The sequence below is a fragment of the Rhinolophus hipposideros genome, assembly GCF_964194185.1.
Source record: "Rhinolophus hipposideros genome assembly, chromosome: 3".
Classification (NCBI taxonomy): Eukaryota; Metazoa; Chordata; class Mammalia; order Chiroptera; family Rhinolophidae; genus Rhinolophus; species Rhinolophus hipposideros.
Window position 1 is genome coordinate 76,389,176 of NC_138049.1, and position 144,179 is coordinate 76,533,354.

The window sequence follows — 144,179 nt, forward strand, 5'->3', positions numbered from 1 at the left end:
GATAAAAAAATCTTATTAGCTGAGTTGCTGATTGAATACAAAGGAAACTGAGTAAGTGGCAGTGATGACAAGTCTTATGACCAGTGGCAGAATTGGACTGTATTTACCATAGGTCTTTTTTTTTTTTATCAGAGAACTTTAGGACATAAAACATGCTGCTACTCATATCCTATCCTGGAGATTGATTCAGTTGGTCTGTAATGGTACCCTGGAGTTTGTATTTTTAAACGAGTAACCCAGGTAATTTTCACCAAGGAAGCTTGCAAAGCACTGCTGTAGCAATATTTTCTTCCTCATTGGCTTACGCATATGCTTATATGCTTAATTTCTCTTTTCTTTTCCTATCTTATACTATTATTGTATTTAGGGGTGGTGGTGAGGTCACAGTTTTGTCCATAGGTTGCAAATTATTGAGTCAAGATTATAGAACCAGAGGAGAAATGGATATCATACTGAGATCCTGGACTTAGAATTGGAAGAGGGATAATAGTATTTTGTTAGGAGGAAGCATTTAACATGTTTAAATATGGGAAGAATGGTATATGTAGATGTTGGAAAGACAAAGAAATGGACTATAGTAGGACTCGGTTATGTTTTTATATTTGGTGCTGGCTCATCAAATCCATTTCATATGTTTAGTAATCTTGGTAGGAGAAATGGTCCCATCTTCTACTGGGGAAGCTGAAAAGGTCAGATATACCTGTGGTCTTTGATGTCTGACAGCCTGAGTGCTGGCACAAGACTAAGCGTGGTCAGTTGGACATTCCCACCAGACTTTTAACCTGGAGTGAGAGATGCAAATAAGCAGATTCTGAAATCCAGTTTTCAGAGGCCTCACTGCAGGCAGATGTATACAGAACTTCCATATCTTCTTGAGGTTGGAACTTGGCTATGATTTTGGTCATCTGGCTTCCTTTGGTTTCTACTGTTTTCTAAATCTGGTTCTCCAACCTTTTTATTATTTCTGTGAGCTGCCTAACATTCTTCCAATGAATTACTTTTCTGCTTAAGTTAATCATAATTGTTTTTTGTTGTTTGCAACCAAGAATTCTTATTGGTTTAATGAGCTTCATTCTCTAAGAGTCAATTATACTGTTTCAGATAATCATTTCCCCACCCCACCCCTGTAATCTGAATTTGGAGGTGAACAACATTTCATAGTTTCCCTAATTGATAAATCACAAGTTGTTAGATTTTTAAACCATGATCATTGATGTGCTTTTAAAACTGTATTAAAACAACCAACAACCAATCAACTAAATGTGATCATAAGAGCAATTTACCCTTAAATATAATTATATGAATATAAGTACGAATGAATCCTTTGATAAACCTGGAAGATTATTCAAACTTACAATAAGCATGATATTTCAAATTCAAGGTCAACGTACTCGTGCGTGAAGATGAAAAATGTGTGTGGCAAAAATACGTGGTAGACAATGCATATATTTATGTTTTCCAGTTATAACGCACTTGAAATATTATTGCTTAGTCATTTCATTGAATTTTCAAGTACTTTTTGAAAAGTAAAGATTTATGGAATACCTTTTAACTACTTAACATATATGCAAAAGACATAAATTATAAAAATACAAAGGCTCTAAGTTACACAATCATGCTGGTCTAGACAGTTAATTAATATAGTCTGTCCAATTAAAAATAAAAATGTACCTCTACTATTCTGAAAATAAGCAAGTGTTTTAGCTGTTCCTCTAGATAGTCACTTGTTCATTTATTAACACCGGAACAATAACACAATGCTTAAAATAAACATGCATCAATTATACAATACATACAAAAACTTTCTGTCCAATCACAACTGGTAAATGCAAACAGACCTTCTATCCACCCTTAGTGCATTATTTTCACAAGTAAAACAGGAAAGGAAAATAGTGAATTTTACGCTATTCAGCACCTTTAGGAAAGTTAAGAGACTTAACATCTCCATATATCAAAAACATTTGTATTTGTATCATCAAACATGTAAAGTTAATTATTTTCCATTTTTAACATGAATTATTTTATTTACAGTTCTTTTTAGTTCAACAAATTTTAACAATATTTAAAAATGATCTAAATTCATAAAAGTATTTCACAAATTTCAACATTTAATTATTATGTACATACAAGGAAGTTCACAAAAAAAGTTAAATAAATGTAATCAAAAAGGTCAAGCAACATTACTAAATTTAACAAAATTCCAACGAAATCAAAGCAGAGGGCATTCAAACATTCAAAAATCTCTAGATACTGCTAATATGAACATGAAAAGTTCCGGTAATAAAAGTCAATGTGAGAAATAATGTTGAAATCACCAGTAGAAAATATATTTTAATAGGCATGACATATGTTTAATAGCAACAATGACTTTTTATAGAAAACTTTTTAACATTGTCATATATGAACTACTTGGTTTGGCAGGGCTAACGAGTTGACTTCAAAAAATATATTTTAGCAGCCATAATTTTATTTCCAGTTAAAACAGAGTAAAATGTTAAAAGTAAAATTTATAATTAACTGAATATACCCAATACTAGAAAATTTAAAGTCCCATGCTCTTCTAGCAATAATGGTCTCTAATATGAGTTTGATGTAAAAATTGTGGAAAGCCAATAATAATCAGACAAATATATGGGCTTAAAGTTTCAATGAAATACTTATGTAGCAAAATATATGAAAAAGTAATAGAAAAGTAAAAAGATAAAATTAAAAAAATATTGCACAGCCACATTACCTAGAAAGTAAAGTTGATGTTTAAAAAGCTCTAAACATGGATGATATAAATTATCTTCCATATAAAAAGGTATAAATATTTCTTAGAACTTATCAGCATGTATACTTTAATATAATACACTATTTGAATCATTGTTGAATGAGGTAATTGTCAAGTCTCTAACAATGTTTTTATTCTACTGGAAATATTTGAGGGCAGCGACCAGAAAGAATTTCTCTAAAAATATTTCTGAATCAAGAACAGCTATATGTGCAGCTCTCCCAATGAGCGAATCAGCTGTATTGGGCAATGCATTGATGACATTATATCGAACCAAATTACAGTCCTTGTTTTGCAGAACTGGATGAAGCAAGTTATGGATCATTTCTGAATAGATTTGTCCTATGGAAAAGTAAAGGAAAATTAGTTCACATGAGTTGCTTAAAAAATTCTATGTCGACTTCTATATAATTTATAAAATTTAGTTACATTATTTCCATTTGAAGCAGAAAAAGGTATTTTAAAAGGTTTGCTTTTTCTTTCACTATCATTTTTGAGACTATTCTAGAAAAAATATAGATTATTTATCTCTCTAGCCAAGTAAAAATAAATTTATTAAACATTATTCCTGTCAATTTGCTATTTTTAATTCAAAGTAATGACTATACCAAACAGTTTTCTTCAACATTAAGTCACTTATGACTCATTAAAGCATTATGAAAAAGTAGCCATGGTGAAACATTTTGATTAAGGTAAAATTTGAAACTTTAGTCTATAGCAAGTAATTTAAAAAGTATCCGAGGCACTCAACATTTTCCCACATATTTCCACATTATTTTCAGAAGAATAGCAACTTCCTATAATCAGAAGAACAATGAGTTTGGCTCAAAGATTAAAAAGAATCTTTTATTTTGTTTTTAAGATTTATTTAATGCTTGGTTCAGCTTTTAATTCCAACATTATGCTCCTCTCTCTCTTTTTGGTTAATTCTTACAATGGATTTATTGAGGTTATGCTAAGCATAAGAGATAAAGGCTACATACATATATATTATATATATTATATCCAGATATAATATATATAACACACACACACACACACACACATAAAAACACAAACTACTGTATATAAGAGGCAAAACAGTTTTTAATAACTATGCATTACTATATTACCAATAGATAAAAGCTAACACATATCCATGGAACATGTATATTCTAGGGAGGCAGGTATTAAATTTTGGAGGAGAGGCAGATGTAGTCCCGTGAGGAATGACGAGAAGGGCACAGTACATAGAAAGAAGTACAGTTAGAGAAAGAAGAGAGAGATATTTAAGAGAAAGAGTAATATCACAGATTCATAGAAAATTTTTTACTTCTACCTCACTTCTTAGTTTTCATTGTGAGTCAAGTTGGATTTCTGGTTTCATGCTATTTAAAAAATATTCTTACATAGGAAGAAATCCAAACCTCCTTTATTAGATTTTCCCTGGCCCCCCGTGGCACAGAATCTCACTGTTAATACAAAGGACATTTGTCTTGTTTTAGTGACCCATCTGAAGGTTAAACGTCTTCTGATTTTTCTCTAAGTGGACTTTAGCCTTTTCCCTTAAGTGGACTCTTGCTAGAACAGAAGTTAAAAAAAAGTTATTCTGATGTCACAAAATGCTTAAATATATATTTATTAAATGAATAGAGTACTTACTATGTGCCAGGTACCATGCTAGGCAATGCCAACACAAATGTGTCTAAGACACTCCCTACCAGAAAGGACTATTCACTGTCACAATGGGAAAGAAAAGCAGGGTTGAGAATATGTTTAAAATCAGCCTCATTCCAAAAAGGAACTGAGGCAATATTGGGAGGCAGGACACCCAAGTTCTTACCCTGAGCCTGTAATTAACCAGCAGTGACTTTGGGTAAACCACTTAGCATCTCTGAGCCTCAGTTATAAAACGTGCATACAAGTCTCCTTCTGACTCCAAATAGCTATTATCACTAATTCCAATAATTCAGAGGAAATCAAAGTACAGATTACTTTTGAGGCAGCAAAATGGAGAAGGATTTGTAATTTAAAAACTATTTCATAAAAAAACTATGGTTTCATCGGCAAAAAACATCTGAGGTGGCAGGTGTTACGAAAGGAAGAAAAATGGAGGAAAGATAGCTAATTTACATCAGTGGGTGGAAAAAAGAAGCAAAAGGAGAGAAAGGAGAGAAAAAGTGAGTACAAGAAAAATTTTGGAAAAAGCTCATGGGTAGATATAACTCTTCGAAATACTTCTAATTTACTTTGTTACCTGACTGTTTGTCTTTTAAAGCTGTTTTACACATTTCAATTCGGGCAGAGTGATAAGGAACATAGCGATCCTGTAGCGATCCCACTAGCACAACATTTTTGAAGTAATGAAGCCCTGTGAAGAGAAAATACTGAGTTATAATGCAATAATTAACAAGATTTAGAACTTATTAGTATATTAAGTGACCCCCCCCATTTTATTTACTCAGTAGCACTAAGTTTATGGCTTTTAAAATACCTGATTAATTCTTTCTCCACATTTTTATATATTATCTACAAGTCCCAACCCCTTCCCCCAGCTTCATTGTATGGAGTTTGTGTGCTGATAAGAGGAAAGCGTGTTTGCATTGAGAGCAAGGATTGTGGTGTGATGGTATGGCGGGGAGGGGAGAAATTAGATATGGTGGGTTAAAATTCCATAGGAAATATTTCATGACATTGTTACTTTCCAAAGGATATTCCTCAATATTTAAGAATATTTCCCCAAGAAACATAATTATACTCTTCTATAAAAACAAACAAAACAGTCTATATGGACTCTTTTAGAGCTGACATTTTACTTTATGTTTCATTTGACTCTTGTCTAATATTATTCATATTTTCTCCTTATTTGAGTATTTCAAGAGGATATCTGCTGTGATTTTTTTAGTAATAATAACGGGTTTCATGATCCATCCACAGACTTGTCAGGTGCCATTTTTTTGTTAAACTAGGTGAATTCAGAGCTTGTGACCTTGGGATACTTCGTTAATTACCTCATTTAAGTACTGAAACTATGTTCGTGACTACTTTAGATCAGTAATGTTCTAATTTTACTATTTAGACTAGTAAATAAAATATAAAAAATTTATGTGATTATTAAATAAGATACAAATAAATAATGGCAATACATTATAATTGGATGTGTAGTGCATATTTCATTTCTGGAATGTTCCAGAGTGAAATTTTGATACTTTTTGCTCACTGAAATTCAGATCCTTAGGGACAGGCCAATTTTGGGGACTACTGTGGATCCAGAATACAGGAAGCCTTTGCAGAAGCTCTCTTTCTCCCTTGGAACTTAAGCATCCTAATGAGAATAGTGCAGACCGACACACAACCAGGTGAGACTGAATATATCCCTCTATGCCAAATATAAGGTCATCGTCCCTTTTTCCCAAAGAGAACACTTTGAGGCAATTTAAATACATAGCATTCTAGGGACATAAGTGAAATAATCAAATGTTTATAACAGAAATTAATTCAATTATACAAACTTTTAAAATAATATTTTAGAAAGATATTCATTAAGAAAACCTGATATTCATTAAGAAACTCTTTTGTACAGATCATTCTTATCAGCATGCAAAACACTATACTATCTCCCATTAAAAAAAATAAAAATCAATCAGTACTTGAACTTTATACTCCTCTACAATAACTCTGCCCCCAGTTCTTGACACTGCTTTATTTCTATAGTTATAGGAATAAGCATTACATTAAAAAAATTGTATTAAATATATTTTTCAAAATAGCTTTTTGCAGAGATTCTGATATACTCCTATAGAGAAACGATACTCAGTTGGAGAATCACTGCTTTAGATGACATCCTTGAGCGAAGAAGTATCTATGTCTCCTCAGGTTCAGGCCGCTCAGTGGAACGGAAGTATGCAAAATCAACAAAAAGTAGAGGAGGGGGTTTCTAATATATCCTTTAACTCGCAGATTCCAAGATGATGAAATAAATAAAATCAAAGACCATGATACTAATATAAACATACTATATTGTCATACTTCTAAATGTGATTCATAAAACAGTACTGTACTTTAAAATGCATTCTAAATTTAGTAGATTTTAATAATAGTTTTTCAACAATAAATTAATACTAATATTGTACTTCTGCATATGTTTGCCTCTTGTGTTAGCCAAGAACTAAATTAGTTAAATAGAATGTGACTCTTTTTGAATCTTTTGGTTTCAATTCATTTCCAGCAGTGTTGGCTAAAGAGGGTAGAAACTCAAGTGAAACAAGGTAGGCCCAGAGTTACAATGGGCATTATGGAAGTACTTCATCTGAGTTGAAGTCCAGCTAATATTTTGGGAGGCTCATATTCAAGGTTCATCTTCTCTGCATATGCACTGATTCTAGCTGCTTAATGATGACGTAGTTAGATGGCCTTAGGGTTAGTTCTTCTTTCAGCCCCTGACGTGGCTAATTTTTGGTTGAAGTTATCTTTAACTTGGGAAAGTAACAAGATTTCCCCATATGTAGAATAAGATACTTGAACTATTAATAGAAAAGTTTGTAAATATTTAGTTAATTTTCAGGATTACCAAGAAAAAGATTAAAGTAAATCTTCAATATTTTTCTATATAATAACGTGATTTATTTATGAACATTATAAATGGTAGCTTTCATCTTCATTATCTTAGTCTTCCTGAAACTTTTGGTGACTAATTTTTTCTGAAATTTTATTGTTTTAAGGCAATTCATATTCATTCATGTTCTATTTACTATCTGGTATTGGCTAAAACAGTGGTTCTAAACTGGTGGTTTTGCACCCTGAGGGACACTTAGCAGTGTCTGGAGATATTTTTGTCACAACTGGGGTTTGGAATGTGAAAGGGTGTGGAGGGGTGCGTATGCCACTGACATTTTGTGAGTAGAGGCCAGGGATACTGCTAAAAATCCTACAATGCATATGACAACCCCTGACGACAAAGAATTATCCAATCCTGAATGTCAACAGTGCTGAGGTTGAGAAAACCTGTGCTTTTAAAATTGACATATTCTATGTAAAATTCAACTATTCTTTATATTCATTAATTTTAAACACTGTATTCGGAAGAATTTGCTTCCTAAAATAATGCTAGCTGATGCTGATTCTTTCCCACACTTTCAGAAACAAAATAGAAATGTTATTTACAAATCAAGTCATAGCTATGATTAAACACCTTTGTAATCTGCTGGAAGAAAAGATTATCTTATGCCAGTCATACCATAGTAACACAACAAGAGACTTCTTTAACTGTTATATTTTACTTGTCAGAGTTCAACAGCTGGTAAAGAGATTCTAAGCAAATGTTTTTTGGAAGATCTTAAAATAGAATATTGTGTTTTGGAAGTTTTAACAATAGATTCTTATGTGGCTATATATGAGCCCTCAACAAGGAATGCAAGAGTGTCCATGATCCTTCTCTCTACGGAACCTTGACTGGTGTCACCTAATGTATATAATAGACATTTTACCTTCCATTTGCTCTAGTTCCTTTAGCGTCTTTCTTTGCTTTGATAATTTATTGCTGAGATGTTAGTATGCCCTAACTATACTGTGTAAACTATTTATATATTCTATCTTCAATTTATAGACTACTATAGGTTTTTTGGCCAGAAGTTGCTATAAAAATTTAATGAATGTTTACAATTGTAATGCCTTAATCAAAAAAGGTAATTTCCTCTTAAAAGTAATATTTCTTTAGTCCTCTAGATCTATTGTGTTCACAAAATAAAAAAGACAATTCATAATAAATATACGATTTTTATAAAAAGTATAACATTTCTCAATTGTTTTATAAATCATACAAATTAGTTTAGGTTTTTAAATGTTTTCTTAATTAAAAAATAATAAATAGCTTTCAGTTAAGGAAAGCTACTAATTAATGATATGTTGTAGAGAAAAAAATCTTGCACAAGGAAGACCCACAGGGGAGGCTTTGCTTAAATAAAAGGAGGGAAGAAGGTAGAAGGCTGGATTTTGGTTTTAGGCAGGTTATTTTAGGCTTTCCCCGAAGAGCAGAAAACTGGCTATTTAGAAGAAACAGAAGCAATAATTGGGCTAGGGCATCCAAAACTTTGTACCTTTAACAGAGTGAAAATATAAAAGACAAATTATCACTAGGGCTTTTTGATTGTTTAAAAACACCCGAGAATGGCATATTAGTTAAATAAAATAGTTAAGTAAACATTGTTCTGTTTTCCTATTTTACTTATGTTTCTAATGTAAACCCATATATTTCCGCATTGTGAATAAAATAAATACATGTATATATTCAGGTGTAATAATTTCCTAAGAACTGACTACTCATTTTTCACAATTCTCTAGATGACAAAAAGGGATGGGGGGGATACATAGCTCAAGACAGACTTGCTCCAACCCCTGTGACAATACTGTAATTTTTAAATCAATTAGTGAATATTTTTTGATATTTAAAACTGCAATTAGAAATCGCTTCTAAAGTTCTTAAAAATATACATTAATGGCTTAACATAACATGGCTTCTATTCTATTCTATTCTATTCTATTCTATTCTATTCTTCTTACATTATATTAAAATAAGACCAGGTCTTATATTAATTTTTGCTCCAAAAGACGCATTAGAGCTGATGGTTTGGCTAGGTCTTATTTTCAGGGAAACATGGTTTACTTATTCCCGTATTTTAGTATTATTTAATTCATTAGTCATGATTATTAGAAAATATACTAATAATATTCTAATAATATTCTTTCATGTTATTTTCCAACGATAATAATAATTCAATTTATGTGTATACTAATAAACTTGTATCTGCATACAAATAGAAATCTTAAAACATAAAAACAATTTTAGTAAGTCATTTGAGTACTTTTTTTATAGCTAGTAATACTGACATATAGATGAGCTTGTTTTTTAACAGTTCTGTTAAAATATCTCCTAAAATATACTCATGATGTTATTCTGAAAGGAAACTTCTACAATCTAAAACACTAATATTACTTTAGTTCAGGCACATCTTCATTTAGAGCTATTTTTATCATCCAACATTTACTGAGTTCCATGTTACTGAGAGTGGTAATTGTTTACAATTAATCTTTAATAGTCTTGTGAGGAAGATACTATTATTCCCATTGTACCGATGAAGAAACTGAAGTTTATTTAGATTAAGCAACCTAGTCAGTGTTTCAGTTAGAACTAATACCTACGTGTACCTTCAAAGTTTGGCTCCTAAAAGCAGTGTTAGGCTGGAACAACCAGAGGGGAGGTGAGAATTTTGCCACACATTATAAGGCAAATAATAAATTAATAACTTGTAAGCAAAAGTTTTAAATTTTACTTTCTAAAATGCAATATAAATACACAGACCCCAGGGAACATTTAATTTAGTTTTGCCTTTCATCTATTTCCTGACTCATAAGCAAGCAGTGGTACAAACTCCATAGCCACACACAATGGTCCTAGTTAGTGTCAGTAAGTTTTTCTCACATGAGAGCTACATGCTATATTTGATTTTGTAGGAATATCTCATAGTTTTATTAATCAAATATATATTTCTGTACACTGTAAGTAACTTACTGTTTTCTTTACATCCTTATAAACAAAATAATAAAACTAGATCTTTAAAATAACTTTCTTTTACTGATTCTAATAATAGATAATACATGAAATAACTATTCCCAAATCTCTTTATCATATTAATAGCAACATTTAAAGCAGAAACCTGAAAAGGCAAAAACAGGACTCAAATGAAGTGGGCTATATTCAACTACTAAATTCTGTCTAGTGTTCATATCAAATGTTTCAAGAGCAGGATGGAGGACATGGGTGATAGGAATGAAGATAAAAAACAGATTTATAAAGGCTGTGCTTACAAGTTCAAATTACCTCAGACTTGGAACTACCCTGTTTCTCTGAAAATAAGACCTAGCTAGACAATCAGCTCTAATGCGTCTTTTGGAGCAAAACTTAATATAAGACCCAGTATTGCATATTATATTATATTATATTATATTATATTATATTATATTATAGTATAGTATATTATAGTATAGTATATTATATTATAGACCTGGTCTTATATTATAGTAAAATAAGACCGGGTCTTATATTAATTTTTGCTCCACAAGACACATTAGAACTGATTATCCAGCTAGGTCTTATTTTCGGGGAAACATGGTATCAGTTACCGAATATGTGGATTTGATTTTCAGCATACTATACAATGTTTGATTTGCTTTTGGATATTGAAAATAACATGAAAAAGATCACTCATTGATTCAATGGACTTATACCAAACACCTACTAGGAAGAACTACATAAGAACTGGGTGTGTATGTAGGGGTGGGGGGTAGAAAAAGGTTGTCACAATAAATCATACTTAAGGAAAAAAGGATAAAATATTTAAAATGACTCACATGAGATAAACTATAATGGGTATAAAAGAGGTCCATACCTAATGCTAATATGAATTCAGAGATAATATTAACAATCTGGGATGTGAAATACAAAGAAGTGGGGTCATTCAAAGATGACATTGAGTTGTTTCAGACCAAGTAATTTAGAGGATAAAGTACCATTTTAAAAAAGATGAAAAAAGAGGGAGCAAAAGAAGACAATATTTCAGTATTAAACATATTTAGTTTGATACGTAAATAGAGATGTCTAGCAGACAAATGAGGATTGGAATTCATTAATGAACTCAGTCCTGAAGATATAAGATTTGGGATATAAAGGCATATACTCAGTTCTCTGAAAGCACAGGAGAACTAAACCAGAGCATCAAGAAAAGCTTTTGATAGTAGGTGGTGCTTTGAGTTTAACTTTTTAAGATGGAAAGAATCAGTTCTAAAAGGATGGGGTAAACACTTCAGGAGGAACAGCAGTAGAAAAAGCACGGGTGAATGCAAGGAAGTATAAAACATGTGTGCATGGCTAAAGCAAAGGATATGTATGTGGGAGGAGTAGGATATGAAGCAAGTAAAAGAATCAGTAACCACATTAAAAAGGATTTCACGCTGTAAGCCATGGAATCTAAACTTCATCCTGAAAGCTATAAGGTACCATGAAAGATTTTCCAACAGGAGCAATATGATCTGACTAAACTAGAGGATCGTTTTATCTGAGGAGGAAGTGAGATTGGAGAGAAGGGGGCATAAAGAGGCAGGGTAACTAATTTGGAGACTGCAGCAATAATCGAAGTGAAAATGATGAAGGCTGAACTAGGGCAGTGGCAAAGAAAAGAGAAGCCTCTATTAGCTACTAAGAAAGCAGAATGTTTCAGGGCTTGATAACTCAGTAGACATGAGGGGGGAGTGAACAAGAGTCCAGGACAACTTCTAAGTTTCTGGCTGGGGCGATGGGGGTGGCATTCCTGTAGTTGTGGAATCCAGAGAACTCAACCTGAGTGGAAAGAGGAGGTGTCTGAGCACATTGCATTTGAGGCACCCATGAGACATCTAAGTGAATATGTTTGGTAGGCAGCGGGGCACGGAGGTCTGGAGCACAGCACAGAGGACTGAGCTCTTAGAGATACATACCTGAGAGTGAAGATAGAAATGGGATGATGCTATCAAAGAAAAATGTACAGAGTGAGAAGAGCAGGAGACAGAGGCTGGAGCCCAAGAACACCAACTTTTAAGGGGAAAGGAAAGAAAAGAAGCCTGTGAAGGAAGCAGAGAGCCAAGATGAAAGAAAATCCGGAGAGGCTGATGTTACAGAATTGGAGGGAGGAAAATATTTTTAGAAGGAGGGGGCTTTCATTAATTTATATATTGTTTATGGCTATTTTTGTGCTACAGTGGTATTACGGAGTAGTTGCTACAGAGATCATATGGCCCACAAAGTCAAAATATTTACTATCTGGCCCTTTAGAGAAAAAGTTTGCCAAGCTCTGCTGTACAGACAGGAAGGGGAAGATGAGGGTTGGGTAGGGTAATATCTGGGTTTCAGTTATGTCTCCACTTTCAGAAGGAAGTGGAAATAACATTCTTTGAATAAAATAAAGAGGAGGGCAGTCTGTTTCCTGCAGATAGAGATTTCAAAGGATGTAGTGGAAAGAATGTATTGGGAAGACATAAGTCTGAGGATGAGTCAGGGAGATATGGAAAGGTCAGAAGTAAGTAAGATCATTTAGAGAGTGTGAATGGCAAAGCAGTTGGGTACCTCAGGCTGTAAAAGCATACAAAATACATGCAAGATGGGGAATATTGTTCATAATCAGCTAATAAAAGACAAATAACAAGACTCATCCAGTGGTGAGAATTTGTAGACGGAATAAATATTAATAGTTTCGTTCCTGGAATTTTCCAGAAATGCTTGACAGACTTAGAATAGAAAAGAAGAATAACAAGGATTGAAAATTGGTGTAGGTGAAGCTAGAAAGACAGGAGAGCTAAGACATGCAGAGGCCTAATTAAAAAACTGACTAACTTATAATTGGTATAAATTATAAATGTTAAAAATTTTAGGATGATTTCAAAGTAGCTGCGTAGCTCATAAAAGATAAATACAATCACGAGAAAATTAAACCATGCTATGGATTGCTTAGTTTTAATTGTAAGTCTGCTATTTTATTACAAAGAAATTATAATTGACTAAAACTTTTTTAATCACCAGAAAGACATGGTGATGATTTATCTGCTAAAAGTTTATTTTAAAAAGGATGTGAATGTTTTCAAAACTGTTACTATACACTTACCTGCTTTATTACTAAGCTTGTATAAGAAAGTTTGGCGAGGGTCTGAATGATCTCGACATGTCAATTGCAAAAGAGAACCTGATTTTTTCCATTTTTGCATAAACCACAGACCTAGAGAGTTATAAATCATATGTAAGTATAACAAAATATATGGTAACATGTGCCAAGATTATGAATTTTAATATATATTTCATTTCAAAAAAAGATATCCCTCAAATTAGCATTTGTTGGCTAATATATTTGCAAAGTATTTCCATTTTCTGATAACAAATATACATATACATACATAGGTTAACTATGGGTTAATCGTGGTTGATAATCGTGGCTTGCTATTTCTTTCTCAAACAGTAATAAAATAAACAATAGTTTACAAAGAACAAATTTGGGAAAAGTGTACCTTTGGATATATTTGCTCAAATTATAAAGCAGAAGGGGATAAAACTTCAAACACAGTAGTAGATCCAAATGCCTAAGCACAGAGTTTTGAGACTATAAATAATAAGTTAAATTAATTGTAGACCAATTGTATAAGGACCAACGCTTAGAATGAGCAATTGGTTAATGTTTTCTAGTAATAGCTGAATATAACTTAACTTTCATATTTAAGAGTATTTCTTTATATTATCAGTTACCCATATTTAATGCATCTTCCCCTTATGTGAAACCCTAATCACTCTGGACCTGGTTTTAAATATTGTGGAATATTCATTGCCATTTATGGTGCTTCTAATATTACAGAGGGAACAGGAAAAGAAAAGAAGAAGAAGAACCCTTTAATTGATTAAATCTGATCATTATAAGCCTGTCCAGGGAAAAGTTTGAAGAAAGAAATTTGGAGTACTACATCTTATTCATACTTGGTTCTATGGTTTATTATTTATGTATTTCACTTTTCTCATGTTATCTTTTTGACACTAAAAACCTAGATCCACCTATATTTTGAAAACCACCATTTGATACAAAGGAAAATGGTTTTCTTTCTTTGTCAAGAAAAGAAATGGAAGAGAAAATGGAAATAAGAATTTCAAGACTCAATGAAGTCTAATTTATTCTCTCAATGGGAATCAATTGACTAAACAATAAAAACCATTTTAAAAATCTAAGGACAAACCAAACCAAATAAAAGGCAAATCAAGAATCAAGATCTTTCTTAACGAGAACATTTATTCTAATCAAAATTGGGCTCTTGACTTTAATTTAAATTCTTCAAAAATTTTAGAATTTATTTTCTCATAAAATTCCTTTATTGTTATCAAACAAAAATCAGAGTTAACATTCTATATAAAATATGTTATAACATTATAATATATTAAATATAGACATTTATTTGTTATCTGTTCAACTAATGGAACAGAATGACCTGTTTATAAGATGAACATTTACTGAAAATATTTAGACAGTTTAATGAAAAAAAGAAAAAAATGCAGGCCTTTTGACAAGTATCTCAATATGATAAGATGCATTTTCTGAAACGACTTATCAGCTTATTTCATGTGCATGACAAAATAGAAAAGTAGCTACATCTTTTGTTTTATGAAATTCAAAGTATATGACAAGTTGGCTCTAACGTAAACACCAGAAAATATTAAATTTGTACTTAAATTTGTCTCCCCATATTATTTATACTGAACAACAAAACGTTTTACCTGTATTAACAAGAGCACTGCTATTGTAGAGTGTACCAAGGTGAGGTCCAGAAAGAGATAGAAAGGTATGAAGTTTGTTGAGGTAATATTTGAACCTTGGCCTGGTAAGCACTGAACGGATTATTAAATTGCCCAATGAATGTCCAATAAAGCTTTAAGAGAAAAAAAATAACGTTTCTCCTATAGTATTAGTTTTAAAAACAAACATCAAAGCTGATATCACTATACATTAATGTGAAATACTAAGAATTTTAAAATTTCCAATGTGTTTTAAAATTATGGTTTGATAATGTAGTAGAAAATTCCTATTATATAATTTTAATGCTTGTTCTTATAGAAACAAGACATTACTTATCAGAAAATTTTTACTCATAATAATTTCTACCTGCTTAGAAATAAATACATTTAAAAAGTAATAATACATTGACTAGACGATAAATTTGCCTCCTTAGGCACACACAATTATTTACTTAAGTCATGATTTAAAACAAAATAATGAAATTGCACACATAAGGATGACTACAAGAAATTATACACCCATTTCTCTTATTCTCTGGTACACACTCAAAAATGGGAGGGTTCTTTGATAAAGTACTTTCAAGGCACAGGTAAAACACGTATTTTCCTACTATAAGTCTAAGGTTATACCAAAAGAATAACTAATATTTATAAAGCACTTCACTTTTATTAAGGAATAAATCAAAAGAGCCCTTTTGTTTAGTATTATTTTATAATGGACAGTATGTGAATCCCTGGGGACAATTAACTGAAAGAAGAGAGCTTGAATGCTCTTGTACTACGTAACACTGGCTCACACATATACTAGTAAGCTCAGGACAAACTTCTTTCCCAAACTGAAGTGCTTAAAGCTGTGGGGTGAGACTTATGATGGTAACTAACAGTCCTCAATCAGTCAGACCTGGCTTTTGGATAATGGTTTATTTTAACTGACAGTCTCAACTGAAAGAGGGCATACTTTTTGTGGATGAATGAAAAAACTAAAATAATATATTACTTTCTCATCATAAATAAATAAAAGGAATACAAGATCACTGTAGAAAATTTAGTAAAGAAACCACATTTTAAATTCTGTAAGTGGAGAGATTAATTAGAACAAGAAAATAATCTCTCCTCCCCTCAATAAACTTGCATTAAAAATCATGTTCTGATTTTTAACAGAAATGTTTTTAAAAAATGATTTCAAATACAAATCTGCTTATCTCTTTTCTTAGTCCCTACTCTATACTTTAGAATGGAAACAAATACTACAAAAGCCTACAGTATAGAGTCAGCTTCTTCCTCTAACCTAGTTGGGATATGAAAGTAGTCAGTTTACTTTTGGTCCTGTGATCTTGCTACATTCACTTATTAGTTCTAGTTGCTTTGCAAATTGGCTGAGGTTTTTCTATATAAACAATCGTTATTTTCAAGGAGAGATTTTTTTAAGCCTTTGTTTCTGCTTTTTATACCTTTCATTTCTTTTGTTTGCCTTATATCATTGTCTAGGACCTCTAATACAATGTTGAATACAAAAAAAAAAAAGAAAGAAAGAAAGTAGTCAGTTTATTCCATTCTTTTTGAGGCTGGAATATTAGTTTTGACTTTTTATTTAATTCATAATGGATTAGAAGAGACAAATTCTTTTCTCTCTCCCATGTCTATCCACAGTATCTGATTAAATAATGAGCTTATGTTGATCATCATCTCTTGCTTGTAGAAACCCGACTCACAAAGTATAGTCCTGAAACTGAAAATATTTTTATTGTTTCTTTTTTAATATATGAGTATATCCATTTCCTTATAACTTTTCTGTTAACAGCTTTTAATATATAATTCATATACAATATAATTTGTCCATTTAAAGTATACAATTCATTGGTTTTTAGTGCATTCAGAGTTGTACAACCACTACTATGAGAAATTTTATAACATTTTCACCACCTCAAAAAGAAATGCTGTACCCTTTAGCTATCACTCCCCGCATCTTCCATTTCTCCCAGCTATAAGCAATCACTAACCTACTTCTGTCTATACATTTGCTAATTCTGTACAATTCATATAAACGGAATCATGTAATATGTGGGATTTCCCAAAATCTTTTAATTTTTTTTCTCTTTAAGTTAAATTCAGTTGTGGTCTCCTATATTTCAGAACAGGACAACAATATCATAAATATCAGAAATTATGTTTAGTTTTTCTGTAATTCACAAAGATATAAAAATAGTTGTGTAATATTATAGAAGTTACCTTATTTTTGAGACTGTTAGACTATATATCTGAATATACTGTATTATCTCATCTAGAAGGCGATCAGTCATGCTATCAAAATCAGCAAAAGTATCATTCTAAACAAAAGCAAAACAGACACATTATATACTGAATTTGTATAATCACATGAAAAACTGAATATACATATTAGTTTTAGTTTAGGCATTGAAAACATGGTTAAAACCAGTGCTTTTTGTTTTTTCTTAGAGAAGTTAGTGTGAAAGTAATAGTCATTGTTTTAAAATGAGCAAAAAGAGAGTTTCTAGGGAAAAAAAGGTTCAAAGTTCTTAATAACACTTACTTTACTTAGTTGTTTGTTTAGCTCACTGCCAACACTTAACATAAGGTTATTTATAATGATTTAGTTAATATTTTCATAGAAATGTGAAATTCTAGAAATTCTGCTCATGTGAAGAGCTCATAAATTGACCTGTAAATCATTTCTATTTCTTTGGGAAATGTACTAATGTTAAATTTTATAGAAATCAGAAAAATTATTTCTACTACTACAGGCATTTTGTAGTAAGCAATTAATATGTAGAAACTAGTACAAAAATGTTTGCTTCCACTGGAAACACTGTGATGTTGTTGTACCTGATTTCTCTCAGACATAAGAAAATCAATTCTTCCCCCGGGTAGTCCAAGTTCAATATAAGTTTTTACTAATCGCAAATCTGCACTGTTACCTAGAAAATGAAGAAAATGAAAAATTATGTCTAAAGGATAAGATAAAGTAAAAGGTGTAAAGTGCATCATCATATATTTTTACAGTTCTCAAAGACAAGTTTATGGCATATGCCAATTTTGAATAGAAAATCCAGTCTGAAATAAGAGTCTTCAATTTTTATTGCAAAGCTATTTCTATGAGCCAGACAATGTCATTCAACAATCTTGTTTCTTAGGAGGTTTTGGTCACACCGATGCTTTCACATTCCCCTCTAACAGTGCACTTGTTTCGCTGGTAGTACTCACTCAGGTACGTGCTTCCTACGTAGTTGTGAATGACTGACTAAAGTACTGCCTACCATCACTACTCCAGATGCATTTTAGATTTAGATTTAATCTGAGGACTTTCCTTTGGTGGTACTGGTATGTACGTATGGAAATAAAAATCCATTTAAATAAACTAGGATAGTTTACTAATTTAGAAGATATCTAGAAATGTAAAACATTTGTAATCCCTTTGGTTTATTTACGAATATAAACATGTCAACATCAATTGCTGAATTTTTACTTTACCCTTCCAATATTTATATCTTTTACATATTTCATGCACTGACAGATATAACTGCTTTATTCCTGATTTTAAAAGGGATACCTGTAGTGTTTCACTACTAAGCATTTGTTTTCCACTGGATGGGAATACATATGCTTAATCATATTAATGAACTATGGCTGGTGCTAAGGAAGGCTTCCAGTTTGGTGCTTAGTTGTCATAACTGGGAATGAATACTGCATTTTTTTTCAATAGTTTCTTTCTTGATCTGCTGATGTAGTATATTTTATTAATAAATTTCTTTATATTTACTTATGTTTGCATTCTGGGAATTAAATCTTATTTGCTAGAGGGTTCTTCGGACATTTTTAAAATAAATTAATTAATTAAATTTCTGCAATATTGTTAGTTTTATTAAGTGTATTTATGTTAAACTGATCTAATGTTTTTGGGGGTATGGGTGTAATATGTTTTTCCTACTTGGTAACAAGGTTAGTTTAACTTCAAGGAATAAAATGGGCTGTACGCAGTCTTTTTTTTTTCTATTATTCTGCAACAGTTTATGTAACATAGGGATAACGTTTCTAGAAAATTTCAAAGATGAGTGTGCCAGAGATTCTCTGGGGGATAATTATTTGAAAACATTATTATTGGGATGGAAGACGTTAGTACTGGAGGTATTTCATTTCTTGAGAGTCAGGTTTTTTTTTTTAAAGAAAAATCTCCAATTTCATGAGCATTTACTAGCACAGAAGTGTATTTAGTATTTTTACAATCCATAAAATCTTTTGTCAATTTGTTCTTACAGAATAACATCATAATACAGTATTACTCCACTAGTCTAGACATATCTGGTATCTTCTAATATAATTCCTAATCAATAGAAAAAGTCTGCTGAGTAAGCCAAATAGCTGTCATCTATAACAAAAACCATAGCACTAAAACCAGGTATCTAGAATTTAAATTATACTCTAATTAATTAGTGAATCTTTAATTTTTAGGTGTTGATTTTTCTAGTCCATAAGGTTTAAAGCCTCAAGCTAAAAGGAAAGTAGGAAGACTATCAAAGGGATACAAAATGATTACTATGAGATGACAGCTGGCAAAAAACAGAGAGAAGACAGAAAAATCCAAAGTTAAATAAGATGCTGGCACATGGATGTCAATTCCAAGGAAAATTTACTTGAAAGAAAATCTAATATGATGCTTAGCAAAATTAAGCATATTCCTGTTTTAAAATGTATTTAAGATTCAATTTGTTTAAGCAATTTAAAACAAATCTTCTTTTCAGTTTCAAGGTGAAATAAAACTAAACGAGATCTATGAAGAAAAGACCACCACTGAGTTGCTTTGGGTCACCAGCTGTTTCATACCATCTAAACCATGCACACAGACGATGAGATGAACGCCCTCTTCAGAGCCGTCCTCTTCTTCCATGCTGAAGTACGGCACTGAGGAGGCCAGCAGGGGGACATCACTGTACATGAACCCCGGGAGTTTCAGTTGCTTCAATTCTTCTCTTGCCTGAAGGAAGCTGAAGCAAAATATTATAAAAGATACTGTTTACAAAGTATTATATTCAGTTTGTAGAACCAAAAAGACAATCTGCTGAATTTATGGACTTTCACAGAAAAGAAAACTCAGCAATATGTGATTTTAAACTGATCAAAATATGTGGGATCACCTGAACGATTTAGAAATAACAGAGCAATTTCCTTTACTATTTTTAATACGTATTCTGATCAAATACAATGAATATTTTAAACCTGAAATCACTTTAAACATATTCTTTTAAATCTGAAATCAACTAAGAAAATATTTGGGGTGGAGTTACGCTTTATACAAAGTTTTATATTGTATGCATAGAAAAGCCGGGAGAAGCACTGGAAAGATGACTGATGTTTATCCTGTAATCAAATCTTGTCCTCTCTGCTCCTTTTTAATCTTACACAAACAGAAGGGAAGGAGCTATTCTATAAAGTGAAACAGTGGGAATGGTAGTTATAGTATTTAGTAGATTACGTTATTTGTATTGGTATTCTAAAAATAGCAACAAGAAGAAGCAGAACTAAGTAGGGGATGTGACTAAATATAATTGGTGGCAGACACTCATTTGGAATGAGGGATTAATCAATTTGGGGATTGCAAACATCAAAAATTTTAACTTTGGTAATATTGTATCATTTGATGCAAATTGATACATAATATTGTATCATTTGGATGCATAAAAGTAAAACGGAGTAGGACACACTGGATCAAACACATAGACCATTGTTTTCATTAATGACTCAGGAATAGCTGAGGTACCCAGAAGGAGGTAATTCTTTAATGGGCTGTTATCACCTCACTGGTGTCACTGGCTTTAGGCACTAGAGATCTTAATTATGTGTACGAATCAGAATAATTTCGGAACTTTAAAATCTACTGTTGACATGACCAGACCTTTCGCTCTAGGGATTATAACTCCATCTGGGGTAAGGTAGTACAATATTTTGAGAACCAGTAGCAGGCTAGTAAAACTATGTTATCTTCACATTTTTCTGGATTTTTTGCTGGTCCATGAAATCTCAATTCTGGAAATCACTGATTTAGCTGAGGCTATCTGAGTCTGGTAGGTTTAGGAAGTTACTGCTAGCCTCTTATTCATCATCTAACATTGTCCTTATTAGCCAGATGTACCTATAAAACCTAACTTTTGTCTGGGAGTTAGTTAAGGGGGGGAAAATAAGGCACTGATGAAAAAAAAGTTTTAACCTTAATTATTCCATATTTCTAACAAAACTACCAATGGAAAATTTATATCAGGAATGTCTAGCTTATAGAAAAAAACTATCACACAGGAAACTACAGATTTGTCAAATTGTAAAATGAGTTCATTTCTCCATTTTAGATAGTTACTCAAAGAATCACGTTTTTGTATTACACAAACCAGAGAATATGAAATATATATGTTATCAGAGAAATAAATAAATAAGTATCTTTACATGTATTTAGAAGCACATGCTATCGCACATTACTTACGCTTGTATTTGAGGTTTTGGTGAATTTTCATACCAGGAAACTGATGAAGTGAAGTTGTAAGAAGAGCTGCTTGGCTGCTTTGTAATGGCATCAGCTTTACTTTTAGAAGAATACTTATTAACACTACAAGGAGACTCTCGTGGTGCAGATGGGAAAGACAAACAACCCGAAGTACAGACAGTAGGCATATTTATACCATCCCTCAGAAATTCCCTGTTTATTTGTTCTGGTTTTATAATTCTTTCTTCTTCTAGTGCGTCTCTGTTTGTACAGTGAGCATTTACTGTTCCATCCAAAGCTGCATACTCTGTTTCTTCATAATACCCATTTTGAACCATTTGTTGATCCTGCTCTTCCTCCTCGTCCTCTTTACCCTGTTCCTCCTGAAGATTACTACTTCCTTTTTCAGAAGCTTCCTTCTGAGGGCTCACTGAATTGCTGTAGCTAATAGCACATGTGTCAGAAATATCCGCACTGCTTTGAGAGCCAAAATAATTTTCCACAAGCCCTTGTTTTACCATGTCAGGACTGGCTGAAAAAGGGTCGCTTATACCCGGATGAGTTTCATTTTTAACTGTAGGGGTTTCTGAATTTATTTGCTTGAGATCTAATGCATCACTATTTTTCCTTTTCACAGTTCTATCTTCACTAACTTCTGTATTAGTAGAAATGGAACCCGAAACAACACAAGGGATGCCTAAACAAACAAGTTTTGAATTTAATGTAGTTGCTGTCCCTATAGAGTTATTAGATTTATCAGGACTCTGGGAGTCTTTACACATAGTGTCCAAGTTAGATTTGGAGCTGCAACTACTTTTCACATCACCGGAAGTATCTTCATCTGAAAAAACAAATTGTAAAGGGTCTTTAGTGCTTGAATTTAAGGAATGTATTGCTATAGTTTCATTGTCCAAATGCCCCGAAAATATGACACTCTGCTGTTGTAAAACAATACTTGACTTTTTAGCATCATCACATTTTGACAAATCAATTGTTTCTAGAGTTGTTAATACAGTTTTGCTATCGCTTGGGTGGCATTCAGGTATAACAGATTTCTTAGAATTTTCATCAGGTGACAGTTCATCATCAGAAGGTAGAGAGTTTATGGATGTCAAAGATGACTGTATTTCACTTAAAGCACTTGTACTCTCAGTACAATGACTTCCTAATGAAAATTTTATATTACAATCAGGTTTCATCAAAAGCTGAGGAAATAATCTTTCATTATTGTAAGGACCTTGCCCTTGCACAGTTTCATATACTGCATCAGGGTTTGGATGTGTTGCAAAAGAACTTGGTTCACTTTCAACACCTGAATCTGAAAATCTAGATGAGGCATATGTGGCATTAATATCTGGCAACTTAATTGTATCTCCACTTACTACAACATGGTATTCTTTTGTAGAAGTAGGTTGAGTACTTCTTAACTTAGCTAATGATTCTCCAACAGAACGATACTTTGTGTCCTGCAAAGCTTCCTTTTCAAGTGTTAGTTCTATAGATTTAGATTTACCATTAGATTCTAAGGATTCAAAGTTGGGTAGTTGTAAACTATCCACAAATATTTCTTCTTGTTGAAGCTCTGTCCAAGGTCCTATTTTAACAGTTATTTTCTCTCCACTGAAAGGATCTTTATTACAGGGCTTTACTTCAATTGTTCTAACGCCTGAAGATGGGTTTGTTTGATGATCATGGCAATCGTCTGATGAACTTCGGGTTGCCACATTGTGTTCCACTTGTGTAATTTCACTATCGTCCTGGGAGATATCAAGTTTACCTGAAATGGACAAATTTGCACAAAGATTTAGGCTGCCAGAGTTCAAAGGATCAAACAGGTCTGGTTGCATATTTTCAATATCTGGAGACTTTTGTTCGGTTCTCTCTGTATTAGTTGGCAAATAGCTAGCTTCCTTTTGACTTGTCTGTCTGACGTAGGTCTTTAGGTCACAATTATATCCACACACTGTGGGATCCTTCTGACTATGTGAAGGATTGCCTTCAAAGCTTTTAAAGAGATCATGTGATGCTGTACTTTTCAAACATTTGTAGCCTACCAAAACCACAGAATCTTTAGAGTTCTGTTTTATTAATTTTTTTGTATTTTCAGGTTTCATTGTTTTCATGAGTTTAGTGACCTTAACCTTGGATTTATTTGATTCTTCATTCTTTCCTTTTAGAGATTTTGTGAGCTGCTTTTCACCTTCTGTATACCAAAAATTGGAGGCACCAGCAGGTCTGACTTTCACCTCTGGGCTAGAAAGTCCAGCTACAGAGCTTTCTTCAGTCTCATATTTATCCATTCTACTGGACTCTGATCTTTGAAGATTCTGAATTCCCATCCAGGGTGCATCTAAGTCTTTTATCCAAAGAAAAAAAAATTCAGGTTTAAAACAAGGTGGGAGAACTCACATGATTAAGTCTACTTTTTCTGACTATAACTTTCTAATATCCTCAAAAATAAATAAAACTGGAGGGGAAAATGTCCCCACATTAGGGAATGGTTTTATATATATATTAGGAAGAATATACTGAAAATTACACACACAGCTTACATATTTTAGTTAGATTATACTTACCTTCAATAACTGAATCTAAATACCTATCTTCAAAGATTATAGGTAATGAATTGAGATCTCCATCTAATTCACTACATTCAATAGGTAGGGGTGGAAGAGAACTGCAGAAGGAAGTATTTTTGATAGCGGTGCACATCTGTAGATGACTCTGAGCACTGAAAAATATTTCTTAAGTCAGACTGTAATTTTTAAAAATTACACCCAATTCCACCTTATAGACTCTACCCATTCCCATTTCCCTCCTCATTCCTGTACCCCTTCCTCAAAATGTAACCACCTTGTGAAAGAGCTCTTTGGTTAGAAATAAAAACTGGTAAAGTGAAAATTGTGGTTTGTTGACAATAAATTATTGGCTTATAAAATTATGGTTTGTTGATAAATTATTTAATTTCTATTATATTCTTCTATACTTTTAAATGTTACTTCAAAGTGAGTTATCTATGTTTAATGTCTGAACTTCCTAATTTGCTGAGAATAGCATATAAGAGAAATACCAAAAGCTCAAATGCCTATTAATGATTTGATGACAGTGTTGGGAAAAAAAAAAGTGTTCCATGGCTATTGCTCTACTTAACACATTTTGATGAATACAATTAATGGGTATTTGAAACAAAGTGTATAACTTTCTAATACAAAAGAGTTTGTTTTAAAGAACATTTTCTCATGGAAAATTTCAAACAAATAAAAGTAAACAGAATAGTATAATCAACCCCATCACTCAGCTTCAACAATTAACATTTTGCCCTTCTTGTTTTATCTATACCCTCACTCACTACCTACGCTCACACTCTATTATTATTTATAGTTTATTTTTTAGGTAAATTCACAGTTACTGAAATACACAAATCTTAGCTGTACAATTCTGACAAATGGATATATAACACCGAATTATTTCCATCTACAAGGAGAGTACTCTCATGTCTTTCCGATCAAACTCCCAGCCCAAGTCACAAGACAACCACTGTTCCGACTTTGTTCACCTTAGTTTTATCTGTTCTAGAACTTCATGTAAACAGAATCATATAGTATAGACTCTTTTATGTCTGACTTCTTTTGCTCAGTACAATGCCCTCAAATTATTCTTTAAAGTCAAAGAAAACTGATCTAAATGTACTCAGTAGGGAAAAATGGAAGGCATCTATTCTGGCTATTTTAACTGTAAGCCATTTGAATAACAGAAGGCAACGCCAGTCAGACTACTTATGAAAATCTGTAATATGTAATAATGAATGTAAGAGATTCTGACCTGTGAAAATAAAGATACGACAAGATGGCCAAATAGAAAGGGAGCCAGAGCTGTATGGGACTACCAAGCTTATAGCAGATGAGACATGGAGGGAGTGGGTAACGTGCAATATACTTCTTTACATAAGGTATGGGTCTTTCATGAAGTAATTCGTAAGATTAAGCCCAATTGGATTAAATGGGATTTCTGAACATTAAATTCTCCTATTTTCTGCATTTTAAATATTGTATATTCTGTCACTGATAAATTCTGAGATAGGTATCTTATGTAAAAGGAAATAAAATCATTTTTATTTCGGATTCATGCTACTCACTGAAGTTCCTGGTATGCAATGGCAGCTTCTCTTGGATGTTCAAAACAAAAGAATGCTTCAGAAAATCTGCGTACCTGAAAAATTCCGAAAGGAAGTATGAATACTGTGGCACATTTGAAAAAACCAATCAAGCATGGGATGGTAGGGAAAATAACTCCCTCCATTAGGCACGACCGCCCCTGTGAGAATAAATATCCCTCCTCAGGGAGATTGCCAGGGCACTATATTTTGGTACTGCATGAAATAAAAGAAACAATAGACTGTAGAGTGAGAAATTTAGGCTTATATCATAGATCCACCACTTATCTTTCTTGAAGACAGGGGCATGTTTGTCTTATTCACCATGACAGCCCCAATCCCATGAATAGTGCCCAACACATGGGATAAATGCCAGAATCAGCTAGTACTTCCCTCATGCTGTGTGCCAGGCATCAAGTATATGCCAGCTGAATTGACTGACTTATTGGCACTGTGACTTTGGGCATTTCGCCTTTGAGCCTTGGATGACTCATTTTCAAAATCTACTTAATACCTGTTGTACTAAGAGGTTATTTTGAGCAGTTTTAAATCTGAAGTGTATATAAATATAAGCTATTATAATTGCCATTATAGCATTCACCACATTTTCCCCTAAATTAATTGTATATATGAATTGTCTTCTCCCCAAATGTGTAATGTTCTTTAGAGTAGGAACTACATTTTGATAATTTTTGTTATCCCCCGAAACATTTATCTTGCTACCGGTATGTCCCCAGAAGCAAGTAGTTGATAAATACTGGTTGAATCTAATTAAATATTTCTTCCATCATATTTATATTTTTACACTTTCATTTCTAATTATGCTAAGAAAGGCTTTATCAGCTATTGGGGCAAAATGAAGCAACAGTAAGGAGGTGGAGAAGATGTTTTGTTTGGAGGACACAGAGAAAAGAGAGAAATTATTTTACATTTTGAAATTATATTATATCTAAGATTCTTTTCTAAAGAGAAATATGATTTAAGTTTCTTTGGTTTTAAACATACAATAAATTGGCGATATATTTGACTCATTATCAAGATCTGGCCAGTTGAATTTCTGACTTATTAAACTTGTTTCCCGAAGCAGATGAGCTAGGGTCTTCAGGGGAACAAATTAATGAGGGAGGTGGGGAGAGGAAGGTACAAGGCATCTCTGAGAAGGATGCATCTTGTGTCATTACTTTCAGATGTTGTCCAATTGCCTCTTCTTCCTCTCTAACACTAAGGAAAAGGTGAGGAAAAATACTTGCCTGTCTATCTATCTACTAGAGATGTTTTACCTGAGGGCTATAAAGTATGAAGAAATGCAGCCCTAAGTCATATGGATTCCCGAAATTGCAGCTGGGCCTGCAACACTGGCTAGTTGTTTTTCCTTCTCTCCCTACCATCCCTAATTCCGACAATAGCTATCATTTCTTAACAACATCTTACCTATCAGGCTCTATGCTAAGCATTTTATTTCCATTATTTGATTTAAACCATATAAAAACTCTATGAAGTGGAGTTTTAATAAGTGAGAAAATGGACACAAAGAAATTAATTACCTGTCCAAGATAACATAGCTTGTAAGTGATAAAGACGGAGTTCAAACAAAAATTTGAGAAATTCCAAATCTTGTGCTCCAATCCACTTATCTCTGCCCTTCTGAATTCAGACTCCCTGTGACAAGGAAATTTTTCCTCTCCTCTATACAGCCATAATAGTTCTCGTTCTAAATTTACTCCTTCCATAATTTTTGTGCTGTGGCAATGTGTAATAAATAAACCTATTAACTGCATTATGTGGCCATAACTAAAGTATGACTGCCACCTGACAGCAGCACATCTTAATTTGGGGCGAAAAACATATATAGAAAAATGTCAAATTTACAAGATCAAAGTTAGGATATGAGTACTATATATTATGACAAGTAAGTGTGGCATTAACATAATGATACTGAATAGATAAACAAAGTAAGAAAAGAAATAAAAACATGTTCACAAAAAAATCTGTATAACCATGTTTATATTATCTTTATTCATAATAGCCACACAAAAAAGAAAACAAATTGAAATCATCAATAGGACAAAAGATAAACTCTACAATACCATATAATGGAATACTACTCAGCAACAAAAAGCAATTACTGACACACACAACAACACGGATTAATCTAAAAACAATTATGCTCAGTGAAACAAGTCAGATATAGAAAGAGTACATATTGTATTACTGAGTCTATTTATATGGACTTTAAATATAGACAAAATTAAATGATGATAGAAAGCAGAACAGAGACTACTTATGGGGTGTGGGAATGTCTGAAGTAATGAAAATGTCCTATGAATTGAGTGGGGTGCTAGTGAGAGGGGTGAACAGATTTGTCAAAACTCATTTGATTGAACACTTAAAATTTGTGCATTTACTGGATTTAAACTTACCTCAATAAAATAAAAACAAACCTTCATTACTTGAAGATACATATAATATAGTCTTAACACCCAGTAGGCTGGCATAATTACATCCATGCTCTACTCCTCTCATGTTTCTGCCTGTCTCTTGGCTGTGCAGTTTACAACATCTATTGTGTTTCACTAACACTGGGCAGTGGTCTATTTGCCTGTCTCACTTTGATCAAGGACAAAAATGAATTGCTAAGTTTTCTAGATCATATCTCTGGGGTTATTTGGATCTTATTGTAGGATCTTATTTCTCAGGAAGATTGAATTCAACTACAAACATCATCCTCACTTAGGTCAAGTGATTTGAGATACAGCTATTTTTGAATCCATGTATAATGCTTTCACAGGAGATATTATCCTGTCATTTGTATAACATGAAACTTTGTTTTTCATTAGTTTGGTAAGGGTATATTTGTGATCACCATAGCATAACAACTTGTTTTGGTTTTTAGAGAATCTTTACAAAGTTGGTTTACATTGACATTTGACACTTGCCAGTGTAAAGTTGAATTCCCAGGAATAATGACTAAATGTGAGTACGTATCTTTGACTCCCTTTTTTATTGATTTTGTTAGTAACTTGTAAAAGCATCTAAAACACTATCACTGACTGAGGTATTTCAAGCTAATATGCCTTCACTAAGTAGTTTTCAGAGATAAACACGTTAGTGATTGCATTCCCTGAGCATTTTGTTTTGGCGTGCTCTTTTTAAAGTCACTTAAGGAGACTGTTTCTTTCGTTTGTCACCATGTTTCATATTACCCTAATCTTTGACTTTATTTCCTGTTATCTTAAAGACAATAGATTTTTGCCCTTATTTTGTGTTCAAAATAAAGTTCAGAGAGCATTCAGTAACATGAAAATGTAAAAACTTAAGTAAGAAGTAATTTTCTCTTTTTTGCAGGATAATTTTTTTAAGAGGGGAAAATATCTCACCTTTTATGAGTATATATGCCAATATTAATTAAAGACATGAAAATTTATTCCCCTTCACTTTTGTCACCTGTTAAGTTCTTAAACAGAAGAGACAGATATTAGATTTTATGCCTGGTTTTCAAAATAAGTAACCAATGATAATTCAAGAAGCTTGTATTTGAGTTTATAAAATTTAGATCTCTTGAATGTAAACTTTTTATGCTAAGCATCTGAGGACTAGGAATTTTTTAAAAAAATCAAATATATACCAATATCAGACATAAGAGTCTGCTATAACATGGATATATACATTAAGTAAATTTAGATTACAAAAAACTTTTCTCCCACTTGCCATGTGGATTTTTCCCACTGCATGTAATAAATTAATGATTCTAAGAAAACTGTATTAGTAGCAGCCATAAACATAAAACTTTCTCTCAATTTAAAAAAGGGATAAGTTTTATCATTTAAAGATTTCACCATGAAAATAACTGCTGAAGGGTCTTAATTTATAAGACCCTTATATTGGGAAAACTTGAGTTTAAGACTTTTCTTTCTGTCCTCATATTCTGTGCCTCAAAGAACACTATTAAGAGAGTAAAAAGGCAAAACATAGAAGAAAATATTTGAAAATCATCTATCAGAGTTGTTTTGGCATATATATAAAAAATTTCTGCATCTCAACAACAAAATGACAAACAACGCAATTAAAAAATGGGCAAAGGACTTTGAATACAATATTTCCTTGAATATGCATTTCTCAAAGAAGATACACAAATGGCCAACAAACACACAGAAAGCTGCTCAGTATGATTAGTCATTAATAAAACGCAAATCAAAACCACAATGCAATGAAACACCATTTTGCAACCCACTAGGTGGCCATAATAAAAATAACAAAAACAAAAAACCATAAAATAACAAGTGTTTGTGAATATGTGGAGATACTGGAACACTCTATTACTGGTGGGAATGTAAAATGGTGCAATGGCTGTGGAAAATAATTTGGAGGTTTCTAAAAAGTTAAACATAGAGTTACCATACAACTCAGTGATTCCACTCCTAAGTACCAGGTCTGACAATTAAATTCTCAAACTTGTTGCAACAATGTTGCAAATCTTTTTTGATATCAGAGGGATTGTTCATTATGAATTTGTACCAACTGGACAGTAAATCAAGTCAAAATTGCTTTGAAGGGTGGACTAGGTGCTGGCGTCAGTGCATAGCTCCCCAGGGGAGTATTTCGAAGGTGATGGTAGTGATATTCAGCAATGAGGTACGTAGCACTTTTTCTAGGATGAGTTTGCGAACTTAATTGTCAGATATTGATGGTTTATTTCTGGGCTCTCAATTTGATTACATTGATTTATTTGTTGATTTTTATGCCAGTACCATACTGTTTTGATTACTGTAGGTTTGTAGTATAGTTTGAAATCAGAACATGTTGATGCATACAGCTTTGCACGTCTCTCAGGATGGCTTTGGCTATTTGGGCTCCTTTATGGTTCTGTACAAATTTTAGGATTATTTTTTCTATTTCTGTGAAAAACACAATTGAAATTTTTATAGGAATTGCATTGAATCTATAATAGCTCAGGCAGTATGGATATATTGATATTAATTCTGGTCCATGAACATGGGATATTTTCCATCTGTGTCATCCGCAAATTTCATCAAAGTCTTGTAGCTTTCAGCTCCTTGGATAAATTTATTCCTAAGTGTTTTATTGTTTTTGATGCTATTGTGAATATTGTTTTATTTGTTTTTCCATTGTTTCATTGTTAGTATATAAAATACAACTATTTTTGGATGTTGACTTTGTAGTCTACAACTTTCCTGAATGTCCTACAACTTTACTGAATTTACTGATTAATTCCAACAGTTTTTGGTTGAGTCTTTAGGAAAGCTCATACATGTATCATCTTTGACCAGAAGATAATTTTACTTCTTTCTTTTCTGTTTTGGATACCTTTTCTTTTTCTTGTCTATGAGGTCTGACAATTAAGTTAGGCGAACTCATCCTAGAAAAAGTGCTACGTACCTCATCACTATGGTCACCTTCGAAGTACTCCCCAGGGGAAGCTATGCACCAACGCCAGAGCCTAGTCCACCCTTCAAAGCAATTTTGGAACTCTTTTTCTGGAATAGTCATCAGAGTAGTTGTCATATTACCCTTGATGTCCTGAACGTCATCAAAATGTCTTCAGTATTTCCTTTACCTTCAGGTAAAGAAAGAAGTCATTGGGGACCAGATCAGGTGAGTAGGGATGGTGTTCCAATACAGTTACTTGTTTCCTGGCTAAAAACTCCCTCACAGACAGTGTCGTGTGAGCTGGTACATCGTCATGTTGCAAGAGCCATGAATTGTTGCCAAAAAGTTCAGGTTGTCTAACTTTTTCATGTAGCCTTTTCAGCACTTCCAAGTAGTAAACTTGGTTAACTGTCCAGTTGGTACAAATTCATAATGAATAATCCCTTTGATATCAAAAAAGGTGAGCAACATCATTGCAACAAGTTCACAAACTTAATTGTCAGACCTCATATTTGTGAATTTTCCAGATTCCTCCTCTTAATTGATTTCTACTTTCATACCATAGTGATGGGAAAGACACTCAGTATGGTTTCAATTTTCTTAAATTTGCATAGACCTGAACTTTCACTTATCAATTGATCTATCGTAGAGAAAGTTCTGTGTGTGCCTGAGAAAAATATGTACCGTGTTTTCCCAAAAATAAGACCGGGTCTTATATTAATTTCTGTTCCAAAAGACACATTAGGGCTTATGGTCAAGAGATGTCATCTTGAAAAATCATGCTAGGGCTTATTTTTCGGTTAGGTCTTATTTTTGGGGAAACACGGTATTCTGTTGTTGTTGGATAGAATGTTCTTATGTTTGTTAGGTCTATTTGGTGTAAAGTATGGTTCAATCCAATGTTTCTTTGTTGATTTTTGTGGCCAGATGATCTATCCATTGTTGAAAGTGTAGTATTAAGACCCTTTCATTATTGTATTGCTTTCTATTTCCCTTCAGATCTGTATTTGCTTAATATATTTAGGCTCTGATGTTCAGTGCATGTATACTTACATTGATAGATCTTCTTGATGAATTGATCCCTTTGTCTTTATATTATATAATGACCTTCTTTGTCTCTTATTATTTTGACTTGTCTAGTTTTTTGTGATATAAGTATAGCTATCCTTGTTCTCTGTTGGATTCCACTTGCCTGGAGTATCTTTTTCCACCACTTCACTTTGAGCCTTTGTGTGTCCTTAAAGCTAAAATGAATCTCTTCTGGGAGCATATAGTTGGTTCTTTTTCCTTTAACCATCCAGCCACTCTATGACTTTTGATTGGAGCAGTCAATCCGTTTACATTTAGAGTGACTGCTGGTATGTAAGGAATTACTAATACCATGTTATTGTTTTTTGGATGTTTTATAGTTCCCTCATTCCTTTCTTCCTATCTTGCTGCCCTCCTTCGTGAACTGATGATTTTCTATGGTGATAAGCTTTGATTTTCTTCTTTTTTGATGTCACAATTTACCTCTTTACATATTGTGTATCCACTAACAAATTATTGTAGCTATAATTATTTTTAATACTCGTGTCCTTTAACATTTATACTAGGTTTAAATAGTTAACACACCACCATATTACTGTATTAAAGTATTCTGAATTTATATACTTACCTTACTGGTGTGCTGTTATTTTCACGTTATAATTAGTATTGTTTTATTTCAGCTTGAGAATTGTTTTCTGCATTTTTTGTAATGAAGGTCTAGGGTGATGAATTACCTCAAGAATTTTGTTCATCTGAGAAAGTTTATTTCTCCTTCAATCCTGAAGGATAACTGCTAGATAGAATATTCTTGGTTGGCGGTTTTTTACTTTCAGCACTGTGAATATATTATCCCACTCTCTCTTCTAGTCTGTAAGGTTTCTGCTAATAAATCCGCTGATATAGCCTTATGGGGGATACAGGTTTGCCAAAGCTTGCTTTCACCGCTGCACTGCTGCCTTTGGTAGTGCAGATAGGAAGCCACCTGCTGAGTGGAGGATGTGTGGGTGAGACATGTGGGATGATGGAGGTGCTCATGGTCAGCTGGGGGTATCTGCAGGTGAGGCTTTCCCAACAGCTCACAGGCAGATGTCTTGATGACCTCTGTGATGTAGTTAGTAGGATCCACATTCCTTAATGCCTTTGAGAGTCCCATCTGCTGCTCTCCCAGTCTCTTCCCATCCCCAGTCATGGAGCTTCCAATTTAGTACTCTGCATGGGGTGAGAGAGCAAGATGACTCTCTCTGGCAATGTCCTGCACAGCTGTGGAAGCTGGGTACTCACTCATCTGCTCTTCTTTTTCCCTACAGGAGAAATCACAGACAAAGAAGGGCTCTCCTGGACCTAAGAGGTGCCACCTTGGGTGAGGGGCGGTGTGAGTCAAGACAAGCTGTTTCTCTTGCTGGACCTCCAATGTGTCCAAATTTGTATTTTTTGTGTTCCAGTGGAGTGCTGGAACTTCTCCTCTGGAAACCTGAACTTCCACAAAGGCTCTCTCGAGCATAGATGATGGTCTTAGTCAGTGCTCTCCAGGGCTCCCAGATGGTCACGAAGAGGAGCTGGAGCTGGTTAATAGGCCACTGTAGGATCCACAGCCAGGACTGAGGTCTGTGTGCCTACTACCTGACACACAGGTGGCGAGACTCCTCCCGGGTCCCCTGATGTATGGTGCTGGATCCCACAGCTCCCACGAAGTCACTTTTGTTTGTGAATGTATGCTGAACTTTTGTTGTGGGTGGGACAAAAACCAGGAACATCTTATGTCACCATGATGCTGACATTATTCTTTCTTTTATCTTTTTAATTAGCATGGCGCACTGTGAATCATTCACATACAATCGTCTCTATGCTCTAATGTGATTGTGCACAGCACGTGACTACAGAACTCAACAATTTTGGATGACCTAATTTTCCAAGAATCTGATTATCTGCCCTTTCTGAATCTTGATACTGAATAATATGGTTGAACCAATAATTGAACTAATTCATTCAATTGCTCTTTTCAAGTATAGATTTACACTTCCTCTTTTTAGTCTCTTTGCTTTAATATTTGCTTTTACCTCGACAAAGAGAGATTCCATACCATAGATCCACTTCTGTGACTTAGTTTAGTTTTGCTGCCTCTAAATACATTAGCAGACAGCCTGAAGACATTACTGTAGCCAAGTCTGTCTCTGTACAATGAATGACCCTTAGACTGCTTTGGTTTTTGTAGGCTTTGCAATGTATTCTCAGAATACTGATATACTTTATGAGCAAAGTTCCTGTTGAATTACATAAATGGGAACCAAAGGACATAATATGCCACCATTTCTACAGTTTTTATGATACACAGCAGGGCAGGGCAGGTTTATTATCCCTGGTTAAGAAACATTAGGGCACTTTCTCATTGTTTCCTAATTACCCCTCCTTGATTCCTGTAAGAGTTAAATAGGCCCTGTCTTATCTGGAATGGGTGACAAAAGGGAAGCTCTAGCTAAAATCTTTTATTTTTGGCATTTTATTTTTCCATAAACCTTATTTTTGTCTTGCTCTCCTTTCTTTGCTCCTTTTTTTCAAAATTCTGTTCACCAGATGCTTTTCTGACTATTGAAATTTACCTTCTTATTCCTATTCCACCCAGGACACCAGCCCCATAAAATATTATGCTATAAAGTTTCCTCTGATCCTTGCTATCTCTATTTTGAGAAGTAAAATACCAAGTGGTGAAGAACACCAACTATTGAGCCATTTTGCCTGGGTTTGAACCCTGTCTCTGCCACTTACTAGTCGGTAACAGCAAATAAGGACAAATTCATAATCATAGTGGAAGATTTTAACACATTTTTTTTTTTTGGTAGTTGATAACACTAGCAGCCATAAAATCATTAAAAATGAAAAAGTTGAACAAAATGATTTATAACCTTAACCTAGCAGACATATTCAGGACACTTAACCCAGAATATGCATTCCTACTATAAATAAAGCAAGTCTCAAAAAATATTAAAGTACTGAAATCACACAGAGTGTGTCCTAATCACAGTTAAGATAAGCTAGATATCAGTACCAAAAGACAACTAGAAAATTCATGTATTTGGAAATAAATAAACATACTCCTGGATATGAAAGATTTTTACTGAGCAAGAGATAGAGGTATGCTCAGGTTACCTCAGGCTGTGTGGGATTTTTATAAGGATATTCAGCAAAGTAAGGATATCCAGGGAACTGACTCTGAATCCAAACAGCCAGTTCTTATAAATTGATATGCTGTTATTGCCATTAGAATGTAACAAATACACTAATGTCCTAAAATAACTCTAGTAGCTATTGTTTCAGAAAGAAGCATTTGCTGTCTCCTTTTCTGGTCATTCTTCCATTCTCATGTTCCTCTCTATCTCTGACTCTCTCTGCTTTGCTTTTAACCCTTTTTACTTTCATCTCTACAAATGATAATTGGTTAACTCATGGCTTCTACTGTCTCATGGCTTTTGCCTACGGTATTTTCTCTCTTGATTTCTGCCACTGCTTACCTAACGGTATCTCTTCTTCTGTGTTCCATGTTTAAATTACTCAAGAGAAATGATGTGAACATGTTAGACAATCCTTCTTCTAATAGAAAATGCCCCAGATTGGCTGTTTATGCAGCAGGCCACCTCAAAAATTACTCGTCTTCCTCATGTCCATGCTATGGATGACTGGCTTTGGGCTAAGCGCCAATCTCTAATTCAGGATTGCAGGGTCACTTGATGCAAAACATAGTAACTTACGGAAAAGAACTGTCTCTGGTCCTTTACTTCAGAAGAAGATTGAATATGGGTAAGCATTCAATTTGTTGGACATACGAGCAAGGGAAAATAGCTAAATTTGAGACAACATATCCAATGTATACTAATAGTTTTGTTTATATGTGTTAATTAGTCAAAAATTTTGATGCAATAGATGGTAGGTTCCAAAAACAAATTGTTATTGTAGGTTGCAATTTTCCCCATTTTGCAGTCATGTGTGTATAAAGTAGTTTCTATGGTATCCTCTCATTGACTAGTATATTGTTTCTGTTTATATACATAAAATAAAGGAACATATAGATTTGTGACTTTAGGAAACCATTATATATGCTAAAGGGAAAAAAGAAACTTTTCTAAATAACCTTGAATCAAAAAATAAATTGCTCACAAGAATTAGAAAATACTGAGGACTGAAAAATATAAAAATACATTATATCAAAATTTGTGAAATGCAGCTGAAGTAGTACTGGTAAACATAAATTTAAATGCATATACAGTAAGAAATGCTAACGTTAATAAGCTAAACATCTACTTATAGAAGTTAATAAAGACAGCAAAATAAACTATAGAAAATAATAGGAAATACTAAAGGCAAAAACAATCCTAATGAAACTGAAAACAAATCATACAAGAGAGAATTAACATCAAACGTTGGTTCTTTGAAAACAAAAATTAAAAAATGACAAAGTTCTGGTGAGATTGATCAAGAAAAAAGAGTGAAGGCACAAATAACTAATATCAGGAATGAAACACAGGAAAATCCTACTGATATTACAGATGTTAAAAAGATAATTCAAAGATATTATGAATTATTTGTTGCCAATAAATAAATTTAGACAGAACAGACTTCTAGAAAAATATAACGTACCAAAACTGATTGAAAAAGAAATAAAATATAGATCTCTCACTAATATTGTATCACCTGAATCTAACCACAAGGAAACACGATGCAAACTCAAGTTGAACGGTCTATGCTACTACTGGCCAAAACTCTTCAAAAAAAGTTAAAGTCATGAAAGACAAAGAAAATGTAAGAAACTAATTCCATATTAAATGTGTCTAAAAAGAGTTTAAAGGAATATGACAACTGAATGCAATGTGTGATCCTGAATTTAATCCTGGAAAAGGTTATCAAACAAACATTATTAAGACAATTGATGAAATTTAAAAATGGATTGTAACGCTTCTTGGCCTTTTGGCTAAGATCAAGTGTAAAAATGGATTGTACATGAGATAGCAGTACTGTATCAATATAATATTTCCTAAAGTTGATCGCTGCACTGTGGTTAAGTAAGAGACTATCTTTGTTCTTAGTCAACATACCCTGAAGTATTTAGGGATAAATGAACATGATGTCTATAACTATACTATGAAATGGTCCAGGAAAAAAAAAATGTATGTATGTATATAACATGTACCTATCCACGAAAAGAAGGAATGATAAGGCAAATATGCCATAATGGTAACTTGTGATTCTGATGAAGAGTACATGGGAGTATTGTGTTCTCTTCTGTAAATTGTCTACAATATTTTAGAAGCTTTATGATTTTGTCTTTCACATTTGTCTTTAATGTACCTGGAATTGAATTTTACATCACATATTTTTTCCACCTGGATACCCAATTGTCTGACCATCATTTATTGAAAATCTCATCTTTTCCTTGTCAATCTACATATACCGGGGGTGGAGGGGTGCCAAAAAAATGTATACACATTTTGAGAGATGTTATCTATACTCAAGCAGTAGTTCGTCGTAATCAGAAGTGTCTGGACACTGATGGTAACCACTTTGAGCACCTCTTGTAATTGCGGAAGTCAAACGTGACTTGTATTCATCTTTTGTTATCGGTATATATTGAGTATTATAATTAATACAGTTTTTTCCTTTCTTAAAATGTGTATACATTTTTTTGGCACACTCTGTATTATGTCAAAATATGAACATCTGTATCTGGCCTTTCTCTTCTGTTCCATCTACATTAAAATTAAAACCTTTAGTTAATCAGAAGACATCATAAAGACATTGGAAAAAACCATGAAACAAGAGATTTATAAAACATAACAAATATTTATAAACATAACAAATATTTATAAAACATAACAAAGGACCAATATTTACAATACATAGAAAACTATTACAAATCAAGAAGAAAAAGAAAGGTAATCCTATAGTAAAATGGGCAAATAACTTGAAGAGGCACATCATAAAGAGGAAATCTACCAGTACATACCCAATTATACAAAACAGTGCTCAACTGCACCGCGCCAACAGAAAAATGCAAATTAAAACCACAATGATATACCATTTTACATCCATCAGATTGTCAAAATTTAAAAAGTCTGCCAATATTAAGAGTTGGGGGATATGTAGAGTAACAAGAACTTTCACACAGTGCTGGTGGGAGTGAAAATTAAAACCACTCTAGTGATATCATTAGTAAAATTGAAGTTATGAATATTCTATGACACAGCAATTTCTCTTGCAGGTAAATACTTCAGAGAAACTGACGTGCCAGGAAATGTGTACAACAATGTTCATAGCAGCTTGGTTTGTAGGAGCTACAAGTTAGAAGTAATCAAAATGTCCACCAACTGTAGAATGCATAAACAAATTCTGGGTATATTCAAACGAATACAACACAGCAATGAAATGAACAAACTAAAGCTACTGACAAAAACATAAATTAATCTCACAAACCGAATCTTGAGTGAAAACAGAAAGATACAAAAGAAGACACAGTATACGATTTCATTTATATAGAATTCAAAAACAGGCTGAATAACATAACAGGCTGAAACAACTTCTATTATTTAGCGTACATACATAGGTGATAAAACTAAAAAAATAAAGAACTCATCATCACAAAAGATAGGTCAATGATTACTTCTAAATGCAGGGATTGAACAGAAACTGGAAAATCATATAGAGTACTTCTGTGGTGTTGACAATTTTCTATTTCTTGACCTGGGTGATAGCTAAAAGGGTATGTATTTTTAATTATTTGTTAAAATGTGCATGTTTTATGCACTTTTCTGATTTTGATTATATGTTTTATAATTAAGAAAAAAAGGAAAAAGAAAACAAACATAATGTTTTTCAGGAACTACTAGTAGTTCAGGAAAATTAGTGTGCATACAGAGCACATAAAGTGGTGAGAATGGAAAGGTTGTCAAAGATTTAACATCTCAAAGCCCCTTGACATTCTATACAATAAAATTGTACGAAAATTTCTGCATAAAATGCATACAAGTCTTAGAGAACACATGTATGTCTAGACTACTCCTCCTACTCTGCCAAGTTCATAATACATGCTCCTAAACAAGGTGAGGAAAGGAGAGAGGAACAAGGGAAAGGAGGAAAAGTTGGAGCGAGATATTCTATATTAGTTTGAGATGGCTTTCTAGTTCCTGATTTCTGTTCCTAGTGAGACCTGGCTGTAATTCCTGTCCTTGGGTTCCAGGGGCTCTCCTATACATATATTTTCCTATTTTATTTACATCTACATGGTTATTCTTACTGGCAGGGGTTGTAATGAAGATAGGTCATGTGCTCAACTGCACTCTTGTATTAACTTTAGAAATCGAACAGTAATAATAATATCATCATACAAAAATTATCAACATGCCCTGTTTCCCCGAAAATAAGATCTACCTGGACAATCAGCTCTAATGTGTCATTTGGAGCAAAAATTAATATTATACCCAGTTATGTTATATATTTATTATATTATATTATATTATATTATATTACATTACATTACATTATATTACATTATATTATTATATTATGACCCATCTTACATGATAGTAAAATAAGATGGGGTCTTATATTAATTTTTGCTCCAAAAGACGTATTAGAGGTGATTGTCCAGCTAGGTCTTATTTTCGGGGAAACACGGTAGTGGGTAAAAATCAGGCTTTTTATTCATAAGAAATTTCTAACGGTAAATGATAATACTCATTAAAATGCTCTAATGTTACTTTAACTTACCCTCAACGTATGGTGCTGTTGTGCTAATAGTAGTCTTAGTTGTTCATGTAGTGTTATAACTTCCAGAAATTGTCCCCATAAAGCCATTAGAAGTGAGCAAAGTTGTGCAAGATTCATATTTATAAGTTCTGCCAGTTCATCAGGATTTTCTATTTTCTGAAATGACAAGAATAAAATCTTCACTGTTCTGAGACTTACCACAACATATCTAATATACTATTGAGAATATTAACACAAAGGCAAAGTACACATTTTAAAAGGAAATGTGCATGCACAGAGAGACCAACTGACCAATGGCTTTTCTTTATTTGATAGTTACTGTAGCAATTTCCAACCTAACCAATTATTTCATTATCTGAGATATCTTATAATTGCAATAATGTTAAACATAGTCCAAAATTACAAATCAGGATTTTACAGAGTATGATCAATTCCAAACACTAAAATTCTGGGAATTTTAAACACAATGTACAAATCATGACTGAAAGTTATAACATTTTTGAAAGATAATGAAATCTTAAAATAAGACTTTTTCTCCAATCAGCTAAGTAAAGTACTTAAAAGATCTGTAATTCCTAAGAAAGGACTGGGGTACTTTCTAAAGTACTGCTTTTCCCTCATGCCTATGTTCCTAGGTTCTATTTTGCTTTTGGTAATTCTTTTACCAAGTTGTCAAACACTTCTTTCTTTCTCTTTTCTAATAATTCATTCCTTCACTGTTTATTGAGCACATTTTCAATGCTTGGGTCTTCATTCTACAGATACAAAGAGTAATATGAGAAGCTCACAATCTAGTAAGGAAAGAAAAGTGGGTAAATAATTATAATATGTTCTTATGCGTGTTCTAATTGTGGTATTAAATTATACCATTTATTTAAATATTCACCTAAACTGATTATAAAAGTTAATAGTACTGAATTGTACTATGAAACACATAATCTTTTAAAAGGACTTTGGTTTTTTTGAATAAATAAGAATTTCTGAACAAAAAATAATAAAAGATTATAAATCAGAATGCTTCTATTTTGGAAAAGCATTTTTATTATGAGGGCAGGTTTTTCTTTAATTCACTGAGGCAGCAGTAAGTTTTCAGGCAGGTATCTTGCTGCAAAAATTTGTCTTCAATTGCTAGTAACACTAGGAAATCTACCTTCAATAGATGGATAGATGCTGATTTTATTTCCTTATCATAAAGAAGGTAAACATAGTCTATTCAGGTTGAAGTTGAAAGTCACTCCCATAGTTTCAGTTATCATGTAGATACCAAGGATGGTCAAATTTCTATCTCTCGATCACATCTCTCCTGACGTCTAGACTCATTACCTACTGAATGACTGTACTTGGACATGAGAAGCTAAAGTTCAACTTGTCCCAAATTATACCAATTATATTTCCACTTTCCCTTTCTAAAAACAAACAAACCCCACAAACCCCAAAAATGTTGCTTTTCTTCACTCACCCAAATCAAACTTTCATTTATCTACCTTAACTTGGAGAACAAATTAAACAAAAATTCAGCAAAATAAGTAATAAAGGAAGGCATACTGTTTTATTCACTTTTGTGACTCTAGTAATTGATAGATAGCAGTCACTCAATAAATATTTACTGAATGAATGAATGACTGAAGGATTACAGGCTTCAGAAAAGGAAAAAGTTCCCAGAATTTATGGACAAACTCAACAAACACTGCCAAATTCCAGAATTCTAAAATGGAAGCTAAGAAAGTGAACATGTGAATATTGATTCATCAACATATAATAAATCTACAGATGTGTTTTGCCCCAAGGAATGGTTTACAAATGTATTAAAAATGAAGCTAACAAGTTTTTCATTTGTCTTTTAAGAATACACAGATTAAAATACAATATAAAATAAGCTGAAACCTGAAGTATTGTTACAAGAATGGTTTAAACAAAATTTAGAAAAAAAAGACTTAGATAAACATTTGACAATAAATAGCACTCTAAGGCAAGCAACACTGTTCCTAGTATCACCTACACACAAATAGAAATAATTCTCTTGGCCTTGCCATAGGATGAGTAAAGTACACAACTCTTTTTTTTTTTCTTTTCCTGCAAGCAAGTCTATCTAGATACCTTGTAATTACCAATTTTATTTCTCAGGGATCATGGCACCACAGTTCTGATAGAGGATTTTAGTATTTTCACTATTGAGAAAGCATGCCTTCAAGTATAAATAAATTACTCCTCTGGGTTACATAACTCTTTACAGTAAGTCTTAAAATGTAAATAATAAAATTCTTTTTGTTAAAAAGGAATCAGAAGTTTGAGAACATATTTTTTATGTATAAATGTAAGAATAATAAGATCTTATACCATAATTTTTGAAATACCATTCATTATCTTGTTTTATATGAACTATATACTTTTTCATAGCATTCACTGCTTTTGATTATAAAATAGATCTTACTTTAATGGACTTGGAAAAAGGGGAAAGCAAAAAAAGAAGAAAATAAAGTTCACTTTAGTGTATAGTCTACAACTTTTTTCAGTTATATAAAGGTAAGATTTATATACAGTTTTATGCCATTTTCACTGAATATCACTATATGAGCATATTTCTACGTCATCAAACACTTGTTGAAAGCATCATTTTTAAGGTTGCACAAGTTTTATTTGTTAAAATAAATTTTCATTTCTAAACAATATAATTTTGCAAAAATACGTAAGTGTAAGTGATACTTTAAATATTTGTCCAGAAATTGAGTAAACGAATAGAATAAAAAGCACACATTTCATCAGTTAATTGTCATCGCTATTTCACTTCTATGCCGAATAATATGTATGTTAAAGCTACTGTAACTTCGTGCTCAAGTCAAATGTCTTTTGATCAACTAAGTTGTGATTCTACCACGATTAACAACTTTATCTTTGCATTTTAGGCAGGAAAATCAATCATTAAGGTTTCTTAGAGAAAATTTTTAGAATAGGAAACAGAATCCACTCAAATCGCTTGATAATGTGAATTGTAAGAATCCAAGTACCTTAACTTCTTCACATAGTTCAGTAAGCCGCGCTTCTACATCCATGTCCTCTGAAAGAATTAAAGAGTAATTAGAGGCGGTGTTTCACTGTTAGATCTGAAAACTATTTTGGAAGTTACAAAAATAAATTAAATTATCTTTTAAAGACCAAAAGATTGAGAAATATCTGGACTATATTCATTGAATTAAATTTCAATATAATATATTTTCATAAAAACATTAACCATATAGGTAACGTGATAATTATTAAATTCTATAACTGATTATTAAATAGAGAGTTTTAGTTCCCATAAGAGGCTAACACAGTCATTGAAGAAAATATTGACTATATACCTAAAGGAACCTGCACAACTGCATCACAGAAAGGACAAAACATATGATTAGGTTTTATTGCATTTCATATGTTGTTACTCTAGTAAAGCTTAGTATTTTGTGTTACACGTGTACATGCCTTTTAACAAAAGTTATTCCTAAAAAATTTAAATCAAATTAATTTTTATAAACCAAACATATTTAAAACATACCTGGAATACAGGATATATAATGAAAATGAATGACAAAATCCTTTTCAATAAAAAGTTTCTAATTTAGTTTAATATTCAGTTATATACAAGATAGTCTAATACTAAGGGAAAATTTTTCTATACAATTCTGATTTATCTAATGGATGCTACAACCACCTATAAAGGGATGTACAGATTAATTTACAATTAAAATGGTAATATTTATAAGGGGATATAGAAAACCACAGAATTGAAAGATCGGCTATTTTTCTCAGGGAAGGAATTTCCCTAAGGTCTGAAATATCATGTTTAGATATACTTAATTTTTAATTAGAAATCAAACCAAAAAGAGTTCTCCTAAAAGAACTATAATAGCATAGTTGTGATCACTCTCTTGTTGCTTAAAGGGCATTTCATTGAACATTCTCACACAAGAGCAAGAATACATTCTGTGACATCCCTATATTCACTCATTCAGCTCACTATCTCATAAGGTAGACAATGTTTACTACTTGATAAAAAGAATGATAAATATTTAAATTTGATAAAATAAGCAGTTATAATTATGTGGTAAATACAACCAAATGTGAGAATAACAGATACTCTATTGGCAACTAAAACCACTAAGACACATACATTTTGTAATTCACAAAACATACAAATAAAATTGTATTTAGATATTAATATGTACCAAGAAATAGACCACAAATTAATCAACACATTGATAACTAAAAAAATCTGCTAAGGTTTCACAAATAATTTCACGTCCAATAAGTCAGTGGATTCAAATATTAAGTTTACCAAAATTAAAAATATCAGCAGCAGACCCTGTATTAAAATCATAACTTTCATATGCCAATATGTTTTTTCACATTACCCATGATCTTTTCCTATTATAAAAGAAAATCAGTAAAGTTACTAGCTAAATATCCTACCTATAAATTTTTAAAACATGAAAATATACTTTAAAGTTCTGAGTTTTGATACACTTTTCTAATCTTTACATACAAGATCCTAAGAGCATAAACTGGTACAGTTCATTAGGGCTAGTGAGAGTTACTTCAATGTAAACAACCTCTTAAAGAATGATTAAAAGCAAAACTTAACTTCAAAATCTTTGAGTTGAAATGATTTAAAATCATTTAGAAGTTTTACGTGAACTTAAAATTCTATTTTAATTAATTTTTCCTTTTAAACTAACATATACATGTATCTATACAATTTTATAGAAATGTATAAATGTGAACATTATCTTACATAAATTCTTTCTTTAGCTCCTACTGGTAATCCAAGGTTACAGCATAGAACATATCCTTCCTTATTTTTCAAACATACATATGTTATACATATATGAGTTTTAGAGTCATTGTTTTACAAAAATGGGATTGTATTTTACACACTTTCTGCAATTTACTTTTTTCTCTCAGCAGTATTCCATGGAAATTTGGTATATAGCCTTAAAGCATTTTGTTAAATGGCTGCATAATATTCCTTGGCGTGAATGCCTCACAATTTCTTCCATATTCTACTCTTTGCCGAATGACAGGCATTTATCTTTTTTATCAGTGTTTTGCCACTAAAAACAATACTACAATAAATATGTTTGTACAAGTATCTTTACATACTAGTACTCTTATTTCTATGATATAGGTTAACAAAAGTGGGGTTGCTAGCTCAAAGGGTAAATGTATCTTAAATTTATTTTCTAAATCCATTCATCCATTCATCTGTTCACTCATTCAGCAGATATTTAAAACATAACTCAGAAAATTCCAATACAATAGTAGCTACTAAGAATAAAAGATATCTCAATAAAAGTATTATTTAATTAACTTCATTATGCTTCAGTTTTGAATCAAGTCTTTTCTTACCAACCAAAAACTGGGCCCTTTTTATCTAGGCCTTATTATATAAGCAGCATTCTGTAAAATTATTTAGAATGCTCATATGTAAACTGATAGGCTGACAATACCATAGCTTAAATGAGTATTTTTTATTGCTAAAAAGAACACTAACACGTCAAAAATGACCAAAATATCATACTATGAATTCTTCAATTTTACAGTTACTTTATATGAGACTATATATAAAATTATATTCCAAAATAATGACCATAGTAAATCTTCAACATTTCTGTTTTCTTCCTGATAAGAAAATCAGTTTCTTCCTTAAGTTTTAGTGAAAATTGACCCAACTTAAGTATTTCTGAGCTAGTTTTAATCTGAGAAATCTTGAGAAAGATTTGTCTACTTAATTTCCTTTTGTTCATACTCCTGAAAACTAAGAAACATCGGGATTTTATTTTATTTTTTATTTCCATAGCTTTTCATAACTTTTAAAAAATGTAACTGTGATGGTCTAATTCAATGTAAAGTAAAAACTCAATATACTTATCGAAAGACAGTATATTAAGTTCTATTGCTATTCAAGAACAAAAATTAAAACACAGTGAAATATGTCAATAAAATAATGAGATTAAAATATTTCTTTAAAATATCTAACATATCTGGATAGTGGTAATTTGATACTACTTTGATTTTTAAATTTAGATCAATAAAAATATTGACACAAAAAACAAAACCAGATACGAAAGACATTTCTATTCTTTATTTGTGTAATGCATGAAATCAGCTTCAGTTTTTAAACCACATTTCATTATCATTAGCCCTACCCAAAGATAAACTGATTTTGAATAAATTTAAGGCAGTATTATTAAACCAACAAATTTTGGCAATAATCAGTTTTCAAAAACTGCTTTTTGCAGGAACTCTTAAAAGAATATGAAAAAAGACAAATAAATCTTTGCATTTACCATTTCTAGTTTTTCAAAAAAACTTCAATATTACAAATTAATTAAAATATTAACCAAAGTTTATCTATAAACCAAATTGATTCTAAAAGTAAGTTTTTAAATAGAGGTGGTAGAAACATACTATATTCACAAATACAAATTGATGAAATTTGACACTAATTTACAGCAAAATTTCACACTAATTAAAAGGGATTATTTACTTAACCTATTTGTAAACGTACCTAGACTGGTGTCTTTCTGGGTTCGTGGCTGTTTTCTTCTGAGAAGGCGCTCATAAAGGACCTGCATGTTGGCCTTGGCTAGTTATAAGGATTGCACACAGCACTAGTTACTAAACTCCTTTTACAACAAAATTTAGTAGAATTTTCCAAGTTGTTATTAATAGAATTAGCATTGATCTGATAGTGGAATTAGATTAGAACACTAAAGCAGAATTTTTCAGTTAGTTAATTAGCTTATTAGAATTACAAATGATGTACATTCAAGTTTATATTACTTTGTTCTCTTTTCTATTTAAATGTATGCACCACTCAACATTTCATAATCTGTATTTTATGTTTTAATTTCTTAGGCTCAAAATTTTAGAGTTGGCAGGGATCTCAGAGATCAGTTAAATCAAACCCCTGCTTTTACAAGTGTAGATACTAGGGCCCATAAAGGTTAAAACACTTGCCAAATCCTAGATTCCAGAACTTGTGACTCCCATTTTTAGTAAGAGCTCCTTGCAACAAACCAGTATTTAACAATATATCGAAAAAAAAAATGTACATCATTCATCTAGGAGAAAAGAAAAAGGCAAAAGCATAAAGGAATTCAAGGCATTATTTTTAAAAAGGGATTAGAGTTTAGAGATATTTTTCAAAGCACGGTGGAGTTCAGAACTTTTAAATATATACTTATTTGAAAACTCAAGAAACATGCTAAATAGAAGGAAATATAATACACCCTCTAATCAAGAACTACTTTAAGTTTACTTATTAAAACTGATGAATATAATGATGTTTACTCAAGTGTCTTATGGAAATATTGTCTAGTGTCTATACAACTTAATTTTGCTAGGATAAAAATAAACAATGTTAATAGTTCAGAATACGCAGTAGTTTTATTTTGAATAGCTAGTAGCATTTTTAAAGTTTCTCCTAGAAAATGCATTCAAGAATAAATAGAAAAGAAAATACAAATAGTAATGAAAAGTTTAAGAATAAAGCAAAAGTATTACCAATAAATATTTACTGAAGATGAATCTTGACTTTAAAACTTCTATAAGCAGAAACTGCTATAAGCTATGTGTTGATACCTACATACTTTTCAAGTAACAACAAAAACTGTATTGTGCTGTTGTATTCATACACTTGACAGATATAGTTGAGTAAATACCGTTTCCCCAAAAATAAGACCTAGCCTCACAATCAGCTCTATTGCGTCTTTTGGAGCAAAAATTAATATAAGACCCGATCTTATATTATATTATATCACATAAGAGTTGGTCTTTTATTATAGTAAAATAAGACCGGGTCTTATATTAATTTTTGCTCCAAAAGATGCATTAGAGCTGATTGTGCCGCTAGGTCTTATCTTCGGGGAAACATGGTACTATCTATGTGCAAGGTACCATTAATTTTATTTTATCGCTCTTTACTTATTAAAATTGAAGTCTAGGTTTGCTTTAGAATTTTATTTTCTGATTAAATATGTTAAGCAAATAATTTGGAATAAAGCTGACATTCATTTGCTAACTGACTACTGAAATTAAAAATAAGGGCTGTTGTAATTATATTTTATATATTACATCTATAAGCCCAAAGTAATATATATGAAAAAAAGCAATCCTTACCTGAGAGAAAATTAAAAATATTATAAATATATGAATCATCATGGTTAAGTTAGATTAATAAAGTAGCAATAAAGTGCTAATACTATTTAAGCTGTGTGAAATAAATCTTTGCCTTTGAAAAGAGATGCTTGTTTTCGTTAAACATTACTCCCTTTTAGAAAGAAACATTTTTTAAGTCAAAATGTGGTTCATGCATTTTTTCATTTGCAAATGTAATCCTATTTGAAAATTATATGTTGATAGACATCTTCCTTATACAGGCTTTTATAGGCCCATCTCATAAATGACTCTGCAGCAAATCCACAAGATGCCCCGTCTTTCTGGGTGAGGTTTTCTCATCCATCCCAATGCTGAACAGATTACTTATTAAGGGAAGGGGAGAAGTCAAAGCTCTTTAAAGACAGAGACCCTGTTCTTTCCTCAGTACCTAGCTCTGTACCTGACAAATCAGGTGCTCATAAAAAGCCCAAGAGAATTATACCATTTAAGAAGTCTTACTCCTAGATACAAAGAACAAACTGATGGTTTCCAGATGGGAGGGGGTTAGGATGGGTGAAAAAGGTGAAGGGATTAAAAAGTACAAATTGGTAGTTAAAAAATTGTCATGGGGATGTAAAGTACAGCATAGGAAAAATAGTCAATAATATGGTAATAACTCGTTATAGTGCCAGGTGGGTACTAATCGTGACTGGGGGGGGCAAATCACTTTGTAAGTTATATAAATGTCTAACCACTATGCTGTACACCCGAAACTAACAGAAAACAATACTTAATGTCAATTGTAACTGAAAAAGAAAGAAAAAAGAAGTCTTACTCCTAGAGCTCCTTTACACTCTCTGCCTTTCAGACGTCCTCATCCTTCCTGCCTGACTTATGAACCATATCTGGTTCCCTTCAGTCTCCCCAGATTTTTTTTTTAATAGAATTTGCTTTGTATATACAATCTCTAGTAAGTGACAGAAATAGCTCCAAACATGCACTCTTAGGTGCTACAAGATAATACCTCCATGAATTCTACTACAGCATTCAACACTGAAACTATTAACAAATTTTCTTGTACAAATACCATTACATGTGGCTTCTAAGTTTAACATTACTACTTTTAATAACACTACTTGTATTGTCCTTAATTAACATTGTGGTAAAACAGTTTTGTGGCTTGGTCATTAAATCTAAATTAAACAGGATTTGTAATATAATTCTCCTAAGAACATGTGTGTGAGTTTCAAGGAACCCAATTAAAAAAATACATGGAGCATAATTTTTCCATTAAGTGAACATAAGTGATAGCCTAAATTAGTTCTATTTTACAAAAAATTCTTTTGTTTTCAAAAAAGAACAATTTTAAAAAGTTTAAATTTGAGGCAGTAGTCTCAGAAAGAATTTTCCTAAGGGAAACAGAAGGATTTGAAGTACATGAAATTGCAACGAAAAAAATGTTTCAGAGAATAGTAATCAAAAGATTTCTACACTATCATTTTTGTCTTGAAGAAGAATACATGAGCAAAAAAGAACATATTTTCCAATGTCTATGTATCTGTATATATATTGGGATTTTTGCATTAAGCATTCTAAACAGTCATGTGATACCTGTTTTTAGTCAAGTCAACACGTGTGAACTGAACTAACTGAATGATAGAATTAATCAAGTCCACTAGAGTAGCTGCTGATAGGCAGTGGCACAATATCCCGCACTTACAGCATAATATAAGTGAGGCACACTTTCTTATAATTCTTTTGATCCCAAAATAGGCATTTATAAACATACGCTAATTAACCTCAAACCCAAGAATTACTTTCAATAACAGTGACTATTTTGAGTGCATCAATATTGTTAAGACTGTGATCTCTGAGGAACAAAGAGATAAACAAAAACCACTGAATAATTTAAGTGAAATTTACAAAGTAATTCTTGATTTACTCAAGTATATAATAAAAAAAATTATTCTGAAGAGATCATTAAAATGTGCTTTTATAGTGAGCTATTAGCTGATATTTTAAAAATAAAAGTTGATGAAAAATGATCATTAAAAGTCTAAATAAAAATGTATTTTTACTAATCCTAATAATTTATATTTTGTGAAATTATATATGTAAAAGCATTTTACAAACTACAAATGGTGTACACAATCAAGGCAATATGATATTTTATTATCTATTAAATATATATGCAGAGATTCCTGTTGGACAAAAACTGAAGAATAATTTTTTTAATGATTTAAATTATTTTCAGAATGTTAAAACTGAGTAATGTTGTTATTCTATGAAAGGAAATAAAAGAAGTAAGATCTGAGATCACTTAAAACCAACTGTATATAAAAATGCCCCAAGCATCTACACTCTGCTTAGATTGTTAAATATTTGAAAGCATGGATTTAATTTATCTTGCCATGATTCTGTAGATAATTACATTTTCTTTCCAGTATGCTTTCTGATTACATTTGAAGACTTGTAGATAAACATACGCTTTAAAAAAAAACTTATTAAAAGACTCATTTCAAACTTAGCATCAAGAAGTTGTTCCTCAATATCATAAAAAATTTTAATTGCAGAAAGTAATTATCAAGGGTTGAAAAAGATGGAATTGACAGAGAAGTAAAAGTGAAGCACATAAACAATTATAGATTTAGCATAGAAAAACTATAGCAAAGCTGATAACTAGCAATGTGAAAATGAAGAGAATGACTTGAACTATAGGATAAGTCTGGCTACTTTGAACATACCCAGTTCTAGTTTTTGACAAGAGGGAATCTCTTCTGTTACCGTAATGAAGTAGCTGTGCAATCCCTTGAAGGCTAGCAGCAAAGTGGCACAAAGTGTATAATGAAAATGGTACGCGTGATGTAGGAAGGAGTCTGCAATAATGAAGCTGCAACCCTAAACAAAGAATGGATTTGGGATACAGAATGTTAGTCACCAAAAATTTTAAAATATTACACTTGAAACTTAGAGAAATACAGGAAAAAACCCTCAGAATTTACAAATTACCATTATCAGAAACCATGTAAGATATATTGCAATATATCAGGAGTTATTCTTGTTCATACAAATAACTTAAATAGATGAAATGCAACTTTAGTAATTTCAGTTACAGTGGAATTTTAAAACAAGGAGATTAAATTTTGATTTTTGAAAATTTGAGATTCACATTACATTTGCACTGAGGGACAGACACTCTGCTTTTATAGTATAAGTTCCCTCTCCTTGTAGGGGCATAATGGCTCTACTTGTGCTATTACAAGTTGGGTCTCAACTCTGGCATTGTTCTTTACAGGCAGGCTCCTTTGGAATGATTCTACCAGTTAAATTAAGGGAGCAAGAGGTGCGAATAACAAGTTTAAAAAGGCACTCATAGTCAAAGATCTCTATCAATTAAATTTGGTAAAATCTTGAAATATCAAGTTAAGTTTTCACAATAAACAACTGGAAACATCCAATTTGTTCAGATCATATTTAATTAGACCTGTAAGATTTGAGCTCAAAACATTAATAAAAAGAACATCACACTCACAGATAAAACAATTTAAAAAAAATAACATTTCATTTGAAGAAAGAGGGAAGAAAGGATTTATAAACATATTAGTTCTTACGTCTGGTGATAACTGTTTTGTGTAGTTAATACCAAAGACCACACTTTCAAGAGTAGGAATCACAGAATCTCTGTTTTGTGCTGGTGCATTTCTGTTTAACCAAGTAGTCTTCACAGGGCGAGGAAAGCTGGAGGAATAGTATTAAGTTATTATTGTCACAATGGTCTATTTACACGATACATGTTTCCAAAAGAAAATCTTACTGGAACAGAATAAAGAGCAAGGGTTTTTGCAAGGTTATGATTTCTAAAGCATTCTTAAAGTAATTTTTCCTTTAATAATTTGAATTATTATGCAACAACACAATGAATATAAAAAAACTAAGACTATATGCTTGAGATTACTTCTCTATAATTGGGTTTCAGGGAGTTTCAGAGGATTATAAAGATAAAACAGGAGTCCAGAGTAGCTAATTGACAAATAAGTGTCAGAGCTTTTTTTTTTTTTTTTTTTTTGAGAATTTTTGTAAGAATTTATTTGAATCAAACTGATGACATATGCAGGGGAGCAAGATATCAAATGCTCCAATAAGAGTCAAGTTTAATTTGGAAATACTAATCTGTCAGAACTGGTTATCCACTTTATCAAGTTAACATTCATACATGGATGCTACTTACAGAAATAAGCAGCTCCCAAATAAATGTAGAAAAGAAAAATTACTAAATTTACTTGTTACCTCTATTTCTCAAAAACAAGACATTTCCTTTCTTTTCACTAAAAGGCTGGCTATGAACCCTACTAAGATAACCTTTGTAAGTGCTTCAAGGTACTACCATCTCTATCCCATATTATGTGAACTAGTGTTGTCAGCATTAACATCGCATTTAATAAACCGTAAATTCTATAGAATAAGAAGGCTAGTCTGTCTGAAAGTTTAAAAATCATACACAATTTTATTTTATTAAGTACTAGTCAATTATAAGAAGGCCAAAACATTTGGACTGTTTGGCAGTTTGGCAAAAGGAAAAAGACAAGAAAGTAAACCAATTTTGCCATAAGCAGAGAGTAGCCTTCATTTGCAAAATCAATTTGCTTTGCAAAAATAAAATATCTATACCCCAGCAAAGGGAGCTGCAAGTCAATGGTAAATTCCACTTGCTACGATGTGTTTTTCAGAATCAAATCATAAAAGTTGCTCTTAAAAGAATTCAAATATGAAAAAACAGATTATGTAAAAAACAAGCAAAGGAAGAAATCCTAACCCCACTCACTTTATAGAACTGATTTAACGTCTATGGTTGATCATAGAAATTATTTTAAATAAAAATAACATTTAAAAATATAATATTATAAATTTAATTTTTTTTCATTTTGTTCAGAGGATAAAAAAATCTACCTATAATAAAACTTCAGGAAAAACTTATCGAAGCATAAATAGTGGGGAATGTTACCTGTAACATGACCCCTCTACCAGCATGCCACCAGCAAAAAGCTTTCCTTTACCCTTTCCTTGCTTCCCTTCTCCAATTTCTCATTTCTAAGCAAAGAAAGGCAGGGAAAGCTGTTGCTTCTTTCAGGGCAAAGTTCTAGCAGCAAGAGGGAGTATCAGGGCCCGTGGCAGGTAGGTAAAGAACAGAACCTCAGCTGTTGCAAGCACCTCATTTTCTTTTCCAGTCACTAACCAGAGCCAACAGTTTATCCTCTTGGCTTCTGATTCTGAGCCAAAAATGTCTTCTCCTTCCAGCAAACAGTCTCTAGAAGATGAGCTGTCCCTTTCTCCTACTAGTCTGTGGCAAAAAGTGCTGCATTGTAAGAGGAAGCACACATTTAACTCACTAGGATTAGTGATGTGAATATCACTACTCTATTTAGGGCCTGAAAAAAGCAACATTAATAACCTGAGCTAACCTCTATAAATTGTTTGTACATTTTTCACAACAGAAACTAAGCCAGTGTCATAAAGAAAAATGGTTGAAATAGTTTAGTTAGGGATTCTTACTGAAATTACAAAAATAAGAGATTCACAACACTGTAAGAATGTATTTTATAAACAAATTTTTAGCAATAAAACCTAACATGTAATTCATATAAAATACTATACACTACTTATTTGAAAGTTATAGTAAAAAAAACAACACTTTCTTTTCAGAGAAATTTCATTCAGTGATCATGTTATTACATATTAATTGAATCAACATCTAAAATATTTTTGAAGTTTATGATAAAATAATATAACAGAAACACTTGCCTATTTACAGAAGTTATACAGCTGAGCACAAGCTCTCAAAGGCCTAAGGGGTAAGACAAAGATGGCAAAACAACTACTTACTAGATAACTAGATCTTACTAGAGAATAAGGAAGGCAAAGCAAGTCATCAAACAGATTTCTTCTTGGCCCTGTGCTCTAAAAGAGATCACCGGACAACACAATGAAAAAGGTCCTCACTTCTAGTTTTTAAAACAATGTAAAGATATGCCACAGAAAGCTCTTACTTGTGGACAATATGTTAAATTGTGTCGGTCTTCTATAAATTGAGGGTAATTCTACAAAATTACCTGTTTAGTTTTCTGACAAATTAGTTTAACATTATAACCCTTAAGCATCATCCCTAATATCAGTTGTTGGAATCAGATTTCTGTCAGAAATTATAAAGTAGACAGTTCAGAAATCAAATCAATTTAGAGTATTTTCATATAAGTTATTGATTTTAAAGTGTCCATGTGTTGCCCATACTACACAAGGATGATGTTTTATTGTAAAAACTGAAAAGCCTAAATTGTATTGTAACATTAATGAAAAACAATCAGTCTCCATGTGAAAGTGGGCAAAACTAATTATCCCAAAGCATTTATTATGATGCACAATTTTATGCACTTTTAAGCTAAAATGTACGATATAATTTTAAAAGGTTTAGTAAAGACCCAATAATTTGGTTAGTGACTTAGAAAACAAGAATTACTGTACAGTATAGATTTAAGAAGATAAAATTAGTCCCTCCAGAGAAGAGAAAAACCAAAAACTAATAAAAAATGAACATGCTTTTCCATTGGATGAATAATTATAGTATAGCATTTCAATAAAAACACAGGTACAGACTAAACAATTTCCAGATTGCAGTATTTTTCTTGGTCAGTTTATTTAACAATTGCCCCATACTTCTGTAATAAAAAAGCTATCAGTCTAATGTTCTCATGCTCTTAAAATTTATTAATTTAATATTTTAGTATAAAATGAAAGTATTCATTAAATAATTATGAATTTAGAAATTCCTTAGTTATCTTTATCAAAGTATGTGTTTTCACTATAAAAATAAGACTTTACATTACTAAGGACCAGAGTACTGGTTAAATTTACCTTATTAGTGGCTGGTGTAGTGCAACCAAAGATGCATGGACTGTAACAGACACAACAGAAAGGTGGAAATAATCAAACATAACATTAACGTGATGATGAAGGCCTCTATGGAGGCTAAAGTGCAGCTTCAGTGTTCGGCTACTTATTAGTTGTAAGGCGTTCAAATCATCTGCCCTATAAAAAGTAACATATTTGCATTAAGTATAGACTATTAAGTAAAGGCCGATATTTTCAGATAGTAGTTTAAACTATTCAAACATTTAGTTATTTAATTACTTCAAAAAAACTGATAATAATTATTAAAGCACCACATTTGTATTAGACAGCTATATGAAATCTAGTAAGATCCTACCTATAGACTTCTATCAGTTCAAGGTATGGACTGATAGATTAGTTTTTTCACTAATGTCCCTATAAAATGAGTCCTTTTTGATACTTAATCTCATCTTATACTAAATTATCCCCCCATAGGAAATACTGTTTATTATACTGTTGCAGTATAATATGTGTGAAATCTGATTAAAATAAATCCTAAAAGATATTTAAAAAGTTTTACTGTACAAAATGTTGCTATTAAATGCTTCTTAAAAATAAGCAAACCATTGGTAGATATTTTATTATATTTAGTCCGTCATCAGATTTACAGATACAAAATATTTGACACAATTCCATGAACATTATATCCATAAAATTATATCCATTACCCACACAGAAACACGGTGCCAAAAAAATGTATACACCTTTTAAGAAAGGAAAAATGTATTAAAATTGTAATACTCAATGTATACTGATAACAAAAGATGAATACAACTCATGTTTGCCTTCTGCAATTACAAGAGGTGCTGAAAATGGTTACTATCAGCATCCAGACACTTCTGATTACGGTGAACTACTGCTTGAGCAATGTTGACTGAAGTGTCCACTTGTATACATTTTTTTGACACCCCTGGAATATATACTTTAACCCATATATACACACATTATAACTGTCTACTGCTAATAAACTACTCATTTCAGCTTACTTCACTTACAGAATTCTGACATGGTTTAAAACAGAATCCCTTAAAGAAGTCTTTATAATAAACAGTATTACGGAGGAGCAGTAGCTACCATGTAAAAAAATTCTTATCCCTCTATAATAGCAAAGAGGACATCACAAGTAGAACTTGCAGTAATGTGAATGCTTAATCATTTATTAAGTCATGTAGCCTTAATTTAATTAAATTAAGACATGTAATCTTAATTTATATACAATTTTCTAGAAGTATACATGTGAATAAAAACAACAACAAAAAAACCTTTAAAAATAAAATTGTTAAATGGATCTGATTCTTGTCTTAAATGAACACAAGCACAGTTTGTCCCTAAAATATATGACTGCATGTCCAGGTATATGAGGAAGTTTCTCAAGTGTTCTAGAAATTAATGAACTAGAAACAACTCATAAGTGTAAAAGTCATCAGTCTTGACAACTCGCTCAATATAAAAAAATAAAATCCCACCTAAAGAAGCCATAACTTATGCCACTAAAATTTAGCGAGTGGTAAAGTAGAAGAGAGTTTAGTTATATTTAAATGTCTCATGGCTGTGCTATTATATCAACAATGTAATTTCTAGAGTCTAGGAGATTGATTCACATTTCTTCAACTTGTCTGATTTTGCTACCTGGAGCTCATGGAATCAGCATGGGCACAAAAGAGCAGGCTTAACCATTCTCATGACACTCCCTCCGCAAATAGAAGTAGCTAAAAAATAAACAAGAAGGGGACAGGCTGGATTCTAAGAAGACAATGAAGAATCTAATATTAACAGATAATAGTCATGAGTATATAAGGATTTTTAATTGATTAGCCTACTTACGAATAATCTCCGTCTGTGAAATGTAGATCCAAGGATAAGAGAAAACTCATTTCCTCAAGGGTTTCTTCAATCTGAAGAGAAAGTACAATACTTTTTGAATATGTATACAAAATTGGGGCTTTATAAAAATATTTATCTAAATGTATATGAAAAGATGTTTACCTTTTTTTCATCCAACAACATTTTAACTTTGAAGATCATAACATCATTTAAAACAACCTCCTCATTTTTATATAGAATTTGAAATGTTTTACTGCAAATCAGAGAATCATGAACTGAAGCTGGAAAGGCTAAAGTTATACCTAAAACAAATAAGATATATAATTGACGAGTAAAGGGCAAAATATAATACAAGTAAATTAAAACTTTTACTTTAAAACACTATAAGTTTTATTATATTACTTCAATGCATTATCATTTTATACAGCAGTTTTATAACATTTCTGAAAATTTATTCATTTCTATGATAAATTAATAGGTAAGAACATTGTAACCATTATTAAATTGTAATACAATTTATAATCTGGAAAAGTAAATAAGGAAATCTCCAGGTGGATATTTTAAAGAGTGAAAAAATTGATATGTATACCACAGAAGAAAGCAATTTAGTTTTCCAGTTTGTATAGTAAAGAATTTGGTTGACCTTTGTCCTTGTTGCTAGGAAATAACCTCTAAATCCTATGAATACAGAATCTAGCTGGGTTTTGTGCCAGATCACTGGGACCTGGCCTCTAAATCCTTGGAATTTCCCAGTGACAAGCCTGTCTGTTATTCATAGTGGGCCCTGACAGCTTAAGTTAGTGAGGTGAATCAAGGTAGGCCCCTAGATAGTTTATGCTGAGGAGATGACTCAGGATGGGAGCGACCACTCTAGTAACACCAACAATGTGATCAGAGAGTTGAGGCTTTCAGCCACATGATATAAGCCCAACCTCCATGGAAGGGAAGGGGGCTAGAGATTGAGCCATGTGGGTGATGATTCAGTCAAGCATGGCTGTGTAACAACACACCAATAAAAACTCTGGACAATGAAGCTTGTGTGAGCTGCCCTGATTTGCAATACTCTCTATGTTGTCAATATCAATTTTCTGGGAGAGCAATGCATCCTGACTCCATAGGGAAAGAACAACAAAAGTTTCACAAATCTGTGACCCTCTAGACCTTGCTCTATGCATTTCTTCTTTAGGCTGGCTCTGCTTTTATCCTTTTACTATAATAAAACTGTAAGATAAGTAGAGTGCTTTCTTGAGTTCTGTGAGTTGTTCCAGTGAATTATCAAACGAGAGAGGGTAACAGGAACCCCAAATATGTAGCCAGCTGGTCAGAAGGAAGGGTAGTTTGTGGACCACTGAACTTGCAGCTGGTGTCTGAAGTGAGAGCAGTCTAATGGAAGACCATGTCCTTAACTTAAAAAATGTGCTCTGCCTCCAGGTTGTTGGTGGTAGGTCGTTTGAACAGCCCATCTGCTGATTTATTACTCTATCATCCAGAAACAACATGATGTAAAATACTGAAAGAAACTGGAGATGTTTAAGCTAGACACAAAGCAAGGGGGCCATCTCTGTAGGGCAGAAACCTAGAGTGGGACATCAGAGTCCAACTGCAGTAAGAGGGTGGTCTGTCCACATGGGGTGATGGTCTGATGGCTGAGTCTGTGCCTGGTGAGGAAGGCAGCATGGAGTGCATTATCAGAACCTGGGCAGGGTGAATAGGGCAACTGCATGGGAAGGTACCTGAGGCTGGGGGTTTGGAGCCCAAACTACAAGAGGAGAGTGTCCTCACAGAAGGGCAGCCTTGTTCACCATGTAGGAATCCAAAAGAGATGGCAAAAACTTCCATATGGGAAAGAGGGCGAGTGTGGGCAGGGGCAGCCTGATATATTTTAATGGAGCCAAAGTAAAGTGAAGAGAACCTCCTTTCAGAAGAACTCCTGGCACAAGGACTCAGCAAGTCTAAGTGCGGTGAGGAGGGTGTCCACATCAGGGAGTGACCTGGCATGAAGTGCTGAAGCCCAAGGAGCCCTTGAGGGAGAGGGTGCAGTGACAAGAGACTGGCACATATAAGGAATTGATCAAATAAGAAAATACATTAAGGATAATGAGAGTCAAGTTTCTTATTGTCTGAGAAAGAATGTACACATACAGAAAGGAGGTACTAATATAGAATGAAGCCAATTGTACTAGATTAAAATTAGATACTGATGTGAACTCATGGTTTTCACTATATATTTAGGTAAAGACAGATGCTAAATTTGTGTATGCATGTGCAAAGATATACGTGTGTACATATATTTATTCCCTAGCTCTGTCCATTCAAAGGGCTTAGGAGCAGCATAGTCCCAAATATTGGTTTTGAATACTATTCTCCCCTAAAAGGAACCAAGTCTTTGGAGAAATGGGTGACTCTGGAGCTGGGGCACAGATAGGACAAGAAAAGTCTGGGCCAGCTTTCATACCAGACAGGAAGGAAGTGCTAAAAGAATGAGGTGACACATCAAAAGCACATAAAAGCTAGCTTGAAGAGCCGACCCTTGATCATATCTGGGATGAACTGAGATCAAAATAAATTATGCTAGTAATGGATTAACATCCATTAAATAATACAGAAACCCATAATGATATAAATAAATGAATAAATCAGTAGTTTGACAAAGAAAAGGATACTTATTAATTAAAAGGGAAAAAGAGTAACTTTACAGTGAAGTCTGGCTGAATCAAATGATCCAAGTTAACATCCTCAGTAATGGGACATGTAGAAATCATGTGCCACCTAAGAGAGTATCATAAGAACATAGCATCACCTTCTGAGATATTCCTGACAAAGGTACATAACCTGAATCTAATCATGAGGATATTTCCGACCAATGCAAATTGAAGGACATTCAACAAACTAACAGGATTATAGTCTTCAAAAGTGTCAGGGTCATGAAAGTCAACGAAAGACTGAGGAACTGTTCCAGAATAAAGGAGATGAAACAGACATAACTAATTGCAATGCATGATTCCATACTGGATCATTTTGCCATGATGGACTTTATTGGGATGACTAGCAAAACTTGAATGTGTCTGAGGATAAGATGGTGGTAATGTATAACTTAATTTATTGATTCTGATGATTTTATTGGGGTTATGTAGGAGACTATTCTTATTTAGAGGAAATACATTCTGAAATATATGGGGATGATGGAGAATTATGTCAGCAAATTACCCTTAAATGGTTATTCTTACATAATTCAGGAAAAAAGTTCTGTCTTACACTTAAACAACACTTAAACAACTTTTCTGTAAGATAAGTTTTCTGTAAGTTTAAGATATATGTGTATATATCTTAAGATACATCTTACATGTCTATATCTATCCATCTATGGTGTGAAACCAAGTAGATCAGAAACTCAATTGTGCATTTCAGAGAACCCCTTCAGAGAAGGGGAAGGAATTTTCCTCAATGGACAGCAGATTTTTTTAAAGCACCCAGATAATGTGAACTTTGAATCTGCTGCTTCAAAAAGTGAGTTTCTCTGTTGCTCTTCCCTGAGGATGGTGCTAGAGCAGCTCTCTGCAGTCAGGGCTGTCGCCTCTTCTCCATTCCTATTACTACTGGGCCTGGAGCTTCTTCGTTCCTTACTGATGCTTATCTATTTGCAGATACGCCTGAACAAAAATCACTATTTGTTCTGCTCCCCTTTCTGGCAAACTCCTCAAAAGATTCTTTGGTATTTAATGTCTCTAATTCATCTCTCATTCTCTCTCTGGCCAGTGTCGTGCCAGCCAGGCTCCAGGATGGTCCCCAATGATTCTCACCTCCTGGTATTCACATCCTTGTCTAATTCCTCCCACAAAGCCCCAGGGTTGATCTGTGTAAATATAGCAGAAGTAATTGTATGATTTATGTGAATACAGCAGAAGTAATAGACTGTAGCCTCTTAGGAAACCTTACGCCAGAGGTAAGCAGCTAAACAACTTCTGGATTCCAGACCCAAAGAAACTGTGAGATAATGTTTGTTGTTTTAAACTAAGTTTGGGGGTAAATTCATACACAACAATAATTAATTCACACTTTGACTGGTCTTTGGCGCATGAAACTGCTCTTATCAAGACCATTAATAACTTCTTCGATAAATACAATGGGTTCCTAGATCTCATCTTACTTGGCTTATAATCAGCATCTCACACAGTTACAGATTCTCTTATTCTTGAAACACTTCTTTAATTTGGCTTCTCAGACATCACATTTTTTTCTGGTTTTACTCCTAACTCACGGGCAACCTCTTTTTAGTCATTTTTATTATTTTTTACTTATCGAAGAAGCATAGCATAGTAGTTAAGAATAGATTCTGGAGCCAGACCAGCTGGATTTAAATTCTGTCACTTACTAGCCCTGTGATCTTTATTAATTTTTCTGTTCTCTATGGCCCACATCCAATTCTTCAGCAAACCCCATTGGCTCTACCAACAAAGTATATCCAATATTTATTGAGTGAAAGTGCTAGAAATGCTCAAACATAAAAAAAGAACACTGTTGTTAGGAATGACCTAAAATGGATGATTTAATGGGATAAGAAACTGTGTACAAAATAAGTCATTCTAAATTGCTTTGGAATGACAATCATTAGCTACCTCTGAAAGTTACCTATACTCTTAATTAACATCAATACTTAAAGCTTTAAAAAAGATGTACCAATGACTTACAGATAATAAACTTCTTTTATTCTCAAACCAGGAGCAACAGATAAAAGATGTGCAAGTTCCTCCTAGTTATTCATTCACTCATGTTCCTCCTAGTCAGTCATTCACTCACCCAACCAACAGATACTTATTGAACACCTACTACATGCTAGGCATTTTTAGGTGTTGGGGACACACAGGAAAAAAAAACACATCTCTGACCTCATGAAGCTTACATCCTAAGGGGAGGGGCAACAGAGAATAAAAATAATAAGTAAATGATACAGTATGTCTGAAGATGATAGTGCTATGGAAAAAAATAAAGAGAGAATAGAGGGTGAGAAAGGCAGCAATTTTAAGCAGAAAAGTCAGGCAATGCTTGAGAAGGTAGCCTATCAGCAAAGATCAGAACAGATTTCTATGTACCTTCCCCCTACTACGTGTCATTAGTAGCTGCCTTCCTTCACCCTAGTAGAGTTCAAGAGGTTTATTCCCTGGAGAGAATAAAACAGAGGCCCCCTAAACTGAAAGTCACCTGGCAAAACTGAGAGCATGAGTATATGAGCATAGGCATACTGAATACTGAACGCAGAGACTCGAAGAGCTCTTCCTCTACTGGGCTACTAGAAGGCTGGCAGTTAGATTCTTACTCTCCAGGAAGGAAATAGATATGAATCTTCTCAGGCTTCTCAAGAACTATAAAGAGCCTAAGATTTTATCCTACATGCAATCTAAAAAGCTAGCCTATCAGTTTCATGAATGCTGGGAGAAGATGTAAGACTCCCAGGTCAGAGACAAAGGACATTATTACTTATAGCATAACAAGCAGCAGGAGCTTCATGTTTACATCAGTGCCCCTCGTCCTTACTCCCCAACGTCCCATGGGAGTGACACGGAGGCAGGCCCAGGTGGATGTTATGCACACAGTGGGGGTTTTTATGACAGTTGGGTATCTCTAAGTTTAGAAAACTTCAGTCTTTTATAAGGGGTTACAAGAAAACCTGTCTAAACTTTAAACTGGAGAGAGACATTACCTGTATTATATTGAACAGTAAACAAATCATCCTTCTGCTCTAGATACACTATCTATATCTTGTAAAGCTGTTTGCTATAGAAACATCCTTTAAAAGCCTGGAACAGATCTTTCAGTGACTCTGCTCACAAGATGTACAGAAATGTGAGAAAACATGGAGAATTTTTTCAATAATAGGTAGGGTAAAATCTCAGGTTCTTCACAGTTCTTGACATGAAAAATCTGACCAACCCAAAAAATCTGTAATAGATCTATTATGTAGATCTGTTATAATAGATAAGCTCTATAGGTACTGACTTTAAAGATTCCTTCGCAAATGGCTCACCAACATCATCCTAATGTGAAGATCAAAGATACAAGTCCCATGTATGCTCTTAGAAATTTCCAATCAGCTCTCCTTTCAGTCAAGTATAGATAATTGAGGACAATCAAACGTCTGATGAAAGTTTCTAACACGCAATTTAGAGACCAAAATAAAGAAGAAAAAGAAAACTTGTAGATAAGAAAAAGAGATAATGGGGGGGAGGAGGAGAGAAGAGAGAACAGAGAAAGAGGGAGAGGGTGAAAATAGGAAGAGAAATACATAAAAAGGGGTTAAAGTTGAAGAAAAAACTCAGTAAGTAGAGCAAACAAACGGAAAAATGTTAAGAAAAAAACTGAAAATTAAGAAAACTATTGAAGACGATCCACCACCTAAATAACAGAAGTTTCAAAAAGAACTGAGAAAAAAGATGGGAGAAAATCATGAACAAAATAAGAAAACTTCCTAGGACTAAAGGACGTAAGTTTCCAGATTAAAGAGGCCCAATGAGTACTCAGAGACCTGAATTATATCACTACATACCATCAGAACACCAGAACCAAAAAGAAGATTGTACAAGATTTTTGAAAGGGGGGAAAAAGGGCCACATATACAGGATTAGCAATCGAAATGGCTTTGGAAGTCCTAACAGCAATGATGCAAACCAAAAAACAATGGAGCAATATTTTCAAAATTCTGAAGGAAAAAACAGTTCCAACTTAGAATTCTATACTTAGGTAAACTTTCAAACAAGTAAAAGTAGAATAAAGACATTTTTAGACAGTAGAGGTTTCAAAATATTTCCTATGCCACTTTTCTCAAAAGATATTGCATAATAGACTCCACCAAAATGACACAGTAAATCAAGAAAGAGGAAAAATAGGAGGAAATAAGAGATCCAATGCAGAAGAGAGGCAAAGGGAAGCCCTAGGAAGATGGTGAAGCAAAATTCCTAAGGGATCCTCTGCCTTAGATACGGAAGGTGACTGATAAAGGTTGACTTGGTTTGCCTCAACAGATAGGTAGGTTGAGGTCTGCCATCTCAAAGATCTTTGCTGCCATGGTAATATTTTTTAACCTGAGGATAGATTAAAAGCTTGGCCAGACTCTTTTCAGCAGTAGATTTGCTTGACAGTACACTGATGAAGTTTCTGTTCTATTGCCTAGATCATATGAGGGCAGTCTCTTCACCTACAGAACTTTTCTGCTTTGACCTATTCCTGAAAGGTGAAAAAAAAAAAAAGTTGAATTTAGGTAAGTTTAGCTGCAAAACAGCCTATGTTGGATATTCAGTATTTCATCACATTACAACCTTGCCAGAAGCCCTGAATGTGCTGCCCTCTAAGTTTCAAACAATTCATTCTTGACCCTGTTTACTAACTTCCCCAAAGGGGGGGCAGGTCTTAAAATCTCTCAAGTATACAGAAGCACACAATAACCCAGACACTTTGTTCAGCTTTTCTTCTGGGAGCTGTCTTTTACTAATAGTGATACTGCAGCTTTCTTACACAACTGGATTTTTGTTTGCTACAGTTTTTCCAAACTCAAAGAGATATTTCCTTGGGATACAGTCATAGGTGACAAAACTATAAAGAAAGCACAAAAGTGAACACAAAAGTCAGGAGGGGTATACAGGAGACATTTTACAGTACTAGTAATGTTCTAGTCCTTAAATGAAGGGTTGGGTATTTGGGTGTTTACTTAATAATGTTTTATGTGATCTTCAAAAAATGTATGATACATTTCACAATAAAATTTTAAATATTTATTGTACAGTTACTCTGAGCCACACATTGTTCTAAGTTTAATATGAGACCAGACCAAACCAAACCAAACAAAAAACCCCACTTTCCCTGCCCTAATCTAATTCTGTAACTTACATCTGCACTAAGTGCTACAGAGAAGGACAGAATAATGCTATGGCATTTTTCAGTATGAGGGTGAATCTTGTCTGTGGAGTCGGGAAAGGCTTTGTTGCTAATATAGCAGTTGACATGAGATACCATGAAAAAGAGTTAGTCAAATAAAAATGAAAAGAAATAGCATTTCAGGAGGAAAGAACAGAAACTTCCTGAAGGCAAGGCCTATCTCTCATACGATTCTTACTTCATGAAAATGGAACCCATGTACATTGTTGATGGGAATGTAAAATGGTGTATAGCTGCTATGAAAAACAGTATGGAGGTTCCTCAAAAAACTAAAAATAGAACTACTATATGATCCAACAATCTCACTTCTGGGTATTTATCCAAAAGAATTGAAAACTGGGTCTCAAAGACATATATGAATTCCCATGTTCGTTGCAGCATTACTCACAGTTGCCAAGAGGTGGAAAAAAACCTAAATGTCCCTTATCGATGAACGGATAAAGAAAATGAGGTATACAAGGGAATATTTTCAGTTTTAAAAAAAAGAATGAAATTCAGTCATAGACTACAACATGGATGAACCGTGGGGACTTGTGCTAAGTGAAAGAAGCCAAATACTGCATGATTCTACTTATATGAGACTTATCATATAAATGAAATTAAACTCATGGATGCAGAAAGTAAAATGATGGTTGCTGGGGGCTGAGAGAGGGGGATGAAGAGTTTCTATCAATGGTATAGGGTTTCAGTCATGAACGGTGAAAAAGTCCTAGTGAACTACTGTGTAACAATGTGCATATGGTTAACAACACTGTACTGTATACTTAAATTTGTTAAAAGGGTAGATCTCATGTTATGTGTTTTTTACCACCAAAAAAAGGGAAAAGAAAAAAAAAGAGTGCTTTACTCTGGAGTATTACCACTCCATGGCAATTTAGTTAGAGAAAAACCCTGAGGTTTTTGTCATAAAATGAATCGCAACCTTCCTGCCATCCTGCACTTGGGTCTGGAGGCACAACTGTCACAACTGACCCAGTCACGACCCTGTAATTTATCCGTTTTCAGGCCCCCGTGTCACTGCCTTCATGTGCTGTATGTACCTGCCTGCAATTCCTGGGAGATCTTCCACAAGGCAGTTCAGCTCCCACTTGTTTTCTGTCCTTCAAAACTTATTGAAATATTTTCCTGTTACTCCTTTTTGTGCTTCTACATTGCTATTACCAACGAGTACTAGAATCAAGAAGACCCGAACATATATGTATACTCATTTTTGGTCTTGAATCTGAAACCCTCTCTGCTTTTTAAATATTTACTAGAAAACCTCTCTCTATTCACGAGGTTAGGAACCAAGTACATCTTTTTCATTGCTTTAATTTAGGAGTGAGCACTACGTCTTACACATAATAGGCACTTAGCAAATATTTATTGAACAAATGAGCTTTCATCTAACTTCTTAATTTAGTGCTCTATTTTCTTGATGAAATGATTCTATTTTCACTTTGCCTCTCAGTTATCTGCTAACCCAAACATCAGATCTACGCCTTCAGTGACTTGTGATAGAGGCCTACAAATACTCACATTAAGTCATGATAATTTATATTTTATTCCTATCATTACCTTTCTGCATTTGGTTTGGTTAAACAGCTAGCATTGGTATCTCTTCTTTATTTTGTGAACAAGTAAGCATTCATTCGACCATAATTTGTTAAACCTCTAAAAATACCAGGAACTATGAGATATGAACATAAATAAGAACACTGACTGCCCTTGTTTTCAGAGTTCATAATCTAGTTTGAATAGAAACATATAAGCAAATAATTGAAATAGAATGTGATAATCTCTTAACTCCCTATTTCAGGAGGCCAGAGCAAATGGCAATGTAATTATCATTATCTCCTAATCCAGGTAAGCACACAATTAATGGCAATGACAAAAGGAAGGTGTTGAATGGTAAACAATGGAGGCTTGTAATGCCAAATGGACTCTAGTTTCATTATCTATGCAAAGTTTATTGAAGGATCTAACTTTATGGAGAATTTTTTCATTCACAGTTGTTGAGATTATTCAGTTACTGATAACAGTAATGGATTAGTGATACAATATGAATTGTCTCTGCCTATGTATTTCTTTAAACTTTCTTCATTTTTAAAAAGCATTCTACTTTACTGATTCTTGATATTTGATTGTATTAGAATTCCATTTCTGAGGAAAAAAATTATAAGATGGTAAGAGCTGAAAGAGGTATACAGAAAGTGCTATTACAACAAAGCAGAGGAAACTTCTAACTACCTTTGGGAGTTATCTATGGCATAACAGAGGAAATAATGAGGAAGGGAGAACATGAATAAATAAGGTAAATTAGAACCCATCAAATTGGAGAAACTGGAAGTGGTTCCATAAAATGCTCCAGAATGGTGAGAATTAAATTTAGATATGTAGTACAGAGTCAAATCATGAAAAATCTTAATAAGTCAGCAAAACTATCACATTTCAGTAGTTCTCAAAAGAAGGCCCTGAAAAGCTGAGGGCTGGGCAAAGCTTAAGAAGACAACTCACAGGGGAGAAAGATAGTTCTTCCAGTAGCACTACGAAATATTTAAAGCTTTATTACAAGTGGCCAATTAACCACTGCCAAGGCAAAGCAACAGGGACAACCCTTTCTTATTTGATAACTAGCCCTTATTTCCAGTCTTACTTTCTACTTGATATGAATTTTTTAAACTGCTCTCACCTGTATAAAAGCAGTAGATGGTGGTAAGTAGGAAGAATGAAATGCATATAAGAATTTTATCCAGAACAGATGACCTTAGAAAAACCCTGGTCAAATACAAATAACTAGACATTTTTTTTGTTGTTCAACAAGGGCTGATTTCTTATTAGTCCAAATGCTTACCTAATTGTGAATCTTCTATCAAAGTGGAAAACATATTTATTTTAGTAATAAGACTTTCCCCACACATTATTGTTTGAATTTTTGTGAAATTTATCTGACTTTCTCCTCACAAATAGCAAGTCTTGCATCAGAACTAAATTTTTCCAAAGAGGACTTTAAAATGGCCAACAGGCACATGAAAAGATGCTCAAAACCACTATTCATCAAGGAAATGCAAATCAAAACCACAATGAGATATCACTTCAGTACCTGTTAGAACAGCTACCTGTTAGAACAGCTACCTGTTAGAATAGCTACGTTTCAAGAAGACAAGAGACAACAGGTGCTGATGAGGACGTAGTGAAAAGGGAAATCTTATACACTGTTGGTGGGAATGTAAATTGGTCCAACCACAATGGAAAACAATACGAAGGTTCCTCAAAAATTAAAAATAGATTTACCATACAATCCAGAAGTTCCACTTCTGGATATATAACCAAAGGAAATGAAAACAGGATTTTGAAGAGATATATGTGCTCTCATGTCTATTGCATCATTATTCACAACACCCAAGATATGGAAACAAACTAAATATCCATCTACAAATGAATGAATTAAAAAAAAAAAAGGGTGGGGTGCGGTGTGGCCAGTTAGCTCAATTGGTTAGAACATGGATGGTACTGATAACACCAAGGTTGCCGGTTTGATCCCTGCATGGGCCACTGTGAGCTGCACCCTGCCTAAAAAACAAAACAAAACAAAACAAAACAAAAAACAGGGGTGGTATATGAGCTTACACAGTGGACTATTACTCAGCTGTGAGAAAGCCTCCTGCCATTTGCAGCAAGATTGGTGGACCCCAAACACATTATGTTAAATGAGATACGTCAGAGAAAGACAAATACTATATAATACTACTTATTTGTATAGAATCTAACAAAGTCAAAGTCATTTAAAAAACAGAGTAAACTGGTGGTTACCAGGAGATGGAGGCAGGGGGTAAGATTGATGTTGTTTAAGGGTACAAACTTGCAACGAGTAATAAATAAGCCATAGAGATCTAATGCACAGTATAATGAATATAGACAACAATATTGTACTATAATTATGTAATGTGATAAATATCACTACAAAGGCAATCACATTACAATATTTAAATGTATCAAAGTAATATGTTGTATACCTTAAATTTATATGTTACATGTCAAATTTATTCAATTAAAAAAAATAGCAGTCTTACTACTACTACTTTTAGCTACCATCTATAGAACACTACTATGTGCCAGGCATTGTGCTTTATGTACATATTACTAATCCTTTAGACAATCTTATAGGACGGAGATTATGATATGCATTTTGTGGATACCAAGGCTCTAATAACTTAAATAATTTGCCCAGGAAGCAAATGTCACTGCTGTTTGCTCCAAAGCCTGTGCTTTGTCTTGTATGTCACACTGATAATTTAGTTCAAACATATGTGTACAGCTCACCCTTCCACATATCACAGAACTCCTACACTAGTAGAAAATAGCTGTCTTATTGGGGAAGAAAAGACCCAAAAGGAGGCATAAAAAGGTTAAACCATATCAGTCATCTACCCTGCATACAAGTAAGGCTAATTCTTGAAAACTAAAAAGGGAAAGGCATAAATAGATAGCTGTCAGTCTACTCCTTCGTGGACTGTTTCTTCTTAAATCAAGCTGGTTCTATGATCCTAGAGTCCACCTTATTTCAGCTTTTTAACATCTGGGGGAATTTAGGATAGAAAGTGATAGCAGGACAAAGGGAACCGATATTTACTGAGCACTCTTTAGTCAAAATACCAGGTCTCTTTACTCAATTTCTCATTTAATTTTCACACACTGTGAGACAGGGATTATTTCCATTTCACTGATTATTAAAGGCTCAAAGAAATGGAATAATTTCCTTAAGAGCATATAACTAGTGAGGGGCAGAATAACACTTGAAATTAGTTATGTCCAAATTAAAACACTTTCCACAGATTAACCTAGTTTTATAAGCAGAGAAGTGCAATCCCAGGTACCTAGATTTCTTTGACAAGTTATAAATTCAGGTGCTTTTGCAGGTCTCTTCCTCCCTTCATTTTTCCCCTTCTTGCACTTGGTTATCCTAATTCACACTTGTTATCTCAGAAATGGTTTCACTGATTTAAATTTTTTTTTAAAAATTACTTATTAACATGAGATATCCAAAGTACTTATTTACTATGCTACATAATAGAAATTATATAAATCATAAGAAAACATAAAATTAACTTTAAGTTGCTGCTCTTTATAATGTAAAATGGTTCACAAATTATAGTAAATGAGTCAAAACTTGACTGCTTCCCATTCTTTCTTGTATCACTAGAAACCAAACAATTATACATGCATACAGCCCTTTACTGTTTGCTAACAACATTCACTTACTTAATCTTGGAAAGCAGGCAACACATTTCACAGATGAAAAGTTCACAGAAGCTCATTGCAAGTCACTACTTTATTAACTACAACAGGACCACATCTTTGAATCCCCAACCTCTAAAATACCGGATATATCTATAGTTCTACATCACAGGTGACCCAGATCAATACCAAAATGATAATTAGGCTTGCCTTGTCTTGCAAGAAAAGATCCTTTTTTTTTTTTAATGTTGGTTAGTCATTTCAATTTTATAAACCCTTGTGCTACAATAAAAATACAAATGCTGTTTACTAGTTTCCAACATTTGGAACCAACCCATAGACTAAACACATAAGATTTAACAACAGTTGAAAAACAGAATATGAATGTTAGCAACCTCAAAATATAAAATAAAGGATATATTCAACAGGCTGAGAGGTGGAGGAAAAGAGAAAATTTGAATAAAGAGAAAAGACTCCATATATCCTTATTTTACAATATGAAAGGTCTGTCATATTTGCCAAAACAGGGTATGAAGCTTAAACATATTATTTGAAGCTACTGTAATAATCAAAGAAAGATATGGGAATAATGGTATCTCTTTTTAAAAGTAGGGGAGAGGAAGGGAGGAAGTAGTGATAAATTGTCATTTATCATAATAGGAAGTGAAAATATCTATAGAAAAGAAACCATTAGGACTAGAGAAATAGTAAAAAATAGAGAATGAGCTATGGTTTTCCGTACAAATCTTTCTGGACTACTAGATCTTTTAACTATTTACGTGTATTATTTGCATAAATTTTTTTCCCCAGAGAAAAGGGATAGATGGATATATTAAAGCAAATAAAAGAATATATCTTTATTTTTTAAAAATACTATCACTATTACAAATGACGAGTTGTTATCTGAACTTTTGTTTGAAATTGTACATAGTTCCTTTGTCAAAAAATAACTGTCTAAATTTATGTGGGTTTATTTCTGGGTTTTCAATTCTATTCCATTGGTCTGTGTGTCTGTTTTTCTGCCAATACCATACTGTTTTGATTATTGTTGTCCTGTAGTACAAGCTGAAGTTAGGGAGTGTGATACTTCCAGAATTGTTCTTTATTATGAGTATTACTTTCACTATTTGGGGACTTTTGTGGTTCCATACAGATTCTATTTCTTTAAAAATGTCATTTAGGGCTAATATTTCTTTATTTTCTGTTTGGATGATCTATCCATAGCTGTCAGTGATATATTCAGGTCCCCTACTATAATTGTGTTCTGGTCAATTTCTCCCTTTAGTTCTGTTAGCAGAGAAAAGAAATCCTCTTCAATAAATGGTACTGGGAGAATTGAAAAGCCATGTGCAAAACAATGAAACTAGACTGGTGTCTGTCACAATGCACCAAAATTAACTCAAAATGGATCAAAGACCTAAACATAAGACCTGAAACAATAAACTTCATAGAAAAAAACATAGGTACTAAACTTATGGACCTTGGGTTCAAAGAGGATTTTATGAATTTGACCTCAAAGGCAAGGGAAGTAAAATCTAAAATAGATGAATGTGACTATATCAAACTAAAAAGCTTCTGCACAGCAAAAGAAACCATTGACAAAATAAAGAGGCAACCCACCGAGTGGAAGAAGATATTTGCAAACAACGCCTCCGATAAGGGACTAATATCCAAAATATATGAGGAACTCATATAACTCAACAACAACAACAAAACTAAACTATCCAAGTAAAAAATAGGCAGAGGATCTGAATAGACATTTCTCCAAAAAGACATACAGATGGTCAACATACATATGAAAAGATACTCAACATCACTAATCATCAGAGAAATGCAAATAAAAACCACAAGGAGATATCACCTCACCCCAGTCAGAATGGCTATCATCAACAAGACAAATAGTAACAAGTGTTGGAGAGGCTGTGGAGAAAAAGGAACCCTCATACACTGTTGATGGGATGCAGACTGGTGCAGCCGCTATGGAAGGCAGTGTGGGGGTTCCTCAAAAAATTAAGAATAGAATTACCATATGACCCAGCGATCCCTCTCCTGGGTATCTACCCCAAAAATCTGAAAACATTTATCTGTAAAGATATATGTGCTCTGATGTTCACTGCAGCTGCATTTACAGTGTCCAAGACATTGAAACAACTAAAGAGTCCTTTAATAGATGACTGGATAAGGAGGATGTGGTATATATACACAATGGAACACTACTCAGCCATAAGAAAAGATGAAATACTGCCATTTGCAACAACATGGATGGATCTTGAGATTATTATTCTAAGTGAAATAAGTCAGAAAGAAGTTGAGAACCATATGACTTCACTGGTGTGTGGGATACAAAACTGAAAGCAACAAAGAAACAAGACAAATAAATAAATAAACAAAAACTCATAGACATAGACAATAGCTTAGTGGTTGCCAGAGGGTGAGGGGGAAAAGAGGTGGTAGATGAGGGTAAGGGGGATCAAGTATATGGTGATGGAAGGAGAACTAACCCTGGGTGGTGAAAACACAATATAGATGATGTATTACAGAATTGTACACTTGAAACCTATGTAATTTTACTAACCATTGTCACCTGAATAAATTTTAATTAAAAAAAAAACACAACAGAAATTGTACATAGTACTCTAACATTTCAAACTGGGGCCTAGAACTAACAATGACTTCTCTGATGTAGAAATCTCTGAATGCATTCTTATTAATCAATTTTCGACAGCCTTATAAATACTCATTGTCTTTCATTGCAGATGACAGCTATTTCCTGACTCAAACCTCTTACTGTCAGCACAATCTCATGCTGGAAATAATTTAAACGTGTTGAGATAAGCTGTATAATACCATCTAATTCCCACCCCATCTATCCTGCCACACTGCAACTCACAGACAAAATCATCATTGTTTTTCTCTTCTGCCTAAAAATTGTCCAGAGATATACATAAGGTGTATTATCAGAAAATATAGTGCTGGAAAGAGAAGGTCTTGAGATGAAAAGTACAAATCAAAGTTAGAAGAAATATGGTATATGTTTACATGTGGAATCTCAAAAACAAACAAAACAAAACAGGAACGAACTCAGAGATACACAGAACAAACTGGGGGTTGACAGAGGCGAAAAATGTGGCAAAAGAGTTGAAGTAGATTAAGAGGTACAAACTTCCACTTGTAAAATAAGTATGTCGGGTATGTAAATACAGCATGTGGAATATAGTCAAAAATATTGTAATAACTTTGTATGGTGACAGAAAATAACTAGACTTATCTTAATGACCATTTCATAATGTATATAAATATTGAATCAATATGTTATATATCAGAAACTAATATAATATTGTATGTCAATTATATTTCAAAAAAAGAAAAGTAAGGTATATGTTAAAAAGTATAGAGAAAAATCCAAGCTGCTATAATTTAATTAAAAACTATGTAACCTCTTAAAATTTTTCTGGAAGGATGGTATAAAAATAGACACATAAAAAAATGTTTGCACATATAAGCTAAAATTATGTATTAGGAAGTCTACTATTTTCCAAACCTAAGCTTCTCTTTTATAGATTGGTGTCAGTCATAAGCAATTTATTTTTAAAAGATACTTCCTTTTTACACACTAGTAAACTATCAGATCATTGACATTTACTTAATAATACACAGCTGATATCAGAAACTAGAAACTGAATTGGTAGCAACCATGATTCTACCTGGACTTACAACTAATAAAAATAAAAATCACAGTGCTTAGGAAAAGCACTTAAAAAGAAGGTACACTATTTGGGTAATTTCTGAAACACTATTTGTCATAATATCAAAATAACATTGCTTTGTAAATGGTATTAATTATGTATAATATTCCTGCCATACAAATGACCTAGAAAGATCTCAAACAATCCAACATGTCACTGAATCATGGAGAAACAGAAAATCTGAATAACATTCAGATTTTGAGTAATCTGAATTCAGATTACTGATTCAATAATGAGTAAGGAGATTAAACCAGTAATCAAAAATCTCCCAACAAATAGAAGTCCAGGAGCAGATAGCTTCACTGGTGAATGCCATCAAAAAAGTATATAATTAACATCAATCCTTCTCAAACTCTTCCAAAAAACTGATTAAAAGATATAGTTCCAAACTCATTTTACAGGGCTAGCATTACCGATACGGAAGCCAAAGACAAAGACACTACAAAAAAAACAAAAAATTATAGGCCAATAATCCCTAATGAACACAGATGCAAAAAACCCTCAACAAAATAAATTCAAGAGCACTTTCAAAGGACCATACACTGTGATCAAGTGAGATTTATCCCTGGGATGCAAGGATGGTTTAACATAGGCAAATCAATATACGTGCTATACCACATAAACAGTGAAGGATAAAAATCATATGATCATCTCAGTAGATGCAGACAAAGCATCTCACAAAATTCAACATACTTTCACAATAAAAACTCTCAGTAAATTATTAGGTATAGAAAAAAATATACTTCAATACAAGAAAGACCATATATGACAGGCCCAAAGCTAACATCACATTCTACAGTGAAAAGCTGAAAGTGTTCCTTTAAAGTCAGAAAAAGACAAGGATACCTACTTTCACCATTTCTATGCAACATAATACTGGAGGTCCTAGCCACAGCAAATTGGCAACAAAAAGAAATTAAAGTTTTCCAATAGAAAAGGAAGAGGTAAGACTGTCACTATTTGCAGATGACATGATCCTATATATAGAAAACCCCAAAGACTCCACCAAAAAGCTGTTAGACCTAATTAACAAATTCAGTAAAGTTTCAGGATACCAAATCAACATACAAATATTAATGCATTTCTATACACTAACAACGACTACTTGAAAGAGAAATTAGGACAGCAATCCCATTTACCAAAAATTCAAAAACAGTAAAATATTAAGAATGAATTTAACCAAGGAGATGAAAGACCTGAAAACTATGACACTGATGAAAGAAGAAGACACAAAATAAATGAAAAGATATCCCATGTTTTTGGATTAGAAGAATATATATTGTTAAAAAGTCCGTATTACTCCAAGTGATCTATGGATTCAATACAATCTCTTATCAAAATCCCAATGGCATTTTTCAAAGAAATAGAGAAAAAGAAAACAGGCACATAGACGAACGAAATAAAATTAGAGAGCCTAGAAATAAAACCACACACATACGGTCAACTAATCTTTGACAAGGCACCAAAAACACATAATGAGGAAAGGATAGTCTCTTCAATACGTGTAAATGGTGCTGGGAAAACCGGGTATCTCATGCAAAAGAATGAAACTGGGCCTCTATCTTACACCAGTCACAAAAATGAACTCAAAATGGATTAAAGGCTCAAATTTAAGACATGAAACTATGAAACTCTTAGAAGAAAATACAAAGGGAAAAGCTCCTTGACATTTATCTTGGTAATGATTATTTGGATTGGACACCAAAAACTAAGGCAAAACTAAACAAGTAGGATTACATTAAACTAAAAAGCTTCTGCACAGCAAAGGAAACCATCAACAAAATGAAAAGGCAACCTACCTAATGGTAGAAAATATTTGTGAAGCGTAGGGGTTAATATCCAAAATATATAAACAACTCAATAACAAAAAACCCCCAAACAATCTGATTTAAAAATGGGCAGAGGAACTAAATGGACATTTTTACCAAGGAGACATACAAATGGCCAACACGTACATGAAAAGGTGCTCAAAATCACTATTCATTAGGGAAATGCAAATCAAAACCACAAAGAGATACCACGTTACACCTGTAAGAATAAAAAAAAAAAATCAAGAGACACCAAGCGTTGGTAAAGATGTGGAGAAAGGGAACTCTTGTGAAGTGTTGGGTGGGAATATAAACAGGTGCAACCCAATGCAAACAGTATGCAGATTCCTCAAAAAATTAAAAATAGAACTACCATATGATCCAGCATTCCCAACTCCTGGGTATATATTCAAAAGACACGGAATCAGTATCTCAAAGAGAAACCTGCACTCCCATGTTCATTGCAGCATTATTTACAATAGCCAAGATACGAAAATAACCTAAGTGTCTCTCAGTAGATGAACGGATAAAGAAAATATGGTATATATGCACACAATGGAATATTATTCAGCCTTGAAAAAAAAAGATGGAAGTGTCAGGAGACACTTGTGACAATATGGATGAATCTGAAGGGCATTCCGCTAAGTGAAATAAGTCATACAGAGAAAGACATTTAAGGTATCATTTAAATGTGGAAACAAAACAAACCAAAAATGGAGATGTCATTGAAACAAACAGTAGAATGGTGGTTGCCAGGGGCTAAGGGGTGGGAGATGTAGATCAAAGGGTACTAACTTTCAGTTGTAAGATAAATAATGCACAGTATGGTGACTATAGTTAATAATAAAATATTGTAAACTCAAAATTTGCTAAAAGCAAATCTTATGCGTTCTCACCACATGCACAAGAGTTAACTATGCAAGATGATAGATGTGCTAATTATCTTTATCATGGTAATTATTTCACAATGTATATGTATATCAAATCACATGGTACACTTTAAATGTATACAATTATATTTGTCAATTACTCCTTAATAGAGCTGAAAAAATAAATAATTAAAAAAGAATTACAGAAAAAAAAGTCTTTTTAGTTTTTTCAGTTGGCAACTGTAGGAGACACAATAGAACACGACATTTAGTTTACCAGAGTTCAAAAAGGGAGTACCATATCTGTCTTGTAAGATTAGTTGCTTTAACTCTGTGTTTCATACAAAGTAGACATACAAAAGACCTATTATGTAAATATCTATTTTAAAATGTACACCAGGTCAAGGAGATTTTTCTTTTCTTTTCAAAAGAAAGAATGTACACATTTTTGGTCATAAGCAATAAATAAGCCTCCCTGAGCATTTTGATAGTCTTCAGGAAGATAAACTCTCCTTATATACAATTCATTAAAACTTAACATTAACTGGCATTTTAGCATCCATAGTATGTTAAAAAGATAACACTGAACACTTCAAATTCCTATATGTTTTCAATTTCAAAAAGGGACTTAATTATGCTCAGCACAGCTTTAGTGTTATGTATATTTTATTATTTTATGATGCTTTGACAATTGGTAATTCATATTAGACATATGTAATAATTCTCTAGAATGTTTCATTAACTATTTCATTTTTTAAAGGCATAGAATAAACGAGTATATTATATCAGGAAAGCTGAAAAAAAAAAGCCCACTGATTATGTCATGGCCACCAGTTTTGGCTAAAATACTTTAATGCAGTGTCTCTCCTTAGAATATGAGTAAATACCATAGCTGCTATAAATACCTATTTCATAACTTCTTACATTTCCTTCTGGCTCTTTGTTTTCTAATTAGAGTAGTTAACCAGAGGAAAAAATGTAGTTAAAAAAATATTCTCAAAAGGCATACTATGAAACTTTATCATAAAATACCTTTGTAATCATATGTCAAATTATATGCCCACATTCATTGTATTTTTTGAATTACATTCTGCATGATAAAATTGATACCACCCCTACTTTGTTTTTTTCCTGAAAATTTCACATGCGTTTTTTTCATCTGCCATAATAGGAAACCTGAGGGAGGCAAGGAACCTATAAGCAAGTCTATCTTACTGACACCTCAAACATATTTCTTGTAAGACGTATTATAATTTGGTATCTTATATTTGTAATTAAAAAAGTAAAAATAATTATGAAAAGTTATTATTGACCAGTATAATACTGCTTCAGATTTTTTAAAGTTGAAAATATTCCTTGGCTTACCTGCTGCATGAAACAAACTAGCTTCTACTCTGTGGGGAACTCTTGGTGGAATTTTCATAGATGCACGAATCTGGTAAAAACTAAAGCAAAAGAGAAAAAGAAGTCATTTAAAACATATTTTTAAAATATGCAATGGCCCAACTTCTCTATATCTATATGTATTAAAAAAATAAAGTTGGTCTGCTTATATCAGTCTCCCATAATATTTACCATTGGTGGAAAACAAGATAGGTCCACAGAGCAAATACTAACATGGACTAGAATCTAAAGGGAAACCAGTGTATATAAAAATGAATAAGAAAAACAGAAGAAATATATATAATTTAAGAAATTTTTATTCTTTTACACATTTCACTTCAAACTCAACATATCAAAATGAACTAATCTTGGGTCTCACACCAGTCATCCTATTCGACTTCAACACTTATTTCAGTATTACTAATATTGTCCACGTCAATGTGATTTAAAACTTCAGCATTCTTATAAATTTCATGTTATTATGAATTCCAAATTTGCAAAAAGTAGGGCAATGAACCGGTATTTTCCACTGCCTACTTTCAACAATTAAAATGATTTTGCCAAATTTGATTCATCAGTACTTTTTTCTTTGCTGAACTATTTCAAAGTAATCCTAGACATCATGCAAATCCACACCTCTACAAACTATTTTGAATGCCTTGTCAGTCTGAGCATTATCCTCCATATAGAACTAATCATTAAATCCTTCTATTTATTCCCCAATGCCTCATAGAAACTAATAAAAACAAAGAACATTAAAGTGTGTGGCGGGTTCTTTTTAAAATACTTCCAGTTTTGTTTATTTTTGCCCATCCCTGTACTCACACCTCTTGCAATGTTACTCCCATTAAAAAGTTGAGTGTGGTTCACCACCCCATAAATCTGGGCCCGCTTTATGGCTTGTTTTGGGCAGTACAATGTGGCAAAGATGATTACATCCACCCCTAGGTCTTAAAAGGCTTTATATAGTTTGCTTCTCTCTCTTTGGAAACCTGCCTCCTCTATTAGAATAAGCTGGAAGGTAAGATGTCATAAGACAGAAATGAGTCCACCCAGGTTAGGCCATTCTGCATCAGTTAGCACCCAGCCCACCTACCATTTGACTGTGAATTCACAAGTGAGCCCATTAAAGCTTAGTCAAACCAGCCCAGAGAACCATTCAGCTGATATATAGACTTGGGAGCAGAAATAAATTTTTATTGTTGTGATGCCACTGAGGCTTTGTGTTTGTTGTTAGCTGCATTATTGTGGCAATATTTAACTAACATAGAAATTGGTATCTCACAAAACTTAAAATATGCGTCATTGACTTTGAGAACAGAGTAACAGTTATAATTACAGAGGCAAGAAAAATAATGAGGAAACTATAGAAGACTTAAAAAATGGCAACCAATATTAAATACTGATAAAACTTTTGGTAAACATACTGTCAGCAATAACTTAGAAGAAATTAGACAATGTACTTAAGACACTTTTATACTCAAGCAAGCTAATTTCCAGGCAGAATGCTGAAAATACCAACTGGCTGCTCCCAGCTAACTATAATAAGATTTTGCAAGAAAGAGATAAGCTAAAGAAAGAACTGGTCATTTTACACGCAGAGTCTAGAGGGAATACAGACTAGGACTTGCTGGATTGGAAAATAAAACCTTTCAAAATTAATTTATTGGGGTGACAATTGTTAGTTAAATTACATAGATTTCAGGTGTACAATTCTGTATTACTTCATCTATAAATACCATTGTGTGTTCACCAACCAGTCAGTTCTCCTTCCATCACCATATATTTGATCCCCCTTACCCTCATCTCCCACCCCGCACACCCCTTACCCTCTGGTAACCACTAAACTATTGTCTGTGTCTATGAGTTTTTGTTTCTCATTTGCTTGTCTTGTTCTTCTGTTGTTTTTGGTTTATATACCACATAGCAGGGAATCATAGGGTTCTCTGCTTTTTCTGTCTGACTTATTTAGCTTAGCATTATACTCTCAAGATCCATCCATGTTGTCATAAATGTTCCTATATCATACTTTCTTACTGCTGAATAGTATTCCATTGTATATATGTACCACGACTTCTTTATCCATTCATCTATCGAAGGACATTTTGGTTGTTTCCATGTGTTGGCCACCGTAAACAAAGCTGCAATGAACATTGGAGCACACGTCTCTTTATGTATAAATGTTTTCAGATTTTTGGGGTAGATACCCTGAAGAGGGATTGCTGGGTCAAATGGTAATTCTATTCATAATTTTTTGAGGAACCTCCACACTGCCTTCCATAATGGCTACACCAGTCTGCATTCCCACCAACAGTGTATGAGGGCTCCTTTTTCTCCACAGCCTCTCTAACACTTGTTACTATTTGTCTCATTGATGATAGCCATTCTGACTGGGGTGAGGTGATATCTCATTATGGTTTGTATTTGCATTTCTCTGATGATTAGTGATGTTGAGCATTTTTTCATATGTCTATTTGCCATTTGTAAGTCCTCTTTGGAGAAAAGTCTCTTCAGCTCATCTGTCCATTATTCAATTGGGTTGTTTGCTTTTCTGTTGTTGAGTTTCATGACTTCCTTGTATATTTTGGATATTAGCCCCTTATCAGAGGCACTGTTTGCAAAAATCTTCTCCCATTCACTTGGTTGCCGCTTTATGTTGTCGATGGTTTCTTTTGCTGTGCAGAAGCTTTTAAGTTTCAATATAGTCCCATTCGTTTATCTTTTACTTCCCTTGCCTATGGAGTCAAATTCACAAAATGCTCTTTGAACCCGAGGTCCATAAGTTTAGTACCTATGTTTTCTTCTATGCAGTTTATTGTGTCAGGCCTTATGCTTAAGTCCTTGATCCATTTTGAATTAATTTTGGTACATGGTGACAGACAGCAGTCCAGTTTCATTCTTTTGCACGTGCCTATCCAATTCTCCCAGCACCATTTGTTGAAGAGACTGTCTTTCCACCATTGTAGGTTTTTAGCTTCTTTGTCAAAAATTATCTGTCCATATTTATGTGGTTTTATTTCTGGGTTCTCAATTCTATTGCATTGGTCTGTGTGTCTGTTTTTCTGCCAATACCATACTGTTTTGATTATTGTTGCCCTGTAGTACAAGCTAAAGTCAGGGAGTGTGATACCTCCAGTAATTGTTATTTTTTCTTCAGATTGCTTTGGCTATTCAGGGTCTTTTGTGGTTCCAAACAAATCTGATGATTTTTTGTTCCATTTCTTTAAAAACTGTCATTGGGATTTTGATGGGGATTGATTTAAATCAGTATATTGCTTTGGGTAATATGGCCATTTTAACTATGTTGATTCTTCCAATCCATGAGCACGGAATGTCTTTCCATTTCTTTGTGTCTTCTTCAATTTCTTTTAAAAACGTCTTATAGTTTTCAGCATATAGGTGCTTGAGATCCTTGGTTAAGTGTATTCCTAGGTATTTTATTCTTTTTGCTGCAATTGCAAAGGAAATTGTTTTTTGCATTTCTTTTTCTGAGATTTCATTGTTAGTATATACAAATGCAACGGACTTTTGTACGTTGATTTTGTAGCCAGAAACTTTACTGTATCCGTTGATTATTTCTAACAACTTTTTGGTGGAGACTTTAAGGTTTTCTATATACAGCATCATGTCATCTGCAAATAGTGCTAATTTAACTTCTTCATTCCCAATTTGGATGCCTTTTATTTTTTTCTCTTGCCTGATTGCTCTGGCAAGGATTTCCAACACTATGTTGAAAAGCAGAAGTGATAGGGAACAGCCCTGTCATTTTCCTAAACATAGAGCAAAGGGCTTCAGTTTTTCACCATTATGAGATTAGCTGAAGGCTTGTCATATATGGCTTTTACTATGTTAAGGTATTTTCCTTCTATACCTATTTTATTGTGTGTTTTAATCATAAATGGATGTTGTATCTTGTCAAATGCTTTTTCTGCATCAATTTATATAATCATGTGATTTTTGTCCTTTATTTTGTTTACGTGATGTATCACATTGATGGATTTGCGGATGTTGAACCATCCTTGTGCCCCAGGGATGAACCCCACTTGATCGTGATGAATAATCTTTTTAATGCATTGTTTAATTACATTGTTTAATGCATTGTTTAATGCATTGTTGTATTCGATTTGCTAGAATTTTGTTTAGGATTTTTGCATCTGTATTCATCAGAGATTTTGGTCTGTAGTTTTCTTTTTTTGTGTTGTCCTTACCAGGTTTTGGTTTCAGGGTAATGCTGTTCTCATAAAATGGGTTAGGGAGTACTGTCTCTTCTTCAATTTTTTGGAAGACTTTGAGCAGGATTGGTATTAGATTCTCTTTGAAGGTTTGGTAGAATTCACTAGTGAAGCCATCTTGTCCAGGACGTTTGCTTTTGGGAAGGTTTTGGATGACTGATTCAATTTCGTTACTGGTGATGGGTCTCTTTATATTTTCCAGTTCTTCATGTTTCAGCCTTGGAAGGCTATCTGTTTCTAAGAACTTGTCCATTTCTTGTAGGTTATTGAATTTGGTGGCATATAGTCCTTCCTAGTATTCTTGGATGATCCTTTGTATTTCTGGGGTGTCCGTGATAACTTCCCCTTTTTCATTTCTGATTTTGTTAATTAGTGTCTTCTCTCTTTTTATCTTAGGAGTCTAGCCAAGGGTTTGTTAATTTTGTTAATCCTTTCAAAGAACCAGCTCTCTGCCACTTTAATTTTTTCTATTGTCTTTTTGTTCTCTATTTCATTTAGTTCTGCTCTGATTTTTTTTTATTTCCTTTCTTCTGCTGACCTTGGGTTTGCTTTATTCTTCTTTTTCTAATTCTTTAAGGTGTAACATGAGGTTATTTATTTTGGATTTTTCTTGTGTTTGAGATAAGTGTGTAATGATATAAATTTCCAAATTAAAACTGCTTTCGCTGCATCCCAAAAATTTTGGTAGGATATATTTTCATTGTGATTTGTTTCTATGTATCTTTTGATCTCTCCTCTAATTTCTTGTTTGACATGGTCGTTCTTTAAAAGTATGTTGTTTAATCTCCATGCATTTGTATTTTTTCCTGATTTCTTTTTGCTGATATCCAATTTCAAGCCGTGTGATCAGAGAATATGCTTGGTATGATTTCAATCCTCTTAAATTTCCTGAGGCTGATTTTATGTCGGAATATATGGTCTATCCTTGAGAATGCTCCACGTACACTACACAAAAATGTATAGTTTGATGTTTTACGATGAAGTGCTCTACATGTCAATTATGTCCATTTCATCTAGTGTGTCATTTAGGGCTGCTATTTCGTTATTTATCTTCTGTTTGGATGATCTATCCATAGCTGTCAATGATGTATTTAAGTCCCCTAGTATAATTGTGTTTTGGTCAATATCTCCCTTTAGTTCTGTTAGTAGTTGCTTGGTATATTTCGGTGCTCCCTGATTGGGGGCATAAATATTGCTGACTGTTATGTCTTCTTGTTGTGTAGTCCCCTTTACCATTATGAAATGTCCATCTTTGTCTCTTGTTATCTTTTTCACCCTGAAGTCTGTTTCATCTGATATCAGTATGGCTACACCTGATTTTCTCTGGATACTATTTGCTTGGAGTGTCAATTTCTACCCTGCTTGTCCTTGTAGCTGAGATGTGTCTCTTGGAGACAGCATATGGTTAGGTTTAGTTTTTTGATCCAATCTGCTACTCTGTGCCTTTTTATTGGTGAGTCCAGTCCATTTACATTTAGGGTGATTATTGATGTGAGGATTTCCTGTCATTCTATCTTTAGTTTTCTGGCAAGGCTGTGTCTCCATTGTTTCTTTCCCATTTTATTGTTGTCTATTATTTCTGTGTGGTGGTATCCTATGATGTTTCCCTATTTCTTCTTTAATTATAGTATATATTTCAGTTTTGGAGTTTTTTTAAGTGGTTACCCTTAAGTTTATGTAAAAGTTTCATATTTAGAATATTCCTTTCTTCAGCATGCTTACTTTCTCCATTCCCATATTCCGGTTCAGGCCTTTACTCTCCCCCATTTTGTTTTGGTTGCCACAAATTGTCCCTGTTGATGGTGGTCAAATAGCCTCCTTTAGTATTTCTTGTAGTGCAGGTCGTGCTTTAGAAAATTCCCTCAGCTTCTGTATGTCTGGAAAGGTCTTTATTCCTCCTTCATATCTAAAGGATATCTTTGCTAAATATATTATTCTTGGCTCATAACTTCTCTCTTTCAATAGTTTGAATATTTGGTTCCACTCCCTCCTGGCTTGTCGAGTTTCTGCTAAAAAATCTGATGAGAATCTAATGGGCTTTCTTTGTAGGTTACCGTCTTCTTTTCCTTGGCTGCCTTGAGGATTCTTTCTTTATCATTGATTTTAGACAGCTTCAATGCAATGTGCCTTGGAGAAGGCCTGTTGGGATTGAGGTAATTAGGTGTTCTATTTGCTTTTTGGATTCGAGGATCCGGTTCTGTCCACAAGTTTGGGAAGTTCTCATTGACAATTTGTTTGAATATATTCTCTCTTTCCTTCTCTCTTTCTTCTCCTTCTGCTATGCCCATTATCCTTATATTGCTATTTCTGATGGAGTCAGAAAGTTCTTGTAGAGTTCTTTCATTTCTTTTAAGTCTCAAGTTTCTTTCTTCTTCCATCCGTGTAATTTCCAGGTTTCTATCTTCGATGCCACTAATTGTTTCCTCCATCTGGTCAACTCTACTACCTAAGATGGCTATTTCATTCTTAATTTCTTTTATGGAGTTTTTAATCTCTAGAAATTCTATTTAGTTCTTTTTAAAAATTTCAATCTGTTTTATAAAATGCTCATGTTATTCTTGATTGTGTTCCTGAGTTCACTAAACTCCCTTCCTGTGATTTCTTGCATCACGTTGAGTTTTTTCAGAACTGCAATCTTGAATTCTCTGTCATTTAAGTCACATATTTTCGTATCTTTAAGTTCCTTTTCTGGAGACTTGGCACTTTCTTTCTGAGCTGTCTTGTTGCCTTGCTTATTCATGGCAATTACGAATTATTTCTCTTCCTAGACATCTACAGGAGTGGCTTCTGCAACAGGTTGATAGGAAGAGGTCTTTCGTTTTCCAGTACTTGTTGGTAGAATGTTTTATTTTTCTCTCTGACTGTAGCCTTTTATCTCTCTCACACGGTCATGCTATGTTTTCTCTGCACTATTCCAGCTTCTCACCCATTGGGGGGATTCCCTGGGAGATGGGCTTCCCGGTGTTACTAGTTTGCCTGGATCACAAGGTGCAGTGTCTGTGTGGGTATGTGGAAAGGTTCTGAATTTCCAAAGCTCTTCCTGCAGCAGATTCAGAGCCCGTATGTTTCAGCAGTTCTGTTTACTCCTGCAGGAATCCGCCCAGATAGGTGAGGCCAGGGGCTGGGTGAGTTGTGAGAGGTGGCACAGAGCAATGGCGGCGACCACCACCACAGCCGGTCCTGCTTCCATAGCTCCCTCCCGGAACTGGTTGGGCTGCGAATCTGTGTCTGCAGTCCACACTTGTCAGAACAGCCAATATTCTATTCTTTTGATCTGACACTGGTATTGTTCTGCTTTTAGCACTGAGCAGGTGGGGGCAGGGCGAGCTCTGGGAGGGTAGGGATGAGGTGGATAGTCTCAGTGCCTAAGGCTTCCATTCTCTGCGGCAGTGTGGGCTTAAACCACTGTTTCCAGCCTTCTTCCCTCAGTCTTTTCTCCGAGGTCTCTGCCATGAGTGTTGGGTTCAGCCGTGTCATATGCTGTCCCTTCAGCCCTGTGGGCCATAAGTGGAGCCCTAGCAGTCCGAGTTCTTCCCTCTCCCGCAGCTGTGGTAGTTCCGGGATGCAGCGAGCTCGAAGCACTGAGCTAGGTCTGCATCCTAAGCCCGGGCGGCTCTGTCTCCTCACTTCTCCCTTCCCTCCTCCCCCTGCTCGCGCAATTCGCCCACCTTTAGGTGAATTCAGTAGTGGGCCTCTTCATCTTGACTGTGTGCTGTGCATGGAGTCCTTTGTGGCGTTATAGTTGTTCAATTAGTTGTAAATTCCAGGGGAAATTTACAGAGGCTCACCTCACGCCGCCATTTTGATGACGTCTCGCAAAATAAAACTTTTTCATTTTTCTAAAGATTTTCAAAATAAAATGTGGCCATGGACAAAGATCAAATCAATCATGTGTGTGACTATAAATCCCTTTTTTAAGATCGCTAATAGAATTATGGCTGTGTCTAAGTAGATATTCTGTTTGACCAAAAGGGCTTTTAGGAAGTTTAAGGGCATGATCCCAAAGAATTCTGATTCCCAAATAGGAGTGATTACATCTAGAGTGCAGTTATGCCTCAAAAAAACACCTGTGGGTATAGGTTTTAGAGCATGGAGTGGACAATATCAGATATATAGAAACCCCAGAAAGTTTTAAGTTTTATTGGCCCAAGAGCCACTAGCCGAGACTCTGGTCTGGCTTGTAACTTGCTTAGCCAACAGAATGCAGTGGAAGTAACGTGTATGCCAATTCAAGAAGACTTGCATCCTCTGATCTCTTTCTTGGACACCTGCCTCTACCATGAGAACAAGCCTAGGCTGCCCAGCTGAAGGATAAAAGACCATGTGGCGCAGAGCTGAGCACAGTTGTTTTTATATTTTTCACAACATGACAAACCAAGTCAAGCCAGAATAAACAAACAAACAAAAAACAACGGAAAATCTCTCTCCTTCTGTTAGTCATAGCTTCATTACTACCCTTCTTAGTACAGACCTTCAGGTATATATCTTGAGTTACTGCCCCTCTAAACTGTTCCCTTTGCTTCTATTTCTTATACGCAACCATCAACTTAATAAATCAAAATTTTCATCAAGTTAGTAAGTGCGTATTGTAATAACAGTAATAACTTCATCTTTACTTAGATACCATCAATGGCTATTTAAATCCCTAGTATCACCTCTTCTCTAGACATTAAAAGCCTTCACAAACACAATCTCTCTTTTCTTTTTCTTATGCAATTCTCCTAAAGAATATCCAATCTCCTAAATATTTTTTAAAATAACATGTCCATTCTTATTTCCGAGCCTTGATTCATGCAGCTATCTCTTACTAAAAGGATTTTTCACTTTATCCTTTGCTTATCCAATTCTTAACCACACTTTGATCCTATTGTTCCATAATGCCTAACACACTAACCAGAAAGATGTCTTTTGGTTCTGATTCCTAGAGAACTTTCTACATACTTATTGAATATTCATCATTTTGTGTTCCTTCGTAGGTGTTTTGTGTGTGTATATATATATATATTATTTTCCCCATACACCATAAGCTTTTTTAAAAAAGAAATGAGATATTATACATTTTCATTAAAGCCCTCTCAATGATCAGTACAAATTTATAAACACATGTCAAATATATCCGACACTATCATTATACCTATGTGAATAATTCTCAAATGTGTATTTTAAAATAAAATTCTCCTGAGAAAATACTTACTTGAATATACCTCCTTGTTTTCCTTATATATGCTGGAACAAATATATGTAATTAAATTTCAGTGAAAGCTACATAGTATCTTATACAAAATATATAGTTTTCACATTAAAATACACACCCTCTCTGAAATAAATCCACATTGTAGAACTTGTTTAGCTCCACGGAGAATTCTACCATTGCTTGAACTTCAGTCATTTTTAGTTTATACTCAGAAGACCAATCTGGTAATAGCACCTTGGTTAAAAAAGGAGGAAAAAATCAGAAGCACAACAAAAAAATGCCAACTTACAAAAACACTAATATTTAAACATATTAGAGTATGATATATAGACCTAAAAGAAAAATGAAGCAATTTAGTTCAGTGTACCTAATCTAGCCTAATCCAACAAAATAGCACCAGAATCTATACTTACTAAGTATACTTACTAATAACATACTTATTAAATAGCACTACTCTGTACTTTATGATATGTCCTATTAGAATGCTTTCTCTAAGATTTTTTCTCTTCATGACATGTATGTGATAATAAATAATACGGCAAATAGTTAAAAGAAACTCTTGACTTTATCATAGATAAAATAGTAACTCTTTAAGAAAAAAATTAAACAATTATTATTCTCTTCTAGTTTTACATTGCACATAAAGGTAACTACAGAGTCAAAAACCAAATTAACATTCTTTTAATTCTCCATTTACATTAATGAAGGTTTTTCTCTGTTACGTGAGGTTCTTACCTGACTATTCATTTTTAAATTAAAAAAAAAAAATGCTTCCCCTCATTACAAAAGCTCCGAAATATTCATTTTCAAAGGGGTCAAAATAGACAAGAAAAAAAGAAAACATACACAATTCTATCCCCTGTTATACACACACACACACACACACACACACACACACACACACACACACATACACTTTGGTATATATTCTTCATATGTGTGTACTTTTGTTCAATTTCTATAAAAATGGAATCAAACCACATGTACATATTATAACCTATTTATTTCTTTTAATTTTTTAATGAATATCTGTCAATAAATGTAGTTTTATAACATTATTTTCAATAGTTAACTATTACACTGTGAATGTTGTAACTTAAACAATCTCCTTTTGTTGCATATTTCAATGGTTTCCTTATTTTCACCATTTCAAAAAAATCACTGTAACAATCATCTTTATCAATCACACATTATTTTAAAAAGCAATTCAAAGTAAAAATGTATTGAAAGACAATTCTCCAGAGTCTCATGTTTCTGTATGTACCACAAGCAGAGACACATGACTGCCTTTGTTCCAAACTATTTTTCAAGGATGTGTGTTTAGCTAACAGCCTTAGGACGTCAGAGATAGTATCTCATAGGAACAAAGGACAGATATCTTTACTGTACCAAGTAATAGAGAAAAGGTCTCCCTTTGAGGCATCCATCAGGCAGGATTATCATCCAATATAAAAGAGTGGGTTCCCTTAGCTCAGAGTTCTTCCCCTATATCACAACCTACTCATAGGCAGAGACTGCCTGGCTATGGCTATGGCTGTGAGTATAAACTATACTTTTCTTTGATCTACGAATCTCATGTCTTCTGACCACATCATGGCACTTGTGGCAGGCTAACTTATTAGCTTGCATGTGGGATAAAATCTCAGACCCTTCAGTTCTTAAAATAGTTCTTCACAGAAATTTGCAAATAATCTGATCTATTATGAATTAAATGCAAAAGAAATTCCACATTCTTACCTGTGCTGATCAAAACTTCATTTTAACATTATCAAATAACCAATCTGCAGTTCCAGTTACCGATTCTTGTTAAAAATATACTGCTCCCCCTATGAGAAAGAAAAAATATATCAAACAAAATAAAAGATATAAAAAAAGATCATTTTGAAGAAACTTATGGTTCTTTAGTTATTCAATATTCTCAATTTATCTGAAAGAACCATATCCCTATAAGGCTTAGGAATAAGTTTTAGAGATTTGTGTCCATTTTCACAGATATCAATATTAGTTATCATATCTTTGTTAAGGATTCACTTGTGCATACTTTAAAGTACAATAATAAATAGAAGACTTCTTTCTTAGTTCTGTGTTTCAGAAACAATATTCATAAATACCCCAAATATTATAAATTTATTAATTTTTAAGATGTAGAACTCACCATTTAAAAAAACTCACTAGGTATAGTGATTTCTGAAATTATATATATGAGTAAAATTCACACATACACACTCAAACACACGTATGCTATGAGCTCATAAAATATTTTGACAAAGAAGGCATATAGCATATGCTATGGATAGTTTTTTTCCATACTCCAAATAACGTGATTCCCTGAAAATAAGATCCTAGCGGACCATCAGCTGTAATGCATCTTTTGGAGCAAAAATTAATATAAGACCCAGTCTTTATATTATATTACATTACATTACATTATATTACATTATATTATATTATACCCAGTCGTATTTTACTATAACATTATACTACATATTTACTATATATTCATTTTTGCTCCAAAAGACGCATTAGAGCTGATTGTCCGGCTAGGTCTTATTTTCGGGGAAACACAGTATTTATTGCTTAAATTAAAAGGAATCTTTTGTCCTTGGTATAATTATTTTAGGTACTAAAAATGTTAAAATATTGTTTTCTGTTTTATTTGTCACCCCAGTAAACTTCAATTTTTAAAAAAATGTTAAAAATAAATAGCATGTTCAGTCTTCTTCATAGATTTTTTCCCTCTCTCCATCATAAAGATGTAGACTTTACCACCTTCCATAACTGTTATTTTAAATGTTAATAATCACGTCAAAAGACGTTACAGTTACTACTTCTAAGGAGATGAAAACTAATGTTACTTATATCTATAAGATATTCTCTGTTTCATGGAAATAATCTCTTATCTAAGACAGCTTCTTCTGTATATATGTTCTTGCGTGCAAGGTTTTAGATTATGTTCCAGTTCTGATTCTCAGTCGAGTTCGGTTTAAGTCTGTATGCCTTAACTTACTCAGATATAAAACAGTATGTATTCATTCAAATATTTATTGAACACTTACTATAAGCTAGTAAGTGCAATAGGTACAAGGTATAGCTAAGTTCCTGACCTCAAAGAGATCATTATCCACCAGGAAAAGAAAACTCTATACAAGTACAGCACAATTGTTAAAACATAGCCTTAGGATTTGAGTACCAGATCCAACATTTTGGTAGTTATCGCCTTTCATATCTCCAATTCCTTTATGGAACATAGCACCCTACCACTTAAATCAGTACGCCTGTTTTATGGAGAAGAAATTAACATTTTTCTCATTTAAGTCATTTTATTTTTGTATCCCTATTACAATAGTCTTTTCCTTTATTATGGAAGTTAATACCAGAATTACACTACTACCATAAAATCCTAAAATATGTGGCACTGGTTTAATGATAAGGTAGCAGGCAATAGGGAAACAAATACTAAAATCCTAGTGACTTTTATTATGTTGGAGCAATACATTCAGTAAACGGTTGCCTACAATAACTTTCAGAACTAGGTTCCCATAAAAAGCCTAGAACTCCAAGGAAAGTAGATGAAAAGAACCACAACATTCATGTGCATCAGCAGTTCTTTGCTACATTTCCTCAGGCAAGAACTGGGTAGTTTGCAAGCAAAGATGGAAGGAAATAGAGAGTAGAAAAGTGGGATTTTGCAGCCAACTACTTCAGTACCTCCATTATAAGGACTACTTTTCTTTCCATTTTTTTTAAATTAAAGTTTATTGGGTAACAATTGTTAGTAAAGTTACATAGCTTTCAGGTGTAATACATCATTCTATTCTGTAATACATCTGTAATGCATCATCTATATTAATTCTGTAATTAATTCTGTAATTAATTCATCTATATTAATTCTGTAATACATCATCTATATATCACATTGTGTGTTCACACTCCAGAGACAGTTCTCCTTCCATCACCATATACTGGATCCCCTTTACCCTCATCTACCACTCCCTTCCCCCTTACCCTCTGGTAACCAACCACTAAACTATGATTATCTGTGTCTATGAGTTTATGTTTCTCGTTTGTCTTGTTCTTTTGCTATTTTTGGTTTATATACCACATATCAGTGAAATCATATAGTTCTCTGCTTTTTCAGTCTGACTTATTTGGATCAGCATTGTAATCTCAAGATCCATCCATGTTGTCACAAATGGGCCTATTTCATCGTTTCTTACCACCCAATAGTATTCCATTGTGTATATATACCACAACTTCTTTATCCATTCATCTATCGAAGGGCACTGGTTCTTTCCATGTCCTCGATACCATAAATAAAGCTGCAATGAGCACGTATGTCTTTACAGATAAATGTTTCCAGATTTTTTGGGTAGATACCCAGGAGAGGGATTGCTGGGACATATGGTAATTCTATTCTTTTTTGAGGAACCTCCACACTGCCTTCCACAGTGGCTGCAACAATCTGCATTCCCACCAACAGTATGTGAGGGTTCCTTTTTCTCAACAACCACTCCAACACTTGTTATTACTTGCTTTGTTGATGATAGCCATTCTAACGGTGTGATGTGGTATCTGGTTTTTATTTGCATTTCTCTGATGATTAGTGATGTTAATAATTTTTTCATGTCTATTGGCCATTTGTATATCTTTGAAGAAATGCCTCCTCAGGTCCTCTGCCCATTTTTTAATTGGATTGTGTGTTTTTGTTGTTCCGTTGTATGTGTTCCTTATATATTTTGGATATTAGCCCCTTATCAGAGGTGTTGTTTGCAAAAATCTTCTCCCATTCAGTTGGTTGCCTCTTTATTTTGTCAATGGTTTCTTTTGCTGTGCAGAAGCTTTTTAGTTTGACACAGTCCCATTCAACTATTTCAGCTTTTACTTCCCTTGCCTTTGTGGTTAAATTCATAAAATGCTCTTTGAACCCAAGGTCCATAAGTTTAGTTACCTATGTTGCCTTCTATGCAGTTTACTGTTTCAGGTCTTATGGTTAGGTCTTTGATCCATTTTGAGTTAATTTTGATACAGGGTGACAGAGAGCAGTCTAGTTTCATTCCTTTGCATATGGCTTTCCAATTCTCCCAGAAGAGGGTGTCTTTCCTCTGTTGTATCTTTTTGGTTACTTTGTTGAAAATTATCTGTCCATATTTATGTGGATTTCTGGGCTGTCAATTCCATTTCATTGGTCTGTGTGTCTATTTACTGTTTTATTTTGCTCTGTAGTACAAGCTCAAGTCAGGGAGTATGATACCTCCAGTATTGTTCTTTTTTCTTAGGGTTGCTTTGGCTATTTGGGGTCTTTTGTGGTTCTAAACAAATCTGATGATTTTTTTGTCCTATTTCTTTAAAAAATGCCATTGGGATTTTGACAGGAATTGTACTAAATTTGTATACTGTTTTGGGTATTATGGCTATTTTAACTATGCTGATTCTTCCAATCCATGAACACAGAATGTATTTCCATTCCTTTGTGTCTTCTTCAATTTCTTTTAAAAATCTCTTATAGTTTTCACTATATACGTCTTTCACATCCTTGGTTAAGTTTATTCCTAGATATTTTATTCTTTTTGTTGCAATTGCAAAAGGAATGTTTTTATTCTTATTTCTTTTTCTGAGATTTCATTGTTAGTATACAGGAATGTAATCGACTTTTGTACATTGATTTTGTAGCCGGCAACTTTACTATATTCGTTTATTGTTTCTAATAGCTTTTTGATGGAGTCTTTAGGGTTTTCTATTTATAGCATCATGTCATCTGCAAAAAGTGACAATTTAACTTCTCCATTCCCAATTTGGATGACTTTTATTTCTTTCTCTTGCCTGATTGCTCTGGCTAGGACTTCCAAAACTATGTTGAAAAGCAGAGGTGATAGAGGATAGCCCTCTCATGTTCCTGAACATAGAGCAAACGGCTTTAGGTTTTCACTGTTAATTAAGATAGTCTGAGGGTTTGTCATATAAGGCCTTTATTATGTTGAGGTATTTTCTTTCTATACCCATTTTATTAGGTGTTTTCATAAAAAATGGATGCTGTAGTTTGTCAAACGCTTTTTCTGCATCTATTGATATAATCATATCACTTTTGTCCTTTATTTTGTTTATGTGCTGTATCACATTGATGGATTTGTGGATGTTGAACCATCCTTGTGCCCCTGGGATGAACCCCAATTGGTCATGATGAATAATCTTTTTAATGAATTGTTGCATTCGTTTTGCTAGAATTTTGTGTAGGATTTTTGCATCTGTATTCATCAGAGATATTGGTCTGTAGTTCTCTTTTTTTTGTGTTGTCCTTACCAGGTTTTGGTATCAGGGTAATACTGGCCTCATAAAATGAGTTAGGGAGTACTGTCTTTTCTTCAATTTTTTGGAAGAATTTGAATAGGGGATGTATTAGATTCTCTTAGACTGCTTGGTAGAATTCACTAGTGAAGCCATCTGGTCCGGGACTTTTGCTTTTGGGAAGGTTTTGGATGACTGATTCACTTTCCTTACTGGTGATCAGTCTATTTAGATTTTTCAATTCTTCGTGATTCAGCCTAGGAGGGTTATATGTGTCTAAGAACTTGTCCATTTCTTCTAGGTTATTGAATTTGATGTCATAAAATCCTTCATAGTATTTTTGGATGATCCTTTGTATTTCTATGGCATCCATGATAATTTCCCCTCTTTCATTTATGATTTTGTTTATTTGTGTCTTTTCTCTTTTTATCTTAGTGAATCTAGCCAAGGATCTGTCAACTTTACTGGTCTTTTCAAAGAAACACCTCTTTGTTGCATTAATTTTTTCTATTGTCTTTTTGTTCTCTATATTTAGTTTTGCTGTGATTTTTATTATTTACTTCCTTCTGCTGACTTTGGGTTTCATTTATGTTTCTTTTTCTAGTTGTTTAAGGTGTAACGTGGGGTCATTTATCTGGGATTTTTCTTGTTTCTTGAGATAGGCCTGTAATGATATAAATTTCCTTCTTAAAATTGCTTTTGCTGCATCCCAGAAATTTTGGTATGATGTATTTTTTTTTCTTTCCATTTTTTAAAAATTAGTTTCAGGTGTACAAAACAATGAGATAGACATTTATCATTTATATCCCTCACACAGTGATAACGCCCTTCCCCCTGGAACGATGCATTTTCATTCTCATTTGTTTCAATGTATCTTTTGATCTCTCCTTACTTCTTCTTTGACCCAGTAGTTCTTTAAAAGTATGTTGTTTAATCTCCACATATTTGTGGTTTTTCCTGCTTTCTTTTTGCAGTTGATATCCAATTTCAAAGCCTTGTGATCAGAGAATATGCTTGAGATGATTTCAATCATCTTAAATTTACTGAGGCTAGTTTTATGTCCCAATATGTGGTCTATTCTTGAGAATGTTCCATGTGCACTAGAAAAGAACGAATAGTCTCATGTCCTAGGATGAATGCTCTATAAATGTTAGTTATGTCCATTTCATCTAACATGTCATTTAAGGCTGCTATTTCATTTTGTGTTTGGATGATCTATCCATAACTGTCAATGATGTTAGTTGTGGAGGGCACAGCTCAGCTCCAGGTATCATTGCTGTTGTTAGTTGCAGGGGGCGCAGCCCACCATCCCTTGCAGGAGTTGAACCGGCAACGTTGTGGTTGAGAGCCCACGCTCTAACCAACTGAGCCATCTGGCCACTGGGGAGCTAAGAGGCAGCTCATTGACTTCATTCTTGTAGCAGAGGGTGCAGCTCCCTGGCCCATGTGGGAATCGAACTGGCAGCCCTGTTGCCCAGAGCTCACGTTCTAACCAACTGAGCCATCCGCCCGCCCCTGGGTTTAGTTTTTTAACCCAATCTGCTACTCTGTGCCATTTTATTGGTGAGTTCAGTCCAATTACCTTTAAAGTGATTATTTATTTATGAGAATTTCCTATCATTCTATCTCTGGTTTTCTGGAAGGATAGTGTCTCCCTTGTTTCTTTGACTTTTTGTCGCTGCCTATTATTCCAGTGTAGTGGTATTCTATTATTTTCCCCTCTATTTCTTTTTATTATTATTATTATGTATTTCAATTCCTGATTTTTTTGAGTGGTTATCATTAAGTTTATGTAAAAGAAAAGTTTCATATTTACAGTATTCCATTTTCTTCAGCATGCTTACTTACTTTCTCCATTCCCTTGAGCCGGTTCAGACTTTTACTCTCTGCCCTTTTATGTTTTTGTTGTCACAAATTATCCTTATTTATGCTGTGAGTTGATTTCTGCTCTGCAGTAGCAAGTTGTCTTTTTCCTTTCTTTTTTTAAAGTGTTTTTTTCCCCCTTCTTTATGTTGTATGTTATGCTTAAGTTTATAGTGTCCTATTTGGTGTAGGAGTTGCCATTTCCCGCTTCTGTCTGTTCATAATACTATTCATGGTTTTGTATTCTTTTGCTTTTTTTGTTTCAGGTCAAATAGTATCCTTCGGTATTTCTTGTCTTGTGTTAGAAAATTCCCTCACCTTCTGTTTGTCTAAAAAAGTCTTTATTCCTCCTTCATATCTAAAGGATATCTTTGCTGGATATATTGTTCTTGGCTCATAATTTCTCCCTTTTAATAATTGAATATTTGAGTCCACACCCTCCTGGCTTATAGAGTTTCTGCTGAAAAACTGATGATAATCTAATGGACTTTCCATTGTAGGTTGCCATCTTCTTTTTCCAGGTTGCCCTGAGGATTCTTTGTTGTTAATTTTTGACAGCTTCAATAAAACGTGCCTTGGAGAAGGCCTGTTGGGATTAAGGTAAGTAGTTGTTCTATTTGCTTCTTGGATTCGAGGATCCAGTTCTTTCCAGAAGTTTGAGAAGTTCTCATTGACTATTTGTTTGAATATACTCTCTGTTCCCTTCTCCCTTTCTTCTCCTTCTGGTATGCCCATTATCCTTATATTGCTATTTCTGATGGAGTCAGAAAGTTCCTGTAGACTTTTTTCATTTCTTTTAACTCTCAAGTCTCTCTCTTCTTCCATCCATGTCATTTCCAGATTTCTATCTTCGATGTCACTAATTCTTTCCTCCATCTGGTCAACTCCTCTATCTAAGCTGGCTATTTCATTCCTCATTTCTTTTATTGAGTTCTTAATCTCCAGAAATTCTATTTGGTTCTTTTTCAAAATGTCAATCTCTTTGGTAAAATGCTCATTTTGTGCTTTCATTGTTTCTGAGTTCATTAAACTGCCTGTACTGTTTTCTTGCATCTTGTTGATTTTTTTAAGAACTACAATCTTGAATTCTCTGCCATTTAAGTCATATATTTCCACATCTTTAAGTTCATTTTCTGGAAACTTTTCGTTTTCTTTCTGAGCTGTGTTATCTTGGTTATTCATGGCAATTAATGAATTATTATTTCTCTTCCTAGACATCTACAGGAGTGGGTTCTGCAACAGGTTGATAGGAAGTAATCTTTCTTTTGTTTTCCAGTAGTTGTTGGTAGAATGTTTTATTTTTTTCTCTGACTGCAGTCTTTTATTCTCTCTCACACTGTAGTGTTATATTTTCTCTGCACTATTCCAGCTTCTCACACAATGGGGGGATTCCCTGGAAGGCAGACTTCTCCTTTGTGAACAGTTCACCTGGGTCATAGGGCCCCTCCTTCATGGTGGAATGTAGAGAGCTTCTGAAGTTCCAAGCTCTTTCTGAACCAGTTTCAGAGCCTGTGTGTTTCAGCAGTTCTTTTTACTACTGCAGCGATCCACCCAGGTAGGTGGGGACAGGGGCAGGCTGGTTGTGAGAGGTGGCTCAGAGCAATGGCAGTGACCACCAGCACAGCCAGTCTTGCACCCAAGGCTCCCTCCCCTTCGCTGGAACTAGCTGGGCTGCAAGTCAGTGGCTACAGGCCAAAATTCTCAGAACTGCAAATATTCTGTTCTTTTGATCTGACACTGTTACGTGTCTGCTTCCAGTACTGGGCAGGTGGGGACGAGGCGAGCTCCAGGAGGGTAGGGAGGGGGCGGCTAGGCTTAATGCCTATGCCTTCTGTCCCAGGTTGCATAAGCCTTGAGAATGAGGGCTTAAACTACATCTTTCACCCTTCTTCCCTCAGTCTTTGCTCTGAGAGAGTGTTGGGTCTCTGCCGTGATTGTTGGGTTCAGTCAAGTTATATGCTGATCCCTCAGGCAGGGCTATGGGCCATAATCGGAGCACTAGCAGTCTGAATTCTTCCCTCTTCAGCGGCTGCAGTAGCTCTGGCATGCAGAGAGCTCCGAGGTTGGAGCTCTGGTCTGCTCCTAGGCCTGCACGGCCCATGTCTCCACACTTGCCCCTTTCTCCTTCCCCGCTGTTCCAATCTGCCCACCTTTAGATGATTTCAGTTGCGTGCCTCTTATCTTGCCTGTCTGCTGTGCAGGGAGTCCTTTGTGGAATTATAGTTGTTCAATTTGTTATAAATTGCAGGGAAGATTTCAAGAGGCCCACCTCATGCTGCCATTTTTATGATGTAATGCAGGACTTCTTTTCAAAGGACTACATTTTTTCAAAGAACTTTTAAGACTTCTTGACAAAACAAAGGGATCCACCTCTGTGACTAAGATCAGATTAAGGGTGCTGTCAACCCACCAATGCCCGCTCTTTCAAATGGCTTCAAGGACAGTGGCCACTAACTGAGGCAAAGTGGGTACACAGAGAGCAGTAAAGGCAGGCTTAAGAACTATACCAGGAAGGAACTTTGGTGCAGTTATTGGTACATAGTACTGAATGGAGACAAACTTGTAAGAACCTTACTATATTTTTGAGAGAACTGTATTTGTGAAAGGAATTATACACAAACCTGCAAACCGTTGAGACTATGTAACTTACGGGATGGCAAACCTACAGAAGCAGGAAGCAGGCTATCAAAACTATATACACTCCAAAGTGGGCAAACTTTCAATATCAACCTCAGATGTGACCATGGAAGTTAATATAAGGAAGAAACATCCAGACAGTAAAGACAGGAGTCACAGTGCAATGGACAAAGACATTCTTACAGAAAAGCAGAACTAAGGATATGAGATATTACTGTATGTCCCCGGCAAGGAATCTTGTTTCCTGCCCAGCATTACTCTCAACCAGAGACTACTATGTGTTTCTCATTGTTTACTTATCCAAATGGAAGATTTTATGACTCTTTTCCTGTTTCTGATCCACAACTATATGTTGGGTGTGTGTGGGAGGTGTGAGGGAGCTGCAAATAGTTGTGTTTTGTTTACAGGTCACTGGACTTGTGGGTCTGTTAGAAAGTACTGCATCTCTTAGCTAGCTTGGATTAATGCATCTTAGATTGTCTCCTTTGGGGAAGGAAGATAGGATTGTTTTCAATAGGTAGGATGGAAGATACACATGGAGATTTAGGTGACCAAAGTGGAGGACTGTAGTAGACTACTTGTCATTTCTATTTTCCTCTTTTTCCTTGCCAATCAGTCACCCAGTCTGAGACTACATTTCCCAACCACACTTGATGCCAAGTGACCCTTCCCATGGAATGTAAACTGAAATGATATATGCAATGCCTGCCTCACTGGTTTAAAAGGAAATTCTTTGTCCTGCATTTCTTCTGCTTCTCTTTTTATACAGGCTGAAATACCTTCTTGATAGTGACCTAGTTTGGCCACACAGATTACAACAAAATCCTGAAGGATGGTCAAACAAAAAGATGGAAAGATTTTGGACTCCTGAATGGTTTTTATGGAGCACAGATGTTCTACCTATCTAGACTGTTCTGAATTTTAATTCTTATAACTCTTTGTTACAGCAACTACACCTAAGTTATATCCTAACAACTATATAATCCCTTCGGGCTATTTCCAAAAAATCAGGCAGATGATACTTTATATTATATGTATTAAGAAGTATACACACACACACACACACACACACGCACACATATATAGTATACAATATCATTAATATTAAAATGTTACAAAATAATACATATTACTTGAAAATAAGTGAAATATCTCACCTCTGTTCCAAAACCTCAATGGCTTCCCACCATGTTCAGTGAAACTGCCTTACAATGATGGCCTATATGATGACCTTATATAACCTGGATCTTCCATAACTTCTCTGACTTCATCTCTACTAGTTTTCCCCCTCCAATCACAATTGTTTCCTTGTTATTCCTCAAACATACCAAATATATTCCTGCCTCAGAGGCTTTGTACTTGTCCCCTGGATCACTCTTCCCTCCCAAACATCCAAATGACTTATTCTTTCACCTCCTTCTAGTCTTGACTCAAATGTTAACTTCTCAAATAGGCCTTTCCTGGCAACACTATCTAAAGTAATATCTCTCCTCTCTTCTACACCCTCTTTCCTCTTTTATTTTTTCCCTCAGCGTTAATCTTCATATAACAAAGATTTTATAACTTATAAACTTTGTATAAGTAAACTTTGTTTACTTATAACAAAGTAAAAAGAGTTTACTTATTAGTCTTTATTATTTCTACCCACTGAAATGTAAGGTTTATGAAGGCAGGAAATTCTGACTACTCTGTTCATACATATATTCCCCATTGCCTGACAGATGTTAGGCACTCAATTTAATATTTAAGGAATGCTTAATAAATTAACATCAAATATTGCATAAATATTAAGTATTATTATTTTTCTATTTATATCCAACCAAACTGAGAAATTATTACACTGCTATATTGAAAACATAGACATGCATGAATAATCTTTTATGGTAAAATTCCTTTACCAGTGTAAGTTCAAGGTCTGCTAGCAATTTCCTTCACTCTTCCTCGAGTATTCTGTGGTGCTTTTCGTTCTGTTGTTGCTGTCTGATTTTCCTCAAATCCATCCCTTTTTATACATGTACAGATATATACAGAGTGATGCTGATAAATCTGTTTTTCATTCCCCCCACCCCCAAAATAAACAATTATTTTCATTCTTATGTACTGGTAGAAGAAAAAATTCAAAGGAGAAGGGAGTAAAGGAAAAGGAGAGAGCAGGCAACAGAGGAAAGGAAAGAAAAAGTTAGAGGATTCTCAAAAGAGGATCTGTTTGATCCTCTTCCCATAAACTGCTCTTTTCCCATCATAGGGAGCAACGGCTAGTCAGTTCCAGCCAATCCGTGCTGGCCCAGCACTATCAGAGACTTCTAAATTTTCAAGAAGAAACTGGAAATGTTTTTTTTTCTAAAGGTGAAATCTCCTAAATTTTAGATGTTGCCACCTACTTAAAAAACAACAACAAAAAAGCCCCCAAATCTGTGTAGTTCAAACTGAATTCTTCTACAGAGCAAATTCATTCAGAGTTTGCAATCTCGGATTTACACAGACTCTTATGTTACTCAGCAAATCAAGCAAAGAATCTGAAACAAAAATACTGGCCTGTTCTCTCTCAAAAATAAAAGAAGTTGAAGAAAGAGCTTCTTGTCATTTCCGCAGATGATGCCTAGTAGACTCTCCACAGCAAAGAACTCTGCACCCACCAGAAGCTGTGAGTTTCATGGCCTTCCTACACAGTCTGCTTGCTGGCTTAGAACCTGGCACTTTAATCTGAGCCTTTGAAGCTACGGGAATCAGCTGACTTACCTCAGACTGAATTGTTCATTCAGTTCTCCTGGCCCTGGCAAAATAGCCTAAACAGAATAATCCGAGAGGTCTGTTCAAATAGGGCTCCTTCCTGGGTCACTCCTACGCCCTTAAAAGAGAATGTAGCTGAGTAAACTATAAATCCCAATCCGAAGAAGCCACAGGGGAACCACAAACAGGAACTGACTCTGATACTAAATGAAAAACTTAGGCTGAAAGGCTCTTAGACATAAGAAGGGGTTTTCTGCTATTTAAAACCTATAGGGAAAACTATCTTACAATTATCTTGTAATACCTTAGAGAAAGTTAGCTTACTTCCAAAGAAACAAAGTTACCTATTAATCTGAAAGAAATTTTTGGCCCTTGAGAGCTGCTCTGTACAACACAGTGGCCACTAGCCACACAACTACTGAACAACTGAAATGTGACTAGTGTGAGAAACTAAAATTTTAACTTTAACTTAAATTTAAATCCAAACTCTGAAGCAATATAAAATATTCAATATAATTTTATTGTTTTGATAGGACAATATTTTACTTTAACTGTTAAAAATATAATATACTAATTCAGATATGTTATGTATACACAGTGGATTTCAAAGACATTACAGAAAAAGAATGCAAGTATCTTATTAATATGCTTTTTATATTGATCATATCTTGAAATAATATTTTGGATATGTTGGGTTAAATAAAATATATATATATATAAATTAATTTTACCAGTTTATTTTTACTTTTTTAAAGGTAGCTACTAGAAAATTTTTAAATTACACATATATCACATATTTCTATTGGACATCTTGGTCTAAGAATACCAAGCCATCTCCTTAACTGCTGGAGTGCAGTGTATAGGAACTGCCCCAGAAATGGCACGAGGTACAGGAAAACCGTGCACAGCTTCTAAGACCACGGAGGTGCTCACTCCCAATGATCAGCTAAGAGACCTCCAATACCCATAAATGGCAGTCCAGGCTTGGATGTAAGGAAAAATGTGGAAGATACTCATGTACCATCCACACGAATCCTAAAATAATATCTAACCATTTTGAACTCAGTCTGAATTCACGAGTATTTCAGAAAAGAGGATGCAGAAACATCTGAAACTAAGAGGCAGAGACACAGATTCTTTAAGATGGACTGGAGACCAAAGGGGATGACCAATCAAATCCTCTCATAGAAATAAAAAAACTAACAGCCTTGACTCTTGAACTATAGACTCAAAATAGATACTTTGAGGCTGTTAGTTTCTCCTAAAGCAAAGGGTAAAGGAACTAAACAAATTGGAGATTCCAGACACTCTGTTTGTCAACCTAAGGAATAAAGGAACCATTTCTATCAATTATGGAGCCAACAGCTTCAGCTTATGATTCTATTCACAAGTTAGCACCTGTGGGACAGATGGGTTCAGAGCCTGTAATACTGACAATCCGAATAATGATGCCCAATCTCATACAAAAGTTAGGTACTAAAGATACCACACAAGGCAAAAATCACCAATGGACCAAATTACCATTAAAAATTTTAGAAAGGCTCCATGTTGGCAATCAACATATCATATCTCAACAGTAAAATGCTTTCACTTTTTCTTTCAGCTTTAGGAAAAAATATCAGCTAACCATTAGATAATGTAGTAAACTTGCATTTAGGGGCCATATTGTACTAGGTGCAAAAGTAATTGCAGTTTAAAAGGTGAAAAGTAATTGCAAAAACCGCAGTTAGTTTTGCACCAACCTTATACAAAAAATATACACATCTTTAAATGTTCACATTCAAGTAGTGAGAAGCCCACATTATGATAGATATATTAGTACTGATATCATATGAAACAATATCAAAGTCAAGCCCAACTAGATGAGGGGCTCACACTATGACATATGTGGGGACCGAGGCTGACATTTGGGATCTGGGACCAATGCAGGAAAGAGCATCTAACAAGTACAGATAAATTCAAGCATGTTAAATGGGAATATGATGGGAACAAAGAAATCATCTAGATCTAGAAAGAGGTTAACTCATCCATTTAATAGTAGCTAGTCAATTTTGGGTCCATTTTCTTGGGCCTTCTTCCAATGAATAAGTAGGAAGCTCAAAATAGAGGCAACCATAGAAGCATTCAGAATGCTGTTCTCATAACCATGTGAAGAATAAAAGATTATTTTAACAGCAAAATTCTGTAGAAAACTGAGTAGGAAGATGGGTCCCTTACGAGAAGGTATGCTCAGCTGCCACCTTTCCTAAGACCCACTCACCTAGGGCATAGCAGAAATCAATTCCATAGGCTCAGACCCTTAAAAATCCTTAAGGTAATCCTGACCAAGTCAGACCACACAGCGATATACTGAGAACAATCAGCCAGTGACATATGGATTAGTCTTGCATCTCTAACCCTTCTATCCGGCATAATTCTGGCCACCTAAGTAGGTTAAGTCTGCATTGCTTGGTTCACTCTAAATATCTGAGCTATGGTCTTATTTCTTGATTTACATTCAGTTCCCTTTTTGATTGGCTGAGGCCCTGACACCCTGCCCAGTTTTGTAAACTTCTATCAGTGGCGAAACATGCTAAGTCACTGGATTATATCCTCCTCTTAAACAGCCAAGCCACCTGTCACTTTTCTGACTCTGAAGATCACCATCACTCAGATAGCTTTTAACCTTTGTTTTGCCATCACAATTATTCACATGCACAACACACTTTCATCAGTGACACCTCTCATTTTAAAAAGGGATTCACGATGAAGATGAGTTTATCAGAATCACTACAGTAGAGGGGACATGTAAGTAAGAAAAATCACTGGTCTAGAAACTTTTGCTACCAATCCTTAATCATCAAAATGAACTCCTGAGGGCTAGCCAGAGATGCAGACATGATAGAAATATTTAAAAAGAGTCTAGAGTACTAAATTCTTCTCTTTTGAGGAGAGAAGAGGGAGATCTTCAAAGAAAGGACGAGAATAGCTTGATAGACAAACTTTTAAAAAGCTGTATGTTTCCCTTTTGATACAAAATATTGATCAATTAGCAATATAAAATAGAAACCAAATATACTAGATACTCAGAACTTTTTGGAGCTCCTACTCTTACACCAGTAACTTTACCTATGTTATTTCATTTAATTTTCATAAAAATCCAAAACAGCAACTACTCCATTTAACAGGTGAGGAAACTAAAGAGCAAAATATTTATATAATTTATCCAAGATCACACAGTTAGAAAATAATGGAAAAAGGAAAAAAAAAACCAAATGTGTAAAACTTCATGATTTATATTTAAACTTGCATAATTCTAAAGTCTATACCTGAATTGTTAGAAGAAATAGATTCAATGATAGTCAAGCCATGAGATAAACATGCCCCTACTGAAAGAATAACTGAAACCAGAATGCAATAATGAAAAAAAATTACACCTGATAAATTAACTAGTCAATTTTCTATGTAATTAACATTATTCCTTAATTATAAAATGTCCAAATTTCTCACATCCCACACTAACAAACATACTACCTGAAGTTTTAAAGGCGTTGTTCTCTTCTAATATCTTTGAAATTTGCGTTTAAACAATTGTCTAATAAAAGACAACTATGTTATTACTAATCTTACAACTAAAACTTAGATTAAGAAGTAAGCAATCTCAAAACAGAACACTTAATTTTGGATAACTGTGATAATATGACAGAAAATCCATAGAAAAAAATGTTTTTTAAACATAATGTAGAAAGCACGTTAGGAATTTTTCAGAGCATTTCCGTGGTTGATTTAGTGCTCATTATGGCACACTTGATGAAAGCTACCTCTGACATTATAAGGAAAATAGGATTTAACAAAAGCAGTTCACATAAACTTTTAGGGACACATCTATATTATAAAACAAATCTGCTAGTAACATCATTCAGAATGTCTTTGACTATATCATGTTATGATATAGCTTAAAAATCCCACAAAGTAACGAAGACTAGCTATAGCTACTCCCTTTAACATTAAGAGAAATGCAGAAATAAACAGTCACCATCTACTGCCTACTTCAGGGATCTGCCTGGCATTCCTTAAAATAGCTCATCTTCAACAGAGAAAAGAAGCTCAGAATGAGAACAAAAAGAATTACAATCCTTTCTCTGAAAAATATTCTGAGAAACAGATACTGTTTCCTTAACTGTCTAGGCTTTCTTGCTTTCTTTAGTTTACAATATTGTAAACTCTGGTATCAGACAGACCTAGCTTCTAGTTCACACTCTCTAAGCCTCATTTTCTCAAACAGAAATAATACATAATTGCTAGGTCAAAGGGCGAGGCTTGAAAAGATTATATACACATTTATACAACGCACTAAGCATTGTACTTACTGCTCAAATTGCTGACATTATGCTCCCTTTTATATCAATTTTTAAATATGATTTCATTCAAGGAAATGTCTATTCAAAATAATCCAAATGGACTTGTAAATTTCAATTACATAGCTTGAAAATGTTTTCATTGGTAGGCCATAGGACCTTAATGAAAAGAGGGTTGGCTTCCAATTACAATCTTCTTAGGTGTTGGGGAAAACCAGAATAAAAAACAAGACAGTGAGTATTTCAATTCTCTATTAAAATAATTTTTCTACTGATTTCATTCCTTCTTGACAATTCTCTGGCTCTTCAGACCTGAAGGACAATTTCAGAACTGTTCTACCAAAATGGGGCCCTTGGCAAGTATTACATTATAAAATTATTATACTTTAACATAAAATAGCTATTAATTTTATAGAACAAGACTGCTGAGAGACTACGTTCTAATCTTATCTGCCAGAGGAAAGTAACTAATTTTCAGCCTTAAAGTAGACCTGAATTAAAATGAGGGTGGTTTTAAAATCTGGGTCTCTCAATTCCAAAAGACAAAAGTAATGGCAATAGGAATATAAGCTTCCAAGGTCTTACACTGTGATTGTCAATAAGCCCTGACCTTGCCGCTTAGGCATTTTCACTCAGCAGTACGTATTTCCAATTGAAGCCCACAACGTACTGGCAACTTGGAGATGTCAGACAGCAGGTGTCTGAGACACCACTGCTCTAAAAACAGTAATGAATGAAGCAGCTGCATCCTACAAGGCAGTTTCAAGGGGGTTTCAATAAAGGAATACTTCTAGTTCAGAACTGTTGAGAACTGTAGCAAAAAGACATTTCATAAAACTTAACAGAACATAATATTATAAATAACAGAATTCTATAATAACAACATAATTTGGAAATACTTTCTACGTATCTTATCGATGTTTGAAGATACCTAATCCTATATAAGGAAATATGCTATAATTTTCTCAGAATGCTTTCTTGGTTGAGAGATAGTTCATAAAAATTGTTTCATCAAAATAAGAATAAAGTGTAAGGAGTTATTCAAATAGGAGACATCTCTTAATGGTATAATATATCTGACACCTTTATATTCCAGTTAAGAAAAAAGAGGCTAATTTCATATAAAATTTAGCACATCACTGGGAAACCAAGTACGTACCTGTTTAAAAAAACAGAAATCTTTAAAAACAAAATAGTGAAAGCCACTGTAGAATTGTCTCACACTATTTCTTCTGAAAAATCTAGACCTGACTAACTTTTTCTTCCTAACTTTTCTGAAAAAACATTGGGCCCCTTAAGAATGCTTTCTTCTTTATCACCACTCTGCTTGTTATTCTTATTAATTTCTAAACCTTCTTCCTAAAAACAACTCAAGGGAAAAAAGAAAAAAACACTACTCACTTCAGATCTATATGCTCCCGTCTCCATCCATTTATTTAAATATGTACATATCACAAAATTCTCTTTTAAGCAGTTTTTCCTCAATACTTAGAATCAAAGCAAAGGAAATCCTTGCCTTTTCTATTCTTTAAACAATCCCATTCTCAAGGGTCTATATTTATAGTAAACAAAGTTAAAATATAAGACACAGAAACGTTGGAGGTAACCAAAGATATACATATAACATATTTTCAATGTCAAATCCTGGCAAACAAAGGGCCTATCTGTCCTACATACTGAATGCTGCAGCATCTGTTTCACTGTATAGAACATTAATCTAAGCTAGTCTACAGTTCACAGCATTCTACTAGACTTTTCTCAGAAATCTGAAATTTAAAAAAAATCTAAATTCCAGTGATTTGGGATTTAAAGATTCGATTACGCTCTTACTACATAGTCTAAAAGAGATAAAAATTAAGTATTTATATTGTAATTTTTGTCTGTGGTAGCCCTAAGCTTATTTAAATGATTAGGGCTTACTTTGCTAATGAAAGATTACCTATTTTTACCCACATATTACAGGTAGACACACCAAGCCATAGAGATTAACTGGCTTCTACAAACTAATGTCATGAGTCATCATAAGAGTTTGGATCTTCTGACTCCTAGTCCTGTACCTGTTATCCTCCATGAATCTTTGTTTTTATTTCTAAGAGCACAGAATCAACTCACTAAAAAATATCAACAAGAACTTGTAAGTATTTAATTTTAATGAAGAGCATCCTAAAAATAAAAAGACTTGCCCTTGAAAAGCAGGAAGGTTTTCTTTAGAAGCAACAGTTATCTCTATTTGCTCTGGGAAAATCATTTTTAAAAAATCTTAAAAGCTGAGGAGTTCATCACTTTGTACCATACACAGTAACTGCTGGTTCTTCCAAAAGAAGTGTGGGTCTGACATAAGATCCTAAACTGTATCTCCCTTTACTTTTCCCTCTACTAGCACTTCCAATCAGGAACTACATTTCTTTGCCTTGGTGGTTCCCTTTGCACAACAGTAACGGAAAAATGCAACTCCTACCTGACAGACAACATAAGGAAGAATTTACTGTTTGTGGATTGCTTTGAGGTTTCAGTAAGAAATACATAATCCAGCCGATCTTCAACCCTAGACGAAGGCAGACTTGACTGAAAGCAACTGCCTTCAAAATAAGATACTATATCATTGTTTATATAGAGGCAAGTTTTATATAAGCCAAATCTTGATCACAATGAGATGTGGGAAAAACATTTCCAAAACTGTTTAGAAAGTTATTTTACCCAACTCAAAAATTTAATCCTTGTCTCACATATTTCTCCTTCTGTAAGCACACTAAGTTAGTAGAAACTATACATATTTATTAAAGAGAACAGAGACCATCAGGAAAACGATGCAATCAATTATAATAGTAAACGTATAAAACTTAGTACTTAATTTTGTAAAATAAACTTTGTTAAATTTCATTTAAGATCAGTTCTTGGACAACTGTATTTCCTGGAGAGCAATAAAATGTCCAAATTTTAACCTTACAATTGTATTAACTCAGCCTTTAACAAATCCTAATCTTTATACTTTCATCAAGTCTGTACTCAAGTTGTTTCTGCTGGCAGGTGAGAGAAACATAATTCTTAAAACATTAAAGTTTCAATCAGTAAGTGTAACAGGTTATTGCTACTGTCACTCTTTTGACATTTCCAGCCAGTGAAGAAAGAAGATGAAGAGATCTTATTAAATTTGAAGCTGAACTAAGAATACTAAGTAAATATCTAGCTTAGGTAGACAGCAGAAGAGACTAGAACTCTGCAGAGAGTTAATAAAAAGTCAAACAAACGGACTGAAGTTCAGAGGCTCAACCTATGCAAATAAATAATAATAAAAAAAAAGTTTAGAGGGGGAAAAAAAAAATCAAGACTAGAGATTAGAAACAGGATCTGGATGGAGAAAAACGGAAGGACGGGGGCCACGAGGCAGAAGACGATGAAGCTGGGTACCAAAAGGGAGCCGAGGATGAAGCGAGTGAGGGCCTCCGACGGGACTGTTGGACACAGAATCAATTCTAGCGCAAAGCGAGGCTGAAGCAAAACGCACCATCAGAAACTAACCAAAGACAACAAAGATGAAGTGTACCGAAAGGCGGACGATGCCAATCACAGACAGCCAGGGGGAGAACAGGGGCCACAGAGTGCGAAACCTGGTGGGTGAAGGTACTGAGCGTCGGGTAAGAGGGGCCAGGCGAGGGACGCGCCGCGGGAGAAGAAACCGAGGACACCCCGCCTCCCACAGGGGACCAGCGGGCGAGGGGGCACGTGGGAGGCGGGTGAAAGAGCAGGACCCCGAAAGGAGGGTAAACACGCGACCGAGGAGCCAGGCTGGGGCAGCGCGCGAAGGGCAGAGCCAGTGTGGGGACAGCAGGACTGAGGTTCGGGAAGCGCCGGCCAGGGACGCGCCTCGGGGAAACCCGGCCCCTCGCCACCCCGAGCGCACTGGGCACCACCGTCCCCACCGACCTTCAACGGGCCCGGGACCGGGCTCCGATCGGGAGCAGCCGGGTGAGGGGCCGGAGCGGACGAGAGGGGACAAGAAGGGGACGACCAGGAGAAGGAGGCCACTTCCTGCCGGGCCCGTGGGAAGAGGGACGGAGGGAGGGGTCGTGGGTGTCGGGAGCCAGGGGAGACGAAGTCAGTTAGGGGCTTACCTCTCGGCCGCTTCGGCCTCCTCCACCGCCTGTCGGACGGAGGAGCTCGTTGTCCTACTGGAAGAAGACTGCCCTACCCGGGTCCGCACCATCCCGCCTCGGGCCCCCTCACATCGCGATCGCAGCCACCGCAACCACCGCAGCGGAGAAGCCGGTTCGTCACCGCCGCTCGGCGACTAGCCCAGTGCGGCCCGCGAGCATGCGCACTCTCCGCAGTCCCGAGGGAGCCGGGGCCAGCCGGCGCTACCTGCGATCAACAGGTCCCGAGCCACGTGGCCCCGCCCCCGGCCTGGCCTCGCCTCCCCCTCCCGCTTATTCCCTCCCCTCGCGGAGGTTAGGCCCCGCCCCTTCCAACCCGTGCGCCACGCCCCTCCTGCTCTCCCCGAATCCCTCAGCCGTTGCTCTCGCTCCAGCGCCGGCCGAGATTTCCAGACATCTGTCCGCCCTCGGCGACTCCCGCTCCCAAGTTCCCGCGAGAATGGGAGGTTTGCGTCAATAAAAAACGCGAGCCCCAACGGACGGGCCTGACGGCGGCTTTCAGGGAACGCCGCTGCGGGCTGAGTGATTTATGCTGAAGCGCCGGGAACCGGGGGAGGGCAAAAAAGAGGGAGCACGGAAACTTCAGCTGTATTTCTCACGTGGTTCTTCATTCTCCTCCCCTCACCGCCTGCCTGCAGTCCCACATCAAAAGCCCGGTCCCTGCGCGACTCCCTCTGCGCAGTGGAAGAGGAAGCTGCGGAAGCTGGCGGCTGGCTCGCCCCAGCTTCCTTTCGGGACTCTGTGGTTGCTTTTCTTTTTTTTTTGGAGAGATGGGGGTGCTGCTATGGTTACCTGTCAGTTACTGATGCCCCAAAGGGCGGGAGGGGAGCGAGGAAGTGAACTCTTACCTCTTCAGCTCCATCAACAGAGAAGCCTATGATTCTACAGCCTGGGAAGGGCTATGATTTGCTTCCCCATCCGCTTTCTGAACGGACGCCAGCGGAACGCTTTATGGTGCAGGCAGCTCGGGGTGTCAGTAAAGCAACGTTAGCGAAAAGAAGGAAATTGTGACTGCAGCCTCTGTGTTAAAAGTGAGAGCGAGGCGGTTGTACGACACGCGTGTCCTTACTGGCACTGAACTAACTATACTTCTAAAAATGGTTAAAGGGTAAATTTTACGTTACGCGTATGTTCCCATCATAAAAATGGATTTGACAGAAAAAGCTTCGTGTAATGATTTTGGAGTAATGCTGATACCTGGTGGTTTACGCCATTTTGGGAGCAGGTTTTGAATACAGTTCCACCTCTGTTCTTTCTTCATCTTAGTACGTATTTTTAACATAATTGTGAGTGCCCATTATCCTGTGATAACCGGTCTATGTCTTGCTTTCCTGGTCCCTAATCTGTCTTTTGTCCCAGGGCCAAATGCCATTTTACTATCCTTTTCCCATAAGGGTCTTTTTAAAAAAAATCTGCTTTGTGATTTGAATTGTAGCCTCAAAATTGAAAGCCTTTTCTATTATTTTAGTTGTGTCTCAGGAAAATATACTAAATATTCAATTATTTGCATTTCTACATCTATGCTTCCCTAAAACACACCCTGTGCCACGACTACTTCTCTGTTACCTGTTCTTTTTGTTCAAGTCACATTTTAAAATCCTGTGTGTGCCAGTCAATATGCTAATCGTGGAGGATACCCACACGAACGAAATGAGTTGGGTGGAGTGTTTGCATGATTACCTTATGATGGTGTAGTGCATAAATATGTGCGCAGGGAACTAATGGAACTCAGGAGGTGCATTAATCCAATTTAAGTTGGGAGAGGTCATGAGTCAGGAAAGACTTCCAAGAGAAAATGATTCCAGAGAGTTAATGAAGCGAGATGTATGTGTGCGTGTGGTGGGGAAAAGGGGGAGGAGAAAAGAAGAAAGGGATCATTTGAACAAAACCATGCAGTGAGAAACTGATCTTTGCACAGAACCAAAACTAAGAGCAATGTGATGTCATATTTTGGGCATGTGAGGCTAGAAGAAGTAGGCAAAGGTCAGATCATGGTGAGCCTTCGAAGGATTTCAAGGAAAGATCAATTTAACTTGTATTTTGGTTACCTACTCAGTGTGTGCCAAGCACTGTACTAGTGACTAGAGTACAATGAGGATTAAGAGTTAGTCCCAACTCTCAGGGAGTTTACAATCTAGTAGGGGGGAGGCGGGCAATTTACATGTCAATAAGTTGTACTAAAGAGTTAAAATTGGGGTGGGCACTAGGTTGTTCGGGAGCCCAGAAGAGGAGCACTTAACTAACTTTGAGATTTAGATAAGACTTCCTAGAAATTATTCATCAATAGAAGAATAGAAAACAATCTCAAAGAAAATTAGAAAAATTGTATCTTCTGATATATAGACTTATTAGAGTGCAGAATGCATTGGTCTAATTGTCAGATTACGTGAGTTTAAGTTCTAGATTCTGCAGTGTACTTGTGTAAAATGAGTCTCTTCTCTGTCTCAATTTTCTCTCATAATGAGAATCAGATTATATAGTATCTAAGGTTCTTTAGAAATTTCATTATTCTATACTTACTTCCCATTTATCTCCCTAGGCTTTTGAGTCAGCTTTTATGCTACTAATTAGTATTTTTGTGTCATATTTAAAATACATTAAGTCTTATTTGTGTCATTTTCTACTCAAGTCAAGAGGACTCAAAGAATGCAAGGCTTGGAATCCTTTTGGTTTACATAATTTAACTTTGGCATAAAATTTTTTTGAATCTTTATTAAATCCTTTTAATTGGACTATTATCTTAAACTGAAGATCAGGTTACCTCTCCCCTACACAGTTGCACAATGTTAGCTTATCTAAAGATTGAAATACAGTACTAGAAGAAATGAATATTGTAAATTTGGAAATAGCCTCTTGGAAAATGTCTATTTGTTGGTAGACATTAATTCACTAAGCAAATGAGCTTGCTTTTCTCGTTCTTGGGATTTATGATTTTGAAAATATTTCTGTTACCTTAAGTAGGTCACTATCAACTTTAAAACTTTAAATTAAAAATAAGATATAGTCAAAATTATTCCACGATTTTTTCCAGGAATGTGATTCTTTTGGTATTTTATATAGGGAATTCCAGATTCTTCTTAAAAACCCTTTTAGTAAGAATTGGAGTATTCTCTAATAAATAGAGTATTATAATATTAATAAAATACTAACTGCCTTCCTGGGGCAGTCACTCTTGTCTCCGTGCAAAGTTTAGATTTAATGATTTGAGACACTTGGATGACTCAGGGTACCCACAGTACTCAAGGGTAAGTTATTTAAAAGTTACATAATCTTAACAACAAATATGAGATGGAGCAAAACAAAGTTTCATTATAGGACTTATTCATGGGTTAGTAACAACTACAAACCAGAAGGGCAAATGTATTACTTCATACCTTAATATTGTAACATTATTTTATGACTTAATAGCCATTCATTTCTGGAGGAACCACAATATAAAACACAATTGCTAAGTTTTTCTTTCATGTAATGTAACAGCAAACCCTCAAAAACAAAAAAAGTTTTCCTTCTTCCTTTTTTTAAAAAAAAACTGATAATGTTGGTTGCTTCTGAGAGGGAAACTTGGAGAACGGGATACTTGGTGAGGGGAGGGAAAGAAAAATTTTAATTGTACATTATCCTGAGCATGAATCTAGCGAATGTATTAATGGAAAAAGTATTTGAACCTATGTAAAATGAATACAGTTTTTAAAATGCACATATCATTGTCTTTAACGATGATACTATAGGAAAAAAAAATTCTTGATAGTTACATAATTGGTTAAACTGCAAAGAAGTTTTTTTTCTATGCAATGTGAAAGGGGCAGTCAAGCTGTAAGTTCTTGGTTGCAACTCAGATTATCTGGATTTCCCAGAAACCCTGTCTGCTTGGATCATGCAGAGAGAGTCTGTCAGACAGAAGGTATTCCTCCCACCACCATCTCACTAAATCATTCCTGTGAAGTATAATTATCTGGTATCAAGTTACAATAATGACATGATTTCTGAATTATTCTTTCCTTATATGCTTGAAGCTTACCGTGGTATTTTTAAAAATAATATTTATAGCAGTTATCACTTGATCTATGATAACAAACATGTTAGGGCAATTATCTCTTCCAATGGCTCACACATTCTTTTCTTGAGACCTGATCTTTGAGCCAACTCTAGTCACATAATTTCTGCTTCATATCAGACCTTGTCACTTAGATAACCTGCTGACTCCTCTTACTCAACATATCCCAAACTACACTCACCCTGTTCTCCTTTCCCTATCACACACACCTTCATCTCCCCCCCAAACTTTTAGTTTCCTTTAGTGACCCTCTTCACCACCCCCAGAACTACACAGCCATATTAGTAACTTTATAATTTGAGCACATAATAATATCTTTCTAGTATCTTTGAAATATCTTTCTAGTATCTGTGACCTTATACATTTACATATCTTTCTTTTCTAGCTTCCTGATCTGTAATACTTGTATTATAATAAGAAGCTGCTCAGCTTCATTAAGATGTTGTGAAATTATTTATTACAAAGATCTTTTACCAAAAAAAGTCATAGACCGATATCCCCAATGAACATAGATGCAAAAATCCTCAACAAAATATTAGCAAATCGAATACAGCAATACATTAAAAAGATCATATACCATGATCAAGTGAGATTTATTCTTGGGATGCAAGGTTAAATATCCACAAATCAAGGTGATACACCACATAAACAAAATGAAAGAGAAAAATCATATGATCATATCAATTCATGAAGAAAAGGTGTCTGACAAAATCCAGCATCCATTTATGATAAAAACTCCCAGAGGAGTAGGACTAGAGGGACTATAACTCAACATAATAAAGTCCATATACAAAAAACTCTCAGCTAGCATCATACTCAATGGGGAAAAGCTAAAAGTGCTTTCATTAAGATCAGGAACAAGACAAGGATGTCCATTTTCACCACCTTTATTCAATATAGTTTTGGAAGTCCTATACACAGCAATCAGAGAAGAAAAAGACATAAAAGCCATCCAAATTGGAAAGTAAGAAGTAAAACTGTCATTATTTGCCGATGTCATAAAATATATACAGAACACTAAAGATTCCATCCAAAAACTATTAGAACTGATAAAGGAATTCAATAAAGTGGCAACATACAAAATTAATACTTAGAAATTGGTTGCATTTCTATACACCAATAATGAACTGTCACAAAGAAAAATTAAGAAAACAATCCCATTTACAATGGGATTAAAAAAAAACACCTAGTAATAAATTTAACCAAAGTGGTTAAAGACCTGTCTTTCGAAAATTATAAGACATTGAAGATATAAATTGAAGATGATACAAATAAATAGAGGAATATACCATGCTCATGGATAGAAAGAATTAACATCATTAAAGTGTCCACATACCCAAAGCAATCTATAGATTTAATACAATCCCTATCAAAAATATCAATGACATTTTTCACAGAACTAGAACAAATAATCTTAAAATTTATATGAAACAACAAAAGAATCTGAATAGCCACAGGTTATTTCTCAATAACCTTGAGAAAGAAGAACAAAATTGGAGGTGTCATACTACCTGATATCAAACTATACTAACAGTCCATAGTAATCAAAACAGCATGATTCTGGCATAAAAGAAACACATAGATCAATGGAACAGAATAGAGAGCCTAACAATAAACCTACACCTACGAGTATATAGTCATTTATGACAAAGGAGGCAAGAATATACAATAGGGTAAAGAGAGTCAATTCAATAAATGGTATTGGAAAAAATGGACAGATACATGCAAAAAAAAAAAAAAAGCCGGACTACCTTCTTACACCATATACAAGAATAAATTCAAAATAAATTAAAGACTTAAATGTTAAGACCCAAAACCATAAAATTCCTAGAAGAAAATATAGGAAGTGAATTCCCTGACATTGCTCTTAGTAATGTTTTTCTGATATATCTCTTTGTGCAAGGGAAACAAAATAAACAGACAAACATACAAACAAATGGGATTACATCAAACTAAAAAGTTTTTGCACAGCAAAGGAAACCATCAACAAAACAAAAGACATTCTGTTGGATGGGAAAAGATATTTGCCAATGGTACATCTGATAAGGGGGTAATATCCAAAATGTATTAAAAAACAAAGAAACAAACAACTCATACAACTCAACACCAAAAAAATAACCAAACAATCCAATTAAAAAATGGGCAGAGGACCTGCATAGACATTTCTCCAAAGAAGACATACAGATGGCCAACAGACTTATGAAAAGATGTTCAACGTCACTAACCATCATAGAAATCCAAATGAAAACCACAATGAGCAACCACCTCACCCCTGTCAGAATGGCCATCATCAATAAATCAACAAACAAAAATGTTGGCAAGGATGTGGAGAAAAGAGATCCCTTGTACACTGTTGGTGGGATTGCAAATTGGTGCAGTCCCTATGGAAAATAGTTTGACATTTCCTCAAAAAATTAAAAGTAGAACTACCTTATGACCTAGCAATTCCACTTCTGGCTATTTATCTGAAGAAATCCAAAACACTAATTCGAAAATATGTATGCACCCCTGTGTTCATTGCAGTGTTATTTACAATAGCCAAAATATGGAATCAACCTAAGTGCCCATCAATAGACAATTAGACAAAAAAAGATGTGGTTCATATATACAATGGAATATTACTTGGCCATAAAAAAATAAATCTTACCATTTGTGACAACATGGATGGATCTAAAAGATATTATGTTAAATGAAATAAGTCAGACAGAGAAAGACAAATACCATATGACCTCACTTATATGTGGAATCTAAAGAACAAAACAAACAAACAAACAAACAAACAAACAAAAAAGACTCATAGACACAGAGAACAAACTGTTGCCAGATGGGATGGGGGTTAGGGGGGCTAAGTGAAAAAGGTGAAGGGAGTAGGAGGTACAAATTGGTAATTACAGAATAGTTATGGCGATGTAAAGTACAGCATAGGGAATATAATCAATAATATTGTAATAACTGCATATGGAGCCAGCTAGATACTAGACTAATTGGGGAGGTCACTTCATAAATTATATAAATGTCTAACTATGCTGCACACCTGAAACTAATATAAAAATATTGAATGTCAACTGTAATTGAAAAATAAAAATAACAAAACACACAAATTTTATGTCCCCAAATTCTAGAACATAGATGAAATAGACAAATTCCTTGAAAAACCTGACGACCATATTCACTCAAGAAAAATAGATAACCTGAATAGCACTGGATTTATTAAAGAAAGAAATTGAATTTATAGTTAAAAACCTTTCAACAATCAAAATTTTGGGCCCATGTTGCTTCTTTAGCAATTCTATCAAACATCTGAGGAAGAAACAATACCAATTATATACCAACTTTTTAAGAAAATAGAAGAGAAACACTTCCTACCTCATTTTATGAAGCTAATATTATTACTCTGATACCACAATCAGACAATGCTATTACAAGAACGGACCAATATCCCTTATGAACATAGAATCAGAAATCCTTAACAAAATACTAGCAAACTGAATCCAATGACATGAAAAAAGAATGAAGTGGCATTTATCCTGAGAATGCAAAGCTGGTTCTCCATTGAAACATCAGTGTTCTTCAGACTAAATAAGAAAATCATATGATCACCTCAATAGATTTAGAAAAAGCACTTGACAAAATTCAATATCCATTTATGATGGAAACTCTCAGCAAACTAAGAATACAAAGGAATTTTTCAACTTCATAAAAAGAACCTGTAGAAAAGCTCTGTACTGCTTAATGGTGGAAGACTAAATGCTTTCCCTTTGAAGAAAGAAAACAGCAAGGATTTCTACTTTAACTGCTCTTATTCAGCCAGAAAATAGGCAAGAAAATAAAAGGCATCCAGATTAAAAAAGAATAAGTTAAATTGTTTCTATTCACAGACAACATGATTGGATAAAAGATTTCAAAGAATCTACAAAAACACCACTGGAATTGATAAGCGTCTCTAGCAAGGTTGTAGGATAGAAGATTAACACAAAAAGTTGTATTTCTATATCCTAACAATGAATAACTGTAAGTTGATTGTTCAAAAAAGGTATTATTACAGTAGCATCCCAAATCATGTAACAATTAGGTGCAGCTCTAACAAAGTATGTGTAAGATCTGAATGTTTGAAAAACTCCAAAACACTGATAACATAAGCTAAAGGATACCTGAATAAGTGGAGATATTTGCTGCATTAAAAAAACTAAGTTATCTGGGTGGTGAGTAAATAGCTTTTGGGTGATTCCATTTGTAGAAACTCCTTGAATAAAATACCTATATGCCCATTTACTTGCTTTTACAAGTTAAAGGAAAATACTGTTGACAGCTGCTTTTCTCTTTGTTGCTTCATCACCGTAGAGAATATAAGAATTAAAAGTTCATAGAGGATTTTATTAAGGTGCTCCACTAAAAATATCTTCTACTAATTTTTCTCTTGGTTTAAAATGATCATATAAATACTACTATATTGTCAAGATTAAAATTTGTAGATAAAAATTTTACAATGCTTTAAGCAAAACTTTATTAGATTTTAAAAATAGTTCATTGACATAAAATTGACACAAACTACATTTATTTAACATGTACATTTTCATACGTTGACGCTTGTAAAATCATCACCACATCATGATCATGAGCATATCCATGACCACGAAAATTTTCCTTGTGCCTCTTTGTTATCTCTGTATCTGGCCCCCTTGTCTACCAAAGCCCATCCCTAGGCGAGCACTGAACTGATTTATTTCATTATAGATTAGACTGAATTTTCTAGAATTTTATGTGAATGGCCTCATACAGTACATACTTTTTTGTCTGACTTCTTTCACTTAGCACAATTATTTCGAGATTCATCTATGTTGTTGCACATACCAATAATTTGTTCCTTTTATTGTTGAATAGTAGTCTATTGTACAAGTCAGCTTTAGATGCCGTAACAAAAATACCACAGACTGGGTGGCTTAAATAACAGAAATTTGTTTCTTACAGTTCTGGTTGCTGGAAGTCCAAGATAAATGTGCTGGGTTAGTCAGTTTCTGTTGAGAACATCATTCCCAGCTTGTGGACAGTTGCCTTCTTACTGTGTCTTCACATGATAGACGAACAGAGAGAGGAGATCTCTTTCTTCCTCTTCTTATAAGGCCACCGATCCTATTGGGTTAGGGTCCCACCCTTTTGCCTAATTTAACCTTATTTACCTCCTAAAAGACTTATCTCCAAATGCAGGCATAATGAGGGTTGGGGATTCAACATATGAACTTAATCTGGTGGTGGGGTGGGGACACACCCTTCAGTCCATAGCATCCATTATGTAGATATACCAAACATCTTATCTATTCACCTGATTATGATTCTTTGGGTTGTTTTCAGTTTTGGACTATTACAAATAAAGCTACTATGAACATTTTTACATGTATTTATATAGACATATGCCTTCATTTGTCTTGAATAAATACTACCTTAACTATATGCCACAAATTTTGATATGTTTGTTTTAATTTTCATTCTGTTCAAAATACTCTAATTTCTTATTTAATTCTGTTTTTGCCCCAGGGTATACTTAAAAGTATGGTAGTTAGTCTCAAAATAGTTGAGGGTATTTTAGAGATATTTCTTTTATTGATTTATAATTTTATTCTATTGTGGTTAGAGAATATACTTTGAATAACATGAATCCTTTTAAATTTATTGACACCTTTTAAATGGTCCAGAATATGGGCTATTTTTATAAATATTCTGTGTACCCTTGAAAAGAATGTGTTTTCTGCTATTATTGGGTGGAGTGTTCTAGAAATGTCATTTATGTCAAATTGATTGACAGTATTGTTCAAGTATTTTATACTCTTACTGGTTTTCTGTCTACTTTTTCAATCAATTATTGAGAATTGGGTGTTGAAATTTCTGCTTATAATTGTGGGTTTGCTATTTCTGCCTATAGGTTTATTAGCTTCCGCTTCATGTGTTTTAAAACCCTTTTTTTAAGTGAATACTCGTTTATGTTTTGGTTCATTAGTCCTTCTCCATGAATTTATCCCTTTATCATTATGAAATGGCCCTCCATTATCCCTGGTCGTAGTTTTTGCTCTGAAATCTACTTTATCCCATTAATACAACCATTCCAAGTTTCTTTCCATTCATGTTAGCGTGGTATACCATTTTTTATCCTTTTATTTTTAGCCTATTTGTGTCTATATATTTAAAGCAGGTTTCTTCAAAGTATCATATAGATATGTATTACTTGTTTTATCCAAACTGACAACCTGCCTTTTAATTGGGGTGTTTAGACCATGTGCATATAGTGTAATTATTGATGTGGTTGGGTTTAAATCTACCACTTAACTGTTTATTTTCTATTTGTGCCATCTGTTCTTTTTCATGAATTTTTTTGTATGATCCACGAGCTAGAAATAGTTTTCACATATTTAAGTTTATTTGTTTTTAAGGCTATGTGATGGAAATTTTAATTGACCCATAAAGCCTACTATCTGGCACTTTATATAATAAATTTGCTGACCCCTGCTCTAGAATTTTGTTATTGGTCTTTTTAATATTTCCCATATCTGTATTTAACATGTTCAATATTTCCTCTAGTTTTTTGAATATATGAATAGTTATTATAACTATTTTATATCCTGTCTAGTAATCTGTATCTTGTCATCTGTAACATTGCTGGGTTAATTTGAATGGGTTGAAGTTTCTTCTAGTGATGAGTTACATTTCCCTGCTTATGTGAATGCCTGATAATTATTTGATGGTCAGTATTGTAAATTTTACCTTGCTGGGTTTTGAATATTTTTGTGTTCCTGTACATATTCCTGAACTTATCTTGCGGTGCAGCTAAGTTACTTAGAAACAGCATGATCTTTTCAGGTCTTGCTTTTATGTTTTGACAGTGGGATAAAAACAGAATTTAGTCTGGGATTAATTTTTCCCTAATGTGAAGCACAACCTTTGTGAGTACTCTATGAAACCCTGTGAATTGTGATGTTTTACACTCTGTCTGATAGGAAGAGGCATAATTTCCAGCCTTTCATTAACTCTGGGGATTGTTTACTCTAAATCTTTTCAAGTGTTGCTTTCCCCGGCTTCAGATTTTTCACACACATGCATGGTTCAGTACTCAGCTGAAGTTTTGTGAGGGATTTGCTGAAGATCTCTGGAATTCTCTATGTAGTGCTCACCTCTGCTGTACGCTACACTGTGAATTCTACCACCATGGCCTCATCTGACACCCAGCTCTATCGCCTCACTCAAGGAGCTGACCAGACTTTGCCTGGGTTCCCCTCCTTAATCCACACTCTGGATACTCTCTCCATGCAGTAAATTAGAGGCATTGTGGGGCTCATCTCATCCTGTCTCTCGGGGATTATTGCCCTTTGTTGCCCACTTTCCTTTTTCTTAAAAATCATTATTTCATGTATATTGATTTAGTTGCTTTATACAGGATGTTATGGGTGGGCAAATCCACTCCTTGATATTCCATTCTAGCCTGAGCAGATGTTCATTAGACCTTTTTAAGACCCTTTACAATTTAGCACCTACCTACCTTTTCAACTTAGCTTTTGTCTTAGCTAAACTGGACGTATTTCAGTCTTGTCATGTTGATTCCTTTCTTACTCCTGCTTGAGATTCCTTCCACCTTTTCTAGATTCAATGCTATAGGACTGCTTTGATCTAATGTTTGTGTCTCCCCACTCCCCAATTCATGTGTTGAAAACTAACCCCCAAGGTAATTGTATCAGGAGATAGGGCCTTTGGGAGGCAATTAGATCATGCAGCCTCTGCCTCCTCATGAACAGGATTAGTGCCCTTACAAAAGCAGCCCAAGAAAGCCCCCGTACCCCTTCTGCTATGTGAGGACCCGGCGAAGAGATGCCAGCTATGAACCAGGAAGGGGGGGTCTCACCAGACGCTGAATCTGCCAGTGACCTGATCTTGGACTTCCAACCTCTAGAACTATGACAAATAAATTTATGTCATTTATAAGCCACCCAGTTTATGGCATTTTGTTATGGCAGCCCACACAGTCTAAGACAAGGACGTGGACACCACAGAGTTCTAGTCTCTTAGCATTAAAATAAAGAATCTTACTATTTTAGATTGTCTTTACCATAGCATCAAGATAGGAAAGTGAAAAGGATTCAAAACTGAAGAGATTCTTTCTGAAACTCTCCTTTCAAACATGCTTTCATAAAGCAGAGAAGGTTTGAGCTGGACTCCATATAAATATAGAAAACATTTACGATTTAGCTTTTTTTCCAGGGAGAACTATCCTACCTGTTGATTTGATCAATGCAAAGGCTATTCTTTTATTAATGATCTGGAAAACTGGATTCAAACTTTAGTGCTGTCACTATCTGTGTGAATCTGGAGAAGCCACGTAACCACATGGGCCTTGGTTTCTCCTGTGTGGTGAGCAGGATGCTAACGTCATAGGCTCCATTAGTCTGTGATTGTCCTGTACAAGTCACCTTGCCAGCTCTATGCAACTTATTGCTGTCATTCCTTTCATTAAACCTTGGATGTTTTCTCAGGATATTTCATTACACAGGAGGATGAGGAGTAGGATAGATTTGGGGCCTATTTTCGTCTGCTCAATAATTTACAGGCTCTCAGTTTGGAATCTGACTGTTTTTATTTTATTTTTTTGTTTTTTTCTGGCTGTAATGATTATATTTATGGTGTAATCACAGTGCTTCATATGTACTGTCCTGCAATAGGAAGATATTCATTTTACATTGAGTTTTTCTGGTATGCATCGTAATATAAAAGTTCCTTTAAGGCAGCAAACATGTTTTGCCCTTCTCTATACGGCATAGTGCCTTGTACAAAGCTGACTTCAATAAATGTACTTTATATTTATGCTTTTACATACTTTATCTCATTTAATGAAGCAATCATTAAGGAGGCATGTTAAGATAATATTTAAAATTCTGGCTCTCTGAGAAAAAATTTCAAATAGAACTCATTTACCTTTTTTAATTCTTAAAGAGTTAATCCATTACTTTCAGATTTGCTAGACATAGTACAATAATAGGGTAGTAAACTTGAAATCAGTTAAGGAATCCTTTGCAAACAAGTTAATAGTCTGCCTTTCTTACAAGCATGCAAGAGCATAAAATTCGCTGCGAGATTACTTTTAAATTGAAATGAAGATATTAGTTAGCTCATCTTCTCCTCTATCTCCACAATACAAATAAAAGCTTTGACATTCCTGAACTGATAGGTTCAAGTCCCCTTGAATACAGTCACATCGTTAAAACTGTGTTTTATTTCATTGATGATTACAAGGCCCCAAATTAGCCTTCCTTCTCCACCTTTTCCTCCTTCTTCTTTAGCTTATTCTGAATGTCTTCTGCTTCTAGTTTATGCCCCTTCAAACTATCCTTCACACAGTGGAGTAATTTTTCTAAAATGCATTATGCTATCATGCTTATGATTAAAATTCTTTGGTAGCTATCTACGATCAAGTGCAGATTTCTTAGCAAGGCTTGTAAAGTCTGCATCTGGAATGGGAATAATACAGGCAGAAGGAGCAGAAGGGTGCTTAGAGCATATAAAATAGAAACAAGAGGAGTATGTCGGCTTGAGGCAGCTTTTGCAGAGGTGAGAACTACTAATTGTTATCCAGGAGAGATCTAGGTTGTTATTTAAACAAGAGTTTTTCCAAAGTATCAAAACAACAGGATGAGGATAAAAGACAAAAAAAAAATTATATATAAGAAGTAGGATTCCCTGTGTGCCTGTGCGTGTGTGTCTGTGTATGTGTGTGTGTGTGGGGGGGGGATTAGAGGAGGGAGATGGGCAGATAATTAATCATTTTAGCTCGCAGGTAGCTGGACTATTAGGTCACATCCTTACCAGATGGAGAAACATCATCACTTGGAAATCCTTGATTCCGAGTTGGATATAGTGACTGAATGAGATTTTGAATTGTCTGTTTTGGGAAAGGAATAAGTAGCTCTGTGGGAAGAAGAGTGAAAAGATACATGATGGCCAGGAGAATAGACTCAGCAGAGGCTGGCTAGCTATTCAAACCCATTTTTCTCTTCTCCTGGAACACAGATAGATTAAATTTCTAGCCTTCTTTGCAGATGGAAGCAACCATGTGACTAACTTCTAAATAGTGGACGTGATGGGTACCACCTCCTGACCTAACCCATATCAAATATTCCCTGTGTATGATCTTCTCTTGCTCCCTGTTTGCTGATTGGATGTCAATCTCAGGGTAGCCTTAGAGGTCAGACTGAAGGTGGCAGAGGATCCATCAGCCTGAGTCTCTTAACGATCATTGTACAGTACATCACACATTACCCTCCCAAAATCACCTTCTCCTCACCATCTTGATACTGACACTACGTGGACATCACAGGAATAAGAAATAAACACATTTTATTAAATCACAGAGATTTCAGGATTTCTCTCTTACAGTAACTTGTGTTCCTTTAATACAGTAGATAATATTTTTTTAAAATCAGTTTGAAAAATATCCATTTACTCCGTGTTTACTATGGTTGTTTAAAAAAATAAAAAATTTGTGTTACATTTATTAGGTACCCTTTTGACATCTACTTTAATTTTCTTCTTTGACCTATAAATACCATGTGTTGTATGTCTAACTGCCTATATTAAACTTCCTTTCCAATTCATAGAGTAAATTTCTTTAGTGGAGGTTTATTTTTAATATAATTTTGAATTTGATTTGGCAGAATTTTCTTTAACATTTTTTCCATCTATATTTATAAATACTATAGTGTTTAATTTCCTTTGCATTTTTTTTTTTTGCCTCTTGCTGTCTTCCTTCCTTCCCTATGCCCTCTCCCTCTTTTCTTTGCATTCATCATCTACTAGTCTTAGGTTTGTGCTAAATTTGTAAAATAAATTTTGAAGTTTTTTTTTGGGGGGGGGTTGTATCATAAAATATTTTGAAAGAATTTGTTGTTAAAATCATCTGGCCCTAGAGTCTTTTTATATTATTCCCCCACACACAATTACTCAATAGGCTTTTACCTCACATCTATTTTTTTTAAATTAATTTTGGTTATGTCTATGAGCTCAGACACAAAGTCAAAGCATAGGGCATAATCAAGGTAAGAATACCAGCTAGAAGTTCTGCATAGGTATTGATTTGCTTTTTTATAAACATATAAATAATATTTCTAACATATATAAATATTTCAAACATAAATAAAAATATAGAGAGAAATGTAAAGAACACCCGAGCCCTCACAACCCATTTTTGAAAAAATCTGAAAGATTTGTCTTTCTTTTTTCCTTTGTGACTGTCAGTGATATCACTATTTTTGAAACTGATTTTTATTGTTGCCTGTATTAGGAATTTTAGGCATGTTTTGATAGTTTTCATTGTAGAACTTTGAAAATTTTATTGCCTTGTGATTTTTTTTAAAGTCGTAAAATTTTTATAACAAGTTATATATATAACATATATAACAAGCTATAACTTGTTATAACCTTAAAAACAAGTTATATATAATATACATATTTATATATATATATATAACACAATTATATATGTATATATGTATATTATATATAAACACAAAATAATTGTAAGCAGAGATATGCAGGCTACATGCTAATCATTACTATAGAGGCAATATAATATAATTGTCCAGAGTTCTGGCTCTTAAAAACAAATAAAACTTTGGTTTCATTTTGGCTGAGCTGTAGAAGTAAGGGCAAGTGGCTGTCCTAAGTTTCTTCACCTATAAGATGGTGAAATAATGGCAATTTTATGAAGTTGTGAGCTTTGTTGTGAGCAAAAGTGTGTAACGTGCTTATCTCAGCACCTACTGCATGGGAAGCATTCTTATTAATTAATTAAATAAAACTCTTATTAATTTCAGAATAATTTTTTTTCCTAAAGAAGATTAAATTTCTTTTGTGTCCTTACATTTAGGAAATTAAATTCTGTTCATGGTGTTTTGTGAATCTACTCAGCTCCCAAGTTGAAGAGAACCGATTATATTTGCTCCTATCAAAAAAGGGAAGTGCCCAAATTTCTGTGTCTCTTCAAATCATCCCCCTACCTTCTCTCTTCCAAGTTCTCCTTTGAATCAAGTGTATGCCTGGCTGGAGGGAGAGGTGTCACCAAAGTTGTATCATTTGTTATTGTCACACCACAGGCTGTTGCATGGAAAACATAGCCGAAAGTCTGTCTTTCTCTTAGTGGAGAGAAAGGCATGTTTCCCAATGCTCTTTTTCTTCCAGTTGGAGGAGAAATTGCTGAGTTTTCAGTGCCATTTAATAATTGTACACTCCCACTTCCGATTTCCGACTTCCACACTCCCTAAAATAGGATATTGCTCGGTGCTTTGATAAGACCTCACAGCCTCATCAAAATTGAAATGAGCAAATATTTATTGATCTTTTTATAACAAAGAAGGCAATGTAGTTTAAAAGAAAACAAAAAATAATTCTGTTGGCAATGCATCTTTTCACCTGTTAGCCACGGTGCTTGTGTAGTAATGGAATAATGGCTGCAAATTTTCCAGGACATTCAGCCTTCACAAGTAGTACTTAAGGCAGATTAGTAGTTTGCTGAAATATGATTATAAAAACACCTGACTCAACAAATTATTTCCTAGAATAGTTAGCTGGGTGGAGACTCACCAAGTTAATAACTAAACCCAACCCTCAAGTCTCTTGGCAAAGGGCATATTTCAGGGTAATGACTCTGTGTCCACCCAGAAAGATAAAGTTGACTGGGAAGAGGAAAATGACTCATTAGGCACTTGGGAGCCTGAATGACTGGCCTGCACTGGAAATATTTTGAAAGGTGAGTTGAAGTCCGAAACCAGTCTTTCGGAGGCTGCGCCACATCAAGCCTCAGGCAGATGATGATTCAAGAAAAAAGATTTATAAAGGAGAAAAAATCTTGTTCAAGAGAAATAAAGGCAGAGCAAACAACCTTTGCATTATGAACATGTGAGTCAAGTGTTATGTTGGCTTCGAAAAACTAAACACCTCCACAATTTTAGAACATTCCCTATCTAACTATGTTATTAAATATAGGCCTAAGGCTGAAGAGCATCTAGGCCAGAGTCTGGTTGGCAAATAGTGTCGCTCAGTATATGTTTCTTCCCTTCATCTCTGATCTCTGATTTTTATTTTTTTTAAGAGAAAAAGTACTTTAAGATGATATCTCTATGTAGTTTCATGCAAGTCTTTTTTTCCCCCTAAGGTATTAGTGTCTAAAGTCTATCTCTCTCTGTTGGTTTTACTATTAACAACCAAACATGCCAGCAAATTTAATCATCTGCATCAAATTTTTGACGTATGGTTGAGAAATTATTCAGGGGAACATTTTGGAATAAAAACTGTTTCAATTTGATATACTTAGTATGATTTTGCCCCTTCCCCCCCACACAGAATTACACATGTCCGGAACATGAATTTTTAATTATTATCAGTAACTCCCTGTAGTTACTAATTTTTGAATAGCAAACTACTAGTGTTGGCATTTTAAATTTTGAACCAATCTTTCTAGTGATTTCCCTGAGAAAATCAATGATGCTTTGAAATATTAATAGAGAATCTGTTCAGCTCTTCCACAATAAGTTACCCCACAGACTAGAAAACAATGGTTCCACAAGTACCATTAAAAGTCATTGCATTCTGAATCAAGATGACAAACACTTTCATACATAAACTAAATGTATATAAGGAATGGACAATCTAAATATTTGAGGGCCTCTTTTCAACTCTACCCAGTCATCTATTTGATGTTTACTTAAAGTGTACACATAATAATTTGATATATTTAGGACTTTATTGAACCTAAGTATATGAAATAACCTCAAAATAACTTTTTGGGAATAACATTTAATCATATATCTCTCATTTGATGTGTCACTAATATTTTCCTTTCTAGAATATGCTAATCTTGCTATCTTCTAGAGCAAAATATCAGTAAAAACATCATGAGAAATTTACGTTTTTGAGAATTCATGTTCCTATTTCAACTCTCCCTTTCCCCCAAGCCTGTCTGATCCAACACATACCCTTTGGGGCAAGTTTCATTTCAACAGATAGAACCTTGTTGTTAGGCCAGTCTGTCTACAGACAGGATATAACTTGTAAGAAGGAGAAGCACCAGTGTGCCAGAAAGATTGAGGCCACCAGGTGAGTGGCAAGTCTGCCTCTTCTCTTTCCTTTGTACCCAATATCTGGGTTCCTGCACAAGTAGGCCACTGTAACTCAGGAGCTGTGACTGATGTCAAACCCTTTGTAAGGAAGAGGGGAAAAGGCAAGATACAGGATAATTGAATGGCAGGAGGTGATTCCAAAAGGAGGAGAAGAGCCAGAAATGGTGGTTTGAAGACCTCAAAGATTTGGCAACTTATTTTAACCTAGGGTCAGTGTGTGTGTGTGTGTGTGTGTGTGTGTGTGTGTGTGTGTGTGTGTGTGTATGTGTATGTGTGTGTGTGTGTATGTGTGTGTGTATGGGTGTGTATGTGAGTACATACACAGGAAAGAACTAGCATTGTGAAATATCCTCAAGCACCACTGATCAGCCGGCCTCTCTTTGCAAAACAACAATAAAAAACAAACTACTTTGAATAATCTCATAACAGGAAGTAACACACTAGAAATCGCAGAATTCTGATGTGGAAAAATCTAACAACTTAGAACAATAGAAGCTAAATAAAGAGAATTTTAAGCCATTCAGGTAGAGGACAAAAAAGTCTTCCAGAGTTTTGTATAACTATGAAACCTCACGTATGAGACTGATGTTTCTGGTACTAAGTCTTGTAATTTATACAGCTTGTTATAATCAGTTATAAAATCTTTTAGAGTAGCTGAAATAAAGGATATTAAAACAATAATTTTTCCTTTTCCAATAACTAGCTTGCATGTTAATCAGCATATTCAAGTTTCCTTTTCATTAGTTTTAAAAAATTATAGGAAATACTTCCCATTGTGTGCTGGGAGAGATTTTATTATTGGATTAATATCCTTTCAGCAGACAATAGGGACATGAGGCAGGGTACAGACATTCTGTATCATAAGCCAACAAACACTACACTGCCAGGTTAATCTTGAAATGGACTAAAATCAATGATTTTCTACTTTGTTTTTTGGTAAAAGTAGCCATGTTATAAAATTTGCACATCACATCTTATCTCAAATGTTCCATCCTGAATCAATTGAACCATCTTGTTCTTACATTAAGGACAGTGAAAATTTTCCTAGGGAAAAATATTCTGCAAAAAATTTTTTTTTACCTGTAATAATATATAGTTCGTACTTTTCATTCAATGTCTGCTGCATTCTTAATGTGTTTTTTTTTGTTTTTGTTTTTTGAGAAGGCACACCTCTGGCCACCCTCCTATCATTAAGCATTCCTAACCCTCACTGCTCCACCAAAGACTCATATTTGGCCACAGATGGCCTTGCTTTTATTTCATAGACAAAACTGAAGCACCAAATGGGAACTCTTCAGCTTTACTGCCATCAAACAAATGTATGTGCTTCCACGTACATCCTTACGAGTTTCTTTCTCTGTCAGTGGAAAGGGTGTCTTTTTGACGAAGGCTAACCCATTCATCTGTGTGTCTGACCACTGTCTCTCTAAAGTCCTTGTGCCTTTGATCATTTATCCTCTCCATTTTCTTTATTTTCCACTGCTTCCTTGTCACAGACCTTAGTCCTCTGCCCAGCCCACAAATGAGGATGTCTACAGATTCAGTTCGCACCTGTTTTCTTCTCTCATGTACCTCCCAAAGGAGATTTTACCCACATCCATGGCTTCAAGCTCACGTTTACGGCATCTGCATCTGCCTGCAGTCCTGACTGTTCTCCTAAGCTCTAGGGGCCCAGAGGACATCTCTATCTATCTGCCCAAAGATACCTCAATTTTAAATGTTCAAAATGAATCTTTTACAATTTGGAAAATTTTTATAATCTTCTCTTCTGTATTCTCCTTGTCTAATCTTGAAACCTAAGAATCATCTTTGTCTCTTCCCTCTCTCTAGCTCTCTCACTTTCAGAGAATTACCAAACTCTGTTGAATTTAATAATTAATCATGCTTAATATGGGCCAGGCATTTTTCTAAGAGGACTACATGTGTCATCTCATTTAATCTTCAGAGTCACCATATTTTGTGAGTGGCTATTATTATTTCCATTTCATGGGTAAGAAAACTAGGCATACCGAGGCAAAATAACTTGCCAAGGTCACAGGGTCACAGGGTGAAAGGTGGAGTTAGGATCTAAACCCAGGCAGTTTAACTACCCAGCTGGCCTTTTAACAACCATACTATCCTGACTTCCAACATGTCAGGATCCTCAATATCTCTTGAATTCATTTCCTCCTATTCTTTGTCCTTTGGGCTGAGTTGGTTCATGGGCTTCCTTATTTCTTGCTTATGTAACTTCTTACAACTTTCCGCCCCATATCCATTTTCTAGGATATGTCTCATTAATCAGTTCTAATCAAATTTTCTGGGGTATGGCTAAGCTATATCTTTTTAACCTATAGATTTGAATCTTTATTTCAGGAATATTTATTCAATTATATATTTGATTTTTTTGCATCCCATGTATTTTCTTCCAGAACAGTAATTATGTGTATGTTGGTCATATTCATCATCTCTTTATAATTTTATCTGTTTGTTCATTTCCATTTAATTTTATGTGATTTCCTCAAACCTGTCCTCTTTGTCTCTGACTATATTTTTATCCATATCTATTTTACCTTTTGTTGATTCTAATAAGAAGTTCACCTCTGTAATAGTTTCATTTTATTCTTCCATTTATTCCTGAGCTCCATAAACTCATTTTTCATCTCCTATTTTCTTTTCATCTCATTTTTTATCTCTTGTTAGTTTTTCAGACTCATTAGTTTAAAAGGCCAACTTGCTTTTAGTTTGTTTGAATTTTGGGAGAACTGTTTCTTTGAAATTGACCTATTTTTCTGTGAAAGGTCCTGAAATTCTATGTTCTTTATTTAACTTTTGTTTCTTTCTTCTGCATTTTCCTTCAGTATCTATGTGCCCACCAGTGAAATAGCTGTTTCAGTAACAATAAATTATAGATGATGGCTTCTGAAATTAAAAATATAAGTATATACAACAAGGTTTGTTGAGAGACAATTTTATAAATTCCTTAATCTTTCTTCCTGGGCTGAAGCTGAATGACCTAGCACATAGACTTCTTATGTAGTATAGAAAGGATATACCCTCAGCCAATGGTAGTGAAAATTTTCATAATCTATATAAGAAGGAAGTTTGCTTTCTGACAATAGAAGGAAGATATGATATAGGGAAAATCAAAGAAAATATGCATCGGAAGAAAGGAAGAGAGGAGGGAGGAAGGGAAGTTATTTGGGACACACGTGTCCTAATTTTTCATGAAAATTGGTGGAAGAAATAGTAATAACTTAAGATATGCAGATGTTAGCAATGGCAGAAAGTAGCAATGGTTTCACATGATTTCTGATGAAACTGAAAGAAGAAAGAGCTACAGTAGGATTGCATTTACAAATCAAGAAGACAAAAATCGTGACTATAGAAGAAATACACAATGAAGACATTGGAATTGTTAAAGCTTTTGTTTACTTTGGCTCAGTTATCAGTTCAAATGGAGGCTATAGCCAAGAAACTAAGAGAAGGTTAAGACGCAGAAAGGCAGCAATGGAAGAGTTCGGAAAAATCACCAAGAGCAAAGATGTGTCGTTAGAGACCAAGGTGAAGATCACTCACACCTGCATGTTTCTAGTTACTATGTATGGATGCAAAAACTCAGACAATGAAGAACACTAATGGGGGAAAAAATAGATTCATTTGAAATATAGTGTAAGAGGAGAGCTCTGTGGATGACCTGGATCATCAGAAAGATGAACAAGTGGGCCCTAGAGCTAATTAAGCCTGAAACATCGCTGGAGGCAAAAATGACAAAACTGAAGCTGTCCTACTTCAGGTACATGATGAGAAGGCAGTGTTCTTTGAAAATGACAATAATGCTGAGAAAAATAGAAGACAGCAGTACAAGAGGAAGACCAAATATGAGATGGGTTGACTCCAGAAAAGAAGGCATGAGTCTATGGGAGCTGAGCAAGGCTGCTGAGGACAGGATGTTGTGGACATCACTCATTCATGGGGTATCCATGAGTCAGTGGCATGGAACACATGCAATTTTTCAAGCATTAATTATACTAGAGTAACAATGAGAGTGAAGGGGTAGAGGGCTCTTGTCTCTGTTTCCTACTTAGGATTCTGAAAGGAGCTTACCTCACAGACTGACCTGTAGAAATCTGGGGCACAGCCACATCAGCATAGGCACAGCAGGATTGCATACTTAGAGGCTCTTAAATTTCGCTTCCCTGTTATCTTAATTTGGGTCCCTCCAGAGGCAGACTCAATTGAAGGATTTGGGTGCAGGAGGATTTATTTGGGACATGTTTCCTGGAAACAGTATCCAGGAGACATCCAGAAGCCCACCTAGAGTGACCTCCTTAGAATAAAAGACACTCCTATCATCCAGGAAATTACAAGGATTTCTAGAGCCCTCTGTCAGGGAGGGGTCAGACACCAAATATTAGAACAAAAGTGCTCTTATCACTTAGGAATTTACAAGGGTTTCAGAGCTCTGTGCCAGAAAAAGTAAATTCAGACATTCAAAAATATAAACTTGTACAATCACTTTGGAAAAATAATTTGGCGTTACCTGCTAAAGTTAAAGACATGCATACCTATGATCTGAGAGTTCCACTCCTAGATTTTCACTCCTAAGAAACTTGTGCACAGGAACACCAAGAGACATGTCTAAGAATGTTTATAACATCATTTTTTTCTAATAATAATTTTAAAAACCCTCAAACTGGAAACAACCCAAATACCTTCTGTATGAATATAAGAATGGGTACTTTATGGCATATATTCATACAGTTGAATAAACAACATTGAAAATGAAGTACAGATATATTTATCAACATGGCAAATCTAAAATAATGCAACATTGAATAAAGAAAATTTATTGAATACTACATGATTTTATTTATATAATGTTTAAAGACAAGATACTAAGACTAGACACTATGCATAATTATATGTACTGCATACATGTGGTACAACTGCAAAGAAAATCATGGAGTGATATTCATGATATTCAGGAAAGTGTTTGTCTTTTATGGGGGAGATAGGGAACAAAGATTTTGGTTATGTTCTTTTTCTTAAGTTGTGTGGTATGTAGATGGGTGTTTGTTTTATTATTCTTTAAATTGTACATATAAATTATATTCTCCTGTTTGTATATTTCACTAAGTAAGTCCAATTAATTAATTTTGAAGTAACATATTAACAAGTTAGGTTCATTTTCTGGCTTCAAATAATAAATCACAGGAAATTAGAAACATTTTAAGAATTCAGTTGCGTGGAAGCAGTTGTCACCAACTCTGATACCCAATTATTTTTAAGATTTTTATTATTCTCTGACTTAAAAGAAATGGTACAACACACATGGACATACCATTCAAAGCAGTCTTACCAAGATGTCAAAAAAATGCTAGTTAATTCAAATAATAGAATGATAAACCACAGCCATTAACTATATTTTCGTCCTCTACTGTCTTAGTTCAAGTTTTAGTTTAGATTCTGGCTAAACACATCTAAAACGAAATGCATGCAGGGATATTTTCAAAGTGGCAAACTTGTCCTTGTAAACCTTAGAAAATTACTCATCTTTCCTTTAGGACATATATTCTTTCTCCATATGCAGTTGGGAACCATAGAAACGATGGCTGACAACATTGTTGGAATAAGCAAACATGGCTATTTTCAAGGCTATGATGATGTTGACTATATCAGCACTGAACTAGTAAGTCATATGGAATTAGGTTGACTATATATTTAGTATTAAATAAATCCTGGCAACCTCTGATCAAGTGCCTTGCAATTAAATATCACAGCACCTCCAGGTGTGCGTCCTTTGGGCCAGTACACAGACAAATATTTACATAAACCTGCTGCACAGCAGGACTCTATTATCCTAGTAGTCCATATGGAGTGACAAATCAAACATCTATAATAGGAATGTCTAGTGCCTCCTTTGGGTTTACCTACTAAATTTATCTTTAAAAAAAACCAACCTTTTAAAACTTGATTGTAAAATGTAACATACATAACACAGAAAGGCATAAGACACAAAAAATATACTTAATTATTTTAAAGGGAAGACCAGTGTACCACCACCCAGGTTAGGAAATAGCACACAGCTTGCACCCCAAAAGCCTCCTATGTGCCTTTCCTCGTGGCAAACCCCTCAGTACCCTTAGAGGGAACCACTCTCCTGGTGTTTTTGTTAATTTCTTGTTTTGCTTTGTAGTTTTGCCTCCTTACTACGCATTCCCAAACGATATATAGTTTAATTGTGCCTGCTCTTAAACTTTACAAATGGAATCATAGTGTTTATGTTACTGTGTCTTACTATTTTTGCTCAAGATTATGTTCCATTAGCTCTAGCTGTGTTATTACATATAGGTGTTCTCGTAAAACTCCTTAATCTTTCTCATATCCTCTATCTGCTATACTTTGTAATTTCTACAGCTCTCTAGTGATGACAGGTACCAATAATTCTACTTTGGTATGTATGTACTTATAATCTCCCTGGTCCTTACACCATATAACAATATTTTTAAAAATTACAACATTTATTGAGTATTTACCATGTGCTAAGACGGCACAAAACACTGTTCATATACGATTGCTAAACTCAAGGTCATTCTGTGCAGTATGTAGGTTTGGCATACCGTTTTTAGATAAGACACTGGAATCCAGAAAGATAAAATAACTTCCTGGTGTGGGCTTTCTGAGATTTGGTTATCAGGAGCACAGATTCTTTTTATTATTATTATCTTTTCTTTTTTTACAATTTTACTCATGTTAAGTGAGTAAATGAGTAAGTGTGCCACTTCATAGTAGTTTTTGTGTATCTCACCAAGTTCTTGGAATTTTGCCTTAATGTTCCTTTGGTGTTTGCATGGCTTATACTCCCTTTACGGTAACAGGGCTTTTTTCCTACTATTCATACAGTGGTAACTTCTTTTTGGTCTCTGTCCCCTACAGTAGACTGTCTGTGAACTTCCCTTCACGGGAGTACTAGGGAGGTGACCGCCTCTGTTGTAGGAATCCAGGAGGAGGGCGGAGTAAATAGGCAGGTGTCAGGGTGGGAAGAGCACAAAACTGAGAGTTACACCATATCTCTTCCATATGTGATTGTCATTATCCAGCTATGTGACCTTGGGTAAGTCATTTAACCTCTATGGGCTCGTTTCATCATGTATGAGTGAGAGGGTAGGTCAATAATTTTCAAACTGGAGTTCAAGGACCATCCTGAGTTCTGGTTTTAAATGCAGATTTTTAGACCTCATAAAAACCTTCCAGTGTGGGAATCTGTATGTTTAACAACGTTCCTGAGTGATTTTGATGCTCACCATGAGTGAGAGCCAATGAAGCAAGTGATAGCTCAAGTTCCCTAAGATTTTAAACCTCTGGGATAGAATTGGAACTTTTCGTTCCTTAGTATTGTTCATCACAGCTAAGTGCCTACTTATTTCAAAGAGTTCTGTTTGCTTTTGTTAACAAAAATAAACACAAAATATAAGATGCTAAATAAATATTGGCTATCATTGCTATGGGTAAATAACAATAACACAGGTCTAAGGTAATTATCAAAACAACTTGGGACTGTTTGGTGTTCATAAACTGAATAAAAAAATGACTCCAGTGGAATTGTATCATGTCATTAAGAACTCTGAATGCAGTGTAGCAGGAAAAAGCAGCGGCATCTGTCTACAAGACATAGCAGTGTCAATATGATTGACAATGAACACTGTATAGAGTGCTTGTGGTCTTATTAGGAAAACTGAGTAGTCATTTATACTCTCAAAACAACTCTACAAGCCAGCTTATTTAATTGTAAAATATACTAAATATATCACCCAACAGACTGGAGACGGTCTGTTGGCTGATTTATTTTTACTTTGATATTGCATTCCTTAACATATTTTTCAAATTCTTAGGTGACTATTTAGAGAGAGAGAAAAAAAATCTGCTTATATTATTTAATAACTTTCCTGGGGCTAGTCTTTATATTCTGAGGAACTGGAGTCATCCAATTTATTGCTCTCATTTTTTTGTGTTTTCTTTTTCACTGGGAATAAGTAATCTGAAAGTTCTGTCTTTTTTTTCTTCTTTCTGTTTTTTTTTTCCAGGGTTGTCTTTTTCCATCCAACATGTTCTGCAGTGGTTCTCGAACCCATAACTGAGGCAAGTAGTGCACTTATTGGTGAAAAGATTCAAACACCAGGGATTCTCAGTTACAGGTGTAGCCCCTAAAGGAGGTGATAACAGAATCTCCAGGAGTACATGCAATTGTGAAAAGCTTCCCTGGTATTTTTCTCTAGTGCTTGAATTTTTTGAAAAGCTGGGTCCAAAATCTGTCAAATAGTAATTGCTCATATATTCAATAGAAGGCTAGAAACCTTTAACACAGGAGTTGTTATGTTACTTTAAAAACAAGGCATTATTATTTGAAGCAAGTAGGAAACTTCAATATCAAAGTATATAAATCCATGGTCAGGAATGATGTTGTTTTCATAATTGCGTGTCATTGATCTCTCCACTAATATAGACATTATTATTTATTTTCTTAACCATTTCCCGTTTTCTTTCCCCCTTTCCTTCTTTCTTGCCCACCAGTAAGTTAAAACAGACAAAACTGTTCAGTAATTATTCTCACTTCCTCTTCCTCCTCCTCCTTCTTTTTCATAGAAGCCTTGGAAATTGATTTGGCCTTGAAGGACAGGTGGGATTGATTACTGGAGAAAAGGAAGATAGTGTTATCAGTGGGAAAGAAGACCATGCTCCGTGGCTTGGAATTTAAGAACAGTGAGAAGTCCATCTTGGCTGAAGCAGGGTAGGAAGTGGTTATAGATGTATTAGGAAGACCGTTTCTGCTCAAATGTCATGGTGAGGAGAGTATAAGACAGAGTGAGGAACTGTTGAAGATTTCTTTTTTTTTTTTAGTGCAAATATAAATTTTTATCATTTATTTTTAAAGATTGAGAGGTAATTGACATAACATTATGTTAGTTACAGGTGTATGGCATAATGATTCGATATTTGTATATGCTGTGAAATGATCACCATAAGTCTAATTAACATCCATCACCACACAGAGTGGCAATTATTTTTCTTGTAATGAGCACTTTTAATATCTTCTCTGCTGCTGAAGTTTTTTGAGTGGGGATTCACATGAGGTAACTGGCATTCTAGAAGATTAATCTGGCAGCAGGATGGAGTATGGCTTGGAGAGAAAAGCAAACAGAGGCAGGGGAGTAATTGGGAAGATTGGAAGCAGGTCAGTGACAAAGAAGTCTTGACAAGCAACTGAGGAAAAGAGAGGAAGGGTCAGTCTTGAACAGAATTTGAATGAAATATCAATAGGATATGTTTGTTTATTGGATTGAGAGAATAGGAAGTCTGGGATGCTTCCTTTGGTCCTTCCTCCCTCATAGTTGCCATTTTATTTCTTTTCATAACTGCCAAACGTCTTGAAAGAATTGTGCTGAAATGCTGTCTTTGCAATCTTATTTTTGCCCCCACCATTTCGCTGAAATAGTTCTGGCAAAAATCACCAATGACTTGACTGCTAAATGAAGTGGCCTCTTTTCAGTATTCATTCTCTTAGCCCTCTCTGGAGTGTTTGGGAATGCTGACTTGTTTCTAAATTCTAAAATATTTATTTCCAGTGGCTTTTATAACGTTGTATTCATTTGACTCTTTCCCCACACTTTAGATTACTTTCCAAAATCTTTTAATGGCCCCTCTTACTCTGTCAATGCCTTATACATACGTACATTGTGGGTCCCTAGAATTTTATTCTTAATCTTATCACCTTATTCCACCCACCACTACTACAACCACCCACACTACTGCCAAATTCTAACTTAGCAGCTTCTATAACTTTGCTTGTCATCTATAGCAAATACCAAAGTTACAGCCTAGGCACAAATAGCTCTCCTGAACTACAGAATTGTATTTCCATTGCCTTCTGGATGTCTTCCCTTGGATGACTCATAGACATTTCAAAATTAACATGTTCAAAACTGAATTCAACATAGCCCCCTCTAAAACCTGCTTCTCCGTCTCTGTTCCCTGTCTCAGTTAATAATCTTGCTTTCCAAGTATTTGGCTAAGCTACATCTATACATGCTTCTTCATTACTATTTACATATGGTTTGTTTTGTGTTGTCTTGTTGGTTCTCCATCCTCTCTGTACCCATTGCCCCTGCCTTTGTTGAGGTCATGTAGTTTCCCACAGGAACTCTTCCTAACTCATCCCAGTTAATCCAGTCTCTCTGCACTCTGGCCCATCTGCCACACCGTCAACACAGATGTTTTTCTAAAACAAATCTATAGTCTTCTTCTGCTTACAAATAGCTCCCACTCTTCCTTGCCTTAGGAGAGAGACGAAACTTCTCATTATGGCATTCAGGGAATGATCGGACCACAAACAACTTTTCCAAACTTATCTCCCAACATTGCTCGAATGCTCAGTCTCTGCTTCATCTATGTTAAATGACTATGTAAACACAACACTCCGTTCCTGGCCTCTGTGTTTTTCAGATCTTGTTTCTCTACCTTCCCTCCTGAATTCCTCAACTAATAAACTCTCATTCTCTTGTGAAAGTCCAACCCAAACCACCTCAGAGACTGGTCTGTTACTTATGCTGGACCTCTTGTTGCCAAGGATTCAGAGCCTGCTCCTCAGTTTACCAAGACAGAAACCTGAAATTTTCTGAGCATTCAGAGTCAAGAGGATTAATTTGTATCAGTTAGATTCATGGAATTCACATAAATGTAACTTTGAACCAATTTATTAATTTACAACGAAAAGCATAACTTTCAAGCCAATTTTAAAGTTCATGATCACTAGTGTGGGAACTCACTTCTTATCGGAAAATCACGATGGGAAAGCTACCTTATAACCAGGTTGCTAGTTGAGCATGAAATCAGTGCAGGAAGGCTAAGGTGGGTGATCCTAATGGCTGTTGCCACCAAGTAAGACAGACTGATGTATTTGTATGTGTTATAAGGATATATATGCCAAACAGACAGACTGAATGAGAAAACATAGCCAATGTTTTGGCAATATTGAGTAATTCTAGAGACAGACTAGAAAAACCATTGCTCCCTTTTTCTAGACTTCAGGGTATACCGTGTCTCTTTTGGTTCTGCATTCTTTCTCTATAGTCATGAAACTTGAACATCTCAGGCTTTCTGTTAGCTGTGATTATAGATGTGGTCATTGTGTTTGCAAAGCCTGAAAGATCCTCCTGTCTTCCTGGCTCGAGACATCTAAGAATGCTTACTTGCGTTCATGCACAAGCCTTGCTCATCCCTCTATGCCAGAATCATTTGTAACCTTCAGACTTTGGTATTTCCAAAGAGAAATAGCTCCAATTTAGAATTTTGCTGCCTCTGTATTAATGAAATTGCCTATCTATCACCTAATGACGATAGTCACCATCCTTTCTTGCCTGAAATATAGCATCTTAAAACTCTTCCTTAGTCCACTCTCACTCTCCTGTAATCTATTCTCTATATAGCAGCCGAAGTCACAGACATGTCTCAGAGATTAATATGGGTTTGATTTCAGACCACTTTAATAAAGCAAATATTGTAATAAATAAATCACATGGATTTTTTGGTTTCCCAGTGCATATGAAAATTATATTTATGCTACACTGTAGTCTATTATGTGTCAAAACAGCCCCACAATTTACATACCTTAATTAAAAAATACTTTGTTGTTAGCCATCATCTAAGCCTTCAGTGAGTTGGAATCTTTTTGCTGGTGGAGGGTCTTGCCTGATGATGATGGCTGCTGACTGATCAGGGTGGTGACTACTGAAAGCTGGGGAGGCTGTGGCAATTTATTAAACTAAGACAACTACAAGATTTCCTGCATCGACGGACTCTTCCTTTCATGAACAATTTCTCAAGAGTGTTCAATGCTGTTTGATAGTATTATACCCACAGTAGAACTACCTTCAAGATTGGAGTCAATCCTCAAACACTGTTGCTGCTTTATCATCTAAGTTTATGTAATATTCTAAATCCTTTGTAGTCATTTCTACAATCTTCACAGCATTTTTCACCAGGAATACATTCCATCTACGTCAGCACTTTGCTGATTCACCTTGCACTTCTCTGTTTTGGAGATGGTTTTTTCCACTTTCGTTGCTCATCCATAAGAAGCAACTCCTCATCTGTTAAAGGGCTATGAGATTGCAGCAATTCAGTCCCATCCACTTCTAATTCTAGTTCTCTTGCTGTTCCCACCACATCTGCAGTGACTTCCTCCACTGAAGTCTTGAACCTCTCAAAGTCATCCATTAGGGTTGGAATCAACTTCTTTCAAATTCCTGTTAATGTTGATAATTTTACTTCTTGCAATGAATCATGAATATTCTTAATGGCATCTAGAGTGATGAATCCTTTCCAGAAGTGTTTCAATGTATTTTGCCCAGATCCATCAGAGAAATCACTATCTATGGCAGCTATAGCCTTATGAAAAGTATTTCTCAAATAGTAAAAAGTGAAAGTCGGAATTACTCTTTGATGATCCGTGGCCTGCAGAATGGACGTTGTGTTAGCAGGCATGAAAACATTAGTCTCATTGTACATCTCCATCAGAGCTCTGGGGTGACCAGGTGCATTGTCAATGAGCAGTGATATTTTGAAAGGAAGCTTTCTTTTTCTGGGCAGTAGGTCTCAACAGTGAGCTTAAAATGTTCAGTAAACCATGTTGTAGGCAGATGTGCTGTCAGCTAGGCTTTGTTGTTCCATAGAGAGCACAGGCAGAGCAGAGTTAGCATCATTCTAGAGTCCAAGGATTGTGGGAATGGGAAAGGAGCACTGGCTTACCCTTAATGTCTCCAGTTTAATAGCCCCTAACAAGAGTCAGCTTGTCCTGTGAAGCTTTGAAGCCAGGCATTGACTTATCTTTAGCTATGAAAGTCCTGGATGGCATTCTCTTTCAGCATAAGGCTGTCATCTATTTTGAAAATCTGATGTTTAATGTAGCCACCTTCATTCATAGCTCGATCTTATAACTTGCTGCAGTTTCCACATCAGCACTGGCTGCTTTACGTTGTACTTTTATAGAGATGATTTCTTTCCTTAAACCGTATGCACTAACCTCTGTAAGCTTCAAACATCTCTTCTGCAGCTTCCTCACCTCTCTTAGCCGTCAGAGAATTGAAAAGAGGGCCTTGCTCTGAATTAGGCTTTGGCTAATGGGAATGTTGTGGCTGGTTTGATCATCTATCCAGACCAATAAAATGTTCTCTTTAATAGCAATAATGCTGTTTCATTTTCTTATCATTTGTGTGTTGACTGGAGTAGCACTTTCAAATTCTTTCAAGAGATTTTCCTTTGCATTCACAACTTGGCTAACTGTTTGGTGCCATCAACATGCTTTCTCACTAAGCTTAATCATTTCTAGCTTTTGATTTAAAGTGAGAGACGTGTAACTCTTTTTTTCACTTCAACAGTTAGAGGCCATTGTAGGGTTATTCAATGGCCTAATTTCAATATTATTGTGTCTCAGGGAATAGGAAGGACCCAAGAGAGGGAGAGCGACAGGGAAATGACAGGTTGGTGGAGCAATCAAAACACATACATTTATTAAGTCGCCATCTTATATGGGCACAGTTTGCGGAGCCTTAGGACAATAGTGACATCAATACAATAGAACATCAAAGAGTACAGAACACAGATCACCATAACAAATATAATAATAATGAAAAAGTTTGAAATATTGGGAGAATTACCGAAATGTGACAGAGACACGTGGTGAGTAAATGCTGTCGTCAAAATGGCACTAATAGACTTGCTTGATGCTGGGTTGCCACAGACCTTCAATTTGTAAAAAATGCACTATCTGCAAAGCATAATAAAGTGAAGCACAATAAAATGAGGGATGCTTGTAATTGTTCAAAATCATGTCAGATCGTGTCATTTCTTTGGTCAAAACCTTCTAATGGCTTTCCACCTCACTCAGAGAAAGGTTTTGCCTTCTGTTATTCTCTCCCTGGATGACTGCTCCAGCCACACTGGCCTCTTGTTGGTCTGAACACACCAGGTGGACCCCCACCTTGGACCTTTGCCCCTGCTGTTTCCTTGGCTTGGTATTCTCTGCACCTGATATTCTGTTGGTCTTCCCTACTCACTAAATGTAAAAAGCAACTTTCTTCTCCATCTTCCTTACCTGCTTTATTTTCTTCATGGCATTATGCCATTTAATCCACTGTATATTTGTTTATTTGTCTATCATCTGCATCTTGCCACTAGATGAGAAACTCTGAGGTCTGAGCTTTTATCTGTTTGGTTCTCCACTGCATTCCCCCATGAGAACTGGGACAGTGCAGGGTCCTCCATGCAGTAGGAGCTCCATAAGCATCATCTGTTGAATAAGTGAGTCCAAAGTCTCAAAGGCTTTGCCTTCACTCTTTCATAGAGATGCAGATATTTAAAAGTAATCGTAGAACAGGTACTTCTTTTTATGTCTTTTTTTTTTTTAATAGAAAAAACACCTACTAAAGCAAGAGGGAAAGTATTTCTTTTTGGCTTCTGGTCAGGGTTCTCTAGGGACACAGAACCAATAGGATGTACACATATATAAAATGTAAACATACTTTAAGAAGGGAAAAAACTGTATTAAAATTACACTGATGATAACCACTTTGAGTACCTCTTGTAATTGCAGATCTCAAATATGACTTGTATTCATCTTTTACTATTGGTATATATTGACTATTACAATTTTAATACAGTTTTCCTTCCTTAAAAAGTGTATATATTGTTTTGGCACCCTCTGTGTGTGTGTGTATAATATATAATATAATATAATATTATGTATATATATGTATATGTGTATATATATGTGTGTATATATATATATATATATATATATATATATATATATATATATTCCTTCAAATCTCTCTCTCTCTCTCCAAATAAGAGAGAGAGAGAGATTTGATGAATTTGCTCATGTGATTGTAGGGGCTAACACATTCAAATCTGAAAGGTAGGGAAACAGGCTGAAAACCCAGGTAAGAGCTGATGTTGCAGCTTGAGCCCAAAGGCAGACTGCAGACAGAATTACCTCTTCCTCTGGGGAACCTCAGTCTGTTTTCTCTGAAGGCCTTCCACTGATTGGATGTGGCCCACCCACATTATGGAGAATAATCTGCTTTTAGTCTACAGATTTAAATGTTAATATCTCTAAAAAAATACCTTTACAGCAATATCCATAATGGTACTTGATCAAATATCTGGGTGTCATGGCCCAGCCAAGGTGGCACATAAAATTAACCATCACAGTTTCTCACTCTTGTTTTTTTTGTCACCTGATTCACCTGAGACATACTGAGAGAACCATTGTTTATGCAGCTGAATATTGCTGGTAGTTTGAATCTTGTGGTTACTTTTATTTTTCTGTATTGGCAGAAAATTTATTAGTTTACTATTAATAGCTTACTAGTTTATTATTAACTGTCTCTTACATTAGCTTACCCAATCTTTTCTGATCAATAGCCTATAGTTCCCATAGCATTGAATTCTAAACTCACAAAGTCTTATAAACTGATTACTTTTTGAAAGGATAGACTTTAAAAATATAAATAAACAAAATTTTAAGTTTGAAAATACATTCAAAATTATTTCATCAAAGGTATGGGAGGATTAAAAACAATAACAAAAACGTATTTTGGACATGATTTGAAAGAAGGAGTGTATTTTATATTTTATTTTCTATATAAGGCATCAATAATATACTTTCGTTTTCTGAAATACTGTTCATCTTATCATTATTAAAAACGCTTTTATCTGAGCAGTTATTGGTTGATTATCAACTCTTTTGCCAATAGGATGTATACATATATACATGCCAGGGTCATGGGTTTGAATTCTCACGTAGTCCAATTAGCCCAACTTGCTTTGGGATCTGCCGCACCACTCCTAGGCTGTCTCTAGCCATTGTGCAAATGCATGTTTTGGGGCCCATGGGGCACTGTCTATGTGTGCAAAACTGTAGTTATTAATGGGAAATCAATTGGAAGTCCATCACCCTATTAACGATGATTCAGTAGTGTATGCAAAAAGCACTTTGAAAAAAAAAGAGGTGTTTTTTAATGTCTTCAATTATTTATTTTTGTTTTCCTCCTCAAAAACAGAAGAAAAGAATTCCAATGGAAATTTCCTTTTACATTCCTTCCCCCAGATATTCTGAAGATTTCTCTATTTCATGTATTTTTTCAAAGTGATCTTTTATATTCTCATGAAAATCACAATCTCTCAGATTTTCCTTCCGAACATCTTCCGTGAGGTAGGTAGGATGTATAAGGTACATGGAAATATAATAAATATGACTTTATCTTTTGCTTCCAGAACATTTTTAGATTAGATCATGATTTTGGAAAGTTTTGAGATATACAGCACTCATTAAATTTCGCACTAATTTTTTTCTTATCTTTTCTTTTAAAAAAATATATTTTGAAATTGTAATCTGATAAATGGTTGGGGAAATTTTTAGTTGGATGTTAGACATTTCAGTTATGTGTTGAATAACTTAAGGTGGTTTGAAAGGGATGATTAAGAAATGGGAAAATGGATAATTATTTGACATTTAAACTTTAGGCTGTGCTCTTAACAGCAATTCTTAGAACAGATCACCTGTCATTCATTGTGTCCTGTTTGTCCACTGCTCACATTACAATAGAAGCACCTCAGACTTTAAAGGTTTGAAGTGAGGGTACCTTATTGGTACTACCACATCAGCTAATCTCTTTCCAACCTTCAGACAGAGACCTCTTTTCAGATTTTATCAAGGTCAGATGAGAAAGAGCTCTGAACAGTTCATTTTTT

General features: G+C 34.5%; 1 protein-coding gene across 5 annotated transcripts; it reads right to left on the bottom strand.

Annotated features, from left to right (window-relative positions):
* Window positions 1–585: 585 nt before the first annotated feature.
* On the bottom strand, window positions 586–89,015 carry FAM135A (family with sequence similarity 135 member A). 5 transcript variants are annotated; one of them, XM_081044201.1, is made up of 21 exons: window positions 88,925–89,015; window positions 87,306–87,421; window positions 77,744–77,823; window positions 56,975–57,114; window positions 56,813–56,883; window positions 54,953–55,126; window positions 51,658–51,784; window positions 50,791–50,944; window positions 46,455–46,532; window positions 42,919–42,968; window positions 39,914–40,069; window positions 25,727–25,800; window positions 24,168–24,322; window positions 21,592–23,368; window positions 19,944–20,104; window positions 17,949–18,040; window positions 17,334–17,431; window positions 15,087–15,238; window positions 13,441–13,551; window positions 5,010–5,123; window positions 586–3,115 (listed from the first exon to the last, which is right to left on the bottom strand). In XM_081044201.1, the coding sequence occupies exons 2-21, from the start codon at window positions 87,380–87,382 to the stop codon at window positions 2,910–2,912; spliced, it is 4,047 nt and encodes a 1,348-aa protein (XP_080900327.1). In that variant the 5' UTR covers window positions 87,383–87,421; window positions 88,925–89,015; the 3' UTR covers window positions 586–2,909. The 5 variants fall into 5 exon arrangements, with proteins under 5 accessions (XP_080900327.1, XP_080900325.1, XP_080900328.1 ...); XM_081044199.1 differs by having other exon boundaries at window positions 21,592–23,947; XM_081044202.1 differs by lacking the exon at window positions 46,455–46,532.
* Between the last annotated feature and the right edge of the window lie 55,164 nt (window positions 89,016–144,179).

Coding starts and splice junctions, on each gene's coding strand:
- FAM135A (XM_081044199.1), bottom strand. CDS start 87,382: ATGACTGAAGTTCAAGCAATGGTAGAATTCTCCGTGGAGCTAAACAAG. Junction 46,533..50,790: donor TTGTCAAAAACTAGAACTGG/GTATGTTCAAAG, acceptor CCTTATAACTAG/CCAAGGCCAACATGCAGGTC. Junction 40,070..42,918: donor AACTATGTGAAGAAGTTAAG/GTACTTGGATTC, acceptor TTGTCATTTCAG/AAAATAGAAAATCCTGATGA.